At 39.4% G+C, this 144,179-nt stretch overlaps 3 protein-coding genes across 6 annotated transcripts; 1 reads left to right on the forward strand and 2 right to left on the reverse strand.

Annotated features, from left to right (window-relative positions):
- Positions 1 to 751: 751 nt before the first annotated feature.
- On the reverse strand, positions 752 to 12,384 carry nr1d4b (nuclear receptor subfamily 1, group D, member 4b). Its single transcript, XM_026242226.1, has 8 exons — positions 11,259 to 12,384; positions 6,034 to 6,354; positions 5,856 to 5,944; positions 5,588 to 5,732; positions 2,534 to 3,099; positions 2,251 to 2,436; positions 1,730 to 1,940; positions 752 to 1,588 (listed from the first exon to the last, which is right to left on the reverse strand). The coding sequence occupies exons 1-8, from the start codon at positions 11,272 to 11,274 to the stop codon at positions 1,392 to 1,394; spliced, it is 1,731 nt and encodes a 576-aa protein (XP_026098011.1). The 5' UTR covers positions 11,275 to 12,384; the 3' UTR covers positions 752 to 1,391.
- Positions 12,385 to 47,582: 35,198 nt separating this feature from the next.
- On the forward strand, positions 47,583 to 84,921 carry rargb (retinoic acid receptor, gamma b). 2 transcript variants are annotated; one of them, XM_026242227.1, is made up of 9 exons: positions 47,583 to 48,186; positions 59,031 to 59,414; positions 80,267 to 80,415; positions 81,102 to 81,243; positions 81,511 to 81,674; positions 81,891 to 82,067; positions 82,676 to 82,880; positions 83,158 to 83,316; positions 84,584 to 84,921. In XM_026242227.1, the coding sequence occupies exons 2-9, from the start codon at positions 59,258 to 59,260 to the stop codon at positions 84,904 to 84,906; spliced, it is 1,476 nt and encodes a 491-aa protein (XP_026098012.1). In that variant the 5' UTR covers positions 47,583 to 48,186; positions 59,031 to 59,257; the 3' UTR covers positions 84,907 to 84,921. The 2 variants fall into 2 exon arrangements, with proteins under 2 accessions (XP_026098012.1, XP_026098013.1); XM_026242228.1 differs by lacking the exons at positions 47,583 to 48,186; positions 59,031 to 59,414 and adding an exon at positions 70,338 to 70,921.
- A 6,093-nt stretch (positions 84,922 to 91,014) lies between these two features.
- Positions 91,015 to 118,521, reverse strand: calcoco1b (calcium binding and coiled-coil domain 1b). 3 transcript variants are annotated; one of them, XM_026242229.1, is made up of 14 exons: positions 118,426 to 118,521; positions 117,436 to 117,623; positions 115,464 to 115,566; positions 111,064 to 111,272; positions 110,405 to 110,617; positions 110,147 to 110,295; positions 109,938 to 110,007; positions 109,509 to 109,763; positions 109,247 to 109,372; positions 107,876 to 107,938; positions 107,711 to 107,798; positions 107,460 to 107,605; positions 91,511 to 91,596; positions 91,015 to 91,326 (listed from the first exon to the last, which is right to left on the reverse strand). In XM_026242229.1, exons 2-14 carry the CDS (start codon positions 117,565 to 117,567, stop codon positions 91,299 to 91,301), a joined length of 1,668 nt encoding a protein of 555 aa, XP_026098014.1. In that variant the 5' UTR covers positions 117,568 to 117,623; positions 118,426 to 118,521; the 3' UTR covers positions 91,015 to 91,298. The 3 variants fall into 3 exon arrangements, with proteins under 3 accessions (XP_026098014.1, XP_026098015.1, XP_026098016.1); XM_026242230.1 differs by having other exon boundaries at positions 117,436 to 117,595; positions 118,426 to 118,515; XM_026242231.1 differs by lacking the exon at positions 91,511 to 91,596 and having other exon boundaries at positions 91,016 to 91,326.
- Between the last annotated feature and the right edge of the window lie 25,658 nt (positions 118,522 to 144,179).

The following is a 144,179-nucleotide window of genomic DNA, read 5'->3' on the forward strand; positions in this document are numbered from 1 at the left end:
GGCACTGTCAAGACAGTGAGAGGAAGGCGTTGCAAACAGAATGAGACAGAATGAAAGATGTTAGTCTTCACAAACTCCACACGGCAAAGGGAAGAATGCTTTCTCTCTGTTCCACAGCTATGAGAGGTTTTCTGGCATGTTTGCTTCATTTCTAGTGCCTCATGCTCATTCTACCAAGAGCATCTTATCAGCCTAACATTTCACGTGAAGAGGAAGTATCCCTGTCACTGGAATATCACACATTATATACATTATAATTATTCTAGTCTGATTATTCTGTGCTACAATACTATACTGCAATGGAAACATAGTGATATAGTCTTCAGTCTGCTGCTTAAAAAAATGCATGATGGGAAACAAAGGTTTCCATTCCCGCTTGAACCCCTGGAGCCATTATTTAAATGAAGGTGAAAATCTTGGCATATATCATACATCAGCTCTGGATCCATTTGCCAGTTGCTAGGATACCATTGTGCACCATCAGCATCCCATGCACAACCAAACGTGCAGGACAATATGCATGCATATAAAATACTCTTAACTGGAAAGGTCATTTTTAATATCACACAATCTGCCATCTCTATGGAAAAAAAATTTCATAATACATTTACCAAATATACATTTAGATGCACATAAAATAAATGAATTGCATTTGCATAGAAATGGCAAAGTCCGCTTTTGCTGCTAACCCATCCTCTTTCAGAAGAATCTGAACTGCAAAGGGTAGAATAAAGCAGATCCATGCAGAGCTGTTGTAAATTCAGTTGGTTTAACACTTTAATAGACATCGAGGAGTGCTCTCTTCAATAGCACACGAGAACACACTACAGTCTTATACAGTTATAAGAAAATATCATACAGTATATTTCAACTATAATACATGTGTTTTTACAACCCAGGTTTTGACTGCCTGACACATATAAACAATATTTATAAAGGTCCACAAAGTGATGTGTTTAATGAAATTATTGAATTGTGCAATTGAATTGAAGTTTATCTGAAAGGTTGTACAATCTGTTGAATAGGATACGATGATAAATGCATAGCATCTGGAGTGAGAACAATACTGAGAACGTCTCAAAACTTTATACAATGATCTTGCACGTTCTAGTTATAAAACAGCCATCACCTCAAAATCTACACCATCTTCCTCTGTTTTTACATTTCTTGAATACAATCTGAAAAGCCCCAATGTCCAGCATCTGCTCCACACTTTTGTTCCTCTTATGTTGCATTAGAAAAGTTCAATGTCTGAGGTGTCTGTGTAAGTCTTAGTCCAAATCAGATGTTTAGCCTGAAATGTGCATGGCTTCATTGTACAAGAAGAGCACCCTGAATCTATCGTTTGACCCCTCGACTTGGTTCGGTCTGGTAATCGTCTCTTTCTGTTCTCAGGGGTCAATATGGAAGGCTAGGAGTTTCTCCGAGTGCTGGTTGTTGAGGGTACGGAGGTCAGGCAGACGTAGCAGGAGTTTGGGGAAGAGTGAGCTGTCCTCTGGTCTTCGTCGAGTGATGAGAGCGCGAAGAGCGCCGATCAAATCCTCCTGGAGCTGCTCTACGGCCCCCACATCTGAGATCCCTGAACGATCTGATAGAGAGTAACAGAAATAGATCGTTACAGCTCTGGTCCAAGCTCTCTCTACCTCGCCATCCGTCTACACAAGCAACTAGCTCAGTTTTAAAAAAATACTTCCAATAGTGCTTGCATATGATAATTTCTACAAGGTACCTGCAGAAACCAGCACCACAGCCATGAAGAGGGCCATCTCATCAGCCTCCAGACCCATGTTCCCCAGCTTCTCGCTGAACTCAAACATGGCGTCCAGAAGGCCACCCATGCCTAGCACTCGCAGGGACGCCAGGGGGTACGTCTGACCATTCAGGAATGTTACGGTACGTTCCTTGGCATCAAACAGCGAGCAGAACCTCACCATTAGAACCTGCAACAAACCAAAGTTGGATTTAGAAAAATAGCATTTTCAGTTGTGTAAACTACATCATAATAACTCTTATTCATCACAATACAAGCACTGCACATATATCGCTTTCAGGCTTTAGTTATTGAGTATTGATAAGGAAGACTAATTTGTAATGACATCGGTCTAGATTCTTGCACAGTCTGTAAATATTCACCCGTACACCATGTCTGTGTGAAACTCTTAATGAAACTGCTTCTTTTCTTCTTTTACGATTACTTCAAAAGAACTGATGTGGGGAATTGATCTGAGGACAGACATTGGCGTTTCTCACCTGAAAGGTTCCTGACTTCAGCAGCATGACCTGATCATGTTGACTCAGGGCCTGAAACCCTGGAATGCTCTTGGCAAACTCAACCACTTCTTTAACAGCTGGAGTGAAGCACTGGGAGAAACTCGCCCAGACCTGCTGACTGGAGTAACTGGCTGGGGACATGGGACAGGCATTGAGAGGACATGCCTACAATAAAGACAGAAAGAGCAAGAAAACATTTTAAGTCAGAGAAAATAGTCAATGAAGACCAGCAAACAAATCATATGCCATCTTCAAAACCTACCAGGACTTTAGCACCAGGGCTCAGTCTCCAAGGACAAGACGTCTGAGTGGAATAATTGTTGTACTTCGATGGACAGCTTTGAGAAGGTGTAGCTCCCTGACTGGGACTCGAGGACTGTGGGAAGTTATACGGACTGTTGTCCATGACTTGTGTTGTTGGTATGCTGTCATGGTTGGTGACCGGGCATCTGGATCGGGGTAGACAGCTTGTCCTGGGATGGATGGAGTGATCTTGGGGTGAGACGCTTGGCTGAGGGTGAGGCTGGCTGTAGCCGGACTCTTGTGTTGGATTATGATGGAAGGAAGATGGATTGCTGTTATTGATGTTGCTGTCATCGTTAATCTTCACTAACAACTTCTCCCCGTTCACAAAGATATTGCGATAAGCTTGCGAGACAGCACCGATAGCCTCTTCTGCCTGGCCATCTTCAGGGCTGGGAGGAGTCTCGGTGGGTGTAGTACAGGTGATGTCCATGGACGCCGATTCATTAAGGCTGTTCATGTAACTCTGCATTTCGTCCAGTAGGCGTTGTTTCTCGCGCTTCGGAATGCGCCCAAATCGCACAGCTGGAAAAAATGGGCGTATAAATGTTACTATACAGAATGGTGATACACAAAGCTGTCCAGCTTTACGATAATGCATTGTGCAACCTGTCCTCCAACCAATACGCTTGTGTAGGTCGTTTGTCCAAATCCCTGAAATACGACCCATCAGAGCGTATACTACAATTACGCCCCTATCGGCAAAAGGTCGTTTTCATATTAATGTTTTGTACTCTTATATTTGCCCTCTGGTTTGCGTTTCGTGTAGCTCAGTTAGTAGATTAGTGCGTTATACCTTGATATGTCATCATGCTATCGTGGGTTCGATCCCAGGGAACGGACGTGCATGAAAATGTATATGCTCAATAAATCATAATTTAGTGTGATTTCTGTGAGGGTTAGGTTTAGGGGTGGGGTTAGGTGTGGTCATTCGAACGAATAAGCCACCTACAGTAGTAAAATATGTAGGAAATAGTGTGAGATCGGTGTAAAAAGCCCACACATTGAATTTAAATAAACGTGCGTTTTGATTGGTAATGACGTTATACGTCAATTCATGACGACAGACGCAACGCAATACTGTCATTATTTTTAATTAACTTTAAAACGTAAATATAGGTCGTAATAAATGCTTGCACAAACAACCTATAAGGTTGTTTTTTGTTGGAGGACAGGCTCGCATTGTGATATGAGAGGCTGTGCTGTATTGTGAATATAGTAACGGTTACATGGGATTGTTAGACAGGCAGTGGAGTAGTAAAACCTTGATTAAATCCCCTACTCTAGCTCTCAGAGCTATTTATAGATCCTACTGCTGTAGAAAACACCTCCCCCATCCTTCTCTTCCCATCTCTGTGTCTCTGTCCTATTGGGAAGTGGGTCACCCAAGCAGAGGTGATGTCACTGAGGGAATGAGTGAATGAATAATAGCAGGAGAAACAGATACCGGCATGAGTTAAAAGGTTAGCAGGCTAAGGGTGAAAAGGACTGAAAGGAGAAGGCATTTGAATAGTTAAGCGCTGATACTCTGTAGGGCAGAGGAGCATGATATGATAAACTGGACTGATAAGTGTTGAGCAATGGGAGATGCCTTCAGCACGGAAAGTTAGGTTAAAACTGCTAAGACCAGCACTAATGCAAAACTAGGTCTTTATGTCTATAATATAACAATGATTTGAAGGCTTTTTGGGGTTTAGAGGTGTCATATAGCACCATCACGTGAAGTCGTGCGTTAGGAGAGACGTTAAGGTTTCAGGTGACCAAATATAATGGAGGAAGAACAGTATCAATCATACAGTCAGTGTATTAGCTATGGTTTCTGCATTCGAGGGCACTACAATATAACAGTACACTGAAAAATCTAAAAATTCATAAACTTCCAAATTAATTTGAAATCTAGTGTAATAACAGTGTGACTGACTACTGCGGAGGGAAACAAGGTCAAGTAAATAATGTGATGTTGAAATATGATGGTGCATATCACTTTACTTTCTCGCTTTTTAGGTCACCTAAATATGTACACTAGCCCCAGAAAATATGATTTATTATCAGCCCAGTTTACAAAGCTCCCCAGAGATAATACTGTCCTGTATGGCCATGGTGTGCTAGAGGACAACTCTACGATAGTTTAGAATGTGTATGCATTGCATTCAATTGAAATAAATGTCTCTTAGCTTCTGGGTTACATCGACAAAGCACTTTATTAAATCCCAGCCAGCATTCGGATCTTAATTAATCCTGCGATAAAACAAACGAAGACCTGGAAACACATTAAACTGCAGTGTACTAGGTGCTCGGGCCATTTGTGTCCCCATTTCCCCAAATTAAGCTGAGCTGCTGCAGTTTTTACAGTGAGTGATGACTTGTGGGATCTCGGAGAGCCCACACTAATAAATCATCGGTGAAAGGAACCTGTCAGAACAGGGTGTAAGCTGTAGGTGCAAACAGCACAGAACAGATGCTGGATGTGAGGGCTGAGGAAATAAAGAGGTCTTTTTTAAATATACTGTAGTTGTGAGACTGTATTAGTAAAATTAGTGCAGCTATGCATCAAACAGCACTCACAAAACAAGCAGTTTTCTTTCTGTTGGTTCAAATATGTGTAACTGATGAAAAATCTGCCTGGGGAAATATTTAGCAGTTTTTTTTTTTTTTTTTTTTTTAAAGTTCTGGTTGAAAAGATCACTGGATTTTCAAAAAGTGCAATTTTGCAATATGAAGTTGCTGATTTATAAGGAGTATTTTTCTAATATTGCTGAGCAGTTGCTCGGGTGCTGTATGTGATTGTTAAGAGTTCTCACTGGCTTAAGTCCAACCAGTCAATATTCTGCTTTAACTGCTTAGAAACATGCAGTTACTAGGGTGTACTGGGAGGTTACTAGAACATTGCTAGGTGCTTGTTTCCCAACACAGCAACATCTTTAACACTTAAGAATTGGTAGCAATACTGATATTTACCAAGAATAATAACTTGTTAATATATTGTTCATAACCGTATGTTTAAAGCTCATACCATCTCTGGACATGCCGACGGAGAGGCACTTCTTAAATCGACAGTGCTGACAGCGGTTGCGGTTCATCCTCATGATCACACAGTTTTCATTCTTCACACACATCTTATAATGGATGTTCTGCTGGATACTGCGGCGGAAGAAACCCTGAGGATAACACAAGATCAGAGTGAATGTGTGTGTTTCTGTAGGTGTGTGGCTTTAGTCTCAGACTGACACTAAACACATCAGCATTTTGAGGGTGTTTTATGTGAGTGTGTGTGTTCTCACCTTGCATCCCTCACATGCATGGACACCATAGTGAAATCCTGATGCAATATCCCCACATACTTTGCAGAGCAACACCATACCTCCTGTTTCTAGTAACACAATTGTCAACAGTAAGTAAGCAGTGGATGATGGTCACTGAATTAGAGACAATATCAAAAATGACTCTGATAATACTCACTGGTAAAGGTACCCGTGAACATACTTGGTCGCCTGCCGACTACTGGGTGAGAGTAGGTGTTCTGCCCTGACGACGTTACCGTCGGTGTAACAGGGGTAGCACTGCTTACTTCTGGAAATTGGAAAACCAGTCTGTTGCCCCCTGCAGAACTGGCTTTGCTTCCAGTTGGATGTTTTTTAAGGGCACCAAGCTCAGTGAAAGAGACCTCCTCTGGGGACGAGGGTTGAGAGGCTGGAGACTGGGATTGGTATCCACTGGATGGGCTTCCTGGACTGGGGCTGGCGCTTCCAGTTGAGCCTGCATAGAGGATCACTCCTCCACCTGTGTGTGAAGGAAAAGGAGGGGACACAAAGAATATTAAGGGAAACTGGTCTTATCATTTTTATCTAGTTCTGTTCTGAAACTTCCAATGGTGCAGACTAAAACATCCTTAATGCAATCTGCTAGTAATTAAATTGTTCACTACATGCACAACCAGATTGGTCTCTGGTACATCAGCAGCCAATGAGATTGCTTTCTCAACATTTAAAAAGTCTGAGTTCAGTGTACACTCCTCAATAACCCTCCCCAGCTCCACCTGTCTAGATCTGCTAGTCGGGTTAATTTCAGGTATGCTATTTGCACAGCATAGTTACAAGCTCACAACAGCTAGTCTGCATATGTATTGCCAATAACAAGTTTCTGTAATTGTGTAAACTTTGGTGGACTTACACTTGAAAAATGGTGTGTATTGACGTCTCGGTTGAAATTAAATACATTATAAATGTTAATTTGTGTTTATTTTAAAAGTAAATATGAAAAGACGATCTGTTCACATGCATGATATGCCACGACACATTAAAGAGCCACAAAATGGTATTTATTGTTTGAACTTCTTAAAAAAGAAAAGGCCACATTTTGAAAGCGGAGACCTTGTTTCATAACGGAATAACCTGCTCTGTCTGTCAGCACGTTTTCATTTCCCTCTTTGCTCAGCAATGCATTTTACTGCATGAGAACATGTGTAGTGTGAGAGTGGCTTGTTGGACATTTATGAAGGGTCAATTGTTCTGTAGGGGCAACAGCAGTGTAGCAGATCTAGTATGTCAATACCAAATATACATGGTCATGTACTGTATGTGATGTTATAACAAGTTATAACACATGTTAATATGTTAATGTCATGTTAATGTTAATATAAATATCTCTAATATCTTCCTAATTTATAGGCCTATGCAAAATCAGCAGAATTGGACCGCATTAACTTAGTTTTCTTCATATCCCCTGCACCTTAAACACGTTTATTAAGTATTGTGATTAATTTAAAATTTTAACAAATTTTGCATGTTTAAATTCATTCTACAGAATTCTTCAAATATGTAGCATATTTAAAAAAAAAAAAAAAGCTTCCAGGCCACCAATTTCTATGTAAACTCGGAAATTTCTCAACGGTCTCATATGTTTGAATCCTCTACTGCTCCCAGTCTGTCAGCTCAGCTCATCCTTCTCCGTGAATCACATGTTTTAAACCGCGCCAGTGGACGGTTTAAACGTGAGAAATGAGCTAGGATGAGCCAGAGACTGACTCACGTGCGCAAGCGCAACGTTGTGGAATCGGATTTATTTTAGCGAGTCGGTTCACTTCAGTGATTCGATTCGTTTGAGTCTCCAAAACGTGTTCCAACCACTGATCTATAATATATATATATATATATATATATATATATATATATATATAGAGAGAGAGAGAGAGAGAGAGAGAGAGAGAGAGAGAGAGAGAGAGAGAGAGAGAGAGAGAGAGAGAGAGAGAGAGAGAGAGATCAGTGGTTCCAACGAAATGCATGTTGAATAAGTTCGTTCAGTTACTAATTTTTATTTTGTTCTAAATTACCTTTTACATTTTAGTTTTTTTAAATGAAGTTTTTTGTCAGCTCAGGTGTTGCCACTAACGCGTTTCCTTCGTGTAGGTTCGTTCCTACAGTTCAAATTATTACTCTTATTAACCTTCCCGAGTCACCCCCGCTTTCTTACTTTACCAGAAAGATTCAATGGTCTTCTTCAAATCCTTACAGCTCATGCGTCATTAAAAAAAGCCCTTAAACTATATAGTATTTATTTATTTTATTTTTTCTATTTATTTATTTATTTATTTATTTATTTATTATTTTGTTACTTGGACTTCTTGAATTGTATTAAGACTGATCAAGTATTTTGTATGTTCTCTGTATGTCATTAAAATCAAACAAACCAAACAAAAACAAAAAACTTCCCAGGTCAGTTAAACGAATCTTTATAAAGAACCGACTCCAAAGAACAATTTGTTTGCGAATCGTAAACACGGATCTGAGGACTCCCACGCGCGCTGCTCGTGCTCGCTCCTCCAGAGAGATGCCAGCCACCTGACTGCCGGCTCACATGCTCTCCTGACATAGTGAACGCCCCAAAACACAAGCCCCTTTCCGCAGTCCCGTGTCTAGAACAGACGCAGTACAAGAGAGGAAAAAAAAGGCACAAACTGCCAGCCTGCTCCTCACGTTTGAAGAGGACATAAAAACAGTAACCAAGGCCATATTTATGCGGGCGTGTTTACAATACTCGAGTCACCGGAAACTGCAGTGCACGCATGAACGTGCACGGTCACGTTTACTCGACATACGAGCGTGTTTGATTTGTGTTAGCGTTTCTTTTTTTTTTTAAACCCAACATTTCACTTCATCTCACTTGTTTATATAACGTGATGCCTCACAAATGGCTTGACTACATTAACTGTATTTCCCAATTTAACTCCACCCGAATTATCGACTTTTGTGGCATTTTTTAGACAACATTTCCCTAAACACCACGACACACTAACCTTTGCTTTAGTGCGTCTCACATGCACATAGGTGATGAGTGACTCAAAGAGTGAATAAGTGAACAGGTTATTGAATTTCAGTTGTTTTTGCAGCTGCTATGAGGGACAACAAACCTCCCACTCAAAAGCAATCATGATAACCTACAGATCTAGACATGGATACTATAACCATTTGATATGCAACTTAAATTTTGGTATAATCACTTTGTGAATGGATTTAAATCACAATAATATAAATGTAGGCTTACATTAATATCAATAATTAATAGCCTATGTTGTAATGCAAGTGTTCTCACCCTTACAGTTTTTTGGCTCAAGGTTGCAATCTTCCAGTGGCTTTGCTAGAAAATTACTGTTAAGGGATTCTGATCAAGGTTGATGCTAAACTCTGCAGGAAAGTGCACTCTGATGTTATTTTATATTCACCCTCAAGTTCCAAACATCTATAATTTGTTATACTGCGGAATATCAATTACAGTGTTTTGATTGCATATGAAGTAAATGGTTACATATGTACTAATAAAATATTTTCTTTAGAGTCAAATGAAAAATAATTGTATACGGTTTGAAACAACATGGGGGTTATTATGACAGAATTTTAATTTTCGGGTGAACTATCTTTTTAAGTAAATTCCATTTTGACTGGTATTGGCAGGTGAGATTTCTCAGTTGGGAGGCTTTGATTTCTTGTTCCAAGGTTTGTTCAGAGAGCTGGATGCCCTCAGACATGTTCTGCTGCTGAAAACTAGGTCAATGTTGATATATCTTCAAAGAGCCAACACACCTGTGCCATATAACTTATGCAACTCACACAAATGAACAACTATTACTATTAAGCTTTACTTTGTAATATAGTTCATTTACATCCCTTACAAAAAATGGTGTGCATAATGCAATTAAGAATTAAGGAACACTATCATATGTTGTAATGGGATGTGCATGCGTTACAGCTTGAGCTTTCTGTTCGTCAAAAAATTTTCACTCAGAAATGGCTAGTAAGTATTCAGATAACACAAGTAACATAAGTTAAACAGAGATCACGCATGCAGAGGAGAGAGATCTGAGCTGAGATCTGTGCTTCTTTGACTTTGACCCAGTGACCAGCGTCCCTCCCTTCAGAGGCTGGGTGAGACACGGGCTTCCGGAACAAAAACACAAGCGAGGAGGGGGTGTGTGCCTGGGGAATCACGCGTGGCACGTGGAGCTCGGAGTTGATCCTCGTGATGGTGAAAGTGAAAGTCTGTCTGTATGAATACCACTGCGCCTGACATCATCACGCCTGATGACTAGATGCAGGAAAACTGAGCGCTTTCTAAGAAATCCCTGGCACCAGATTCACAAAAATACATCCTGGATATGACATGCCCAAAACAGCTCGCTATATGTTTCCAGAGATATTGATATTTTAGATTTAAATGTTATAAAATACTGATACGTTGAACCGGAAATTCCTATGCATGTATCATTATTATACTTACTGCCAAAACGGATTATTTTAGCTTATTAATTTGGATACTTTAGATTTATTAAAATTACAAGTATCTAAGAACACTTTTATGACTTTTTTATAATTAATAAAGATTAGCCATCTAAACTACATGGTATTGCCTCATAAGGCACGCCATGTGATGATAGTAAACAAAACAGTGGATTATTGCCTGCTGTGCCATAAATGTTGACTGTTTCCTTATCTTCTCACGTGTTCATGAGCAGTTATTGACACACTTTGAGCACGTGTTGGAGTGAATGTACAGATACTGACAGTCAGTCATCGCCCCACAAGCTTGACTCAGTTAATGAATCACAGGGACCTGCCGAAAACAAAAACCTCCCAGTAGCCAAGATTGGGCTTGGATTTCACCCAGCCCCATAACTACTGGAGACGGATGTTAAAGAATTAAAGAAACGGAAAAGAATACGGCTAGATAGCCTTCTTTTTTATGACTTTATCATGGTACAAGTCTACTGGGAAGCGCGCGTGAGCACAGCGAGCTGCACGTGAGTTTGTTTACGTACGCGAGACCGGAAACATTTGACAAATCATGGTTGTCCGTTCGCGACAAATAATAATAATAATAATAATAATAATAATAATAATAATAATAATAATAATGTGTGTGTGTGTGTGTGTGTGTGTGTGTGTAAAAAATGATAAACATGTCAAAGTATAATGTAATTTAATTACAAATCTTGACAGGACATGTATTTATGTTATATCCAAATTCAGTACCAATATATTCGTGCCACCATTTTCTAAATTTAAACAAGATGTTAAAATAAATGACGAAGTTGGCTAAAATACTTAAACGGGTGACTGAAACATTACTATCATCCGTGCACATAATTGACCTGCATCCATTCGTGTTTAGAGACGATATGGTTTTGAGCTCACCTGGACTGCCTTCCATGGCGTCTGTTCCTGCTGTCGATGAAGGAAATGCAGCTATCGGAGTATTGGTTTCTAATTTTCAAAGTCCGTCCACACAGGCGAGAACTTATCGAAGTCTGTCAGGCAATGTCTCGAGAAAGAAGCGACACTCTAATGCCAGACGTCCTTCGAGTAAGCAGGGCAATGTGTCGTCTTCACTCTTTGAAAGATGTCCTCACAGAATGTATCGCGTGCATTACAGTAGTGCTTTTCTTCAAAACAATCAGAGCCAGTGCACTGGGCATCGTTCTCCAAGACAGAGCTGTGTAACTAGTTTGAGATATGCACAAGCCTCACACGTTTTCAGGTGTCTTTAAAATGTGACTGAGCTTTCCCCCACTAGTTCCCCCTCCTTTCTTTGCACTTTAAATTGTTTGTGTTATTGTATCTATGCCAAGAACTGTTGCTCGGTTTCACACGCCCTCCTTCTGTCCTCCCAGTCACGCTGCTGTAGTAGAGCTGCAGGTTCTCCTCCTCCTCTTTGCTCTCAGTGGCAGATGACCGCGCGTGGACTCGTTTGGCATCGGAATGCCCTCGGCATGCGCGCGCTGCATGTGAGTTCTGCCCTACTGACACACATTTTATGCTAATGAGCGCCGCTCTGATGAGGGGGAGGAGATCCGTGGAGGAGCACATGCAGAGGAGGAGGAGCGCACCGTGACTGCTGTTTACTTCCCTCCAGAGCTTCATGTTGCTCCTCTCTTCAGTACACTCGGCTGATAGGCTTGGAGCCACATCAGCTGTTCTCAAAGTCATTCTGGAGTTTCACTCTCACGTTTTTGCCCTGCATCACACTGGTTTGGATGTAGGTCATGTGCCTAAATTAGAGACCCATATTTGAAACAACCTGAAAAAACTGATGGAAAAACCCTAACAAAACATTGATGGGATTCATTTCATTTTCATTTAGAACAAAGCACAATAAGCATCTTCTATAAGCATGGTACACCATTGCTGCCCCTCTGTGAATATAGTTAACATTGATCTACATACATTTTACAGTATGTGGTCTTTTATAAAAGACCAACTTGTGTCTTATACTATAGTCTGTCATTTGGTCCCACTTTATATTATGCCTTATTGTGTGTGTGTGTGTGTGTATATATATATATATATATATATATATATATATATATATATATATATATATATATATATATATATAAAGAATAGTTGTTCATATCATACTGTATTGCAAAACACTTGATGCAAAACACAACTGATGCTATTAAGGTGGGACATGGGTAAGTTTAGGGACAGGTTTGGAGAGATGGTTTAAGAGACGGATCAACAGTGTAATTATCAATGTTATTACAAAACTTAATTACAGATGTAATTACATACAGTTATTTTTCAAAATAGAAGCACAAATTGGATAAATTAATCATTTGAATATCAGCACAGTAGTTAAGTCCACTTAATATAAAGTTGACATTTTTGACAAGCTGTCATTTTTGGTGCTATGAATTACAGATTGGATTAAATATGATATAGTGGAGGCATGAAAAACATGTTTGTAACCCTGAGCGAACATTTATCATGTTATAGATCATATATACTGTACTACTGTGCATGCACATACAGAATGGGCAGTTTGTCCTGGAAGGACATTTTATTGTACAATAAACAACATGAACCGTACAGCAGACTGTCACACCGAACAATGCTGGCATTGTGAATTCATGTGTATGAGAACAGTCATCGTCATTCTCTGTAACTCACAACCAGGGGCGGACTTAGTGATTTGTGGCTCTAAGCAAATTCCAGGTATGGGTCGGCAACACACCAACCATGTGCTCTTTAACTTTTGTAACCCTTATTTCTCTCTCTCTCTCTCTCTCTCTCTCTCTCTCCCTCTCTCTCTCTCTCTCCCTCTCTCTCTCTCTCTCTCTCTCTCTCTCTCTTTCTTATCATTTGTAGTTTATTTACCTCTTCACAATTTGTCTATAGTGTAGCTAAATAAAAAATAAAAAAGCACAAAAGTGTATCATTTTAAGAAAACAACATGACTAAAGGTCTATAAACCTGAAAAGTATGTGTATACTTTGTTAACTGGGGTGAAAATCTCTGTTGTGAGACAGTAGCTGCATTCATGCCTTCTCATAATTGCCATAATTTCAAGATTATAATCTGTGAGTCTCTGTGAGTGTAACTCCTCCAGTTCTACTCCCCTCATTTCCTCCGAGCAGGATTCGAACCGGCTTTCTCAGCACAGCAGCAGAGGCATTAACAACGATGCTAAAGACAGCAGTCTCTTGCGTCAGCCACTAGTGTGTCTCTTGAGATCAAGGGAGCTCTTAGTCCAATGTCTTGTGTTATCATCTAGAAATTACAACATGATGTTGTATGGAATTGATGTTGATAGTGTTAAAATTATGCAGCCAAGTGATGATATCTCAGATCATTATTTAGTTTTGTGCAAACTTCATATAGCCAAAATTGTAAATTCTACTTCTTGTTACAAGTATGGAATAACCATCACTTCTACCACAAAAGACTGCTTTTTAAGTTATCTTCCTGATTTATCCAAATTCCTTAGCAAATCCAAAACCTCAGAATAACTTGATGATGTAACAGAAACTATGGACTCTCTCTTTTATATCACTTTAAATACAGTTGCTCCTTTACGCTTAAGGAAGGTTAAGGAAAACAGTTTGACACCATGGTATAATGAGCATACTCGCACCCTAAAGAGAGCAGCCTGAAAAATGGAGCGCAGCTGGAGGAAAACAAAACTAGAGGTATTTCGTATTGCTTGGTGGGAAAGTAACCTATCCTACAGAAAAACATTAAAAACTGCTAGATCTGATTACTTTTAGTCTCTTTTAGAAGAAAACAAACATAACCCAGGTATTTATTCAATACAGTGGCTAAATTAACAAACAATAAAGCCTCAACAAGTGTTGACATTTCCCAACATCACAGCAGTAATGACTTTATGAACTACTTTACTTGTAAAATCGATACTATTAGAGATAAAATTGTAACCATTCAGTCGTCAGCTACAGTATCAAAGTCAGTGCACTATAGACCCCCTGAGGAACAGTTCCACTCATTCTCTACTATAGGAGAGGAAGAATTGTATAAACTTGTTAAATCATCTAAACTTACAGCATGTATGTTAGACCCTATACCATCTAAGCTCTTAAAAGAGATGCTTCCAGAAGTCATAGATCCTCTTCTGACTATTATTAATTCCTCATTGTCATTAGGATATGTCTCCAAAACCTTAAAACTGGCTGTTATTAAGCCTCTCATCAAAAAACCACAACTTAACCCCAAAGAACTTGTTAATTATAGACCAATCTCGAATCTCCCTTTTCTGTCCAAGATACTAGAAAAGGTGGTATCCTCACAATTATATTCCTTCTTAGAGAAAAATGGTATATGTGAGGATTTAGACCGTATCATAGTACTGAGACCGCTCTCCTTAGAGTTACAAATGATCTGCTCTTATCATCTGATCGTGGTTGTATCTCTCTATTAGTTTTATTTTATTAGTTACTCTTCATGCTTTATATGTTACCCTTGGGAGATATCATCAGGAAACATGGTGTTAGCTTTCACTGTTATGCTGATGATACTCAGCTCTATATTTCTTCGCGGCCCGGAGAAATATACCAATTTGAGAAATTAATGGAATGCAGAGTCAATATAAAAACCTGGATGAGGTGTAATTTCTTACTGCTAAATTCTGAAAAAACAGAGGTGTTAATTATAAGGACCTAAAAACTCTGCTTGTAATAACCTTGAACACTGTCTAAGACTTGATGGTTGCTCTGTCAATTCTTCATCATCAGTTAGGAACCTAGGTGTGCTATTCTTACCTTGCAAGTTTCTAGCATTTGTAAAACTGCATTTTTATATCTCAAAATATATCTAAAATATGGCCTATACTAGCCATGTCAATTGTAGAAAAGTTAATCCATGCATTTATGACCTCAAGGTTAGATTATTGTAATGCTTTATTGGGTGGTTGTTCTGCACGCTTAGTAAACAAACTACAGCTAGTCCAAAATGCAGCAGCTAGAGTTCTTACTAGAACCAGGAAGTATGACCATATTAGCCCGGTCCTGTCCACACTGCACTGGCTCCCTATCAAACATTGTATAGATTTTAAAATATTGTTTTTTACTTATAAAGCTTCTGAATGGTTTAGCACCTCAGTATTTGAATGAGCTCCTTTTACATTATACTCCTCTACGTCCGCTATGTTCTCAAAACTCAGGCAATCTGATAATACCTAGAATATCAAAATCAACTGCGGGCGAAAGAGCCTTTTCCTATTTGGCGCCTAAACTCTGGAATAACCTACCTAACATTGCTCTTGAGGCAGACACACTCTTGCAGTTTAAATCTAGATTAAAGACCCATCTCTTTAACCTGGCTTACACATAACATACTAATATGCTTTTAATATCCAAATCCGTTAAAGGATTTTTAGGCTGCATTAATTAGGTAAACCGGAACCAGAAACACTTCCCATAACACCCTATGTACTTGCTACATCATTAGAAGAATGGCATCTACGCTAATATTTGTCTCTTTCTGTCTTATTCCGAGGTCACCGTAGCCTCCAGATCCAGTCTGAATCCAGATCAGAGGGTCACTGTAGTCGCCCGGATCCAGTACGTATCCAGACCAGATGGTGGATCAGCACGTAGAAAGGACATCTACTGCCCCGAAAGACAGCGGAGACCAGGACAACTAGAGCCCCAGATACAGATCCCCTGTAAAGACCTTGTCTCAGAGGAGCACCAGGACAAGACCACAGGAAACAGATGATTCTTCTGCACAATCTGACTTTGCTGCAGCCTGGAATTGAACTACTGGTTTCGTCTGGTCAGAGGAGAACTGGCCCCCCATCTGAGCCTGGTTTCTCCCAAGGTTTTTTTCTCCATTCTGTCACCGATGGAGTTTCGGTTCCTTGCCGCTGTCGCCTCTGGCTTGCTTAGTTGGGGACACTTCATCTACAGCGATATCGTTGACTTGATTGTAAAAAAAAAAATGCACAGACACTATTTAACTGAACAGAGATGACATCATTGAATTCAATGATGAACTGCCTTTAACTATCATTTTGCATTATTGACACACTGTTTTCCTAATGAATGTTGTTCAGTTGTCTGTCCATATTAACTTCCCTTGTCCACTTCACAATGGAGAACACAGTTTAAAATGGCAGCGGGTATTCCCCCTAACTGCTAAGGTAAATCCACATGTGTGTGTCTTAAATAAAAGTGGTACATACGCTGGAACATTTACCAAATGTGTTTCGCCGATATCAGATGGGACCCCTAATTCCCCTAGAGCCCTAAGCGATTAACTCTTATACACTTTTAAGATTTATGAACAGAAATCATCAGATAGATTTTACGCCTCTAATGAATGACTCTCTTATGTTACACTCTGTAACGCTTCATCAATCCCGGTATACATTTACATCAACAGTACACATCATCCAAATTTGATCAACTCTTTTAACTCGTATATCATATACCACAACCTGCATTGTTCTTTACATTTCTCAATGACCTGATGATTACATACATGTAAACTGCTGATATAATCGGATTGAAATAAACTCTTTACAAAAAACAATGAAAATATCCATAAAACATTAACATATAATCTGCACTTAGACATCATTAGTCTTGTCTGTAAAGTTAACAATAAACAGCTGAATTATACAGAACACTGAACAACTGGTGTGTGTACGAACAGTCCTTTGGCTTTACTGTCGCACCTGCTTTCACACGCCTGTGTACACTAGGACTAGGTGGAAAAATTCCCATAATCAATATTTTTTATTTTGTTTTGAATTTGATTTTGTCCTGAAATTTTTAAATATGAATTGCTTATGAAAATTGGCCATTTTCAGAAATTGCATTTCCCTGCAATATTTATAAGTGAGGTGTTGAGTCTTAGCCCAGTTCTGCTTTTTTTGAAAGCAGTTTATTTTATTTGCAAAGTGATAATTCCCGAGGATGCAGCACATTCTGAGATGTATGTACATTATTTGAGCTGGACGCATTACTGTCATGTGCTCACTTGAACTTACTGCTAGATCACATATAGTGAAACTACAAATGAGAGGTATACTCATGTAGTATACTGTACAAATCAAATAACATGTTTCCTGAGCAGCACATCAACATATTAGAAAGATTTCTGAAGATCATGTGACACTGACGACTGGAGGAATGATGCTCAAAAATCAGCCTTACAGGATCACAGGAATCAAAGTACAATATAATACAATAAAACATTAAAACTATCATTTACAAAATGACTGTTTTTACTTTATTGTTGAGCAGATGATCTTGGATAAGCATAAGCACATGTTCTCAAACATTAAATATTTTACTGACCACAAACGTTTGAACAGTATGAGTTTAACCTGTGACAGTAATTGTTAACAAACATCATGACACATTTTTCTAGAACACACAACCATGTTCTCAAATAGATTTATGCTTGAAAGATTTGACCAGCCTCCTAACTATTGCTAATAAGGCCATGTTTTCCACGAGTGGATGCTATACTGTATGATGGGACTGGAGACTATAGAGTCTAAAAATAGGTCTGCTGCATACTGGCTTACTGTATGAAGAACCTGAAACACAAGGAGACGGACACAGAGAGCTTTTAGCATCAAAGGAGAATTTATTTTAGAGAGAGAGAGAGAGAGAGAGAGAGAAAGGAAAAACAATGTTGGTCTCAATTATCAACATGAGAGCTGGAAGTCATCTTATCATCGAGCCAGATATACCTAGATATTTATAACATTCAACCCTTTCAGTCTGTGTACCATTTATAGTTAATCTGGGCCATGTAAAAATAATGCATTTAGGTTTTTTTTTTTTTTTTTTTTAGCATTTACAACTAATTTCAAGCCATCAAGAGAAGAAACTACTGTATTAACAACTATTTAATTAGTTAAAATAAAAGTGCTTAAGTGTTTATATAACAAAATGCATTTCCAATAAAGAAAAATATTAAGATATATATAACAATATAAAGAAATATTGACATTAAAAGTATGCAGTTGGTTTACAAATGTACTGAAGTGTCATGCTTTTTTCCATTTGGTGCATTCATAAACGGCCTCAGAAGTGACAGTATGTTCATTCTTCAGTAAAACTGTTTGTAGAAGTATTTTTAAAACAGTAAAAGCAACACAACACATGTAACTGTATACATGTGCAAAGAATTGGTGCACTTATGAAATAAGAAAGAATTAACATCAAAGTGTTTATGTAATAATAATAGTTACAAATGAACATTAAAAAGATAATTGTGGGACACATTTAAAGAGAGATGAAGCATAAACAATCAATCATCAATATAATCCTCATCATTTACAAAGGCAATACAAAAGTTGGACAGTTTTGAGATGTGCAAGTTATGTGAGTCTCAATGTTTGCTGTTTCAGTGTTCGGTAACACTTTAGAATAAGGTTCCATTAGTTAATGTTAGTTAATGTATTAAATAACATGAACAAACAATGAATAATACATTTATTACTGTATTTATTCATCTTCGTTAATATTAGTTAATGAAAATACAGTTATTCATTGTTAGTTCATGGTAATTCACAGTGCATTAACTAATGTTAACAAGCACAACTTTTGATTTAAATAATGCATTAGTAAATGTTGAAATTAACATGAACTAAGACTTATTAATGCTGTAGAAGGATTGTTCTTGCTTAGTTCATGTTAACATAAGTAGTTAACTAACATTAACTAATGGAACCTTATTCTAAAGTGTTACCCAGTGTTCAAACATTGTTCAGAGACCTGGACTGTGATCAGATGTGTTTTTGTGCTGCTCTGCCACCTGCAGGCTTCATCCAGCATCTCTGCCATTCTGCTCATTCACATTATCTGCCTTCAGTGCATTAGCCTTAGATTCAACTCTCTATTCGCACTGATCACAGGAAGTGCCCAATAATATTACAAACTACTATATTTCTTTAGATATATACATTTCAGTATGTATTTATATGTGTATTCTCTGTATTTTTGTAAATCACATAGCTAAAATCATTTAGTTGAGAGTGCTTGATTAAAATCATGTATGATTTCTAATGCTCAGTCTCTGAACAAGAGATGTGTGGACACAACTAAACATGCCATGTGTGTTTTCACTGTCTCTTAGTCATTTCAAATTCAGTATTACATTCATATCAATAAGGATTCATCTTCTGAAGATCTTTTTTCCCCTTATTGTTGAATTAGTATTCCCTGAGAATACAAATAAATCAAAATTCAACTTTGTCAATATTTCTTTAGTAGTTTTGAAACATTTCTTCACACTTACCATCAACAGACTATTTCCATATATTTGTATATATTTCAATAACTTTAAAAAAAGATCATAATTAAAACCTAAAAATCTAATCTGGTAACTAATTATCTAACTAATCCTTAATTAGATTAAATCACATGTTGTGTAATAACTATTATTTCACAATCATCTTTGAATAAATAGTGATGTCATAATAACTGCAAGTGTGCTTGGACTACATCTTTCTGTCTCTGGATTTTTATTTCTACTGCTTTTCTAATATCTTATCACTCATACATTTAAAACTCTGTAATGAAAAATATGTTCATTATTGAGGATTTGAAGGTTTTTTTCATGTTAACTGTAGGTAATTAATTATTATATTACTACTATTTAATATTTTCAACAAATTTTAATGGATCTATTTAAATAATTGTCTTCGCGAAGAGCTTGCAGTTGTGCTCAGTATCGAACACTGAAACCACAGTAAAGAACCACACGAGGGCGCTCTTATATCAACAGATAACATTGGCTCTATTTCAATGAATGAGTTAGAATCTGATTTGAAATGCCACACATGAAGGTGATTTGGAATGATTGGAGCAGATTATTCATTTATTTATTTAGCAATTGACAGCTGCAACCCAAACACAATTTATTATCAACACAATCTGCCCAAAACACACCAGGGAATATTAGTTTATGTGATGTGTCTATCTTTTGTTTTAGGAGAGGGCTGAGTTTTGATGTTGTTAGTGATACAATGATCACCTCAAAAAGCCCAGCTCACTTACTGCAATTACCAAAACCCTGTTTCTCAACAAGGGACTTTACACCTCAACCGCTAGAGGGCTGAAGAAATCTTCCATTCTGCAGCTTTAACAGTTAACTTACTGAGTTTTCTTGTTAAGACTGCTTTCTGGAACACCTGTGTTAAGCATAAGAGTTGTATTCTTTGGACAGTGCAGAATGCAACATATGAGATGTTCATTGCCTACCTAGAAATGAGTCTGCATAGAGTAGGAGGTGGGGGCTGCATCCAGAGAAGTAAAAGGGTTTTTGTCGGGACATGTTGTGATGGGCATGTTGGTAATTACAGAGTGAGTGTGGTGTTTGGAAACTCAGCATACAGCTCTGCCAACACACACTTGCAAAATACCTTGAGCCTGAAGCATTCAACGCCCTAATTCATACAGACACTCTTATAAACACAAGCACATGTGCGCTCACACACACCAACCCATGAAATCAGCATTATTGGCAAATCACATCGAGTCGATGTATATGCAAGCACACCACAGGCTTAAGTTGATGAATGCTTTCCAAAAACAGCAGCTATGCAAAATGTAAAAAGAGAAATTGTATTTTGTTGAATCACAATCTGTAACTATTTATTTGCATCTATCCAAGTTATATTCAGTATGCAGTTTCTGAAGTAATCATGGCAAATAGAGTAAATATAACATCTTCATGTTTTCAAACAAGTTTTGTCTCAAAAGCAGGAATGAATTTGCTGATCATGTCTAGAACTGTGGGCATCAGATAAAGCTCTTAGTTCACGGTGCTTAAAAACAGACTCCAGTTTCAAAACACAGAAAATATTAAATATCTTAAAGGGGTCATATGACATTGCTCTTTTTCTGTCGAGTCATTCAGTGTATCAGCATCACTGATTATAATGAGTTCTTTAATTTGTTGTCATCCGGTGTAGACACGGTGTTAGTCTTTGCAACTTTACAGATCTTCTTCATGCACCAAGAGCTTGTAACACTCCAAAGAGAAATGAGCATCATATAACCTCTTTGTATTGCATGTGCATGCTTTTTAATATTCTTACATGTCACTTTCTAATTTGACTCTTCTGTATTTTGGATGGGTTCCTGTCCTCCTGACCTGCTCTTGTTTAAGAAAATGTTTCACTACAGTTCTGCAGGAGTTTTCTCACTTTGGCAAATGGGATCAATTCATTTTATAGACAGCACAAATCTATAATTCTAACAATGATTCAAACGACGTTTTCTCAAAAAAAAAATTTTTCATTGTTGTTAGCATAGCACAGAACATGGTCCAATAACTTATGTTTTAAAGTGTGGCTTGAGTGTCCATATGCATGCAAAAGGTAAAACAACAAAAACAACAGTAAGTGTATTTTCAGTATTTCCCTGTCCCCAAACAACAACAACAGTGTTTCTGAACTAAATGTGTTGCAGATCTGAGCCTGAGGCAGTTGTTAATAGACTAATGGATTAGAGGACAGCGTCTCTCTCGTGGTAATTTTAAACTCATGCTGCTGGCAGAAACAGCAGAAATTGTACAATTGTTTCCATATGTGCATCGAACTGCTTTTCCATTATTCAAACTCCTCCTTCTTGTTTTTTTTTGTTCTCTCTCTCTTTCTCTCTCTCACTTTTCTAATAATTTGGAGTTTTAAAAACTTTTATGATGTCTGTCTTAATCAGAACAACCTGGCACATTTTGGCATGGCTACAAACTTATGGTAATTCAATCATTGTGAGGGAGAGAGAGAAAAAGTCACAAAGTTACAAAGAGAGAGAGAGAGAACAGAGTAAAGACTGTGGTAACCGTCTTTCTCTCGACTGTGAGGCGATTTAAGCAAAAATAGATGTTCCATTACAGATGGAGGAATGGAAAGTAGTGAAGGTTTAAGTGAGGGAAAATGGCAAAAAAGAAGAAAAAGAAAGAATGACTGCAAAGCAGGCTAGAATCTGACAGTAATGGCAGTTGATGGACCTGAGTTCACAGCAGGTTTATGATGACATCACTGTTTTATTTCAGAAAGTTTTATTTCATGCCAAATGAGTGTAGTTAAACATGTCACACACACACGCACACACACACACACACACAACTTTTCCCTAAATACCCATGCTGAATACTAGATTTAGATTTTCAGAAGAAAATGTGGGTGTTGTTTGCCAAAGCAAAACTCAGCCGCTATGATGCCACTGTGTTGTGGGTGGTTGCTAGGGTGTTGTTTTATCATTACTAAAGTAATGTTAGGTTGTTGCTAAAGGCTGGAATACACAACGTTCAAAATCTGAAGAGATTTTAAAGCTCTAACAATGCACTCTTTTCCGTCTTCGTAAGTAGTCACGGGGATACATCATACACTAAGCGACTGAGGATCACACACTTCTGGACTTTAAAGTCATTCCAATCACAATAAACTCATGCAGAAACACGTGCCTTGTTACTAGGAGATGCGTGACAAATGAAACCAATATGTGGTTAGTATGTGGTTATCCTGTGACTGGATGGATTCATACACACTAAAAAATGTTGGGTTAAAAATAACCCAACCTGTAACCCATCTATGGGTTATTTCAACCCAACCCATTGGGTTAAAATCCTGTTGGGTTAAAAGTTACCCAACAGTTGAGTTAATTATTTATATTAATTAAGATCAGTATTTTTATTGAAAATTACTAAATACAACCAAATTTTGAAACTATTTTGTAGTAAATTACAGATTTTATTTTAATATGCAAAAAACACATTTACAAATATATTTTAAAATATTTTATTTAAATGTTCAAGAATGTGTAAAAATACAACTGACATTTTCAAGATGTACAAATGTGTCAATTCATATCCATATGAACACACAAACGTGCAAATACAGTTCACAGCTGTGTCCTAATGGTTTGAGAGTTGGACCTGTAACCCGAAGGTCGCAGGTTTGAGTCTCTGTGCTGGCAGGAGTTGTAAGGGAGTGTAGTTGGAGGGAGTGAATGTGAAGTGTTCTCTTCCACCCTCAATACCCATGACTGAAGTGCCCTTGAGCAAGGCACCGAACACCCAGTTGCTCCCCGGGCACTGGATAATGCTGCCCACTTCTCCGGGTGTGTGTTCACTGCTCCAGGTGTGTGTTTACTTCTCACTGCTGTGTGTGTGCACTTGGATGGGTTAAATGCAAAGAACCAATTCTGAATATGGGTTACCAAACTTGGCAAATATTACGACTTTCAAATGAAATGAACATAACATATAACAATAAAACAGAAAATAATCATAAAATCAAGTATTAATAATAAAAACTATACCAGCAGTTGGACGTACTGACGATCAATAAAATAAAAAAGTTTTTTACTAAATACAAAGTTTTTGAGGAGACAGTGTGCAGAAGATACTATTAAATACTGTGTGTTCCAAAAACTCTCAAATAGGAGCAGAGGGCTTTAGCTAGTTGATGTCATATACAAAGAAAAGTTTGAAGCACAGATCGACTGCTTGTAGCATCGTCTCCTGTTCCATCGGCTCCCCATTTAAAATAATAAAAAGATGAAACTTATGAAACTAAATTATCTAAGCTAACAGAGTTAAAATTTTTAAAGATTGGATGACCAATAATTTTCTCCAATTAAATTCAGATAAGACAGAGATATTAATAATTGGACCAAAAAACATTACACAGAATCTTGTAGATTACAATCTGCAACTAGACGGATGTACTGTTACTTCCTCTACAGTCAAAAATCTGGGTGTTATATTAGACAGCAACTTGTCTTTTGATAATCATATTTCCCATGTTACAAAAACTGCATTCTTCCATCTTAGAAGCATTGCCAAGCTACGAAACATGTTACCTGTTTCTGATGCGGAAAAGCTAGTTCATGCATTCATGACCTCTAGACTGGACTATTGTAATGCACTTCTAGGTGGTTGTCCTGCTTCTTCAATAAACAAGCTACAGGTATTCCAAAATGCAGCAGCTAGAGTCCTTACCAGGTCAAGAAAATATGATCATATTACCCCAATTTTACAGTCTCTGCACTGGCTACCTATTAAGTTCAGTATCAGTTACAAATTATCATTACTTACATATAAGGCCCTAAATGGTTAATTGTATGGCTGATACGTTAATTGTATCAGCAACAGCTGCCACTCATTACTCATCCACTATATAATGGCTTGTCTCACGTCTAGTGTTTGTGAGATTGTTGTTTAATTTTGATGTGTTTACCCTGTTCGTCTGGCTCTCCGTGTTGTTTGCGTTTGGATGTCTGTGTTTCCCTAGAACCTCATCCACTCTTTGCACGTTTACTCAGCCACGGACACTTACCTTCGGCTCTATTCCCCGCAGTTCCTGTGCCACCCTCTCCTGCTGCCTCATGCCGTCGTCATTTGATTACTCATCTTCTCTCCACCATCAGCTGGACTTCTCACCGCTTCACCATCCCCTCGGAGTATCGCTGTCTCATCGTCATTGTTTATGTACCAACGCTATATCTTCTCATTAAATCAGTAAACTTGCATCTGCTTCCAGATTGTCCTTTCACCACCCGTCACATAACAATCTCACCACCATGGAAGCAGCAAGCACCAAGACCCTCACCGACTTCATGCACCACAGTGTCAAGAGAATGGATCAGCAGCAGGAGAGCATCTCGAACACGGGACGTGCTGTCCAAGTGCTGGTGGCACAGGTGTCTGAGCTCACCCAGCAGATCCATCAGTTCAAGTCTCCCACTGCGCCCATCGCACCGCCTGTGACGTCCGTTCCCCCGGGGAAATCCCAGGACCACTTCCGGGCCAGAGCCGCGACTTTCGGCGTCGGAGAACTATGCGCGTGAGCCAGTATTTTGTAGAACCTTTCTTAACAAGAGTTCGATGCATTTCGCTCTACAGCCCCGCACTTTCGCTACGGAGGAATCCAAAAGAGTGTTCACAATAACACTTCTCTCTGGCAAGGCTGCCTTATGGGGGACGACGGTGTGGGAGAATCAACACCCGTGTTGTGCCTCGTTCCACCTCCTATCTGAAGAGATGAAGAGAGTCTTCGACCGGGCCGTGACCGGCAGGAAGGCCGCCCATCACCTTTCGGAACTCCGGCAAGGATCTTCATCCTTCACTGAATACTCCATCGAGTTCTGCACCCTGGCGGCCGCGTGCTAGTGGAACAAGGTGGCGCAGTGTGATAGATTCCTGCATGGGTTATCCGACTGTGTTCAGCAGGAGATCTACCTCCTCGAGCTGCCCCCTACTCTCAACGAACTCATTGATCTGGCATTGCGAGTAGAGGCCAGGTTTAATCGTCTGGGCCCCCAACACAGTCCTTCCAGGTTTCACATCTCTCCTGGTAGGGGGCGCTTGAGTCGAGAGAACACGGTCGGTTCTGTCGACGATCACGAGCCCATGCAGGTGGGTAGAGCTCGGCTGTCCCGGAGGGAGAGGGAATGGCGGAGGTCCCAAGGACTGTGTCTATACTGCGGAGGCTCTGATTATAACACCTACTCATGCCCGGTAAAAGAGCCAGCCCGATAGTAGATCTGAGGCTACTATCGGGTGGGATCTCCGCTGAGAAGTCCTCACCAACATCATCGACCCTCCTTCCGGTGAGACTGCGGTGGAGGAATCAACATCATGAATGTCAAGCCCTTCTGGACTCTGGAGCCAAAGGTAATTTCATTGATTCCTCACTTGCACATCACCTGAACATTCCTGTCCTTCCTGTGTCTCTCCCCATCCATGTCACAGCACTCAATGGCCAGGAACTGCCTCACGTCACACACCATACAGAACCCATTACACTCTTCACATCAGGAAACCACCAAGAAACCATATCCTTTTTTCTCATGGACTCCCCTGTTGCTCCCATTGTTTTAGGTCCCCCCTGGCTGTTCAAACATAATCCACGAGTGGAATGGGGTTCTAACACTGTCACATTGTGGAGTGAAAGTTGTCATGAGTCTTGTCTAGTTTCTGCTTGTCCCGTTGTTCCTGTTTCTGTCTTTCAGAAGAAGACCATGGTTTTGCCAAACATGCCCGTTGAGTATCTGGACCTGAAGGAAGTGTTCAGTAAGTCCCGAGCTGCTTTTCTTCCTCCGCATCGTCCCTACGACTGTGCCATAGACTTAGTGTCAGGTAAATCTCCGCCTAAAGGCAAGTTATAGTCTCTTTCTATTCCTGAGAGGGAGGCCATGGAGAAATATATGGTAGATCAGTTTATATATGTTTACCTGGATGACATACTGATTTTTTTTCTTCATCTCTCCAGGAACACGTTCAACACGTCAGACGAGTGCTCCAGAGGTTACTTGAGAATTGGCTTTTTGTCAAGGCGGAGAAATGCCTATTCCATGCACAGTCGGTCCCCTTCCTAGGGTATATCGTTTCGTCTGAGGGAATACGTATGGACCCTGACAAAGGTAAGGCTGTGATAGATTGGCCAGCTCCAGACTCCCGTAAGGCCCTACAGAGGTTTCTGGGGTTCGCCAATTTCTGTCGTCGTTTCATCCGTAATTTCAGCCAACTAGACTCACCTCTGACAGCCTTGACCTCTCCCAGTACTCTGTTCAGGTGGTCGGGCGCAGCTGAGGCTGCGTTCACTAACCTCAAGAACCACTTCATTTCGGCTCCCATCCTTGTGGCCCCTGATCCCACACGGCAGTTCGTGGTGAGGTCGACGCATCAGAGGTGGGGGTAGGAGCAGTGTTGTCCCAACGTGCTGCTTCAGACGATAAGGTACACCCTTGCACGTTTTTTTTCACATCGATTATCTCCTGCCGAACGTAATTATGACATTGGCAATAGAGAGTTGTTGGCGGTCAAATTAGCGTTGGAGGAGTGGCGCCACTAGTTAGAGGGTGCAGGGGTTCCCTTTATTGTTTGGACCGATCACAAGAATTTAGAATATATCAGAACATCAGAACTGCCAAAAGACTCAATTCCAGGCAGGCTCGTTGGGCACTTTTTTTTGGTCATTTTGAATTCACCCTATCGTACCGCCCGGGTTCCAAAAATGTCAAACCCGATTCTTTGTCACGTCTTTTTGATCCCTCTGTGTGTTTTGCCTGAGAAATTAGTAGTCTAAGCACTCGTATGGGAGGTCGAGTCGAAGGTCAAGACGGCCTTAGAAGGGGTAATGCCTCCGTCCGGTTGCCCACCGAACCGCTTATTTGTGCCGGAGGAGTTAAGGTCCGAAGTTGTCCAGTGGGGTCATTGTTCTAACATGGCTTGTCACCCAGGGATAAGTAGAACTAATGGTTTGGTTAGACAACGATTCTGGTGGCCACGTATGGCTCGCGATGTCCGCGATTTTGTTTTGGCTTGCTCAGTTTGCGCCAGTGGTAAGTCATCTAACCAACCTCCTGATGGGCTTCTTCAACTGCTGTCTGTCCCTTCGAGACCCTGGTTCCATATCGCTCTAGATTTTGTTACCACCCTCCCGCCCTCTAATGGCATGAAGGTCGTTTTGACCGTAGTGGACCGGTTCTCGAAGGCGGCACATTCCCTTCATTCCCTTGCCCAAATTACCGACAGCCAAGGAGACAGCGGTTACTGTTTTAGATCATGTCTTTCGGCTTCATGGCCTCCCGGTAGACGTGGTTTCAGACAGGAGATCTCAGTTTATATCCAAATTTTGGAAAGAGTTTTGCAAATTATTAGGAGCGTCAGTTAGCTTGTCGTCGGGTTATCATCCCCAAAGCAATGGACAATCTGAGCGAGCCAACCAAGATTTAGAGAGGACGTTGAAATGTTTGGTCTCCAAGAATCCTTCTTCCTGGAGTCAACAACTCTCTATAGTGGAGTACGCCCACAATTCGTTGCCAGTGTCAGCTACGGGCCTCTCTCCGTTTCAGTGTAGTGTAGGGTACCAGCCACCAGCGTTTCCCAGTCTGGAATCTGAAGTCACGGTCCCCTCCGCTCACGCGTTTGTCCAGAGGTGTCACCGCACCTGCTCCGGGTGAGGGAGCACACTAAGGCCAAGGCCGATCGCCACCGGTCAAAGCCGTCTACGTCGTGGGTCAAAAATTGTGGCTTTCTACCAGTAACATTCCCTTGCGATCCGTTTCTAATAAATTAGCTGCTAAATTTATCGGCCCGTTCACTATCACCAAGATCATTAGTCCGGTGACAGTCTGCCTCAAACTACCTTCTGCGTACAAGAGGATACACCCCGCCTTTCATGTGTCCAAAATTAAACCCGTGTTTTATGCACGTGTTAATCCGCCTACTCTGGTTCCCCCGCCGCAGTGTCTCATAGATGGGGAACTGACATATTCGGTTAATCGTATTCTGGACTCGAGACGGAGGGGACGAGGATTCCAGTATCCGGTGGACTGGGAAGGTTACGGAGTTGGGTACCTGCTAGGGACACATAGGATCACTCCCTTATTGATGAATACAATCTGCAGGTAGGCCCTTCTGGGAAATCCAGGAGGAGTTCTTAGAGGGGGGGGGGGGGGGGGGTTACTGTCACGGTTGGTAAACCGTGATCTCGGGATGTTTACACTTTGTGGTGAATTCTGTATGTTCCGCGTCTGCACTGATTAGTTGTGGGCATCTCCATTAATTGTATCAGCAACAGCTGCCACTCATTACTCATCCACTATATAATGGCTTGTCTCACGTCTTGTGAGATCGTTGTTTAATGTTGCTGTGTTTACCCTGTTCGTCTGGCTCTCCGTGTTGTTTGCGTTTGGATGTCTGTGTTTCCCTAGAACCTCATCCACTCTTCGCACGTTTACTCTGCCACGAACACTTACCTTTGGCTCTATTCCCCGCAGTTCCTGTGCCATCCTCTCCTGCTGCCTCAAGCCGTCGTCATTCGGATTACTCACTTTCTCTCCACCATCAGCTGGACTTCTCACCGCTTCACCATCCCCTCGGAGTATCGCTGTCTCATCGTCATTGTTTTTTATGTACCAATGCTATATCTTCTCATTAAATCCGTAAACTTGCATCTGCTTCCAGACTGTCCTTTCACTACCCGTCACACAACCTTCAAAGAATAAAAAAAAAAAGTTCAGTTAACATGCATTGTGATGTTATTTCATTGATACACTAACTTTACAAATGAGTGAATTTAAATGAGTTTAAAAGCTATAGCGAATTTAAATTGTTTAAAGTGATAATTCACCCAAAAATAAAAAAAAAATTTTTTCCAAAATATATTTTTGGAACTATTTGTATTGTACAACGTGTGTCTTATACAAAATAAATAAAGGTGACTTGACAGCAGCCTCATTCACTGATCCGATTCGATAAATGGTCCATGTGGCTTTTCTAGCATAATACTAAAGATTTAATCAAATTTTCCCATTTCACCAGACATTTTTATTAACTTTAAGTAATACTTGTCTAAAAAGTTTTGCAGCTAATCTTTTAATGTATTAATGCTGGTGAAAAAACAGGAATAGCATTCATTTACAATCAATCTGATTCTCTGGGGGAAACAAACAGACATATATATTTTTAACATATAAAAAAATTATAATTAACGTATCAGACATTACTTAATGTTATAACAGTTATATACATCATACGATTATATTAACAGTAACTTAATTTTCATAATCATGCAGGCTGCCGCTGATGTTCGCGCTGAGTAGCATCTGACTGGACCGTTACAATTTCAACGGAGTGAAGCGGGAAATATATTTAACCCAACAGTTGAGTTATAACTAAAAATAACGACGAAAAAAAAAAAGACCCAACAAATTTTAAGATAACCCAACACATTGACCCAATACGTGTAACCCAACGGTTAGGTTAAAAAACAACCCAACGTTTTTTACTGTGTGGTCTGTGACCATCATACATTAGATGAGTTTTTCTCAGCTCAAATCTGCAGACTGGCACTGACTGTTGACAGATAGTGTCAACTTCTCCAGACTGGCAGAAATCTTGGGAAAATTCATGTAATGCATTTCAGCCTTAAGCAGTGTTGGTGAAAGTTACTTTTAAAACTAATTCAGTACAATATTTGGTTACTCCCTAAAAAGGTAACTAATTATGTTACTAGTTACTTTTTTATGGAAAGTAATGTGTGACGGTACTTTTGAGTTACTTTTAAATCTGGATTGGGCTTGCTTGTTTTGTTTTTAATATAAAAAGTTCTTCTTTTACTAACGTAAAAACACCCTTTCACACCAAAAGTGAAATTAATCAGCCTCAGGCTGATGGTTGAAAAGACCAGGGCTGCCTTTCTCAAAAGCATCTATGGTTGCAAGTTCCATCATTTCCAATAGAGTTCAGTGGAACTAATGACCATAGTTAGCTAACTATGCTTTTTGGAAACACACCACAGCTTGGCAGCATACATTTCTAGTCTAGATTGGAACTGGTCTAATGGTGAAGCTGGTTGACTCAGAAACTGTTTCAAGCAAAGCTAGTTAAGAACACAGGTTGGGACAAAATATTTATTTGGGTCCCCATTTACTACAATAGCAAATAATTCAACAGTGCTTAGGTAGGTGGTACGTGTCAAAGTACAATCCACATGGATGGCATTTCTCATATAATGAGAAATTAAAACAAGCCAAATTTCAATGAGATTGGACTTTGTTTGGGGTGTGGTCTTAATGACTATAACAGCATGTAATGAATAATTATACACAACCATTAGTAAACTTTGAATTAAAAAGGAGAACACAGAACAGTGTTGTTATTAACAATGTAAAATTGGGTGCTGACATGTAGCGATGTTGTGCTTCACGTCTCCGAAGTCCGAGCCCTGCCTCATGAAACTTTCCCAATCCTGTCCCTCTATCTCTCCCACTTCATTTCATGTCCACTCACTGACCTATTTAAATAAAACTGCAAAAATAAAATCTTAAAAAAGGTCACACTACAACGCTGCTGATGAGAACCGATCTGATGGCATTTTCTTCAGCTGCAGAAATTGGAAATAGATCCTGGTGCTCTCTGACAATCTGCATTATGAACTGGGTTTGTTCTTCAGCTTTTGAGAGGAGCATGCTGTACTCTTGGATACACCTCTTTGCAACACCTCTTTCTTGCATTTGCATTTTTTGTCCAAGTACCAGGATCATTATACAGAAAGAATAATGAAGAAGTTTCAACTCTTCTGCCATTGTTGTGACATGTTGCCAATTAGGGTAACCCATACTCAGAATTTCTACTAGATTTTAAGAATTTTTGTTCAGAGTTGAGGGTTCAGTGTCTTGATATTGAGGGTTGAAAAGAGCACTGTACACTCCCCCCACCCACAATGCTGGTACTGAAACTCAAACCCATGACCTTCAGGTTACAAGTCTGATTCTCTACCCATTATGCCACATCTGTGATGATCCATGCCCAATACACAACAGATGCAGGTGAACAATATTTATTGAATTTGCAAATTATAAGATTCCTTACAAAATCTTTTCTTGATTTTTATTTTATTTATTTTTTGGTTACTTGAGTTCATATGCAATTCTGGAGACCCCTTATTTTAAGGGTCCATTTGTCACTATTAACTATCTATTAACTGCTACTTTTGTCTCAGTAAATTCTGAATTTGCTGCTTACTAATAGTTAGTAAGTTAGTTGTTAAGTTTAGATATGGGGTAGATTAAAAGATCTAAAAATATTGTTATTTAGAATATGTGCTTTATAAGTACTAATAAACAGCTAATTAATATGCTACTATTATGCATGCTATAAGCAACTAGTTAATAGTGAGAATTGGTCCTTAAAAATAAAGTGCTACCAACAATCTTTAATGCAGAAAATCACCTTTTATAGCACTATTACACAGTTTGTATCTAATTTTTGTATGTGTAGTCTAAACCTTTATTTTCTGCTTATATTTGTGTATGGGACTGTGTGTGAGCCGCACATGGCCTTGTGTCAACATGCATGAAGTAATTAAAGGGTTTGTGTGCGTTTCCATGGCAGTGGAAATGTATAAATGACTTCACATTTGGGCGTCTACACAATGAATGCACTCTTTCATTGGTTAGGATGTGAGCTTAACTCTATAACCCAAAACTAAAAACTCTCTCTCTTCCTCACTCTCTGTCCATTTCAATCTCATCTTCTCCTCTTTTTCTTGCCAGGTCTCTGTCAGTGTGTGTGTGTGTGTGTGTGTGTGTGTGTGTGTATGTGTATGTGTGTCTCTCTCTCTCTCTCTCTCTGTGTGTGTGTGTGTGTGTGTGTGTGTGTGCGTGTGTGTGTGTGTGTGTGTATGTGTGCATGTTGTATAAAATTATGTTGATGCATATGCCGAGACACACGCAGACGTGCACACACACAACTTCACATGACATCAATCTATGTGGACTGTGTAGTGATCTTATTACAGACAACTTGCTGTTGATTAAAGCCTACTGTGTCTCACACACACACTGACACACACACACTTCTCTTTTCTTCCTTCAGCCCGAGGCTCACTCCATTCTGCGGTTTCTCCTCCGCTCGCTTCCAAACGTGGCCCCATTTTATGTTCTCTAAAAACTCACTCAACCGTACTTTCCCTTTTCTGTTCTTTTCTTTACTCTGTTGCTCTCATGCCCTCATATATTTGTTTTACTGATCTGTGTGCATTGGATAAATTCTTATATTCCCTATTTATGACACAGGAATATAGTTAAATATGCTGATGTGTACAGGAAAGCTTCTGCCATGCTTAATTAATTTACTCCTGCAGACTAGAAGGTATATACAGTGGGGTCCAAAGGTTTGAGACTGCTTTGAAAATCTGGGATTTTTTTTTCATTTAAACTTGGAAATGCACAAAATAGTTAAGGTTATAATTCAGTTATGATTTTCAAAAACTGTATAATTGACAAAAAGTTTATTTAGCTCATTCTAAGGCTTTTCACACTTGAAATAGTTTACCCCGGGTCAGTCTAAACCCCCAGTAAAAGGGAAACCTGGGTTAAATTGTATAAAGTTTCACACTGCTGATAGTTGACCTAGGGTTAACAATTAATTCTGGGTATACATATGCTGTACATTACTAAAACTGTTTACATCATGTTTTTCCTGAATGGATGTTTTGAACCATGATGGTAAGAATTAAACTCTTACCAACTCCAGCTGACGCATTTTCAGGCACCATTTGACATTTTTCCCCTCAAACGATGAAACAACTGTTTATACAACACGGTGTTTCTGTAATTGTAAACACAAGGCATGCGATTGGTTGTGGGGTTGCTAAGTACCTAGTCTTAAAGGGGTAATTGTCATGAGAAATTAAATTGCTTTGAATTTTGACATAGAAATGGTCTTTGTACCATTTTGCTAATTTCATAACTTAAAACCTCCTCTTCATTATAAACAAATAATTTATTTAATCTAGCTTCAAAAATTGCTTGTTTTGATATCTGAAGGCACAGGGTTAAATTAGCACATAACTGCCTCCAGAGTAATAGCCTGATAATAAAAGTGAGTATTATAAATCAAACACCGTACTTGTGATAAAATCACATTTGTTGAGCTGCTGTTAAGTTAACTGTTAATTTGCTGAAGATGTAAGATATTAGACCTTGTAACGTTACAGCATATTTGTGATTTTTCTGTAAAAACACATTTTATTATGTTACTATAGTGAACAGGGGAGCTCCAGTAAGCACACATTCATCTCCAAAGTGAATTTACATATACCATATACATCCTAATGACAATTATTACAAACCGAATCCAAAAATGTTGGGACAATGTACAAATTGTTTGTAAAAAAGGAATGGAATAATTTACAAATCTCATAAACATATTTTATTCACAATAGAATATAAATAATATATCAAATGTTGAAAGTTAGACATTTTGAAATGTCATGCCAAATATTGGCTTATTTTGGAGTTCATGAGAGCTACACATTCCAAAAAAGTCATTTAAAAGTGAAAATGTACATATACCATTTTTATACACCATTAACTTATAAGGTCAATTGGCAACATGATTGGGTATAAAAAGAGCCTCTCAGAGTGGCAGTGTCTCTCAGAAGTCAAGATGGGCAGAGGATCACCAATCCCCCAATGCTGAGGCGAAAAATAGTGTAGCAATATCAGAAAGGAGATTCTCAGAGAAAAATTGCAAAGAGTTTGAAGTTATCATCATCTACAGTGCATAATATCATCCATTGATTCAGAGAATCTGGAACAATCTCTTTGCGAATGGGTCAAGACTGGAAAAACCATACTGGATGCCCGTGATCTTCGGGCCCTTAGACGACACTGCATCACATACAGGAATGCTACTGTAATGGAAATCACAACATGGGCTCAGTAATACTTCCATAAAACATTGTCGGTGAACACAACGCACCGTGCCATAGGTCAAAAATGCATGATCAAGAACATGATCCAGAAGTGCAAGTGTTTTCTCTGGGCCAAGGCTCATTTAAAATGGGCTGTGGCAAAGTATAAAACTGTTCTGTGGTCAAACTAATCAAAATTTGAAGTTCTTTTTGGAAAACTGGGACACCATGTCATCCAGACTAAAGAGGACAAGGACAACCCAAGTTGTTATCAGCGCTCAGTTCAGAAGCCTGCATCTCTAATGGTATTGAGTTGCATGAGTGCATGTGGCATGGGCAGCTTACACATCTGAAAAGGCACAATCAATGCTGAAAGGTAAATACAAATTCTAGAATAACATATGCTCCCATCCAGACGTCGTCTCTTTCAGGGAATACCTTGCATTTTACAACATGACAATGCCAGACCACATAGTGCATCAATTACAACATCATGGCTGAGTAGAAGAAGGTTCCGGATATTGAAATGGCCAGCCTGCAGTATAGATCTTTCACCCATAGAAAACATTTGGTGCATCATAAAGAGGAAGATGCGACAAAGAAGACCTAAGACAGTTGAGCAACTAGAAGCCTGTATTAGACAAGAATGGGACAACATTCCTAATCCTGAACTTGAGCAACTTGTCTCCTCAGTCCCCAGAGGTTTGCAGACTGTTATAAAAAGAAGGGGTGCCACACAGTGATAAACATGGCCTTGTCCCAACTTTTTTGAGATGTGTTGATGCCATGAAATTTAAAATCAACTTATTTTTCCCTTAAAATTATAAATGTTCCCAGTTTAAATATTTGATATGTCATCGATGTTGTATTCTAAATAAAATATTGAAATTTGAAACTTTCACATCATTGCGCTCTGTTTTTATTCACAATTTGTATAGTGTCCCAACTTTTTTGGAGTCGGGTTTTCAAATGTCTGTTTGATTTGTGACAGGAAAATGTTCCAAGAAATGCAGATGTCAACACTGCTTACATTATGAATGTAATATACATAAACAAATCTACATAGAGTAACTAAAAATAAGTTATCGGTTTTATTTGTTCATTAGTACTGCTGATAAATTGAAGAACGTTCATGTTGAGTAAAAAGCAGTTAACACTAGCAACTACTTCGACATGTAGTATTGAGCACATAAATAACAGAGGTGTTTTGATTCTAGCCTGGATGTTACAGGCACAGGTGAGACACTGCCTTTGGTGGCAGTGAGTACACTACTGAATTAAATAAAACATCTTTTAAATCTTAAGGGGGGGGGGGGGGAATGCTATTTCATGCATACTGAGTTTTTTACACTGTTAACGAGTTGGATTCCCATGCTAAACATGGACAAAGTTTCAAAAATTAAGTTGTACGTTTGAAGGAGTATTTTTGTTCCAAAAATACTCTGTGTGATGTTAGATGGTGCGGAATTTCCTTATATGGGTCCTAAGGGCACTTCTCCAGGAAGAGCGCGCGCTCCCGTAGAGCAGAGCAGAGACATTTGCTGACTAGAGCGAGAGAGCGAATTGTCACCAAAGCACATCAGACCAAAAAAAAAAACAGCATTAAGGGACCAGTGGATGGATTTATTTTTACAGAGCATCAACGGAGTTGTGCAAGTGTTTTTGTTTGTACCGTGCATTTCGAAGATGCTTGTTTTACAAACAAGGCCCAGTTAGACGCCGGATTTGTGTATCATTTATTTCTTAAGGATGATGCAGTCCCAACGAAAAAGGGTCACGATCGTGTGTTGGAACTGCAGGCGGTGAGTAAAACTGCTCCAAATATCTCTGTGTTGTTAACTTAGCTATCGGCGTGTAAACACATCAAGTAGACAACATGTGATGTTGGCATTAAACTGCACTTCCCACATGTACACCTTTAAAGAAAAAAAAAAGACGACATAAAGTGGAACTTAGTCATTTTCCAAAACCGCTAAGCAAATATATACAGTTTCAATACATACCACATAGAGACGTCCTGCTGTAGTCGTTGCTGCTGCTGCTGCTCTTTTTCAATTTCAGCCTCAGGATCTGATTCTGGATCATAAATATATGGCTGAATCTGACTGTTAGCTATGGTTTGTTTTGTATGATGGTTTTTTCCTCACAGTAATGTCACAGCTTCCAGATGCGCTCAACGCAAAAGCTTTGCTCCACCCACACGTCACGCCTCCAGCCACTCATGTTTTTCCGGGAAAAAATGTTACATACTATCTTTCTCTTATAAATATAATTAAACTAAAGACTTTTTGGAGAAATGGAGGATGCAGTACTACTCTATAGGTACTCAAGATTAACTGGATATTGAGTGAAAATTTGCATTTCACCCCCCCCCCCCCCCTTTAAGTTATAGTTTATTTAATGTTTTTTTTATTTCAAACAGTTATTGTAACACTTGACTTGTATTTATTTATTGTCATGGTTCTTATATAAATTATTTTACTAATTTGTTAATGATTCCTGTTTTTGTCAGTAAATAAAATATACTTGTTTCATTAACTAATGCATTAATTCAATACTTGACTGAAAACTGAGATATATTCTATTCACCATGGCTGCATTTGTCCAGTGTGAAGTCATCCATAGCCATGGCATATGACAAAATTACATATTTTGTTCCCTTGGAATGACAAAGTTCTATCTGACATTTTTGTCAAAATTGAGTTATTTAATTACTCTTATTCCTTGACAACTTATTTACATTATGTGATAGATTTTTTTAATGTTGGGTACATTATGCAACTTTTTCAGTCAAATGCATGAAATAACAACTATTCGTAATGCAGATAGAACCTAATAATTCCATGAAGACGATTTTGCTTTATTGTTAGGGATTGGGCAGACCCGGTCCCAGCCAATCATCAGCGCTCACACTCCCCTGAATACTAATCACCAGCACCTGTTCTCCATTAACCGGCACTATAAGACATCCACAAAAACACCAGTTCACCGTTAAGCCTCCAACGGGAATCGACCTCACGATCTTGTCTCCAACTCGCCGCATCTTCTCAGCAAAGCACCAGCCGTAACGTATACTCACATTTGGAAGCTAACCTGTGTATCTTTGTTCTCTTGTTTCCAGAACTCCAGAACATGATCTGAATTCTCCTACGTCCCTCGATATCTCCTGAGTGCCCATGTGTTTCTCGAACATTGTTCTCCCATTGCAAAGAGAAGAGACAAGTATTGATATTCACGTATTGTGTGGCTTTGACGTCTCAACACATAACGGACTCACCTGGCTTTCACAGAAGCGGAATTCCCCGGCTTTCACAGACACAAACTCCACAGACCCCGCACCAAGATTTCCCTTACTCACCTCTCACAAACTTGTCTTAATAAACACTGTGTTGGATTCACTCACCTCAGCCTCCGTGTGATAACCTGACAGAAGGCTTGACCAACAACGATGTATTCAACACAACCCGAGGACAGCATTTCTGTAAACCCCGCTTCCACACTGGTGTATATCGCGAACACGATCACTCGACCAGCGCCCTTCTCAGGCAGGGAGGAGGACTGCAATGGATTTCTGTTACAATGCTCTCTCGCACTGGAACAACATTCTCATCAGTACCCCACGGATCGATCCAAAATATCTTTTATCATATTATAATATCTTTTATGCCTTACTGAAGATGTACCGGGAAGGGCTAAGTCCCGTGCTACAGTTATAGCTCCCCACTTACGATGATAATATGGCGTTCGAAAAATTAATGCAGCAAGCCCAGCGAGTTCACCTTAGATCCAAGTCATGTTATCAAGACGCACCTGCCCCAGCTTCAGTTAACCATCAGCCCACATCGAAAAAAAACCCTGTATCACAGCCAGAATGGATGCAAGAGGAAACCAAGAGACTGACTCCTGCCGAACTAATTCGCAGAGGAGAGAGCAGACTATGCCTTTATTGTGGGAATGAAAATCATTACATACGCACATGCCCATCTCATCCCCCGCGTCTAATGGTGAGTTCAGTCTTTCCAAAACCCTCTGTGTCCTCCCCATTAAATATCAGTGTGACTCGGAAAATTAGAGATATCATCGTTTCAGCCATGGCCAACGTGGACTCCGGATCAGCCGGCAACTTCATCTCGGGAAAACTTGCCAAAACCCATGATCTCCGAATGACTAGAACCCAGAAACAATACTTCATCTACGCAGTGACGGGCAAGATAATCAATCAAGTGTATGTGATATCACAAATTGCACCTGTCACCCTCAGTATACAGAATACCCTTCATGAGTCTTTCACCCCATTCATCCTTGAAAAGAGTCAGACAGATATTATTTAGGGCGTCCGTGGCTGATCCAGCATCAACCCTCACTAGATTGGGCCACCGGAGAGATTACAAGTTGGGGCTGTGATTGCAGTGGGGTAAATTATGTACATCATCCTTGTGACAAGCCAGATTCCATGATTATTAACTCTACATCTATTGAAAGCCCAAAGGAAAATTTTATCCACTAGTGTTCCCTCATGCTATGCTTCCTTTTCTGATGTGTTTAACCCAATCGCAGCAGCCAATTACCCCCTGCATCGACCTTGGGATTGCCCTATAGACCTTATACCTGGAGAGCCCATTCCTAAGGGTAGAATATACTCTCTGTCCATTCCAGAACAAATGGCGATGTGTGATTATGTTGAAGAAACCTTGAAACGGGGATATATTAGACCATCTACCTTACCAGGAGCAGCCAGCTTCTTCTTTGTCCCCAAGAAGGATGGTGGGCTGCGACCTTGCATTGATTACAGGGCCTTAAATAAGATCACTGTGAAATTCAGTTACCCACTACCCTAGATTCCATCCTGCCTGGAACAACTCCGTGACACTCGCATCTTCACTAAATTAGATCTCAGGAGCGCCATATAATCTGATCAGAATCTGAGAGGGAGATGAATGGAAAACAGCTTTCATCACACCAGCCGGGAACTACGAATACCTGGTGATGCCATATGGTCTTGTTAATGCCCCTTCAGTTTTCCAGAGTTTTATGGATGAGTCCTTCGAGAGTTTCTAAACCTATTTGCCCTTGTTTACATCGACGACATACTCATCTACTCCCGCAATGAAGAGGAACATCAACAGCACGTTACCCAGGTACTCCAGCGACTCCAAGAATTTACCCTGTTGGTGAAGGCAGAAAAATGTATCTTTCACCAGACTTCCTTGGAATTCCTAGGATTTCAGATTAGTGCCAGAGGGGTAAAAATGGATGACCGCAAGACATAAGCTATCACTTCCTGGCCTACACCCAAGTCTGTAAAGGAGCTCCAGAGATTCTTAGGCTTCGCAAACTTCTATCGACAGTTCAATGATCAAAACAGTATCATAACCACCCCATTAACCTCCTTATCGAAGGGTAAGCCCAAGACACTCAAGTGGACTCCGGAAGCAGACCAGGCCTTGCAAGAGCTAAAGACTACCTTCACAAAAGCTCCTTTATTACAGCACCCAGACCGGGAGAAAAAAAATATTGTGGAAGTGGATGCCTCCACTATGGGGGTGAGAGCCATCCTATCCCAATACTCTGAGCAAGTTAAGAAACCAATGCCCTATGCTTTCTTTTCCAGGAAACTATCCTCCACTGAAAGAAACTATGACATTGGCAACCGGGAATTATTGGCAGTGAAGCTGGCCCTCGAGGAATGGAGGAACTGGTTAGAGGGAGCCCGGTAGCCCTTCCTTATACTCACGTATCACAAGAACCTTCAGTACCTAAAGGAAGCTAAAAGACTTAAACCTCGCCAAGCTAGCTGGGTGCTATTCTTCATCTGGTTCCATTTCCTCATATCCTACCATCTTGGGTCCAAAAACACGAGAGCAGACACCTTACCCCACTTACACACTGTAGAAGAAGCCCAGGAGGAAGCGGAAACCATCCTGTCCACCAAACTGTTTGTGAACCCGATTCAGTGGGACCTTGATGAACTACTCCGTGAACAAGCCCAAAACCAGCCAGTTCAGCCAATGTGTCCAGTAGGGAAGATCTATGTACTGGAGGATTACCCTGTTCCCCTCATCTCTAACGCTCATTCCTCGGTAGGAACCCGTCCCCCAAGAATCAATAAAACATTATCAGCCCTTCAGAGGAAGTACTGGTGGCCAAGGATGCGAAAGGATGTCATGGAGTTTATTCAAGGGTGCGCACTCCCAATGACAAGGGTGCGCACTCCCGATGATCAAGATACCTCGACAACTACCTAATGGAAAGCTCCTTCCCTTACCGATTCCTCAGCGCCCCTGGTCCCACATTGGCGTTGACTTTGTTACTGACTTCCCAGCATCTGACGGTAACACATGTATCCTTGTAGCCATTGATTCACCAAGGCATGTAAACTCATTCCATTGAAATGCCTACCCACAGCCTTTGAGACGGCCGAACTTCTATTCAATCATGTATTCCGCAATTTCGGTATTCCAGAAGATATTGTTTCCGACAGGGGACCCCAATTCATTTCAAGGGTCTGGAAGTCCTTCCTTGCCATGCTCAATGTCACCGTCAGTCTCACTTCTGGTTAACATCCTCAGGAAAATGGGGAAACAGAATGCAAGATCCAGGATATCAGCTGTTTCCTCAGGACATTCTGCCACCGGACCAAAACCTATGGAACAGGTACCTAGTCTGGGCCGAATATGCCCAAAATTCCCCCAGACAAACATCAACTAATCTCACCCCATTTCAATGCATCCTTGGCTACCAACCTCCTCTGTTCCCCTGGTCGGGAGAACCTTCTAATGTTCTGGCAGTAAATGACTGGTTCCATGACAGTGAGCGGGTCTGGAACCAAGCACACCGTCACCTTCAGCAAGCAGTCAATCGCCAGCAACATTTTGCGGATACTCACCATAAGGAAACCCCTGTCTACCAGCCCGGCCAATTCGTATGACTATCCACCCGGGACATCAGGTTACGGCAATCGTGCAAAATCTAAGCACGAGGTACATTTGACCATTCCCAATAGAACAACAAATTAACCTGGTCACCTACCGACTCCAACTTCCTGCCCAGTACCCCATCCACCCTACCTTTCACATCTCCCTGTTGAAACCACATCACTTACCTGCTTCTGTTCCCTCTGCAGACCCAGTCCCTGATGACGAACCCCCATTGCCACCCATCAATGTGGAAACATCTACACGGTTAAGGAGATACTTGACTCGCGGCATTGTGGAGGGTGGTTAGAGTACTTAATAGACTGGGAAGATTACTGACCAGAAGAGAGGTGTTGGGTGCCTCGCCAAGACATCCTTGACCCAAGTCTGCTTACTGAATTTCATGCCCAGCATTCAGAGAGACCCGCTTCACGACCTTGAGGTAGACCCCCCCACGATGCCGGAGAGTTAGGCCTGCTGGCGCGGACCCTGGAGGGGGGGGGGGGGGTGGGTTAGTGTCAGTGTCAGCCAATCATCAGCGCTCACACTTCCCTGAATACTAATCACCAGCACCTGATCTCCATTAACTGCCACTATAAGACACCCACAGAAACACAGAAGTTCTCCGTCAAGTCTCCAACAGGAATGGACCTCACGATCTTGTCTCCAACTCCTCGCATCTTCTCAGCAAAGAACCAGCCATAACGTATACTCACATTTGGAAGTTAACCTGTGTGTCTTTGTTCTCTTGTTTTCAGAACTCTCGTGGCACTATCCATGATCTGAATTCTCCGACGGACCTCGATATCACCTGAGTGCTCATGTGATTCTCGAACATTGTTCTCCCACTGCAAAGAGAAGAGACAAGTATTGATATTCACGTATTGTGTGGCTTTGACATCTCGACACATAACAAACTGACCTGGCTTTCACAGAAGCGGAATTCCCCGGCTTCCACGGACACGAACTGCACAGACCCTGCACCCAGATTTCCCTTACTCAACTCTCATGAACTTGTCTTAATAAACACTGTGTTGAATTCACTCACCTCAGCCTCCGTGTGATAACCTGACATATATAAACACACACATAATATTAATATGATATAATTAATTACTGGCCAGCATTTATTATAATTATTGTTTGTTAGTGTTGAGGTGGGCTAGCAATACAGCATTCTGGGGTAATCTTAATTTTTAAGCAGCTGCCCAAGTCTCTGTAATGGGGCTGATGAGATATGCAGATCCATGTGCAGTCTTTTATTGGTCAGAGATGTGGTCATAACAGGCATGGGTCAAACAATGGCAAACAGGTATGGTATGGGCGAGACTAGGCGTGGTCGATCTCCAGCGAACAGTATCCAGACAGGGTAAACCAAAGGTTAAATCCAAAAACACAAAATCAAGATTCAAAAACCAGGCATATAATCCAAGAACAAAACACGGAGGTAAGACAAGGCAGGAAATGAGACAACATGGGCTAAACAATAATCAGCAGTTTGAAGCTGATCTGAGTGAATGTTATATAGTGAATATATATATAGTGCTGTTGTTTTTGTTATTTATAAGCCTAAACTTAAGCATAAGCCTAAGGCATGAGTTAAATTAAAAAAGCAAAAGCAAAACAAAGGAGATTAAAGCCAGTTTTGCCTGAGGATGAACAATTTTGCACAAACAATAAAGAAATGAACAACATATTCAAGAGATAAAGATTTTGTGGGTCATATTAATAGGGTTAAAAAAAAAAAAACTTAAATCATTCCAAATTGTATTGGTTTCTCCACAATAACAATAAAAAGTAAGCTCTTTCTTCAACTAGACCACAAAATAAGCACGTTTTATCAACATCAAACTATTTACAGCTAGTTTAGTGTCGCTAATTAAGTTGAAGGCGCTTGTTTTTACATTGTAGAACACATGATAACCTCAACATGGTGGATTATGTCCAGATACTTAATGAGATTTGGCTGTACTCGTACTCTTTTAGCGCTTGATAAGTAAGTTCTTATTGAAATAAAGTACCTACTCAGTGAGTATGATATTTCAAATGCGTCTTGGCAGAATAGATCTGACATGCTGCTGAATTACTGATACTGTTGGTTATCCCTGTTGGTGTAGATTATTGCTGATGCTGCAAGCAAGTACAGGGACTTGCTACTCCAAATACATATGCCGCTAAGGTGCTGTGAGTTTTTAAGATGTACTGCCTCTGCATAAATGGCATATATATATATATATATATATATATAATTACGTAATCTATACAGTTGGAGCTGGGGAAGTTGGAGAGTTTCAGAGGAACTCAGAAAACGTGAAAATGCTCTAGTTAATGCTAACCAGCCATTTAAATGCAAAGCAACAAGCTCATTGGCTGTGTATGCAACATGAACCAATCAGCTTGTGCCAAGTAAGTAGTTTTACACTGTGAGTGAATATAATCAGTTTGCAGTAAGGACCCATCAGCCTGCACCATCTATAGTTCAATTATAGATTATGCATTTAACACAATGGAAGAGGGTTTCATGCAGTGCTAATCCCCACTACTGAATTACAAAACACAAGTGTGAAATATTTCTCTACCTGGGGTTAAAAACAGGGTTTAAGCATAGTGTGAAAACCTGAAGTTTTATGCATGCAATTTTAAAGATCCAATATTATTTGAACATGGAATACAATACTTTTGAAATTAATGTAAAAGATCTGATCAGGTAATAGCACTTAAAATATATACATCTCCTTTTATTGGTATTTTAATCAAATATCTTTTTATAAACTGCCTATGTATAGGTGGATCTCAACAAATTAGAATACTTTATAAGACCAATAATAATAAACAATTTTTTTTTTTTTTTTTTTTGTGAATTGTTATCCTTCTGGAATGTATGTTCATTAACTGTACATGTCCTCAATACTTGGTAGGGGCTCCTTTTACTTTAATTACTGCCTCAATTCAGTGTGGCATGGTGGTGATCTGTTTGTGCCCAGGTTTCTTTGACAGTGGCCTTCAGCTCATCTGCATTTTTGGTTTCTTGTTTCTCATCTTCCTCTTGACAATAGCCCATAGATTCTCAATGGGGTTCAGGTCCTGGTGAGTTTGTTGGCCAGTCAAGCATACCAACACCATGGTCATTTTACAAACTTTTGGTGCTTTTGGCAGTGTGGGCTGGTGCCAAATCCTGCTGGAAAATGAAATCAGCATCTTCCATAAGCTGGTCAGCAGAAGAAAGCATGAAGTACTCCCAAATTTCTTTGGACCAACTGGACATCTATCCAGTTCTTCTTCTCCTTAGTCCAGGTAAGACTAAGGAGACGTCTGTGGTTCAGGAGTGGCTTAACAAGAGTTACAAATTCCTTGACACCTTGTCGGTGTGGTGGCTCTTGATGCCTTGACCCAAGCCTCAATCCATTCCTTGTGAAGTTCACTCAAATTCTTGAATCGATTTTGCTTGACAATCTTCATAAGGCTGTGGTTCTCTCAGTTGGTTGTGCAACTTTTTCCTTCCACTCAACTTTCTGTTAACATGCTTGGATACAGCATTCTGTGAACAGCCAGCTTCTTTGGCAATGAATGTTTGTGGCTTACCCTTCTTGTGAAGAGTGTCAATGATTGTCTTCTGGACAACTGTCAGATCAGCATTCTTCCCCATGATTGTGTAGCCTAATGAACCAAACTGAGAGACCATTTTAAAGGCTCAGGAAAACTTTGCAGGTGATTTGAGCTGATTTGCTGATTGGCATGTCACCATATTCTAATTTGCTGAGATAGTAAATTGGTGGGTTTTTGTTAAATGTGAGCCGAAATCATCACAATTAAAAGAACCAAAGACTTAAATTACTTCAGTGTATGTGCATTGAATTGATTTAATACACAAGTTTTACCATTTGAGTTGAATTACTGAAATAAATGAAAAAAAGAAAACTTTTCCATGACATTCTCTAATTTATTGAGATGCACCTGTATTATAATAATAATAATAATAATAATAATAATAATAATGAAGTAGAAAAATGCAAATAGAATAAAAACCATCCACAGGTAGTTTCCAATTTCTGAATGTTATTTTTTTTCTTTCCAAATACCAGTACTTAAAATCATTACATACATTTACAAAACATACACATTTACACAACATTACAACTTTTACACAACTATTTCATTTTCATCGGTCACTCACATATGTTTCCTTTGATCTAGTCCCTTTGTTCTGCTCTAATCGATCATAAAAGTGATTTGCACATGCAAACGATAGCTACCTTTATAGATGTTTTGGACTGACAGAATATGCAAATTTAAGGGAAAAGAACAGATGCTGTTTCTAACATGCAAGCCTGGATGGTTTCTTCATCACTGCTCTTGTACTATTTCATCTTCTTTCTTCCTCTTTATTTTTTTTCACATTACTCTAATAAACTTTTTTGTACTGTTCATATAAAACATTTTTAAATGTATATATATATATATATATATATATATATATATATATATATATATATATATATATAGTCTCTTTTTCAAACTGACCCTGGCCAAGAAAGGCAGCACTTAAAAAAAAAATGGAGAAACCTCATCTACAACAAACAAAGCATACCAAATTATACAATAACATATCACAAAAACCATACCACAACACCTAACATAATGCCTTCACAAGTAACACACTGATATCTACTATAGACAGATAGTTTTAAACCAATAAATAGAATTATCAGACATCCCAATTTTAGACAGACGTTTTAACAAATTAGTGTGATCAACCGTATCAAAGGATTTGGAAAGATCAATAAATAATGCTGCACAGGATCCTTTACAGTCAATAGTACCGACAATATAATCAACTACCTTTGTGGCTGCTGTGATGGTGCCATTAGTACATGGAAAACTTTTAAGGTAAGACTTTATAATAAAATTTTAGTAATGCATTAACTAACAATAAGTGTTACATTTCTTCTAGTATTTATTAAATTGATTCAAATTAGTTAATAAATTTACAGCAATTTGTTGTTAATCTGTGTTATTTTAGGTCCATGAAATAACACCAGATACAACTATACAACTATTACAGTAACTGTAATAAGCTGCATCGTAATTTAGTATTATTTTTTTTAATCTGGTCGTTGAACAGTCTGATTCATGATTACAGTGTTCTCAAAGTGCCAGTGCCAATCAAAGATTTTCAGTCACTTTATAAACCACGTACCATTGTTTATATGCCATTCCCACAGAGAACCATCAGTGTGTGCATGAGTGATAAAGGTAAAATTTATGTGTGTGGATGCATGCTTAATAGCTTGCATTGCTGATTTAGGACAATAGGATGTCTATAAAACAGCAAGAATTAAAGAAATAGTTCTGACCAAAATAAAAATAAAGTGTATTAACTTTCATGTTATTCCAAAAACAAGACATTATATTTTATCCAAGATGCTAGAAAAGGTAGTGTCCTCACAATAATATGGAACAAAATTATAAATGCAACACTTTTGTTTTTGCCCCATTTCAATTCCCTAAGTACAAAAAGGCCTATTTCTTTCAAATATTGTTTAAGAATCTGTCTAAATCTGTGTTAGTAAGCACTTCTCCATTGCCGAGATAATCCATCGACCTAACAAGTGTGGCATATCAAGATGCTGATTATACTGCATGATTATTGCACAGGTGTGCCTAAGGCTGGACACAAGAAAAGGCCACTCTGAAATGTGAAGAAGTCAAGATTTTTTTTATTATTATTATTATTATTATTTGGCATATTCGATTGGAATTTGATAATATTAATTGTGAACCATTCATATATTCATATATAGTTTAAAATCCTATTCAAAGATTTCTCAAAATACATTTCACTGAAAAGTTCTTTGGAGAACTGAAAATGGTTCTTCTATGAAAAAAAAAAAACAACAACAAAAAATTACTATTTGGAACCTTTATTTTAAGAGTGTGATTCGGTGGAAAGAAAGAATAACATGAGATTTTTTGAGAAATACAATAGCCACAATATCTAGTAGACACATGAAAGGTATGGAAAAAAAAAAGACTGACTTAAAGGAAGACAATAGACAAAAGAAACCATGATGGCATGAGAGCAAACGGAGGGAAAATAATTAGGGGGAAGAGAAAAGCAGAGCAAGCAGTTTGACGAGCAAATGTGGAAGGAGATGGAAGGATAATAGGATGTAGAAACTGACACCCAGAAGAAGGCGGGTGGTAACTGAGAGGGGATGGAGAGATGCTATAGGAGGAGACGTATAGCAGGATAATCTGAAGCAGTGGAGGGGGCAGAGAGAGGGAAACTTAAGCTTTCTGGCCCTGATTTTCCATCCCTAAAGGCATTCTGTGGCTTCTAAAAAAAGCCCTGTATATTTGAAGTATTGCGTCACGTGACCAGGGCTGTATTTATGAATCAAAGAGTTCAGTGCTTTCTGAGAGAAAGACAGAAAAAAAAACAAAGAGAGAGAGCAACAACAGGGGGACGCTTCTCTGTTCGCAAAACTACAACGGCTGTAAAGAAGACATGCATGTCAGAGAAAGTTTGATTGAAAGAGGGAGGGCAAGAATGCCAGAGAGCGAATGAGGAGGTAGAGTGAGTGGTGGTGAAGGGGGGAGCGAAAGAGAAAAGGCGGAATGCAACAGGCTTCTTTATTCGCACAGAGAGACACATCTGACTTATACAAGTCAACAAGCTGCTCTCGTATGCTCAGTTCAGGCTTTCCCTCCAGACCTTCACTCACCATAACAGGTAAGTCTGATCTCCACCATGCTTTAACAGACCACAAAGAAATATGTTTAGAAAGTTTCAGAACAGTTTTATTGTCATTTACAGCTTTTCCCTCACAATAAAGCCCTACTCATGAAAACGAAAGAGACAGTGAATGTGAAAGGCATGTTGGAGCAAGAATAAATGTATGTTGTACAGGTTATTCCTGCATACAGATCTGTATGTGTAGTACTGGGATTTTCTGTTGATGACATTGAACTTATGGCAAGGTTACATACTATTGAATGAAAAAAAGATGTTTGTTTTTTTCTTCATGAATTTGCCTGGATTGTGCTTCTGTAATGTGTGCCATTTAGTATGGCTGAATTGGATGTTACGTGTCAGTGAGGTGAACTGGCGGCTGGAGGCAGAAAACGTCTTATCAAGTTCAGACATTGATTAAATCAACAGAAACAGCCTCAACCTGTTGCTAGGAAATGACAGACTGCTGAACTCCTCAAAGCTTCACCGATGCACCAAACAGTGCTTATTTGGGGTTCACTACTATCGAATGAAACAATTCAGATATTCTGATTAAATTGTATTTTATGACAGGAATATTATGCAATTTGATTTATATATAAAATAATGTAAAATAATCTGGTCAAAACAGTCAGCTGGTAATTTGTGTCTTATCAAAGCAAGAGCTGTTTTTCTTTTCTAAATTTGTCTCTAAAAATGCTTGCTTAACCTTTACTCACACTGACTATATCCACAACAGAACAATAGGCTTCTGATGAATGTCGTATTTCGATTTGACTGTAGCCGTAATGACGCAATATTCCCAATCATACTCTCACATGCACAGATTCATGTATGAGTATTCTGGGTAGTTGCTATAAGAAAACATTGTTATTTTTCACTTTCTTTGCTTGATGTCCTTTTTAACAAAAGAGCAGCAAATGAGTAAACTGTAGTGATTAGGGTTGTTATTATTTTTATTTATTAGATGCATTAATATCTTGTCAATAGCTTTGCTGAAGGTTCTGTTATCACCTCAAACACATAATTATCCAAATATAATGGAAATATTTAAATCAGCTGTTTTGAATATCGTGAGTGATAAAATGTTTGTGTTGAGATTGCTCTTGCTTCCTTACTGGAAATGTGTTGTGTGTTTTGTATAGAGCAGTCAGGAAAGAGCCACTCCAAACCCGTTCGTTCAGACGACCTCCCAATGGAAAGATCAGAATTTAAATCACTTTTAACTGTTTCTCTTAAACAATGAGATAAATAAGGCACAAATAGAGAATTCTACCCCCCCCCCCCCCCCAGTAATCTCACGGGGGAGTTTTTGGGGCAGTTTACCCAACTTTTTCAGCCAAAAACTGGATACTTTTTAATGCGTTTTTTACTGTTAATTTACACGACAACGGGATTTTTGGGACTGAACACAGATATTTTTGAAAACGGTTTTCAAACTGCACGTTTTTGAAAACACCATCATTGTCGTTTCTGTGTAAACACCCAAATGGGAATCTTTGAAAACGGTGACGTCATGCGCGTGCGTAGTACATGTTAGGTATGTAGACATGAGCAATGGCGGAGTATATGGCACTGTTTTTGCTGTTTAAGAATTACAACCAACAGCAGAGACGCATCATATATAATTTCCCAGATATATGTAAAGGCAAATAGTTTTGAAATCATTGTCGTGTACACAAGCAACTTTTTAAAAACGCAAGGGAAAAACGTTTCTGTTTTTGACTACACCGTTGTCATTTAAACGTAGCCCTAGAAGAGACCTCCAATATATGTCAAACCTTTTTCAGTACTGTACTGTATGTTCATTACTGTATGTTGAGAATCATCGTTTGCATCTATTTTTTTTTTTTTTGTTTCCAAGGAATCTGTTTGAATGAATAACATATGATTGCGATCTCCACTAAATTTCCCAAGTTTTGAAACTCCAACTCTGATCAGTGAATTTTCCCTCAAGGCTCTTAAAAATTAAGATGGCAATCCAGTTTTGTTTTACAAAATCATCTATTTGCTGCTGCTGTAAAGAACCCAGTAACAACACTGATTTGAAGAGTTCCTAATACATTTTATTTTTTAAAGTGTGGAATTAACAATGTCATATCACGTACCGCCCACATATTTAATGATCTCCATAAGCATGAAGTAGGTTTTAACTCACAGATTTTTCTTGTCACAGCCTGTTGCGCTGTGTGCAGCCATAGCTTTCATGTTTTTTCGTCAGCATTTATTTGGCTAACACACATTTCATTAGTAATATGTAAGGGACTCACAGATACCAGATACAGCATGTATATATTTATACCTGCTCAAAAACAACTGAACAAAATATAATATCAGGCATTTATATGCCATGTGTTAATGGGGCATACAATATGTACAATAAAAAGATTAAAGAGCCAAGCAAACTCATCAAGACCTGATTGTCCACAAAATTCCATAGTTGCATTAAAACTGGTGTTCGCCAAAAACCACGCGTAGAAACTAGGCAAAGTGACAAAACAATTGCAAAAGCATCTTAAGACTTTTTTTTATTCTACAGTATAATAACAACAATTGTATTTACTATGGTGAATATGTGTGTGTGTGTGTGTGTGTTTGTATGTGTGTGTGCTTGTGTGAAAACTCTTTAGGCTTTTATGCATCATAAGCTTAAATGTGTAAATATGTTTCCTAAAAAATAATTACTTACATTGTGATTTAAGTTAAAAGTCATGCCCTAATACCATCATCATATGGCTGAGCTGAGAAATTTGGGGGCTGGGGGGTCTAGACATAGTCTCAGAAAAATATTTGCAGGAGTCTCATTTTTCATGATATCTTATTCAGATTTGAAATACAAACTCATGAGATGTGTGGCTTCCAACCCATTAGTTTTCTAGATTGCTCCAGGACTCATTTCATGTATTTTTATATCAAATAAAAAAATATTTAAGTATGGTAAAAAAAAAAAAAAAAAAAAAAAAAAAAATTCAAGGCACTTCAGTGTCTATAACTTTTCATATTTTTGAGCATTATCAAATCTGGTTGATAAAAAGTAAAGCCCAAAGTGTCTTGTTTCCAAAGACACCAAAATTATGTTTGTAACACACTGAAGTAGGAAACTATTACAATTATAAGTTAGGTAGAGCACTTTCAGCTGTGAGTCCCATAATGGGGGGTGCTGGCTAACAGGTTAAATGCATCCATGTTGATAAATAAACACCATCAATCCTGATCCAAAGAGCAATTGTTAGCAGTATGGAAATGATTTATATTGATAAACACACCTTAAAATAGTTTAATGGTGCTTTTAAATTGTGTTCAGGATGTGCACAAGCACAATAATTAGGGCATGCATGTGTGATTTATAGCTCATCAGTTAATCTGTCAGTGTGATGTCTTGACTGGCGTTGTTCGTCTAGTCTAGCTGCACTTTGAACGCATTGCTCCTGTTTGCACCGGTGCAGTGTTTGTGTGTGATTAACAGAGAGAAAGCGAGAGAGCACTCTTTACTTGAATACTTTAACTGCACCTCCCTTCATTCCTTATTGTTCTCAGCTTTTGTGAATGACAGTTCCTTCAGGCAGAGAATGCTGTCTGTCTCTCGACTTCTCACCGTCTCTGCATGTCTGTCAATTCTGTGCAGCTTCCATCAGCCCCATTCTTTTACTTCTGTCCATGTCACGTAAGACACACATTTACCTATAGTTATCTAAATCAGCAGCACAGGAATCCATTGTTTTATATATTCAGTTTCACACAGCACATCCTGTGCACCTGACAGAGGAAACTGAGCAGGTATTACAATAGTGAAGTTCACTGCAGATGGAAAGGAGCTATAATTCATGCAGAAGTTGTGTAGAAGTGTTCACCATATGTGCTGGCAGTCTCCACCGGGCCCATGTTAATACTTTACTGCTGCCGCATCCGTAGTGCATTTAGATTGATTATTTGTGAGGAAGATGGTGAGAAATAGAGAAAAGGAAACATACAAAAGTTGGTGGAGATGCCGAAAAAAGAACAAAGGGAGTGACTCGAACCATTGGAATTTTAAAAACAGTTTGCATGCGGCTTATTAGAGAAATGTGTTGGGTTGAGACATAACAGATGACATGCTCATGAGGTAAAAATTATCTTTTTTAAAAACGATATAGATATTTTGTACCAGGCCACAATCTCAATTAGACATGACCTCTGACCCACACTCGTTGCTTCAGGCACTAAAAGGTGACTATAGCCCGGGACCTTTCAACTACTGGGGTCAACCACCAGAATCTGGTCAATATAACGGCACTATTGTGTGCTTCACAGTCAAAGAAGTTGTCATCTGTGTCAGAAATTGCTATAATACAAGCAATTTAACTCATTCTGTAAATGCTGTCAGAATTGAAATTAGACCAAGTGAGAAACTTGATTATCAGAATTGTTTGTGCTGCAGAGCCAGAGACTTTTTATGGAAGAACACAAATGTAGATGTGAATGCTTGGCCGGCGCATCAAAAGTACAGAATACCATTCTACATAACACGCTTTCACAAATACTAACACAAATGAGTACTCAGAGGTGGCTTAGTTACTTTCAAATGTCAATGTTATAAGGTAAGGGTTAAGGTTATGTGCATAGTATGTACTTGTGGAACTGTACTGTAAAATAAGGTGCTGCCTAGTTACTGTACACATAAGTGATTTTTTAAGTTGCTCAAGGATGACAGAAGTTATCCTGAAAGAGTAAACTTAATGTAGAAGACAGGTAATGTCGATTCCTATTGTAGCACCCCTTGCAAAGCCAGAAGCATGTGCATTCACATACTTTTGAAGAGTGTGTTTCAGGTCCACTTACTCACCATCATGTTGTTCCAAACCTGTATGGCTTTCTTTTTTCTTTTTTTCAGTTAATACAAAATAAGACACTTTAAAGTATGTTTGCTGTGTCCAAAACATTCTTGTTAACTTGTACCCTGTTAACTGTACGTGTAAAGGTAAAAAACACTTTTTTATTGTAACAACATGAGGGTGAGAATATAATGACAGATTTTGAATATTTGGTTGGACTTTGATTTTGACGAGCCTTGCTGTACCAGGACTTAAAAAAGAGCTCCTGACTGGTGTCAACCAACTGTATACAATATTGAGGCCATTACGGATATTTACGAATATTCTGACCACTTTTTACTACACAGCCAACGACATAATGACGTTCATAAATTGAAGTTATTGTGCACCAACAGTGACCGCACTCATAAAAATATTTTGGAGGGAGGGAAGTCTTGTGCTCCAATTTATTAGAGGATGGAAACTTAAGCCATTACCTGCATCTGTATGTTTTAGTTTGCTTGAAGTGTCAAACTGAAAGCCCTAAAGCATACGCATGCTGTGAATAGAGTCTGAAATGTGCATGCACATGTGTGAACATTCGTGAGCTGTCTCACACCTGTGTGCATGGACATTTAAATGCGCTGGTTTTGTGAAATATGTGACTCTGAGTCTCAATTTTGACACGTGCACGCTTATGTACAATAATGGCCATCTGTATTTGCTGAGCCCGTAGGCATGCATGTGAAAATCCCTGCCTTGCATATGTGTGTTAATATGTCTGTGTTTTAATGCACCACATCCTTTGGTTTGAAGTTCACAACCTCCCTCAAGGCACCTTGATTTATGGCTCATATTTCAGCAATGTAATTATTCCCTCTTAGTTCATGTTTTTCCAGACGTTTTTTGCCTTTGCGGCTGTTCGTCGTTTCTTTGGGGAACTGCAGGGCTCTTGTTGGAGGTGCCAAACCTCATTCATTAGCACGCATCAAAGACAAGCTCTCTCCAACCTGAAGCAAAGTCAGCTTTTGTCACACATGGCAGTGACCAGGTGCTGAGGCAGACCTTTTTAAAATCCACGTTCATAGTGACATTTAGACCTTGTTTAACATGAACAACTCGTTTTGTGTTGAATTGTAGTGCCCGAGCAGCACTGTTCAAATCCAAAGAGAGCACTTCATGAATAGAGAACTGTTCATTTACTGAGGAGTTTACTTTGATGAATTTATGCCATCCTGTGCCAGGGTATTACATATAGTGTAATAATGTCATCATATTGCCTTTCTTTGAAAATATTCCACAGAAGGTAAATTAACACATGCAGTTTACAAGTTTATGAGTCTAGAGTAGAATGTGTGTTTTGTTGGCCAGGAAAATTACACTCTTTCATTACACACTAGATGTGTCTGACCGAGTCCAAAATCTCCTTTTAACTGCTAATTGGATGTTCCTACACAAAGTCATAAATTAAGGTGTTACTATGAGGACTTTAGAGCAATTAACAGTCTGTAAAATGGGTTCTGCATTATGTATTTTTTGGTTTGCATTCAAAGAGCATGTCACTGTTATGAGAACAGTTTAATCTCATTCGGCCCAGTAGACTTAAAGCTGAAGCGTCAATAGTGTCACCACACTGCATGCATAAATAAATGAATAAAATAACGTAATTCTTTTCACACAAGTTTCCTGGACATTCCCCATGTCTTCCATTGGTCAGCCGAACAGAAAGTCCCGTCTCAAATTCATGTCATTGGTTGAGCCTATGTTGCTGTGTTGAACTGGTCAGGATGCTCAAAAAATATTTTTGACAGATTTTGCTAGATCCACAGTTGTCAGGATGGCAACCACACAATAGAGGGGTTTTTAGGTGGTATAAACAAAATAATCACAAAAATCTGTTTACCATAAAAGAGGAAATTTATCATTTAAACCATCTTCATCATACATTTTTCTTTTTTTTTACCTTAAAATCACGTTGTGCTCACTGGACATCACAAATTTACCGTTGGTCATTTAGATACTCCTATCCAAAGTGGCTTACAAATAAACATCACAAGCATTTCTCAATGCCGACAATATGTACATATGGCAATGCCACACATCAGAAGTAATAGTAATACAGAAAGCAGAGAGCAAACTAGTAAACCTGGTATCATAAAGAAGCCTAGTTTCTTTTAGCTTTAGTTTTGGTCAGTAATATTCTGCGATGAGGACATGCCATGCCACTTGCCATGTTGGCATCTACCTGTTTTGGCTAAATACTAATAAGTGGCAGAACAGTTTTGCACCTGAAAAAAAATAAAATAAAATTCTCATTCTTGTTAATTTGCTATTTTAAGTGGTGATATGTAGCTACACATAAAATAGCATATTAACAAGAATGGGAGAAAATGGGAGATAAGACTGATAGGGTGCACACACACAAACACACACACACACACACACAAGTATGTGACAGGGTTTATATATTCTAATACTGAAGTGGACCTCCTATATTCCAAATGTTAAGGAAGATTAATTGATTTATTTTTATTTTTATGAAAGATAAACTGAAAGGAAAATTTGATGAGAACCGTTGATTATTTAAAAGATTTGACCTTCAGCTCTGACTGTTTATGCTGTCTTTGTGTTACCCACATGAGATAAATATTTCCCAATAATGCATCATAGAAAGTTTATGGGCATTACTTCATTGCCTCCTCTCTTTATTACCCCCCCCCACTCTGTTCACACTGGTAAATGAGAGCAGACCCAGACCAGGAAAACCCTGTCATATAAATGCAGCATTGAGGCAGGGCACACACAGGCGCTTTTGTTGACAGTGTAAAGGTGTGCACCCTGCGGAGGGGCCACAGGAGAGAGCAGACATACAGCCCTGCAGCATCTGGAGGCTAGGGACATGGTTCCATGAAAGAAACATTGAAACTAGATGCTTAGCATGGGTAATGGACCATAAAGAGTTAATTCATTTGGTGAAGCGTAGCATTACATCACTGTCTCAGCAATGGATGCTCTGCAGTGAATGGGTGCCATCAGAATGAGAGTCCAAACAGCTGATAAAAACATCACAATAATCCACACCTCTCCAGTCCGTCAGTTAAGGGGCTGATGGGCAAAAAGCAAAAAACAAAACAAAAAAAATGTAAGAAACAAATTCATCATTAAAAAATGTAACTTACCAAAATAGCATAATAACATTTCCTCCAGTGAAGAGCAGATCTCACCTGAATCAGATCAAGCACTGTCCAAAACAGCGTTTAACCAGAGAGACTGAGAGACGACAGGGGATGGACGTTTTCACTGGAGCAAAAGTTATTATGGGACACATGCAGCTTTTCATTGCATCAATTGGATTACTATTGTTGATTTTGGTGTTGTTTTCATCAGACTCTCATTTTGATGGCACCCATTCAGTGCATTGATCCATGGGTGAGAAAGTGATTTAATGCTAAATATTTCACATTTTTTGGAGATTAATAACATTTTGGGTCAACCATTTCTTTAGTAGCTTATAATTGTACAGAATGTGGATGGAAAATGGCTTAATGAAGGAGCTAAAAATATTTTGTAAGAATGTAATTACGTTTAGAGGTTATGATTGAACAAATATAATTAGTTAAACATAAAAATAACAAACGTTCTATCATATTATTCTATAAAAATAAATGTGTGCATAAAATTTTTAATATCTTTTTCAAATGATATTTAAAAGAATGTGTGTGTATATATATATATATATATATATATATATATATATATATATATATATATACATATATTACTTCTGTAAATGGTATGCTCTGGGTGAATGCTGGGTACACTTACATGTCATTAACTCGTATAGGCAATTCTCCTGTATAACTGCTTTTTATTTCACCGTTTTACTGGGTGAAATAAAACCATTGCTTTTTATATGCTGCAAGGCCTCATTCCCCCCTAACACACACACACACACACACACACACACACACACACACACACACACACACACACACCAGACTTCTCCTTATTCACAATGTGTGTCTAATTAATGAGCAACAACTGCACAACAGAGGAATGTTTCATTCCTGGCTTTGCATTTTCCACATTTGTTTACTCTTTTGTTCTCATTTGATCACTTTTTACTTCTAAGTACTTCATAATGATTCTGTTTGATTTTCTGTACTCTTAATACATTTCCACACAAAGGTTTTGCATGCAAAGTCCTATAACTTTTCTTTCTTTCTTTTTTCACCTTGCATGTTTCTGCTTTTTCTTTTCTGAAACACATCATTGTTTTCTTTTATCATTTTCTGCTTTTTTATAGTTCTTCTCATCGCTTTGTTGAAAACATCTTGAAAACTGTCATCTCGAATGAGATGAAGAAACCGCTGAAGACAAAAACATGTCAATAAGGGGGATTTTCAAAGGACAGCGAGTCAAAAAGGGAGGGATGAAGAAAATATAAGGAATTCAGTTCTGGGGGATTTGGAACTTAACAATAATAATAATAAAATAAAATGAAATAAAATGAAATAAAAAGGTTATATAGATCAGACAGCGAGGTGTATTTGAATGTAGTTCAGTGTTTGTGTGTGATTGATTGTTGATGTGTTCTGAAACATGGCCATTCTGCACAGTCCTCACATGTGGAACAGTTTACTGCAGCCCTGCTCCAAATGAACACAACCTTACAGAGCAACAGACTGCAATTAAAAGAAAGAACCATGCAGACTAAGAGACAGACAAAGACAGAGAGAGAATAGTCCACTTATAAGTAGATCAAAAGGAGTCTACTTTAAAATCTAAAGTGCAGAAAGGTACCAGGTAATGTACCTGTGAAATGAAAACAATGCCAGTGGAAACTCCTTACTATGACACATCTCAAATGTGCAAAACAGCTCTTTGAATGTAAACATGATTCTTTAAAAATGCAATCCATTACGATCACGTGTGTCAGTTAAGAAAACTTGTATTTGTAATCTGTATGAAGATATGGAAAGTCAGCTTCACCATTTATGGGTCTGTGCTCTGGAACTTTCCATCAAGTCGTGATGGAGGCAGAAGGAGGGGGTAAGCGAGCGCTGGGTGCCCTCCACCCTGGGCATGTGGCAGTAGAACAGAGGCAGCTTTATTGAGCTGTGTCTCTGATTTAAATCATATGGCATCGCCTGGAATCGCTTCATGGCTTGGAGGCCGTTCAAATGAATGCCCAACAAGAGACTCGCTCTGTTTCTCCCCCACATTTCATCTGTTTGTTGGATCTCAGTTTCTTTCACAGTGATTCTCACTAAAGCAAATGGCGTCATGACTGCTTGATTAAGATGCTGTATCTTTTATATCTCAGATGTCAAATGTCTTCCCTGAAGAAATGTGCACGCAAAATGATTAGAACTCAAAGTTTCACTGGTTTCTTCTCACTTCTTAAAAGCATGCTATTCATGTGAAATGTGACAGCTGACCTGGCTAAGATGTTCACCAATTCAGGCGAGATTATTCGTAAAAAGACTTTTGCTCAGACAGGCAGGAAGTTTTATGTTTTTATTTTATTTTTTGGCTTATCCGACTCAAACCTATTTAGCTGTTTACAGACCTAACAGCAGAAAACCACATGAAATCTGGCTTTTACAAACCCAGTCCAAACCACATTCATATGTGGTCTGAAATCAGATGGCAATTTCAGGTTCTTGGAAATGTGTGTGTTTCAATCTGAATGGTCAGATCTGATTTTTTATTTTTCAGACATCATTTACATTGCTGCATCAAATGTACATTACAATAAGACTGAGCAAAAAAATAAGTAAATTAAGGCACAACCATAGATGGAGACATTTCAGTTTTTTACTCTGGCGTTGAAGATCTCATAGCTGTCAGATGCAGACAGTTCAAATTCTGCATTATTCTTCTATATATGTTGATAACGTTCTTCTGTCTGACGCTGCCTCTCAAGTTGGATCCTGACTAATTTTATGAGAAAGCATTGGTTTGACGTCTTGTGCTAAACTGATGTTTATAGTGCATGGGGGTCACATGAGTTGTTAATGCTATTTTTTCCCTCTTTGTGTTTTTCTGCAGGCATCTGTTGGATTACTGTGCATCAGTTCTGGATCACTTGCTGAGATCACCTTCCATTCAGATCAGTGCTGCGCAAATGTTTAGAATGGATTTTCGATTATTGCACACAGCTTGTTAAGAGAAATCCTTTTATAAAAAGCATTGAAGTTAAAAGAAGTGGTAATTTACCATCTCAACAATAGGACGATAGGACAGTTTTTGGACACTGGAGGACCGCCATCATCACAATGGCAACCAATAGGGAGAGGCCTATGAGTCATATGACAGGGTTCTACCCTTTTGCCTTCAGTTCAATGCGAAACCACTCCCCCTTTGATCTTCTAGCCAATGGCAGCCTGTTTGGACGATTTGGAGCAGACCTACCCAAAGAGATGGCAGCTCTGTGTAAGTAGCAGAATAATTTCATTTTATGAATAAAACTGGAGCTAATAGTGTGTTCTTTTCTTATGTTGCCCTTAAGGTTTTTTTTTTAATTTAATTTTTTTGTTTTGTTTTTTACAGTAACATTGTGAAATATTATTACAATTGAAAAATAACTGTTTTCTATTTTCTATTTGTATAATTTATTTGTATATTCTATTTATATATATATATATATATATATATATATATATATATATATATATATATATATATATATTATATTTAATAAATACCATATAGGTACTTTATTCCTGTGATGGAAAAAAAAAAAACAGCTTAACATTATTCACAGGAATAAAGAACATTTGACATTTTATTCACATAGAAAACAATTATTTTAAATTGTAATAATAATTCACATTTTTGTTGAAATAAAAGTGCATAAAGAGACTTTTATATCAAAAATATAAAAAAATAGTCTAAATATGTATAGAGTATTTACACACATATGCAAATATTATTTTGTTAAAAGGAAGAGCAAAATACATGAAGCTAATATAGAAGATTCTACCAGTAAAGTGTGCTTTGAGTTTGTTCAGTTCAGGGTTTGTTCTTGATGTCGGCTGTGTTCAGACACGCACATCCACTGTATCAGACCACATGCCAGTCACCACCTCCTGGAATAATCCTGCCGAAGCACACACACACACCCACACACACACACACACACACACACACACATGTTTGTTTTTGGGAAAAATGTGTTCATCCCATAGGCGTAATGGTTTTTATAATGTAGAAACTGTATATTCTATGGCTCTACACCAACCCTACCCCTACCCCTAACCCTCACAGGAAACTTTGTGCATTTTTACTTTCTCAAAAAAAAAAAAAAAAAATAATAATAATAATTCTGTATGATTTATAAACGTTTTGAAAAATGGGGACATGGGTTATGTCCTCATCAGTCATCCTCTCCTTGTAATACCTGTGTCGTACCCATGTCATTATACAGAGTTGTGTCCTGATATGATACAAAAGCATGCCCCCCCACACACACACACACACACACACACACACATACAAAAAAGAAAGGCAAATTCAAATCCTTTGCACTGTGAAGAATGCATATGAACACAAATGTCCATTTATAGCCAGAAAAGAGTGAAAGAGGAGGATACAACTTTGTTCAGCAAACTGAACAAAGATTACATTTCAATGCAAAAAAAAAAAAAAAAAAAAAAAAGGAAAGGGAAAAAAAGTCACATAGCGGTCACAAGATGGTTGATGTATGATACCTGGGATACTGCTTCGTATTTTGTCTTCCTGAGAGATAGAAAGTAGTAAAAGTAAAATAGTTGTGTCAACAGTGATGCAACTATCCATGTGATTATCTCATTATGTGGTGCCTTCATACACAGACGCTCCATTAGCTCCATTTAATAAGAGATAACATCTACCCATCCCTCAATCCATCCTTTCTTCTTTCAGAGTGGGAACATACAGAGGGAGAGACAGAGAGGCAGATGGGCTAGACGGGCGGGACAGTCTGTTTCTTTAAAAAGCTGATCACTCAGCTGTTTGCATTGTAAACAACAGAGTATTTTAAAGCCTTCACCCTGTTCTCACTCTTAAAATAAGGACAAAAAAAACCTTATGCAATGCACACAAGAATAATGAGACTGAACCCACTGCAAGCACCGAGGTCCGTTGCGCATAACATGGGTTGTTAAATTTATGTTTTTAAGAAACCCTAGTTCACTCAAATTGGTAACCTAAAAATGGTAGATCTCAATTAAATGGTTTTGCTTGTCAAAAATATGATTTAATATCACTGAATCAATCTAAATATATCAGTTTATACCATCAAGACTCATGTATTAAATCAGATAAAAATAGGATCTTGTGTGATATATAATGCAAGTGACATATAATGCACAAATATGCACAAAGTCCAGCATCTTACATCCATCCAGCTTATAATAAAAATGTTAAGGTCAGTGGTTGAGAATACTTAATTTTTGATATGTTAAATATGTTCTTTCTGCAGTGGTGGCATAAAAACTGCTGAAGTGAGGTGTTTTTGCTTAAGAACACCTTCAATACTCAGCTGTGTGTCTGCCAGCTCATGACTTCAGCACTGAAACATTATTCAGCCTCAGTACTGACAGCAACTCTATTAACTGTACATAAAAGACCACTTTACTGTTTTATTAGCTTCAGATTTAACGTCCTCAGATGTTACACAAATTCGGAGTGAAATCCAGTACACTCTGCACCTAAAACCTGTAACTTCTGTAGAGCTAAAACTTTTAATTTGACATTCACCACACATAAAATAGAAACAGGGAATTCAAAAGAAGCTGAAATGCACATTAATAACACATATGGAAATATAACATTTAATATTTATAATATTGAATTTGCAGTGCAAAATATTGTGTTATGTATAATTTACAATATATTAAATAATAAATATAATATTTTAAACATATAAAACTATTAAATACTTATTTAAAGTAATACTTTACCCAAAGATGTAAATGTCCTCACCCTCAGGCAATCCAAGATGTACTGTAGATGAGATTGTTTCTTCATGGGTACAGATTTAGTAAATCTATAATTCATCACTTGCTGAACAATGGATTATGAGTTTTGAAAATGTAAGCAGTTGAAAAAAAAAAAGTTAAATACCAGTCACTCCTCTGTAGCGCTACTGCCCCCAAAGGACAAATGTGGTGTATTATTAAATATATCATTACCTGTAGTTTACTTAGTTCGTCAAGTGTGACTGCAAAGTCTCTCTCTCTCTCTCTCTTTATTATTGAACGCAATAGGACATATGGAATACTTACAGTGTGCAATCTCACATTTTCCATTCAAATGGTAGTACACATACACATACATACATAAAATGGATTGCATCAGTCATACAAAACAAAACAAACAAAATAATAATAATAATTAACACACACCAACCCACAAACTCACACATCTGCACATGAGGTTGTGGATCTAGTGGAGCTTCTGGTTTCAGAAATGCAGAATGTGTGATGGAAAAAGAGGTAGCATTTGAAACAAATGGCACATTTTTCTTCTTTTAAGAGCGAGGCAGAGGATGGCCAAATGCAGAGGTTACTGCAGGACTGAGGCTGTGAAAGCACAAACTTCACATTGTGCCTCTTTATTTATTTATATAGAATTGGATTGGAATTTCTGGGGTTTGGCCCAATTCTTTAAACCACCAGTGGTGTGTGTGTGTGTGCGTGCGTGTGTGTGTGTGTGTGTGTGTGTGTGTGAGAGAGAGAGAGAGAGAGAGAGAGAGAGAGAGAGAGAGAGAGAGAGAGAGAGAGAGAGATTTTTTTTATTGATGGATTGTTTGCATGATGGAGGATTCTAGTAAAGTAATTTGAAATGAAGATTGTAAAGTTATAGAGATTATTTTTTAAACTGTAAAGAAAGAAAGAAAGAAAGAAAAAACAGACAGACAGAAAGAGTGGGTGGTGATAGAGATCAGCCGGCTACACGCTGCAGGGAAACTGTCCCATCACAAGTTAGCTGGCATGACTCCCTGACATTAAAACAGCAGCGAGTCGTGCACTTTTATGCCAGCAGCATTTGTCAGGCTCTGCTTGAAACTTTCTCTTTGTTCATTTACAAAAATATTCAAAAATGAAAATTCCAACATCAATTCTAGACATTCTTTATGACTGACTGTCTTCTGTGGAACACTAAAGATGTTTAGAAGAACGTTTATGCTGCTCTTTTCCTGATCAACTGACAATGATATGACCTGGAGAGGTGTGTGCGACTAATCCGATTTTGATTTAATTAATCTAATTAATCCAATGGTTAATCATGCAAATTTTTACATTTTTTATTTATTTATGTATCGATTTATGATTATGATGATGTTGATGATTATTATTATTTATTTTTTGCAGACTGTTTATTTGTCTTCTACTTTAGTTTCTTCTGTGGAAGTGAACCCTTACTTAAGCAACAGATAATATGCTTAATTTATTTACTTATATTTAATACTTCTGTGATGAATGAATGAACGAGTTAAAGAATTTAAGCATGGCAATGTATATGACAGTGTGGTCTTGGTGCTGCAAAACAAGTACAAGAGCTTGCTTCTGCCAATACATACACAGATTCAGTGCTGTGACATTGTGCTGCACAAATAGCATACAAAATAACCCCAACAAAGCTGGAATAAGAAACAAAACAGCCCAAATCTATATGTTGCTCTGAGCATGAACACATACTGCTGCTGCACATACAATAATATGCTTGAAATCATCCCCATGAGGCAGAAGAGATGAAATGATAATGCCCCCCAAAACAAGCAGATCTATTGCCAAGAAATATGTACCGCTGCTGCTCTGAGAGTGTCTGCTATCTCTGTGAGCCTGGGCCGGTTTGCCAGATGGGTGCTGTACTGTTTATCAACTAATGACCTAAATAACTATGTCTGTATGAGCCAATATAGCTCAAACTTAGGTAGAAACATGCACTAGTGCGTCAATAACAAACAGGAATCACATTGTAGGATGATAGATGAAGTAACCCCCATCAATCACCCGAATCAGGCTCAGGTGTCCTGAGAACGAAGTTTTCAATTTTGTCATTCAGTAATCGTCTTTTTGTTTTATCATTCATCAATGTCACTGTAATGAAAATATATTTACTTTTTATACTTTTTACTTTTTTATATTTACTTTTACCAGTTAATATACTGACAAAAATATTTTGTGAAAGCAAAGTCAAACAGTATGCCCAACTAATTCTGCCTAAAAATAAAATGCAAATGTTTTTTTTTTAATATAGTTTAGTATATTTTATTGCATATTAAATCAATAATGTTTGCATTGTATGCTGAAATTATTAGCTTCAGTGGATCTCTGAAAGCACTGTGAACTGCTCTAGTTAATGCTAACCAGCCATTTAAATGTAAAGCAGGAGGCTCATTGGCTGCGTGTGCAACATGAACCAATCAGCTTGTGCCAAGTATTTAATGCTGTGAATAACATCGATTTGCGTCAACGAGCCTTCAGCCCGCGCCATCTACAGTTTCATGACAGAACTTGCCATATATATGATAGCTTTCTGAATTTTCATCTTTGGATGAACTTCTTCTTTAAGTGAACATTTGCAGATTTATTACCACTGCAAACTAAGTTAATTGGACTTTTGCAAATGTTTGTATGTGTGTACATAAGTGCCCTGTAATGAAGGAAAGCCTGTATTCCCCCTAGAGGGTCAGATTACAATTCATGACCAACACACACACACACACACTACAGACCCCCAAGGAACCACACATTCCAATACAAGCAAATCCAGCACACATGCAGTCAGAAATCCAAACCCAAATGCTGTGTAGCCTCAACCACAAAGTACGAGGGCCAGGTTTATATTCCTCGCTGGAAGAAGAGTGAGCCGTTTGAACAGAGTAGGTTTTGTTCAGTCTGTCTGGGCATCCCATGACGCCAGTGCTTGGCAGTAAAAAACTTGCATTTGATTCTGCAAAAGCCTGTGGATGAGCCACCAACACCAATGGAGAAAGACAGAGACAATAAAAAGATACAAAAAGAGCAGAGGCACAGATGGACAGGAATGACTGGCAGATAGATGAAAAGCAGAAGGGCCTGGGAAAGAGACAGGGAGAAAAAGAGACAGAATGGGGCGCCTTTTCCTGTCTGCATTCCCCCTTCCTTTCTTCAGTCTTCGGGCCTTGGCTTGCATGTGTGTGTGTGTGTGTGTGTTTGAAGGGGGGTGTAATTGCCTCAAGGTGTGGAGAGAACAGAACTGGCTGAGATTGTGCAGTGCTGCTCCCTGTTGTGTGTCACTGTGGAGTGTGTGTGTGTGTGTGTGTGTGTGTGCAAGAGAGAGAGGGAGAACAAGAGAATGAGAAAGAGCAAGAGAGGGAGGGGACGTGTTGAAAGACAGGTGAAAACGTTGAGGCAGAGAGAGCAAAGGTATGGGGTGAAATAGGGGATAACGTATGTGCAGATTAACAGATGTCTACAAAACGGGACAACGGGCGAAAGAAAAGCAGCTTTGTAAAGCGGATTTGGTAAAATTTGGAATCACATTTTGTGAAAGCATGATCAAATGTGTTTTACTTCTCTTAGTCAGAATGTATTTCCTTCATGCTGCATTTTCCAATATAATAACACTAATTAGCAATCTATGAAACACACTTTTGTGGTCGTTCAGTGAGCTGTAAGGAAAAGCTAAAGTATTTACATTTGTTAACATTAGTTAACTAGTTACAGTTAAAGATATGTATAAAACAATTAGTAATCTTAGTTACTGTTCATTTTAACCTTTACTTATATGTTATTACAATCAAAAGTTATTTCAGTTATTCAACGAACCTGAACTGGCTAATCATGAACTAACAAAGAACAGTTGTATATTTTGTAACTAACATTAAAAAAGGCTGGTAACACTTCATTTTACACATTTCATGTAAATTACAGTATGTATAAATACATGTAACAAACTTTAAACCATTCCCTAATCCTAACCATAATGCTATAGTATTGCATGTTGTGAATAAATGTGTAATTACATTGTAACAATGAAACCTTTAAATAGTGTAACCAAAGATTAGTTAGTAGTCAAAATGTATTTCTCATTGGTAGTTCGAGTTAATTAATGCACAAACTAAATGGGTAAAATGTGACCTTGTTGTAAAGTGACTTTCTTATACAGAAGTGCTGGGGAAACAAAAAAACAAATATAAAAATATAATAGAATATTGTGAAAAAAAAAGCAACACAATGAAAAGCAGACTGAGCAGAGTGAGGCAGAAATAGAGAACCAGGCGCCAGATAGAGAGAGTGGACGAGTGAGAGGGAGAGAGAGGGTGGGCAGAAATTTTGGGGGAAGTTAGCACCCCACTGGGGCTGGCTTTCAGGGTTCAGTCCTCTCGAATGAGGGGAGGAAAAGGGAAAAGCAGAGAGAAAGGGAGGGAAGGTGGATCATATAAGCTGTGGGTTTGTGTAAATGTAATGCCACACTGTTTCTCTCACACTCTTCTGAAGGAAATGTGATTATAATGAGACTCATGAGTCAGCCATGCAGATGCACTGCTGTGATTTGCTGAAGAACAAACTGCCGAAATGCAACAAAAGGCTTTTCATAAAATTGCTTAATTTAAAAGTCATATATTACATGCTTTTTTTTTTTTTTGCTCAGGAAACTGTCAAACTGCAACATCTGGAGCAAAAACTAAAAAACATGTCTGTCATCATTTAATCAAAGTTTCCTTACTGATGCAGTCTCTGTAAATATGTGGAGACAAATATGTCTGTAGACTTCAGGACTGCATTTTAAATAATGCACACAACCATGAGAAACATGTCAAAGTAAGAACATTGGATGCAGACTTTGGCTGGGTCAAGACAAGTTTGGAAGACATTGCAAAAGAATAAAGAAATGCAATACGGAGTCAACGGGGACAGTTGACGTACATTTCGGCATATTTCAGTAGCAACTGTTTGGAAGAGTTACCAAAGATCTGGACAGCATTAAGTTGTGGTGCACTTGATGAAATGACAAACTGAGAGAAAAAATAAAGATGATGTAAGTTGGGAACAGAAAAATAAGAACTGAAAAGTAAAACTGTCAAGGAGAGTTGAGAGCTGGGGCCGATGATAGGACTGCCAGTGAAAACACTGCAGAAAGAGTAACTTATAAAGGGTTTAGCCAGGCTGTGAGTTGCCTAAAGATGGCAGTAGGATTCAAATAGTCACACTGTGCATCTGTAAACAACCAAACCACACTTCTTCTATACTGGATGGAAGCGCTGACATTTTTAATTCATTTTTGACATTTTATTGCCACTTTTATTATACTTTTATTGTGAAAGGACAGGAAGAGAGAAGAAGAAAAAGCCATATCAAAATTGTTTTAAAAAATCTTGATGTTACTGTAGGCTTTGGATCTTGACTAAACAGGTTTTGAATGTTTTAAGATGATCTTCAATTCAATTCAAGTTTATTTATAGACGGTTTCAACGGCATCAACATAAACAAACGTTAATGCGCGTGAGCGCTTTTGTGGACCTAACTTAACTTCCGGTAGACTCCAAATAGAATCAATAACAACAGCCAAGTCCCTCTAGAGTAGATATTTTTTGATAACAAACAAAATGTTTTTTCTGTGTGGATCAGGCGGACTTAATGAAAATGCTAATTCATTATTTGCCAGCAGGAGATGTTTTAAAGCATAGACATAAAGCGCTAGAAATAGAGGTTTCCTCAGTAACAGCTGTAAACGAAGCAGAGCTGGTACGCTCACACGCTGCTTTATCACGCATATAACATGCACGTCTTCTTTCAGAAATACAGCGATATAAAAACACCCGTGCCTCGTTTTGATATTTAAACATAAATGTAAGGAATTATTATTATTAAACGTGCAGTACGTTACGTAACGTTACGTTACTCATGTTTATTAAAAGAAGCCTTTTTGAAAATCGATCAGTTTTAAAATTGTTGCGAGTCTCCAAAAATAAATAAATGTATGGGAAACACATCCCGCAGCACAGCCACCTGAGCCCAACTTCAGTCTACTCATCACCTTGGCTTTAACTGCGTTTGTAGATGGCACCGCAGCCAGACCGATATACACAACACAGACCGGAAGTTAACTTAGGTCCAGGCGCGTGCGCCCGATGAAACCGTCTATATACTGTAGCACTTTACACAATACCAATTTTTATGAATACCATTCATAAAAAATGGAGCCTGTCCTCCAACAAAAAACGACCATATAGGTCGTTTGTGCAAGCACCTTATTACGACCTATATTTATGTTTTAAAGTTAAGCGCCCTCTAGCGGGCCTAAAAATAATGACAGTATCACGTTGCGTCTGTCGTCATGAAATGACGTATAACGTCATTACCAATCAAAACGCACGTTTATTTAAATGCAATGTGTGGGCGTGTTACACCGATCTCCGATCTTCCGATCTTTACACCTAACCCCACCCCTAAACCTAACCCTCACAGAAATCATGCTAAATTATGATTTATTGAGTATATACATTTTCATGCACGTCCATTCCTGGGATCGAACCCACGATAGCATGATGACATATCAAGGTATAACGCAATAATCTACTAACTGAGCTACACAGGTTCAATACGAGAACCCTGTCATGTTTTTAATACGCTGATATAGGTAGAGATTGCTGTTATTTTATTACGGTGCTTCAGGTTCTGTTTTGCAGTGGTATGTCTCCATACTCCGTGAGCTACCGATCAAACCTACCGTCTATGAAAACCCATAGATATGAAGCTGGATATATGCGATGCTAACATTCAAAGACATCAGTTTTCAAATCATAACATAATATTTTTCAAGTAATTGTGCAAAAATGATGCTTTATCAATAGAAACTGTAAATTTGTGCGAAAAGGAATTAAAGGTGTCAGAGTTTTACTGCCTCTTGTGTTAATTTTTTTATTTTATTTTTTGGAAACTGCAGTGATAATGTACTTATTGGTACATATTTCGCATCTTGCAAAAAAAAAAAAATAAATAAATAAATAAATAAATAAATTGCAACAAGACCTTCTTTGGATTGTATATACACCAGTGGACACTTCTCACATCTCACATTGGGAGTCACATTGGGAGTACTGTTTTTAGGGTATAGACCTAAATTCTTTTAACATACTGAGTCTATCTAGTTTTATTGTGTTGTTTTAAGTCTCTTGTGAACATTGTAAATACATATTTGATTTTCACTTTTAACCTTGTTGTCTGACCCATCTTTTTAAACACTCAAAGCCCTCACACAGTTTAATCTTTCCCCTTTTTAAATCTATGTAATGCGGCCTATTGGGCTGATTTTTACATATGTGGTTCCCCGTCTGTGAATCGAACCCCAGTCTTCCGCGTGACAGGCGGAGATACTGTCCACTATACTTACTAAACGTATTTCTGTTTTACAGTATGTCATTCTTTTAAGTATGTCATCCTGTTGTCATCCTGTTAGGCTGATCATTACAAGGATGTTAATTGCAATGATTATATATCGCGATTAAACTTTGTGATTGCTGTTAAACATTGCTGTTAAGCAAAATTTGGTAGTTTTATATGTTGTTCCAGGGTTAGCATCATCTGAGGGTCCTCTGTTGGCATCATCTCTTCTTCTCCGGTGTTTAGTAATGTCAGATCTTCATAAGGGTTGGATCCAGACTGAAGCTTGACTCATTTAAGTCCAAAGGCCCAAGACCACTAGTGAAAAATGCTTTAATATCGCATTTTCTTTGTTTAATACAAAACGTTTCATTACAAACTAAAAAAGCTGAATCAAATGGTCATCATGAATTTCAGAGTGTATTTAATTTCACACATATATTACAACTATAATTTAATTAAATAAATAATTTTCATATATATATGAATTGCATTTGTTTAGGTAAAATTCAGAACTGAAGTAATTTAAAGTTGCTTATCTATCGTTTTCAACTTCTAAAAGGCCAAGTATAAAAAAGGGTTCAAATTAAATTCATTGTAATTATATTTTTTTAATTATAAGTATTTTACTTATTGAATACTCCAATTAGAATTACTTTCAGTGTATCAAAATTTAAACTTAGGAATAGAATTGGAATTTAAAAGACATTCTGAAGGGTGCACAGCCATCTTTATCAACACTTCAGCACAAAAGGGGGCTCCATGATGAAAAGGAAGGCGATATGTTTCATAGGAAAAGCAGATAGAGGGAGTGAGAGGAGGTCATGTTGTTTGTTTTTATTTGCAAAGGTATAAATATGATGCAGGCTGAAAGGATTGCTCTAGCAGAGAATGGAAGGGAAAGTTTTTTTTTCTTTCAGCCAACCACAAAAGCACCCGCCTCGTTCCCTCCCTCTCTCTTCCCCTCCCTCGTGCTGTAATTCTCGCCCCACTCCCTCTGTTGTGGGCCGAGCTAGCTGCGGTGAGTGAAATAGCGCAGGTTGTTGAGTCACAGTATGTTAGAGTCTTGACAGTAAGGCTGAGTTTGACAAAGCTCAAAAACACAACAGACTCCAGAGAAAAACAGGCACGGGGTGATGGTCAGCATAGAGCTGCACAGGAGCCGCTTAACTCAACGAAGAACTGTTCCAGAAAAGTTCAAGTTCCTAACAGAGAAGCTGCTGGCTACAGTGACAGCTACATCTGAAACAGAAGTCTCGAGTCCTTGAGACTTTCTCTTGCCATTGATAGCTCTGGCAGGAGTTCCAGATTGACTGGGAAACTCCAGACTCTACATTGTTGTTGTTGGTCATCGTCTACTGTGTTGCTTAACCGTATCTGCAGCTGACAGACAGCTTGAGACACAGTACAGAACAGAACATCTGGGACAGAGTTCTTGGTGAAGGCTGGACATCATGTTTGACTGCGTGGAGGCTCTCGGGATCTTTGACGTATCCACTCAGAGTTCATGCATGCTCAGGAAAGCAAGCTCCTTCTTCCCTGGCCTAGAACCTTTCTCATGGAGCAACAACACTAGCTTGCAGTGTAAGTGTGATGTCTCTGTACCTCCACTATACTCACTTTAACTGTCTCTCCTTTTAACTATTAGCATGTATTAAAGTATTCTAGAAGTCTGAGTGACTGTAGTATGTGCTCAGCATCTTGTCATGCCTTAAATGGTACTCTTGTTAACATCCCAGTGGCTGGCTGCCAAAAGTTTTGCCTAGATCACAGAAAAAAAAAAAAAAAAAACTGACTTGTGCTGATAAATAATGTATGTTTGCATATTTTATAAGCCTACCACTGCACAATTTTACAGCTGTGCACATGCTGTAAACTGTTCTTCTGTCTTTTTAAAAAAAAACTAAAATAGATATGAATTGTTTCATTGTGATATATGCTTACAATTAATAATGATAATGACAACAATGACATCTTTATAAACAGTTTTTTGTCCTGCAAAAGTGCCATAATTAAGAGTGTAGTTTAAAACATTGAAATCATATACGTAGATTTACTCTAACTACATGTTTCATGCATTCATTTGGTGGAAACAATTAAAAATGAATACATAAATAAAGCACCTATGGGTTCAAGTGAAGTATAGACTTTACTGGACACTGAAATATGTGGTTATACTGTTAAACATAAGCTATTCAATTATCAGGAATTTTTAATAAAATCCATTTATGTAAATGTAGGTAATAAACAAATATGAAAAAATGCACACACTCTATAATATACAGAAAACTATTTAGTCTCTCTCATATGCGTGTGTGTGTGTGTGTGTGTGTGTGTGTGTGTGTGTGTGCGTGGAGTCTCTTGTGTCACTCCATTTGGACATTAATGGATGCCTTTAATTATTCAATTATGAATACAATGAACTCAATTAAAGGATTTGGGAGCCCATAGGGACCGACAGAGAGCAGAAGAGAACTTATGATTGGGGGGTTTCTTCTCATCTTTTGCTTCTTTATGGCCACAGGAAAATCCACTGGCATGTTTGTTCCATATGGAAAAGCTTTGCGTATTTATTATGAAATTTAAATGCCACATAATGAGATTCAAGTTATTTAGCACATTCACTAAACATATGATATTACATGAATTAACTGAAATAGCACAGTGACTCCATTATTTAAGTTGCCATTATTTCAAGTGCCACCAATTCGCCCAAAAAAACAAAAACAAACTGAAGATCTTCCCACTTGTTAACAGAATTCTTCAGTCTGCTGGTTTATGCCGAATTACTCTTTGGTACATGAAAACATATGAACTACCCTCCTCACTGTCTCCACTTTAGAGTCATTTGGAGTCTGTTACATACAGTAATTGAGTAATTTAGATATGCATTGCAAACTCAGAGAACAGGTAAGGGAAATACTGAAAACAAGATCCATATTTAGGAAAGTTAATCATAGAACAAAGCCCATGCAGATGTGTCTGTGCCTTATTCTATGTGTGACTGAGTAGATTTCACATACCCCTGCTGGAATTTGCCCCTGTGCTGTAATGCCATTTTATAGCCAGACAAGGCCAACCCTACAATGAATCCATTGACAATGGCCTGGTCTCTTTTCTCACCCCTTTTGAACCACCCTCAAGATGCAACAGCTGGGGTCTCAGAGTCGTACCTCACCAGCTAAACTTGAACTTGTTAGCTTTAGCTTGTTCAGTAGCCTTGAAATGTGTTGTGGGCAGTGTAGTCTCCAATATTAAGTGCTTAGTAACTCTTAGATCTGGGGTCTGTGCGCTTTAACTGATGCAAGTTTAGTTTTCTCATTTGATTGTTGGTTATGGCTGGAGATTTTGTAGACCTTCAGCAAGACCCCTCAAGGTCAAGTTGTTCTGAGTCTTGTTACTGAATGCAAACTGATTTTCCTCAACAAGTTATGGTTTGGTAACACTGTTGTACTAAAATGGTGACTTTTTCACCACGATGGAGTATATTTTTAACAAATCATGATGTTTTGGCAGGACGGAGTTCATCTTTGCAGCTCTCCACATTGGATTCTTACTAGGATGGAATAATTAATTGGCTAAATTCTTGTCGAGATGTGATGGGTTCTTTGGTTAAGTTCTTGTCCGGAGCGGGACTACTGACACTGAGCTGTTGACCAGGAATACGTTTTTTAGCCTGATGGTTGAGTGGGGTGTTACGATGTTCACTGAGGCTGGGGAGGAGGTGGCCAAATGTTGACTCAGCTTCACCCTGAAAAGGCTAAATAAAAGGGCCGGTTTATGGGGTACTATAAAGAAGAAAGCTTTGTATGTATGCTGTTGAATGAAAGGGGCAATCCAAGTTTAACAACTTGCTTCTAAGAAAGACAGCTCCTGTTTTTGCAGTCTTCCTTCAGCCCATCAGGACATGTGTTGGTCCATGTGTGCAGAGGATCTGGAGGAGATGCTAGTTAAGGTTTAGCTTAGTTGTTCTTTAATGTTTGATTAATGAATACTTTTCAGTTAACTAGAACCACGGTTGAGTTTCACTGATTTAGTCAATCCTTATTCACTCGTTACATCTTGTCAAACAGACCAAAATGTCATATCTGATTTTACTGCATGCATAACCTGGTTTTACCTCTATGTACTGGTATTGCAAAAATCTAATATCCATATAATCCAAAATTTGTTGTCCGCTATGACACAAAGAAATATTGGGCCACTTGAGATGGACTGACTTTATATGGTAATCCAAAATAAAATAACCCCAGCGCTGTTCCAGCAAGTCCAGGTGCCTCGTGAGCCTCATGAAAACGTCCTAAAATTGATCTTACAATCATCTCTCAAATATGTGTATTATTCATAAAATGACCGTACATATAGAAAACGCGCGTATGTTTTCTCTCAGATGTGAAATCTATGAAGCGCAAATTGGTCTTGAACTTGTGCACAAATAAATGGTTTCAGCTCTCTGCCTTGAAAACAACTCATAATTTATGTCATTAACCCATAGCAGATGTGACGCTAAGCACCCTTGCATGTCAATGCCAGTTTTTACAAATATGAGCACTGACGTGGATTTAAGTGTACGCACACTTTAATATCAAATCTGAGCAAACGCTAGCTTTATAAATGAGGACCAGGTGTCCCCCACTTAATTTCCAGCGATATCGTCAACTTGATTGCACAGATACTATTTAAACTGATCTGAGCTGGATGATGACATCAATGGACTCAATGATGAACTGCCTTTTTGCATTATTGACACACTATTTTCCTATTTAATGCTTTGTCACAATCTGTAAAAGCGTTACATAAATAAAGGTCAAAGGTGTTTCAACCAAAAAAAAAAAAAAAAGTCTAAATGAAAATCTGAAAATATCTACGGGTTTGATCCCAGAGAACACACATGCTCATAAAATGCATATGCACTGTAGAGTAAATCACAATCTTGCATGATTACTGTGAAAGTAGGTTTAGGGGAGAGGTGGGGTAAGGTGAGGTCATTAGTACATATTCATATGATTTAGCCACCTAGTAAAATATCTACAAATTGCCGTGAGGTCAGGTTGGACCATGTAAAAAGTCCTCAAACTGCATTTAAATAAACGCACATTTTGATTGGTAATGACAGTCATACGTCATTTCATGAAAACAGACGCAACACAACACTGTCATTTTTTTACGTCAGCTACAGAGCACTAAACTTTCAAATGCAAATATAGATCGTAATAAGGTGCTTGCACAAACAACCTATAGGGTTGTATTTTGTTGGAGCACATTCTAGAGCGATACATGCAGAAGATTCAGCCACAGGCCTTCTTCAGTCTGAACTTAACATTGCATGAATCAAACACTGTGACACATTTATCAGCCAGTGAATAATACTCAATAATGATTATATATTGGTTAAATAATAGCTTTAAATGTATGTGTGTCCGTTTATGTGTAAGTTACTGCACGCATTATTATTCTCATTATTATATATATATATATATATATATATATATATATATATATATATTTTTTTTTTTTTTTTTTTTTTTTTTTTTTTTTTTTGATAACAGGACAGTTTACAATTTACAGAAAGCAAGAGTGTGTGCAAGAGAGGGTGGCATGATTGGGAAATGTTCTCAATATGGGATTAAAACTCAGGTCACCCGTAGCACAACAGTCCTGTATGTTGGTGCACTGCCCACAAAGCTATTAGTGCAGGCCCTCTTTCTCATTTTTACCTCTATTTCTATCAACAGTATTAACATCCAGCTTCATTCATGTTCACGGTCTGGTCATGGCTGACAGCTGAACGGGTCAAGCGTAGTGTATGTTTAGTATGTAGTTTCACACAGGTGCTAGTTTGGATGGTGTACAGCTTGTTATAGGATTAAATGAGCTTTTAGTCAAGCCAAAGACTGTGGCTTTTGTTATGTGTGCGGAAAACAAGAATCGGTTTAGTTCACAGGCACGAGAATTAAGTGTTTTTTAAAGCTGAAATATTTGAGGGCATTATTTTCAAAATGGTGACACGTCAGGGCAGGGAAAAGTCTGTATGTGTATCTGTGTGAATGCTAGGTGCTCCGGTTTCCCCACAATACAAAAACATGCTGGATAGATAAACTGGAGACAATGAATTGTCTGTTGGTGTGATCGTAGTAAATGTGTGTATGTCTGTGTGTGTGTGTGTTAGCCCTGTCTGCACTCAGCATCCTACAGAGGACATGTGATTTAAAAAAATACATGTATGTACTGTATGCATGGCTAACTCCTAAAGACTAACCCTTCATGACTTAACTCTAACCCTATCCCAAAAAATCCTCTAAGTACACACACAGTTTGTGTGAATATTAATTAATTGCACCACTACTACTGATAAAAGACTACTATTATTGCTACTAAAAATACCTAAAAAATATTATTAAAACGAATGAATATTTTAAACATTGAGTGGAGCTTTCTTTAACTGTGCTGTATAGCAGTCATTTAACATTTAACACTTTTATCCGGAATAACTTATGAGGACTACAACCATTCATTACAACACACACGAGCAGTGGTGATCATACAGTTTCAGACGCTGTGTAGCTTGAACAGGGAGGGATATAAGAAATTGTAAAGTGCTCATGGAAGTGATGACTTTTCAGCTGTTTGAACATAAATTTACATCACAAAATAAAATGTTATTGTAAAAATAAATTATATTTTATTTGTTAAACTGAAAATAAATATACAGCAATATTAATTATTCCATGGTCTCATGAACTGCATATCTCAACCTGTGGTGAGAGGAGTTTTTTTTTTTTTTGTTTTGTTTTTGACTTCTGGACTTATATATAGATATGTATACTTTTAAATATACATACATTTCAATCAGTTTCTTTAATTTGAAGACTGTGCATATGCATTAATGTCTGAAGGAACACTGGGGAATATGGACAACACTTTCCATAATTAATAAATAAATAATTAGTACTTTACAAAATAGTAAATAAATAACTACTTTCAGTGCCCTTATAGAGGTCCAGTGGAGGACTGTACACCATGAGAGATCAGAGCACATCACTGGTTAGTTAAACAGAACATGTTTGTTTCATATGAGCGGTTATGTAAAAGTAAAACAAGCTAATCAAATAAGGTCTTAATGCCTCTTTCCACAGGCCAAAATGGTCAGAAACATTGGCATTTACAGCATTTAGCAAAAATCAAACCCCTAACATTAGGTTCTGGAGGCAAACCTGAATTGACCCAACTTGTTAAATTTCTCAGTAGCACTTCAAGTCGAATGTTGGTGAGATGTTACAAACTCTAACAACATGCAGAAAGCCTGTAAAACTGACTGCGTCAGCATTTGACTAAAAAGAGTCAAGACAAATACTGTTGTCTTTTAAAAGCAAGAAAAGAAACTATTCAAACAGCTCCACACAACTGACTATTATAGAGCTCTTAGTGATCTTTAAAATGTTCTGCTTTGCGTCTGTATTAAAAGTTTTGTTTTCACTTAAAATCAGTTTGATGTCTACTAATGACTAATCTGCATTTGTCCAAATTTGAAGTTAAAGAGCATTAAAAGCTTCATGAATGCTTTAGTGTAACTTTTGAGTTGACTCAATCATGCAGTTCAGTCCATCCACACACACACACAACCACGCAGAAGAAATAAAATAACTATTGTGTGTGTGTGTGTGTGTGTGTGTAGATCCTAAATATAGTGGACATATATAACAATTGTATGAGTGATTTTGACAGTGATCTCAGTGTTCGATCCATTAGTTTTCATTCAATAACTGATTCATGAATTTAATTTCGCTGTATGCTTTAACAACATTATTCTTTTTTTCTAGTTCATTCATAATGACATTTATGCATCCTTTTCTGCATGTACATGCTATTGTACTGATTACACACAGAAAATTGAAAATGTAAACCTTTTTGCTTATGTAGAAGGTTAAAGACCAGTGGCTGAAAACTTCTACAAATATACTAAAACCTAGTCATGTCCTATTGTTATTAAATAACAATATACCATCAGACACATGCTAGTCTATAGCAGGCAACACGTTGTTTGGCATGATGCTCCTCTATAAAGTGAGAATTGTGCTGTCAGAGAGACTGTGGTGACCTGTTAGTTTTGCTGAGGTTTCTGTTAAATCAGTGTTTCCATCAGCGAGTCCATGTCTCTCCCAGCACAATCTGAGCCAGTCTTCAGCTCCTTTATAATAAAACCTGCATCAGCTTTCACTGTGTTCGTTGTCTAAACAGTGCAAACATACCCAATCTGCAGAAATATGGGCTGAGAGCATGCAATTAAATCATTTTCGTTCTGTGTAAATCAGTGCTTTAATGGAAGTCTAAATGTGACAAATACAACTAAATCCCATTCATAAAACAACGACTGAGAAGGAGTTAGGGTGGAATTATACATTTTTCGTTTGTTCTGAAATCTGTTAATGCTGTCAGTTGCTAATATAGAAAATCATTTCGTTCATTTAACTGTCTCTTCTGAAAGCGCCACCTGCTTTATTTCCAAATGGACCTTATCCTCCACAAGTCAAAACTAGTGTGTTAAATATAACAAAGAAAGAAAATGAAATGGGAACAGAATAGCATTAATCTTTCTTCCGCTTTATGTCTGTCAGTCATTTCTCCGGTGGCGCCAGGTTTCCATCAGTGCTGGATGTTTTCAGAGCCGCTCTGTGTCACTCAAACACCGCTGCCATATAAACACATAAAGCCAACTCAGCCTAAGTTACTACTTAAACACAGTGATCAGGTTGCGTTCTCACCCACTCACTCGCCCATCACCCTCGGCCTTGTGTTTCACAGAACATTACGAGTAAGAACTACGTCTATCAGCATTCCAGAGAGCTAGACGTGTTGATATGCATGACAGAACTGCACAAAATACACAGAAAAACAATAGCAGTGCTTAACCCTAACCTACATTTGTTTGTGTGTGAATCTGTATACATATGTGGCAGACAGATGTATTTTTCATTATTTATATTATTTTTTAAGATGCTTTGTAAAGTTAAAGTGAGTTCAACAAAAATGCAACTTGTGACTCTGTGTTCTGTTTTATTTATTTATTTATTTATTTATTTATTCACACACACACATTCATTTTTTTATGATTTTTTTGGCCAAGTCTACTTTCATTCATTAATCAAAAATACAGTAAAAACAGTAATATTGTTTACAATATATTAACATTTTGAAATGATTGTTTTCTATTGGAATACATTTTAAAATGCAATTTATTCCTGTGATGAAAAGCTGTATTTTCAGCATCATTATGCCAGTTTTCATTGTCACATTATCAAAATCCTTCCAATATACTGATTTGCTGTTATTATTTATTTATTTATTTATTCAGTTAATTTTTATCAGTGTTTGTATATTTATTAAGATATATTAACTGAATGCATACTTTTGCAAAAATAAATTCATTAACAATTTACACAGAAATGTGTTTTGATTTTGTCACATGAACTGGGTTGAAAATACTATATTGTCATAGTTCCTCACACAGCTTTGCTTTCATTCCAGTCAAATCATACACAACATCTATCCTGACTAAGTTCCACAAATTTTGAAATGTGAATATCTGCTGTTGGCAAAAAAAAAAAAAAAAAAAGGTTTTGACTTTGGAACGTCTTGACCAAAGTTTTCTGCAGTGTTTTATAAACAAAATGTCCTTTCATACACATTGCGTATTTTAACTCAGCTGAGGTTAGGTTAAGATCATTGGCAGTATTTATGTGACTCTCAGTTCACGTTCATGTCTCAAAAAGCCAAAACTGCTGTCAAAGCCAAGGTCAAAGTGAAATTCACCCTCTCTCACACATTCTTCATTTGTTTCTTCCAGCCTCCCCCATCCCCAGCTCCCCCTGTTTCTTTATGAGCTTTCTCATCTATACCTTCTCTCATTTTGCTCTTGTTAAATGGTGCCCATGGAGGGAGAGTGGAGGACAGAGGGAGTAGAAGAAAGAGAGAATGAGAGGCACATTTGGGGGATCTGCTCCATTCAGCAGGAGGAGGGGGAGTTCTGAAGACCCAGTTTTAGCTGTTTTTCTCTCATTTTTTACAAGTGGAGAGTGAGGGGACAGCTGCTGATGGTGTGAATGGCTGGCCAAGGTGACTCACTGCCAATAAACTGCCGGTCAGGCAGGCCTCAGGCCTCGGTCAGACCACAGACGGGCTTTACGGGTGATCTTGAGACTGGACCTCTAGTAAAAAGCCAGTCATCCAGGCCTGAGGAATTTAGGGTCCAGGAAACAAGAGCATGAGGGGGGAGAGGTGAAAGTTGAACAGAGTGACAGTGTGGACTTACGCAAAATATATTACACTGGATTCACATGGTGGTGTTTAAACTGGGCAAACCGTGTTAGATTATATGTCTGCGTCTCTATGGCTGGATGTTTGTGAATCTGACTGTGGAACCATTTGGTGTGCGTGACAGCAAGTCGAACACATGCTGAGGTGTCAGTCAAAACATATTATCAATTCATCCATCTGTCCTGGAGCTCAGATTTTCCCATCTCTCTTCTCTTTCAACACCTCCTCCCCTCAGTGCGCACACTTAATATTTATCTTCGAGCTCAGACCCCTGGGCAGACGCCTCTTAATGCATTTGACAACTTCAGTCATCAACCATCCAGTTTTTGTCTCTTTTATTCTAAATATGCTAATATTTTTTAAACAGAAACACATTCCGATTCAGTCATGATTTTTGATGGTGCAGTGCTGTTAAATAATCTTGTTTAAAGTGAAAATAGATGTTTAACATATTAACGGTGAAAATTGATTTTTTTTTTTTTTTTTTTTTGAAGAGTGGTGATGTTTTCCAGTGCAGAACTTGCCTGTGTGGATAGAACGTTAAGCAAACCCTCTGAAGTTTGACCTTTCTAATCACCACTAATTGTCTGCTCCTTTTATTTCTGATTTCTGCAGCGGTGGAGACCCAGAGCACAAGCTCAGAGGAGATGGTTCCCAGTTCTCCTTCTCCACCCCCTCCTCCTCGTGTCTATAAACCCTGCTTTGTGTGCCAGGACAAATCTTCTGGCTACCATTATGGAGTCAGCTCTTGTGAGGGCTGCAAGGTACGCAAACCTATACAGTTTATATACTTTTGACCAGCTTGTTCATCCACACTAATTAGTATTTCTCAAATTATATTCAGGGTTTGGTCCAAACCTTAAAAACCTTACACTTTGATTTAAAACTGATCAAACAAAAGATGTTCCCCAAAGACAGACAGACAAACAACATACTTTTTATAATAAGACCATACCATTCTTAATCCACAGATTTTATTTGGACAAAGCCTAAATATTACTTAATGGCCAAGATAAAACTGAAAACATTATGTTAGTCACCGTTTAATTTAGTATGTCTATTTGTTTGTCCTCTGAAGAGTGGTATTTGTTTTTAGACAAGTTTCGGATGCACTTTAAAAACATAAAATAAACAAAACAAAACATGAGAATGCCTTTTCCAATGTTAATCAGATTTGAACCTTGAAGTGGGAAAATACATCCTAATGGGAAGACTTAGACAAATAAGACACTTCTATTTCATGTAATAACATTATAACACATCACATGGATAAAATAAGACTATGTGATGATTTGAGTGCTGCCACCTAGCGATTCTGCCAAGATCAAGACTTCTGTTTCCATTCAAACATACTCTTTAGTGCCCTCTGCTGATTCATGTGTTGAAGTTAATACAATCTGTTCTCTATTACACAAATAGAGTTTCTTTCTCTCTCTTATCTTCATAACAGGGTTTTTTCCGTCGCAGTGTCCAGAAGAACATGGTGTACACCTGCCACAGAGACAAAAACTGCCAGATCAATAAAGTGACACGGAACCGCTGTCAGTACTGCCGGCTGCAGAAGTGCTTTGAGGTTGGCATGTCTAAGGAAGGTAAAAATCAGAGCAGTACGTCACCATCTATACTATTCTCAGTTCACACAACCAATAAAGACATGCAAGCTGTAGTTTAAGTGAATTCACGACTTTGTGTAAAGCATATGCATGATTGCCTCAAAAAAGTCTTGTTCTGAACTACCTGGTATGAATGCAACCCTAAAGAATTTCATTTTTTTTTCTTTTCTTAATTTTTTTTTTTTTTTTTTTTTTTCATGTATGCTACATGGTTGACTTCATTTTGTGTTGTTCTCCATCTTTAAGCGGTTCGGAATGACAGGAATAAGAAAAAGAAGGACATCAAAGAGGAGGTGGTTCTTCCAGAAAGCTACGAGCTGAGTGGAGAACTGGAAGAACTGGTTAATAAAGTCAGCAAAGCACACAAGGAAACCTTCCCTTCGCTCTGTCAGCTCGGAAAGTACACGACTGTGAGTCCTGAGCTCCCACACTTCAATTCATATTCACATGCATGCTTCTGTCTGTCAGCTAAATAAAGATGAGCAGGACTGTGTGGGCCAAGATCATACAAACAAGCAGCACCAATGTAGTCACATTACACATCCATCCTTCTATCTATCCATCTATCTATCTATTGTATGGATAAGAATACTCAAAGTTTTTTTCCTGTTTTTCTTTTCCTTAAGAATTCCAGTGCGGATCATAGGGTTCAGCTGGATCTTGGACTGTGGGATAAGTTCAGTGAGCTCTCCACAAAGTGCATTATAAAGATTGTGGAGTTTGCCAAACGTCTGCCAGGTTTTACTTCGCTCACCATCGCAGACCAGATCACCTTACTGAAATCTGCCTGCCTTGACATACTGGTAAATACAATAAAAACGTCAAGTTTACGTTTTAGGGGGAGTGCAAACTAAATTCATCCTTGCATTAAAAGACTAGCTGTGGCACAAGGGAAGTTGGTAGAACGCATGGTCCTAAGTAGTAAATCCAACAATAGATACCACACCTTAAAGGGATAGTTCACAAAAAAAAAAAAAAAAAAAAAAAAACATTATTTACTCAACCTCAAGAAGATATTTTGCATAGAATGAGATTAACCTGCGTTTTGGTGTGTGTTCAGCAGAATAAACAACCTTACAAAGATTCTTTTTTATCACTTTAAAGCCATTTTATTCTGCATTGAAAAACCCAGACAAACTGCAACAGTCATATTCATCTGGTTTTGTTGGATCAGTGTGTAGACGCCCTGTCAGTGTGTGTTTGTCATCTGACGGGTGACATACTGTAATATGGTGACTGTGAGTTTTGTTCTGTGTCTGTTTGTGCAGTGTGAATTGGCCATTGGTACACAATTCAGTGCACATGGTGTGGGATTCTGAGAAAAAATAAAAATAACATAGACATTGTGCCCTTTCATGTACTGTAGTTATTTATTTATTTATTTTCTTAATTGTGAAATTCAACTTTGCAGATGTTACGGATTTGTACTCGCTACACACCAGAACAGGACACTATGACCTTTTCGGATGGACTGACCCTCAACAGAACACAGATGCACAACGCTGGCTTCGGTCCGCTCACAGACCTGGTGTTTGCTTTCGCTGGGCAGCTCCTGCCTCTGGAGATGGACGACACAGAGACAGGGCTCCTTAGTGCCATCTGCCTCATCTGTGGAGGTACTGCTGTCACTCAGGGTGTCATTAACTTCTTCTCCAACTACTTACAGATAGAAACTCTATTGCGTGTGGAAACTATGACTTGTGTTATAGCTGAGTAAGTTCTGTGATGTGCTAGTCTTATCTCTGAATTGAAATTTTTGCACCTTCAGCAGTAGTTGTTCTGATTGTACAGCTTCTTTGCTCAACATTTTGACTCTACAGTTGGTTTTATTCGTTTAGCTATCATTGAACTCTGATTGACGTCATGCCTCTCTGTGTCTGGATAAATGAGTAGACCGCATGGACCTGGAGGAACCTCATCGGGTGGACCAGCTACAGGAGCCCCTGCTGGAGGCGTTAAAGATCTACGCTCGCCGGAGACGCCCTAACAAGCCTCACATGTTCCCACGAATGTTGATGAAGGTCACTGACCTCCGAGGCATCAGCACTAAAGGTACACATTATTTATGTCTGTGTGGTATGAAGAATGTGATAAAGTCTTGGAACTTTCCATTGCAATATGTTTAAAGCGTACTCACCCAGTTGATAGCTGATGACTTCTACTCGATAAAAACTCTCCTGCACACTAAAAGTCTTCATGAATTTGCTTACATGAAAATCCAAGGTCCTACCAGAGACTCAAGCAGGTTCAGGTGCAAAACTTTGATTTAGAGGGATGCATTGGGTCAGAACATTGGGCGGTCAGAACATTTCGTGGGAGACCCGCGGGGAACGGTGGTGTGTAGTAGAAATGGAGTCAACACGAGGAGTTGAGAAGAAAATTAAAGCTGCTGTTTACGTGACAAAAGCAAAGCAAGGCAAGTCAGACATCTGGAAACAATTCTCATTTATCACTGAAAAAAATGGGAAAAAAATAATTTCCTGTGCCCTCAAAATTCACACGTTTTATTTTGAGCATTCCCGCATCTAGTGTGCTGTCAGAGAGGGCATTCAGTGTGTATGGGCGGATCTTGGAGTCTTTTAGTATTATTTATTTACTTTTTGCAATAGCTTGTTAATGTGAAAAAAAAGCATTCTATTTTGTTTTATTTAGTTAGTTAAGCATTTATTTTGTTAAAATTATATCCTAGCGTATTTTCTCGTAAGTTGTCTGTGTTTATTTGTTTAATGGTAAAGTTATTTCCTAGTTAATGGTTTGGTGCATGTACTGTATGCAGTAGGCCTAGCCTGCATTTAAAAACTGAGGTGCCGCTAATAGCGGTTTTAATGGTTAATGTTTTATAACGCTTATAAAGAAATACCCAGTGTTTTTGTCATGTGTGGTGCTTTGGTTTAGCATCGGTTACTTCATATTATTGAAATGCAATCATGGTTAAATCTGTTATTCTGGATGTTAACTAGAACGAGTTTTTAGTCTGAGTACCTATTTGTGTACATTTTTCACAAGCTCTGAGATAAAGCACACGGACACAGACACACATTAGCACTGACATTAGCCTTGGATCTCAGGTTATTTTAAATGCCATGTGCTTTTGCTGAATGTACCTAAAAAGAGCCAAGTTCTTTTAAAATGTGACATCTTTCCATTATTTTGTTTATTAATTTATGCATGTTGGGTCCAAGAAGTTGGGGTTGGGTACAGATCCTAGGACCTGAGAGTACCTCTCCAACACACTGATGATAAATGTGTAAAATATGGACCTAAATGAAGATATTAAAACACAAAACATATAGACGATCATCTTTGTGTGTTTGTTCAGGAGCAGAGCGAGCCATCACTCTAAAGATGGAGATCCCAGGTCCCATGCCTCCTCTGATCAGAGAGATGCTGGAGAACCCTGAGGTCTTTGAGGAGAGCTCTGATTCTAAAGACACTGGTGCTTCTGCCCCACCGCCTCCTGCCATCCAAGCCATCAAACGTGAGAGGGATGAGGAATCTGCTCTGGAGGATGAAGAGGACGAGGATGATGAGTGTGCAGAGGAGGGACGGGACCGAGCAGGGGACAGCGAGGATGAGGAATGGGGACTCCTGCAAGTGGACATGGGTGGAGCTAGAAAGAGTGCGACTGGAAGAGCTCAGTGACCGCCATGTGTGCGGCTCTGATACATACAGACAACAGAGGACAACATTTATATTCCAGACACCTGATCAGTTGATACAAACAAAGTCATTCAGTCAGGCAATTTCCCATAATGAACTAAAAAGGCTTCACACGACAAAAACAAAACAACACATGCACAACTTTGCACATCTAGTTTCCCTCAACTTTTCAAAAGCAGTAAAATTTAACCATAAAAGAGAAAACCTTAAGAACATGCCAACACTGTTACTTCAGACAGTGTTTCTCTAACTAAAAAATTAGAAATTAAAAATAATGCAAGACCAGAGAAAGATACGCCACAGTGCCATATCTAGAAGTTACTTGTATGCATATTTTGTACTTCATTTGGAGATGCCAAATATTTTAGAATGTAGCCCAAAGCCTTGTTTTGTAAGGGAAAAATATATATAATGTATGACTATATGTGGATACCTTATCAGAACTGATCAATGAGAAAAAAAAAGAAAAGAAGAGCAAACAACCACATACAGTAAATGACCAATTCAACACAATGGTCTAAAAACATACATTTACTACATAATGTAACTTTGTACTCTTGATGTTGCATTGTCTCAGTTATATTTTATTGTGAATATTTTCAGCAACTCTGTGCTTCTTTCAGTGTGTTATAATGTGTTATTGATGACATGCCTCTTTAAGAAACACTCCAAATTCCCACACAGCCCTACAGCCATACAACTCTACATCCAAATTTGACATGTACACCAACTTTAGGTTTTGGGCATTAGACGATTAAAACATTTAATTTAAAGATTGGAAGAAAAAAATATAAATACATCACATTATTACATATCAAATCTTTCACTCAGGGCAAATAAAGGACCAAAGGTGATCGACATGTCTCAGAACATGTGTGCACTATACATATATTTTGTCTTCAAACATCTATATAAATAAGCAAAAAGTAACATTAAAAGCTAAAATGTAAAATTTTTCTCTGGGATTTAGAAGAGTTGTGTGATTAGATATTAAAGCAATAACACACCAATATTTTAGATAAAAAAGGAAGCAGAACTCTAGAGTGTCAAACATAAGACGAGCATCTCAGCAAAAATGAGCAGTGGTGTGCACAAACTGTTCCTTTCAGTCTCGTAAAAAACTGACTGCAAATACATTGGTTTCTTATGTTCAAATGATTACAGCTCCAGCAGATCAGAGAGGCTTCAGAAAGTGACTGTATTGCTTTGATGGATGTCCATCAAACTATATAATAATAATAAAAACAAAACTCAAATTTTGATAACATCAGTCAGAATTACTGGCTTCGTCAGAGTGATATAATAAGAGTGGTCACTTTGTACAGTTCATATCATAAATAATGGAAAGGTTTTCAAAGTCAACCAAAGATTTTTTTAGTTTATTTTTTTACCCTAACCAATAAGCCATTTTTAACACTACAACAGTATTCTTTGAAGTGTGTTGGATCACCATGTATTTATTAAAATTCCATATAAATATGGTAATCATTCAGTACAAAAACCTGTATGTTAATACCATGGTATTGAATGATTACCATATTTATATGCCATGGTGTTTACATTTTAAAGAAATATGTTTCAAAACTTCAAAAAGTAATATGGAATTACCATGGTATATGTCAAATAACATGCTATTACTATGTTAACAGTTATTTGTAGGTGAGAATTATTGTAGAGTAGTGTTTTTGATTAAAAAGCACTCTACAAAATTAGGTCTATAGTGAGTTCTGTAGTCTATAGCATTTTTTCAGTACCCATTTTGTCCTTCTGCCCTGCTAAGGTCTGTGCACGCCACTGATGACAACGTTATACCTCCTCACATGACAGAACAGTGTTACCAAAACAACTCATAAGCTTCTGATTATGTTCTGATATATAGAAGCAGCACAGCAAGATATGTTTGGATAGAGCCATATGGTTTAAGGTTGTAAGCTGCATGCATGCATAGTTGTATACTATTTGCTTAAAACATGATAAGATATCTCTTTTATACTTTCATTTTTCTACTTTTGTGTCACTGCAAACCATTTTATTTTAATACGTCAAGAGGACATCTCAGACTTTTTGTCTTGTTTTGAAATGTTGTTCTCTTAAAATGTTTTCAAACACAAACACATCATAGGCTATACATATTATTTTATTTATTGCTTATTTATCCTCATCTTGTTACATTTTTGTTCTGTCTGTAGTCAGTGATGCATGTTATGAACTGGGTTTTTGACCGCTCCCATAATTCCTTGTCTATCTCTTATTGATATCCTCTCACAGTGTGGAGGAGTTTGTCTGTATGTACCGCCATTGTAATAATCAGCCAAAATGTAGATGTGCTTAGACAACAAAATGAGATCATTCCCATTGATCTCAGAACAGAATGAATGCATGATTACCACAGAGAGCGCTGGATAAATCTGCAGTGATCATAAAGTCTAGCAGCTTCATGTAAATGCACTGATCCGGATATGTGACAGGGTAAATAAGGCTGGCAGCGGCAGCAGCAAACGGTGCTATTCAACACAATTAGTTGATCTCCTCTTAGACCAAAGACAAATTAGCAGTTTTCGTTTTGGTGTGTACATGCATTCACACATGGTGTGTTTGTTATTACCAAGAGTACATAGCCATGTCTCTGGAAATATGATAAAGGTCCCTAGAAATGCATTAACCCTTCCAAGTCAGTTTAGCATTGATAAATGTATAAATGTAGCAGTCCACGGCAAAGTGTAATTAAAGAAGGCCACAGGATATTAATGTTTTTGTGAAATGTTTTTTTTATTTTTTTTTGGCATACGTTCCCCTCGTATCGTAAACTAAACATGATATATTGGATTTAATTCAAGACTTTTTCTTTTTCTTTTTTTTTCTTAAATAGTGTTTCTCTTTTGTGCTTGTATTTTGTCATTTAGTGCAGTAGAGGTCAAATGTTTTCTTCATGAAGAATTATTTTTTTTTACATTTTTTGGTGGTTTGGAATAAGTGTATATTACTTGTTTGTTTGTTTGCATTATTTGTTGCTAAATGTGTCATTTTATTTGTGACTTTGTCTCTTCTGGGTTTTAAAACATAGGAAACATGGTGGGTCATTTAAGAGTTAGAACTGCTAAGAAGAATACTTATTGGGGTAAACACAAAGTTTGTGTTTTAATACATATTTTTAAACTTACAAAATTATTTGTATTGATCTTTCTTTGTTTGCATTTTCTTCTTTGTGTTCTAATTACTAAAAAAGTCCTTAAATATGGTTTCACAAACTATGTTCTTGTAAAAAGGATATCTGATTTTATATTATTATTATTTTAGCAACGTTTTAAATATAATAGCATTTGATGTTTGCTTGTATTTTTTCCCGCCATGCCTCATCTCCCAATTCTGATTTTGCATTTTCTTGTTTTAAACATTTATCTCAGATATGTGCCTTGCAAAATATGTTTCAAATACCTTGCACAATTGTTACATCTTACTGTACATGCAAGTTGAAGTCCTTAAGAATGACTGACTTTAAATGATGTCCACATAATGTCTGGCTACATTCTTTTAAAAAATACTTTGTTTTCCAAATGTTTTGATTTTATAAAGAAATTTATCATCAAATTCAGTAGTCATACTTTCTTGCTCAACTAAGAGGTAACTTTTTGTGTTTTCTTATATAGCATTTATCTTCATCTATCTCTACTATAGGAAATTATATTTATATAATATACTATTTCATAATAGAACATAATTATGAGTTGAAGGTTCAACAATTTGTTCATGGGACAATATAATACAGTGAGATTTTAGAGCAAATACATACAGTTAGTATGTCTCTCTCATTGAATTCTTCTGTTGAAAATAACCAGACTTAACACACATGATGTGCATCAATTGTTTTAGACTCCTTGGCACCACACCAGTTTTGGTTAGGTGGGTCATTCTTTATAATAAATAGAGAACAAAAATGCAGGCAAAAAGAATATAACTAAATGAATGACTGCTATTAATAAATTTCTTTGAACAAGATCGATAATGTGCTTCACATTATTATTATTATTTGCAGCAGGCATGTTAGTAGGGTTCTGGTATATTGTATTCCCTTGTTTTATGTGCCTCTGTCTTCATGTATATTTGATATGTTAGAAATAAGGCTACTGTAAAATAACCTCTCACCAGTGGATTTCACTGGAGGAAGCTTTATTATGGATTCTCCATTATTTGTCTGGATTCTCGTTCTGAAGGAACCCACTCCACTGGAGAGCAAGAGATGTAATGCTACATTACATCTAGATCTATTCAGAAGAATAAACATTTTACAAATTAGATGGAAGGAGGTTAATTATATTTTCAGCAAATGTTATTTTATTTATTTTAAAGCTGCAGTAGGTAACTTTGGTAAAAATTTATTTTTTACATATTTGTTAAAGCTGTCATTATCTCCTGACAGTAGAATATGAGACAGATAATCTGTGAAAAAAATCAAGCTCCTCTGGCTCCTCCCAGTGGTCCTATTGCCATTTACAGGAATACATCGCTCCCGGTAAGAAGCAACCAATCAGAACTGCGGTCCGTAACTTTTTTATGTGTTAAAAATTTACAAAATGTATATAATATGCGAGTACACCATGAATCCATTTTCCAAACCGTGTTTTTAGCTTGTCCTGAATCACTAGGGTACACCTATAATAAGTGTTTATATTCAGACTATTTTAGATTGCTACAATGTCCTTCCGCAAGCCGCAAGCAGTTCTGTTTATTAACCGCTAGAGCGTCAAAAGTTACCAACTGCAAAATAATAGTAAAAGAATAAGACTGGCATAAGTATACTCATCTGGGAAAGGAACGATGCTTGAAGTGCAAGACAGGTGTAATCTATTGAGGGTCTACACACACCTTCCCTCATTTTAATTTACAAAGTTAGGGCCATCACTCTGCTTTTTTATTTAATGGTTAAAAGTTTAGAGAAGGCAGTACAACAAGGTACTATTTTAAGACTTTACATTTATGCATTTAGCAAACACTTTTATCCAAAGCGACTTACAGTGCAGTATGTGTGTTCCCTGGGAACTGAACCCACAACCTTTTGTGCTGCTAACACAATGCTCTACCCCTGAGCCACAGGAACTTAATGTCAAACCGTCCAGGCTGAAGGACCACTTACACTTTATATCAAGAATGGATAACATAACAGCACCACAAACTAAGAACAGAACAAATAGTGATAAAATTGTGACGTGAAATAAAATAACAATTAAAACACTACAGTAAAAGGGAAACTTAGCACCTGAATCACTTACGTCATGGTTAAGTGATAACGAACAGGCAACCATACCCAGCACACCTATCTAAACAAAAAATAGCATTCTTTAATGTAATCTCATAATCTCATTGATTAAAATTGCAGCTCATTTGACTTATTCATATTACATCTAAAATATAACAATCCACAGGAACATTTTATTTTAAGGTGTCCTTGTTAAACTTTACATGTACCTACTATTATAATACATGTAAATTATGCATAGTTACATGTAAGTAACCCTAAACCAAACCCTGATACTAACCCTAACCATATAGTAAGTATGTTTAGTTAATTAATATTACTCAGTATTAAAATGTATAATTACACTGTAACAAAACACCTTAAAACAAAGTATAAACCAAACCACTGCCTTTATGTATGTATGTATGTGCTATAAATGGAATATCTAGAAAACATACCTAAAGTTCCTGTATATTACCATACTGGAAATTCATACCAGCACAACAAACTAATTCACACTACTGGAACACCCACACCTACACTTCTAATATATGTGACTCTGGATCACAAAACCAGTCATAAGGGTCCATTAAAAAAAAAAAAATGTTTTATACATCATCTAATACCTTTTTCATGAATGTATGGTTTGTTAGGATAGGACAATATTTGGCTGAGATACAACTATTTGAATATCTGGAGTCTGGGAGTGTTATAAAAAAATCTAAATATTGAGAAAATCGACTTCAACATTGTCCAAATGAAGTTCTTAGCAAATATTACTAATCAAAAATTATGTTTTGATGTATTTACAATATCAAATATCAATATATTTACAATAGTAGAACATTTACAAAATATCTTAATGGAACATGATCTTTACTTGATGTCCTAATGATTTTTTGGCATAAAAAAAAATCGATAATTTTGACCCATACAATATATTTTTGGCTATTGCTACAACTATACCCCAGCGACTTAAGACTCATTTGGTGCTCCAGCGTCACATATATAAGATTACACACTGGCTATAAAATAAGCCATCTTGGAAAACTGTTTTGATATTTCACACTGATCAGGAGCATATGTCCATGCTCTGATGTAAACAGGCTGCACACACATTCATTTCTATTCCACGTCTGGTTCACCACATGGGGGCGTCAGCAAGAACACTGTTGGGGAGACAGAAAGCACTGTTATCACTGAAGCTGTGTGAAACACACTGCAAGCAGTAACATTTCCAAATGCTTTTATTATGGTTGAAATGGGAACAAATCTGTGTTCCTGAAATACACAGACGTTAGCAGGCTTGATTTATTTCAAAGGTAAGCTCCTAAATCTGTGCATCATAATCACCTGAATACACTGTTGTTATGTTCAGAAAGCAGTAAAGTTTTGTCAGCAATGACACTGGAACATGGCTCCACTTCTAGGTCCTCTTGCTTTTTGTAAGGTGTTGGGTACAAACAAAGTTATATACGTTTTTATTTGAATGTGCATACAGTAGTAACTGTGGACTATGTCGTTTTCCCCAAAAAAGTATTTGGACACTTGAGCCACAAATAAAAATTTGAAACTTTGTACATCTCAACAAACTTCTTTTAGAATATTAATTATGTTTATGGTTAGGGTTAGTAGAATGCACATGTACAGGCAAATTTACTCATAGAGCGTCTTTTTGGGGGACCACTAAATAAAATAAAATATTAGCAGATATTAATAGTAGACAGTCTGTTGATACTCTTGTGAGTGGTAGTTGGCAGTTGCAAATGTACCTATAGTTAAAAGAATGAAAAGATACATTGTTCAAAATATACACTTCCTGGTTGTCAATTTTCGTATGGTAATAAAAGATGAACAGTAGATATCCTGCAAGAATACCAATGTGAACTTGATGGAAACTGACTATGCATCCATGAAAAGTGTTTTAAAAAGTGGCTCTGAAGAATGAATCTCGTACTCATACTTTTGGTGCCATTGTATATTTTAAAATTGTAGTTATTAAAAGTTATTGCAAATAAAGCAAATAAATATTGCTAAATATTTGTAATAGATTTGCAGTTGTTGGAAATTGATAGATTTGGTTCGACTGATATTAGTACCACATCCTACTAAGCTTAATTCTGTTGTTCCTGCCACTCTTCTCTGTTCATTGGACAGAGTCTTCAGCTTCATTCATCGCACCCAAAGATAAATTGAAGTACTTTACAACTATAGGACAGGAAGGGCTAAATAAACTTAGCACTGCATCTAAACCAACAACATGTTTATTAGATCCTGTACTCACTAAATTACTGAAAGTGTTTTTACCTGAAGCAGAAGAACTGCCTCTCAATATTATTAACTCATTGTTATCTTTAGGTCAGGTCCCAAAGCCATTCAAGCTGGCGGTTATTAAGCCTCTTATTTAAAAAACGCAAATAGATTCTAGTGAAATGGCAAATTAAAGGCCCATTTCAATTTTTCCATTTATGTCTAATATTTTAGAAAACGTTGTGTCTGCTCAATTTTGCTCCAAAATTATCTTTATGAAGAATTTCAAGAATTTGTTAGATTTCAAGCATCACCATAGCACAGAAACTGCACTTGTTAAAATGACAAATTACTTGCTTCTTCCGTCAGGTCAAGGCTGCATCTCGTTGCTAGTTTTACTTGATTTTAGTGCTGCATTCGACACCATAGATCATGACATACTCATAGATCGATTGCAAAACTTTACAGGTATTCAAGGACAGGTTTTAAGATGGTTTAGATCCTACCAGTCCGATCGCTACAACTTTGTTTATTTGAATGGGGAGTCATCTCATTTATCACCAGTAAAATATGGAGTGCCACAAGGATCTGTCCTAGGTCCTCTGCTATTTTCAATATACATGTGGCCCCTTGGTAATATTATAAGAAAATATGTGATTAGTTTCCACTGTTATGTTGATGATACTCAACTATATACAGTGGGTACGGAAAGTCAGACACCCTTAATATTTCACTCCTTGTTATATTGCAGCCAATTCCTAAAGTCATTTAAGTTATTTTTTTCCTCATTAAATGTACACACAGCACCCCATTTTGACAGAAAAACACAGAATTGTTAACATTTTTGCAAATTTATTAAAAAGTAAAACTGAAATATCACATGGTCCTAAGTATTCAGATCCTTAGCTCAATATTTAGTAGAAGCACCCTTTTTGGGAAAGATGCCTCAAGTTTTTCACACCTGGATTTGGGCATCCTCTGCCATTCTGTCACGGTTGGTACACCGTGATCTCGGGGTGTTTGCACTTTGTGGTGTAGTCTGTGTGTTTCGCGTCTGCACTGATTAGTTTCTGGGCGTCTCATCTCATCAGCAGCAGCTGTCACTCATTACTCATCCCCTATATATTGGCTTGTCTCACATCTTGTGTTTGTGAGATCGTTGTTTAATGCCGTTTACCCTGTTTGTCAGCTTCAGTGTTGTCTGCGTTGGATGTCTGTGTTTTCCCAGAACCTCATCCACTCTACGCACTACCACTCAGCTACAAACACTTTCCTTCGGCTCTATTCCCCGCAGTTCCTGTGCCATCCTCTCCTGCTACCTTCTCACCGCCATCATCCGGATTCCTCACCTCCTCACCACCACCTTGGATTATCGTCGTCCCAGCCTCATTGTTCCCTCGTGTTTGTTTGTTTGTTTATTTTCATTAAAAACTGTTAACTCGCATTTGTTTCCAGCCTTTCCTTCATCCCACCATCACAGAACAATCTCACCCATAATGGAAGCAGCGAGCACCAACACCCTCACAGACTTCATGCACCACAGCGTCAAACGAAAGGATCAGCAGCAGGAGAGCATCTCGAACACCGATGCACTCTCCAAGCGCTGGTGGCACAGGTGTCCGAGCTCACCCAGCAGATCCATCAGCTCACCTCTCCCACTGTGCCCATCGCACCGCCTGCACCGTCCGTCCCCCGGGAAACCCCTCAGGATCACTTCCGGCCAGAGCCGCGACTTCCAGCGCCTGAAAACTATTCTGGTGAGCCAGCATTTTGCAGAACTTTCTTAACCAAGTGTTCAATGCATTTCGCTCTACAGCCCCGCACCTTCGCCACCAAGGAATCAAAGGTGGCATTCACCCTCACGTTACTGTCGGGCAGGGCCGCGCTATGGGGGACGGTGGTGTGGGAGAATCAACATCCGTATTGTTCCTCGTTCGACGCCCTCTCAGAGGAAATGAGAAGGGTATTCGACCGTGCCGCGGCCGGCAGGGAAGCCGCTCATCAACTCTCTGAAATCCGTCAAGGCTCCTCGTCAGTGACTGACTATTCCATCGAGTTCCTCACCCTGGCGGGCGCGTGCCAGTGGATCGAGTCCGCGCAGTGGGATCGATTCCTGCATGGGTCATCCGACCGTGTTCAGAAGGAAATCTACCTCTTCGAGCTGCCCCCCACACTCAACGGACTCATAGACCTGGTTCTACGAGTGGATTCATGGATTAACCGGCTGGATAGCCAGCCCAGTCCTACATGCCCTACCATCTCTCCTGCCAGGGGGTGCTCGAGTCGAGAGAACGAGGTCGGCCCCGTCGACGACCACAAGCCCATGCAGATGGGTAGAGCTCGGCTGTCCCGGAGGGAGAGGGAACGGTGGAGGTCCCAAGGACTGTGTTTATACTGTGGAGGCTCAGCTCATAACATCTACTCATGCCCGGTAAAAGAGCTAGCCCGGTAGTAAACTTGAGGCTACTATCGGGTGGGATTTCCACTGGGAAGTCCTCATCTACATCATCGACCCTCCTTCTGGTGAAACTGTGGTGGAGTATCCTTTTTTCTCATGGACTCCCCTGTTGCTCCCAATGTGTTAGGTCACCCCTGGTTAACCAAACATAATCCACGAGTGGTATGGGGTTCTAACACTGTCACATTGTGGAGTGAAAGTTGTCATGAGTCTTGTCTGGTTTCTGCTTGTGCTGTTGTCCCTGTTTCTGTCTTTCAGAAGGAGAACAGGGTTTTGCCAAACGTGCCCGTAGAGTCATTTTGTCTGCATCAGGAAGGGGGATGAATGCTGAATTGTTGTTGGTGTCGCTGTTGGACAGTGTTTTCTCTACTTCCTGTTGGCCTTCTGTAGCTAATCATAGCTCCGTGTAGCTGTTTTTATTTTATATTTTTTCTCTATAATCTTTCTTACTATCACTGTCTGTTTGTTTGTTTTTTAGGTTGTAAAATATAACTTAATTCACACCATATTTCTGATATTATCAATCAATCTTATCAGATTAACTTTGATCGTTCACTCTTCCGTGACTGCAGTACACCTGCAAAGCGTTAGCACCCGTTAGCTTGTCATTAGCGTTTTCTTTTCTCCTCTCCTCTCTCTCGCTCCAGTTTTTCACAAGTTCATCAAACAACGACAGTAAGAATATTTCATCAAGCACGGTGAGTAATGGCTTCGCCTACTATCGTTATTTGCACCTCTTGCCACATGTACAGTTTGTCTATCTCTGTTGCTGATGAGGGACTCACATGTGATAAATGCAGGGAAATAGTTAGGCTGACAGAGAAGATTTCAGAATTAGAGACACGCATCCAAACTTTAATTGAGGACAGTAAGAATGTTAGGGGCTCTAGATACGGCTTTGGATGCGTCTAGCTCAGGGACTCCTGTACATTGTCCGGTTCCAGCAGAGCCCCTGCAGCAGGGCAACTGGGTGACGGTGAGGCAGCGTAGTCGTGGGTCAAAACACCGCTCTTCTGTTCCGATCAAAACATTAAACAGGTTCTCCCCACTCAGTGATGCACCCACTGAGAAACCTGATGAAAGTGCTCTAGTTATTGGTGATTCTATTGTACGGAACGTGAATATAGAGACACCAGCCACCATAGTCAAATGTTTACCGGGAGCCAGAGCGCCTGACATCTTGGCAAATTTAAAAGTGCTGGCTAATGCTAAACGTAAATACAGTAAGATTGTTATTCATGCCGGCGCTAATGATGTTCGAGTTCGCCAGTCGGAGATCACTAAAAATAACTTTAAAGAGGTGTGTGAACTTGCAAGCATGATGTCAGACACTGTAATATGCTCTGGTCCCCTCCCTGCTTACCGTGGTGACGAGATGCATAGCAGATTGTCATCACTCAATGGCTGGATGTCTAAGTGGTGCCCACAGAATAACATAGGTTTCATAGACAATTGGACGAGCTTTTGGGGCAGACCTGACCTGTTTAAAAGAGATGGTCTTCATCCCTCCTGGGGTAGACTCTTCTGTCTAGAAATATGGCACATAGTCTTAGTGTTTATACTTGACTAACTGGGGCCCAGGTCAGGAAGCAGACAGACTGGCTAAACCGACCGTCTGCTAGCTGCCTCCCGTCACAGAGGTCAGTTAATTCTCAGCACATAGAGACTCTTTCACCTAGATATCACACTATAGAGACTGTGTCTATTCCCCGAACTAGAAAATACAAAAAACGTCCAAACCAAGTTAAGGTTAACAATTTAATTGAGGTTCAACAAATAAAAAACAAATGCAATATGGATAAACAAATGATAAAGATTGGCTTATTGAATATCAGATCCATTTCTACGAAAACACTTTTTGTAAATAATATGATAACTGATCATAATATAGATGTGCTCTGTTTGACAGAAACTTGGCTAAAACCTGATGATTACATTATTTCAAATGAGTCCACCCCCCAAGATTACTGTTATAAACATGAACCGCGTTTAAAAGGCAAAGGGGGAGGAGTTGCTTCAATTTATAACAACGTTTTCAGGATTTCTCAGAGGGCAGGCTTCAAGTATAACTCGTTTGAGGTAATGGTGCTTCATATAACATTATCCAGAGAAACCAATGTTAATGATAAATCCCCTGTTATGTTTGTACTGGCTACTGTATACAGGCCACCAGGGCACCATACAGACTTTATTAAAGAGTTTGGTGATTTTACATCCGAGTTAGTTCTGGCTGCAGATAAAGTTTTAATAGTTGGTGATTTTAATATCCATGTTGATAATGAAAAAGATGCATTGGGATCAGCATTTATAGACATTCTGAACTCTATTGGTGTTAGACAACATGTTTCAGGACCTACTCATTGTCGAAATCATACTCTAGATTTAATACTGTCACATGGAATTGATGTTGATAGTGTTGAAATTATTCAGCCAAGTGATGATATCTCAGATCATTATTTAGTTCTGTGTAAACTTCATATAGCCAAAATTGTAAATTCTACTTCTTGTTACAAGTATCGAAGAACCATCACTTCTACCACAAAAGACTGCTTTTTAAGTTATCTTCCTGATGTATCCAAATTCCTTAGCATATCCAAAACCTCAGAACAACTTGATGATGTAACAGAAACTATGGACTCTCTCTTTTCTAACATTTTAAATACAGTTGCTCCTTTACGCTTAAGGAAGGTTAAGAAAAACAGTTTGACACCATGGTATAATGAGCATACTCGCACCCTAAAGAGAGCAGCCCGAAAAATGGAGCGCAGCTGGAGGAAAACAAAACTAGAGGTATTTCGTATTGCTTGGCGGGAAAGTAGCATATCCTATAGAAAAGCATTAAAAACTGCTAGATCTGATTACTTTTCTTCTCTTTTAGAAGAAAACAAACATAACCCCAGGTATTTATTCAATACAGTGGCTAAATTAACGAAAAATAAAGCCTCAACAAGTGTTGACATTTCCCAACACCACAACAGTAATGACTTTATGAACTACTTTACTTCTAAAATCGATACTATTAGATATAAAATTGCAACCATTCAGCCGTCAGCTACAGTATCACATCAGACAGTGCACTATAGACCCCCTGAGGAACAGTTCCACTCATTCTCTACTATAGGAGAGGAAGAATTGTATAAGCGTGTTGAATCATCTAAACCAACAACATGTATGTTAGACCCTATACCATCTAAGCTCCTAAAAGAGGTGCTTCCAGAAGTCATAGGTCCTCTTCTGACTATTATTAATTCCTCATTGTCATTAGGATATGTCCCCAAAACCTTCAAACTGGCTGTTATTAAGCCTCTCATAAAAAAACCACAACTTGACCCCAGAGAACTTGTTAATTATAGACCAATCTCGAATCTCCCTTTTCTGTGCAAGACACTAGAAAAGGTGGTATCCTCACAATTATATTCCTTCTTAGAGAAAAATGGTATATGTGAGGATTTCCAGTCAGGATTTAGACCGTATCATAGTACTGAGACTGCTCTCCTTAGAGTTACAAATGATCTGCTCTTATCATCTGATCGTGGGTGTATCTCTCTATTAGTTTTATTGGATCTTAGTGCTGCGTTTGACACAATTGACCACAACATTCTTTTGCATAGACTTGAACACTTTGTTGGCATCAGTGGAAGTGCATTAGCATGGTTTAAATCGTACTTATATGACCGGCATCAGTTCGTAGCAGTGAATGAAGATGTATCATATCGATCACAGGTGCAGTATGGAGTACCTCAAGGCTCAGTACTAGGGCCGCTACTCTTCACGCTTTATATGTTACCCTTGGGAGATATCATCAGGAAACATGGTGTTAGCTTTCACTGTTATGCTGATGATACTCAGCTCTATATTTCCTCGCAGCCCGGTGAAACACACCAATTTGAAAAACTAATGGAATGCATAGTCGATATAAAAAATTGGATGACAAGTAATTTCTTACTGCTAAATTCAGAAAAAACAGCGGTGTTAATCATGGGGCCTAAAAACTATGCTTGTAATAACCTAGAACACTGTCTAAGACTTGATGGTTGCTCTGTCAATTCTTCGTCATCAGTTAGGAACCTAGGTGTGCTACTTGATCGCAATCTTTCCTTAGAAAGCCACGTTTCTAGCATTTGTAAAACTGCATTTTTCCATCTCAAAAATATATCTAAATTACGGCCTATGCTCTCAATGTCAAATGCAGAAATGTTAATCCATGCATTTATGACTTCAAGGTTAGACTATTGTAATGCTTTACCTCTCCTTGAACTGTCACCTTATCGTGATGGAGAGGTTTGAGTACCCGAATGATCCTGGGAGCTATGTTGTCTGGGGCTATATGCTCCTGGTAGGGTCTCCCAAGGCAAACAGGTCCTTGGTGACGGGCCAGACTAAGAACAGTTCATAAAACCCCTTATGGCAAAATTAAAATCAAGGACCGTGACGTCGCCCGGCATGGCGCAGCCGGGGCCCCACCCTGGAGCCAGGCCCGGGGTTGGGGCTCGTATGCGAGCGCCTGGTGGCCGGGCCTTCCCCCATGGGGTCCGGCCGGGCTTAGCCCGAAGGAGTGATGTGGGGCCGCCCTCCTGTGGGCTCACCACCTGCAGGAGGGAGCGTAAGGGGCCGGTGCATAGTGGATCGGGCGACAGTCGTAGGCGAGACCCCCGACGACCCGATCTCTGGACACGGAATCTGGCTTTAGGGACGTGGAATGTCACCTCGTTGGCTGGGAAGGAGCCTGAGCTTGTGCGGGAGGTCGAGAGGTACCGACTAGAGATAGTCGGGCTCACCTCAACGCACAGCTTGGGCTCTGGAACCACAATTCTTGAGAGAGGCTGGACCCTCTACCACTCTGGAGTTGCCCAGGGCTGGAGTGGGTTTGCTAATAGCCCCCCAGCTCAGCCGCCATGTGTTGGAGTTTACCCCGGTGAACGAGAGGGTCGCTTCCCTGCGCCTTCGAGTCAGGGATAGGTCTCTCACTTTCGTTTGTGCCTACGGGCCGAACGGCAGTGCGGACTACCCGGCCTTCTTGGAGTCTCTGGGAGGGGTGCTGGAAAGTGCTCCGACTGGAGACTCCGTCGTTCTACTGGGGGACTTCAACGCTCACGTGGGCAGTGACAGTGACACCTGGAGGGGCGTGATTGGGAGGAACGGCCCCCCTGACCTGAACCCCAGCGGTGTTCTGTTATTGGATTTCTGTGCTAACCACGGTTTGTCCATAACGAACACCATGTTCAAGCATAAGGGTTTCCATCAGTGCACGTGGCACCAGGACACCCTTGGCCGGAGGTCGATGATCGACTTTGTGGTCGTGTCATCAGACCTTCGGCCATATGTCTTGGACACTCGGGTGAAGAGAGGGGCGGAGCTGTCAACTGATCACCACCTGGTGGTGAGTTGGATCCGATGGCGGGGGAGGAAGCTGGACAGACTCGGCAGACCCAAACGTACTGTGAGGGTCTGTTGGGAACGTTTGGCCGAGCCCCCTGTCAGAGAGATCTTCAACTCCCACCTCCGGCAGAGCTTCGACCGGATCCCGAGGGAGTCTGGAGATATTGAGTCCGAGTGGACCATGTTCTCCACCTCCATTGTCGCTGTGGCTGCTCGGAGCTGTGGCCGTAAGGTCTACGGTGCCTGTCGAGGCAGCAATCCCCGAACCCGGTGGTGGACACCGGAAGTAAGGGATGCTGTCAAGCTGAAGAAGGAGTCCTATCGGGCCTGGATGGCTTGTGGGACTCCGGTGGCAGCTGACAGGTACCGGCAGGCCAAGCGGACTGCAGCCCAGGTAGTCGTGGAGGCAAAAACTCGGGCCTGGGAGGAGTTCGGTGAGGCCATGGAGAAGGACTATCGGTTGGCCTCGAAGAGATTCTGGCAAACTGTTCGACGCCTCAGGAGGGGGAAGCAGTGCCCTACCAACACTGTTTACAGTAGAGATGGGCACCTGTTGACCTCAACTGGGGATATCATCGGGCGGTGGAAGGAATACTTCGAGGATCTTCTCAATCCCACCAACTTGTGTTCCGTTGAGGAAGCAGTGGCTGGGGACTCGGAGGAGCACTCGTCCATCACCCGGGCTGAAGTCATCAAGGTAGTTAAAAAGCTCCTCGGTGGCAAGGCACCGGGGGTGGACGAGATCCGCCCCGAGTACCTCAAGTCTCTGGATGTTGTGGGGCTGTCTTGGCTGGCTTGGTACTGGAGAGGAGAATTCGGCCGATAGTGGAACCTCGGATCCAGGAGGAACAGTGTGGTTTTCGTCCCGGTCGTGGAACACTGGACCAGCTCTATACCCTTTCCAGGGTGCTGGAGGGTTCATGGGAGTTTGCCCAACCAGTCCACATGTGTTTTGTGGACTTGGAGAAGGCATTCGACCGTGTTCCTCGCGACATCCTGTGGAGGGTGCTCCGGGAGTATGGGGTCGGCGGCTCCCTACTTAGGGCTGTTCGGTCCCTGTACGACCGGAGCAAGAGCTTGGTTCGCATTGCCGGCAGTAAGTCAGACCTGTTCCCGGTGCATGTTGGACTCCGGCAGGGCTGCCCTTTGTCACCGGTTCTGTTCATAATTTTTATGGACAGAATTTCTAGGCGCAGCCAAGGGCCGGAGAGTGTCCAGTTTGGGGACCATACGATTTCGTCGCTGCTTTTTGCGGATGATGTTGTCGTGTTGGCATCCTCAGACCAGGATCTTCAGTGTGCATTTGGACGGTTTGCAGCCGAGTGTGAATCGGCTGGGATGAGAATCAGCACCTCCAAGTCCGAGGCCATGGTTCTCAGTTGGAAATGTGTGGATTGCCCACTTCAGGTTGGTGGAGAGTTCCTGCCTCAAGTGGAGGAGATCAGGTATCTTGGAGTCTTGTTCACAAGTGAGGGAAGGATGGAACGTGAGATTGACAGACGGATCGGTGCAGCTTCTGCAGTAATGCGGTCGCTGTACCGGTCTGTCGTGGTGAAGAAGGAGCTGAGCTGTAAGGCAAAGCTCTCGAATTTACCGGTCAATCTACGTTCCTACTCTCACCTATGGTCATGAGCTGTGGGTCATGACCGAAAGGACAAGATCCCGGATACAGGCGGCCGAAATGAGCTTTCTCCGTCGGGTGGCTGGGCGCTCCCTTAGAGATAGGGTGAGAAGCTCGGTCACTCAGGAGGAGCTCAGAGTAGAGCCGTTGCTCCTCCACATCGAGAGGAGCCAGCTGAGGTGGCTCGGGCATATATTTCGGATGCCTCCTGGACGCCTTCCCAGGGAGGTGTTCCAGGCACGTCTCACCGGGAGGAGGCCCCGGGGAAGACCTAGGACATGCTGGAGGGACTATGTCTCCCGGCTGGCCTGGGAACGCCTCGGGGTCCCCCCGGAGGAGCTGGAAGAAGTGGCTAGGGAGAGGGAAGTCTGGGCGTCTCTGCTTAGACTGTTGCCCCCGCGACCCAGCCCCGGATAAGCGGAAGATGATGGATGGATGGATGGATAATGCTTTATTGGGTGGTTGTTCTGCACGCTTGGTAAACAAACTACAGCTAGTCCAAAATGCAGCAGCAAGAGTTCTTACTAGAACCTGGAAGTATGACCATATTAGCCCGGTCCTGTCCACACTGCACTGGCTCCCTATCAAACATCGTATAGATTTTAATATATTGCTTATTACTTACAAAGCCCTGAATGGTTTAGCACCTCAGTATTTGAATGAGCTCCTTTTACATTATACTCCTCTACGTCCGCTACGTTCTCAAAACTCAGGCAATTTGATAATACCTAGAATATCAAAATCAACTGCGGGCGGCAGATCCTTTTCCTATTTGGCGCCTAAACTCTGGAATAACCTACCTAACATTGTTCGGGAGGCAGACACACTCTTGCAGTTTAAATCTAGATTAAAGACCCATCTCTTTAACCTGGCATACACATAACATACTAATATGCTTTTAATATCCAAATCCGTTAAAGGATTTTTAGGCTGCATTAATTAGGTAAACTGGAACCGGAAACACTTCACATAACACCGTACTTTCTACGCTAATATTTGTCTGTTTCTGTCTTATTCCGAGGTCACCGTAGCCACCAGATCCAGTCTGTATCCAGATCAGAGGGTCACTGCCGTCGCCCGGATCCAGTACGTATCCAGACCAGATGGTGGATCAGCACCTAGAAAGGACCTCTACTGCCCTGAAAGACAGCGGAGACCAGGACAACTAGAGCCCCAGATACAGATCCCCTGTAAAGACCCTGTCTCAGAGGAGCACCAGGACAAGACCACAGGAAACAGATGATTCTTCTGCACAATCTGACTTTGCTGCAGCCTGGAATTGAACTACTGGTTTCGTCTGGTCAGAGGAGAACTGGCCCCCCAACTGAGCCTGGTTTCTCCCAAGGTTTTTTTCTCCATTCTGTCACCGATGGAGTTTCGGTTCCTTGCCGCTGTCGCCTCTGGCTTGCTTAGTTGGGGTCACTTCATCTACAGCGATATCATTGACTTGATTGCAAATAAATGCACAGACACTATTTAAACTGAACAGAGATGACATAGCTGAATTCAATGATGAACTGTCTTTAACTATCATTTTGCATTATTGAGACACTGTTTTCCAAATGAATGTTGTTCAGTGCTTTGACGCAATGTATTTTGTTTAAAGCACTATATAAATAAAGGTGATTGATTGATTGATTGATGAATGGAAAACCACCTTTAATACCCCTAGAGGGCACTTTGTATAATTGGTGATGCCGTTCTGGCTCTCCAACTCGCCGGGGGTTTTCCAAGCACTTGTTAATGACGTGTTGAGAGATTAGGTAGATCAGTTTATATACGTTTACCTGGATGACATACTGATTTTTTCTTCATCTCTACAGGAATACGTTCAACATGTCAGACGAGTGCTCCAGAGGTTACTTGAGAATGGGCTTTTTGTCAAGGCGGAGAAATGCGTATTCCATGCAAAGTCTGTTCCCTTCCTAGGATATATTGTCTCGTCCGAGGGAATACGTATGGACCCTGACAAGGTTAAGGCTGTGATAGATTGGCCATCCCCAGATTCCCGTAAGGCCCTTCAGTGGTTTCTGGGGTTCGCCAATTTCTATCGGCATTTCATTTGCAACTTCAGCCAACTAGCCTCACCTCTGACAGCCTTGACCTCCCCCAGTAGTCCGTTCAGGTGGTCAGACACAGCTGAGGCTGCGTTCGCTAACCTCAAGAGCCGCTTCGTTTCGGCTCCCATCCTTGTAGCCCCTGATCCCACTCGGCAGTTCGTGGTGGAGGTCGATGCGTCAGAAGTGGGGGTAAGAGCAGTGTTGTCCCAACGTGCTGCTTCGGACGATAAGGTACATCCTTGTGCGTTTTACTCTCATCGACTATCTCTTGCCGAACGTAATTATGACATTGGCAATAGAGAGTTGTTGGCCATCAAATTAGCATTAGAGGAGTGGCGTCACTGGCTGGAAGGTTCAGGGGTTCCCTGAACCGATCATAAGAATTTGGAGTACATTAGAACTGCCAAAAGACTCAATTCCAGGCAGGCTCGGTGGGCACTTTTTTTTCGGTCGTTTTGATTTTACTTTATCGTACCGCCCAGGTTCCAAGAATGTCAAACCCGACTCTTTATCACACCTTTTTGAACCCTCCGCCCGCCCAGTGACTCCCGAGTGTATTTTACCTGAGAAGTTAGTGGTCTCAGCACTCGTATGGGAGGTCGAGTCAAAGGTCAAGACAGCCTTACAAGGGGTAATGCCTCCGTCCGGTTGTCCACCGAACCGTTTATTTGTGCCGGAGGAGTTAAGGTCCGAAGTTGTCCAGTGGGGTCATTGTTCTAATGTAGCTTGTCACCCAGGGATAAGTAGAACTAATGGGTTGGTTAGACAACGATTCTGGTGGCCACGTATGGCTCATGACGTCCGCGATTTTGTTTTGGCTTGCTCAGTTTGCCCCAGTGGTAAGTCATCTAACTGACCTCCTGATGGGCTTCTTCAACCGTTGTCTGTCCCTTTGAGACCCTGGTCCCACATCGCTCTAGATTTTGTTAACGCCCTCACACCCTCTAATGTCATGAAGTCGTTTTTACCATAGTGGACCGGTTCTCGAAGGCGGCACATTTCATTCTCTTGCCCAAATTACCTACAGCCAAGGAGACAGTGGTCACTGTCCTAGATCACATCTTTCGGCTTCATGGCCTCCCGGTAGACGTGGTTTCTGACAGGGGATCTCAGTTCATATCCAAATTTTGAAAAGAGTTTTGCAAATTGTTAGGTGAATCAGTTAGCTTGTCTTTGGGTTATCATCCCCAAAATAACGGACAATCTGAGCGAGCCAACCAAGATTTAGAGAGGACGTTGCGATGTTTGGTCTCCAAGAATCCTTCTTCCTGGAGTCAACAACTCTCTATGGTGGAGTACGCCCACAATTCGTTGCCAGTGTGAGCTACGGGCCTTTCTCCATTTCAGTGTAGTGTAGGGTACCAGCCACCAGTCTTTCCCAGTCTGGAATCTGAAGTCGCGGTCCCCTCCGCTCATGTCCCCTCCAGAGATGCGCAATTGGGTTAAAGTTATGGCTCTGGCTGGGCCATTCAAGAACAGCCACAGAGTTGTTGTTTAGCCACTCCTTTATTTTATCTGTTTGCTTAGGGTCATTGTCTTGTTGGAAGGTGAACCTTCGGCCCAGTCTGAGGTCCTGGGCAATCTGGAGAAGGTTTTCATCCAGGATATCCCTTAACTTGGCCACATTCATCTTTCCCTCGATTGCAACCAGTCGTCCTGTCCCTGCAGCTGAAAAACACCCCCACAGCATGATGCTGCCACCACCATGCTTCACTGTTGGGACTGTATTGGACAGGTGATGAGCAGTGCTTGGTTTTCTCCACACATACCGCTTAGAATTAAGGCCAAAAAGTTCCTGGGCCCGTATTCATAAAGAATCTTAATGCAAAATGTAGCTCCTAGTGACAAAATTCTAAGAAACTTTTTAGAAAAGTTTACTCTTAAAATTAAAGAAAAAATCCTAGTAAAGAAAAAAGTAATTCAGAAAGCATCTTAACCCTTAAAATAGGTCTTAAGGTCAAACTTGTCAGGAGCACAGACGAGGACTTTTAAGAGGCTTAAGAGTTTCTTTAGCAGAGGAGAATCAGGGGGAATGAACCGTTAATAGTTTGTGCTATACGCTCCCATGTCTGCTTCTTGTCCCTTGCTGTGACACCCGGCCCGAATTTTCCTTTAAGAATGGCCTTGTGTTCATCCAATAACTGGGCTAATAGTAAAAACTGACATTTATCGCCCTTCTTGGTTTTGATTCCATGTTTGATACATTAAAACCGGTCAAATAGGAAAAATTATGCATGTAAATTCAAAATAAGAATTAGAATAGACACTATACTTAAAATCACTCTTTTATTTTTCTTCTTGGACAACCAACCAATCACAGTCTTCAAAAGATTGTGTCATACATAGCAACGGGATGAAAGTTTTTGTCTTCTCCTTACTCAGAGTTGCTCTCAGATCGGTCCCGAATCGCTCTAAAGCTAAGACTCCTACGTAAAAGTTTTTAAGCTAAATTAAGAGTTTTCTGAGAGGATTCTTAGAATCTTTATGAATACGGGCCCTGGTATTTTTTTAGCAAACTCCATGCAACTTTCATGTGTCTTGCACTAACTAACTGACATGCACTGTGAGCAGTAAGGCCTTATATAGACAGGTGTGTGGCTTTCCTTATCAAGTCCAATCAGTATAATCAAACACAGCTGGACTCAAATGAAGGTGTAGAACCATCCCAAAGATGATCAGAATAAATGGACAGTTAAATATATGAGTGTCACAGCAAAGGGTCTGAATACTTAGGACCATTTGATATTTCAGTTTTTCTTTTATAATAAAACTGCACATATGTCAACAATTATGTGTTTTTCTGTCAATAATGGGGTGCTGTGTGTACATCAATGAGAAAAAATATATTTATATATTTTAGCAAATGGCTGCAATATAACAAAGAGTGAAAAATTTAAGGGGGTCTGAATACTTTCCGTACCCACTGTATCTCAATGAGACCAGATGAAACTTCTAAATTCTAAATCACACAAAATCTTGTAGATTACAGTTTGCATCTAGATGGATGTACTGTTACTTTCTCTACAGTCAAAAATCTGGGTGTTATATTAAACAGCAAATTGTCCTGCATCTTCAATAATCAAGCTACAGGTAGTCCAAAACACATAAACTGACAGTCACCACTGATAAGCTACTAATAAATATTGTAGAAACTTAATTTTCTGTAAAGTTTATTTGCAATGATTTGTATCGTAAAAAGCACTATACAAATAAACTGGAATTGAATTGAATGGAATTATTTGTTTCTCACTAATAAGTTAATTGATAATGACTAATCAATAAACATCAGGTGATCATAATTAATCAATCTACAGTTTAAGATCAAAGATTTATTATTGGGAACAATAGCAGACCGGACAAAAAAAAAAAAAAATAATAATAATAATAAAATAATAATAATAAATAAATTATATTCACAAACATTATACATTGTGCTATTGTTACAATTAATTAGTTTTGTCATATAATATGTTTGTCAATTACTATATAATCATTGCTACAGACCAACCTCTGGGTTTAACCTTTGTTACTTACCCTCATATTGATTTCATTATCCTTTTGGCTTTGCTCTGCTGACACATGAAAGCTGGATTGTTCATGATCTGGCACACATAAAGTCTGTTCAGATAAAGAATCTTGCAGTGGATTTTCTTCAACTGATGGAGGGCTATCAATGCTAGCTGCAAGAGATAAGAAAAATATATCACTACAATATACTGTATATTTACAAAATGAATTTGTAGGCCTATGCCTACATAATGTTTAAGAGAAACCACGCGACTGACATGTTGGAGTAGCTGCAGCCTCAGCCCACTTAGCATCTGTCTCTGTGTCTAGTCTCAGCTCCAGCACATGGATATGATCTAAGAGCTCCTGTTTGTGAATAAAACACCTCCAGTCAGCATAGCATCAGATGAGATAGCACCAGTCAGAAATAAGAATGATTTCACCTCTTTCTCCAGCTGATGCTGCTCTTGTTCCTTCTGCAGGGCTCTCAAACTGGCTCTCAGTTCCTGAACGTTTTACACACATGATTCAATAATATCCGAAGACTACAGTGAAAACTTCATGCATATAATGTTAATAAAGTCACCCTGGATGTCTTTAACTACTGTTACTGTTGAAGTTCCAGCAAGGTAACAGCTTTCCATTCCTTTCTTTTAACAAACTCCCAATTAAAATTGCTATAGAAATCTCCTTTTGTCTTAATACCAAATGAATCCTGTTTAGCAATAACTACAGTACACTTAATTATAAAACCATTCTTAATGTCTATCCAATACCCAAAACCATGAATGTTAGAGTATAGTTGAGTCTTTCTAGTTTTTTTTCCTGACACTTTGGTCTAGTCTTGGTTGAGCACTTGAGCATCTCAACACTGTCACTTCTATTATGAGTATGCTTGGTACACGTCTACATTTAAAATATCAAACTGGAGCGTGCAAAAGACACAACATGAGAACGGCCCCTTAGGGGTCTTTCACACTAATTATTCTGGTGTAATGTTACTCAACATGGGTTAAGATGCTCAAGATGGAACCAAAGATTATATAGTATCTCAAGGACCATGATGGCAACTTTCAGATTAAACTATCATGGACCTTTCTTCCACACTAGCCCACTTCTACATCTAGGGATGTAGAAAACCTCAGCTACTATACAACATAGAAGAACATAGAAGATTCATTGTGAAGAAGTGTTCATGCCTGGGTGAGTTCCCAATTAACCGATTTCTGATCAATGGCAAATATTTACTTCAACTAGCTTCAAAGATGACTACAAGACCTGTGGTATAAGCTAACATCTGACAATGGGCTATCATCAACAAATTATTTCTGAACTATGTCTGAACAAGTCAACAGAATATTAAAAGCCACTTTTTCCATTGTGGGTTTACCTGTAAATATGTTGCAGGCTTGGGTACATATATTTGCTTCCCATGCATCAAATTGCTTTCGATGCTGACTGAAGTATGATAAAACTTGTAGTATTTTTGACCACTTGAGGTCAAAGAATCAAATAAATGTTGATCACTCATGTCATTATCCCTTTAAGAATATCTTATTAATCAGTTTAACCAGTGTGCCTGGTATCCACTAACATGAATGATGAGGAGGAAAACATTTCTGTAAACATATACATATATTGTTTTTAAATCTATTTTGGTCAGCTTATTTACAAGCTTTTTACAGCAACTCTTGCTTAATACTGGTGTTGCTCCAAGACCAGTAACCTGACCCACATATGAGCTGGCTATCCAAAAAGCTCAGACTGATGTCAAAGTTTAATTATAGGCCATGCATGCGTCACTGAGTATTTACCCGGTTACAGTCCTTCTCGTTCCCCAGCTCTACTTCCAGTTTTTCTCGCTCGGTTCTCTCCTCATGGAGCCACTCTTCCTTCTTCTGAAGCTCACGGCTCAGTTTCTGAATACGATCCTTATCCAACTTTAATAAGAGAGAGCACAGAGATTGAGAATCACATAATGTACTCATTAGTTGTGTTGTGGCTGGGCTGATAAAAGTGGCAATAGTAGTGTGTGAGAGAAAGATTTCTTATTATAACGTTATAACTCTCTCTTACCTCTGCACTTTGTCTTAAAGTGTCCCTCTCCTGGGCCCAGGTGGCTTGCCCCTCACGCAGTGACAGGTTGGCCTGGGACAGTTGTAAACTCATCTGTGCAGACTGAAGTCTGACCTGATGCAGCTCTGCATGACTGTGACTCTGCAAGGAGCCCAGTTCACTCAGGTCCCTGCGAAGGGCCTCAGTGCTACGCTCACTAGCCTCCAGGCGCTCCTGCAAGGTCCGCAGCTCAGCATGTGCCTGCTCATTCTCTATCTGGAGAGAAAATGTTAATTCACGTTAACCACGTAATCTACTCCATTTAATACTATTTAGTTAAAATTGTAAAAACAAATGAGTTATTCATAATTATTTCACAGAATGCAGAAAATATTCCAGTATAGATTTATAAAATGGTTATGCTGAATACAACAATTTATTTTAATTCACCTGCAAGTATTTCTTCTCCTTTTCTTCATCTCCCCTTTGTGTGGTCATCTTTTTAACTCTTTCCTTCATTCTGCACAGAAAAATGTATGTTTTCTCTTTTCCTTAAAAACTATTTTATTTAATCAGTTGGTTAAAATTAAGAGAAATTAACAGTCCATGAACAAAGAATAACTGTATCATAGTGAAGATTGGCATGAGTCCTAAATTACCTCTCAAGTTCGGCCTCTATGTCTTGTTTTTGTTGAGACAGAGTGGCAGCATCCTGTTGGAGTTCTTTGATTTGCTGATGATTTTCATCTCTCTCTGCTAGCAGCCCACTACATTCAGCAGCTATGTTTTCATGAGTGATTTGCACATCCTGATAGTAAATATACCAGTGTTTAAAGTTTCATATACAATAGGTTTTTGTGTCGTAATTTTTTCTGATTAGTGGTGATCCAGAAACATGACAAAAAATTGGATTCTACCTTTTGTTTTTGCTGGAGTTCCTCAATTATTTCAGTACTTTGCCTCAGGTTGCTTTTAAGCTCATCAATCTGACTCTTCATTTCATGTTTTACTCTTTCAAGCTCATGTTTTTCAGCTTTCCATCTTTCCCTTTCTGTCTCGGCCTCAGCATCAGTAGACTCAAACCTCTTACGCAGATCATGTAACTCACGTTGACATCCTTCTAAGAGATCCTGTAGAAATACCAGAAATAATTTAAAACATATGCAGGTAATTAGTCAAATAACATTTTGTACAGTATGAAAGATACGACTGGCCTAAAATGTTTTCAGACACTAAAGTCACACTTAAAATATTCAAAGTCATTTCTAAATACAGTAACATTTATACAAAACATATCTGTTATTTAAATTATACCAGAAATAACTCCACCTTTCCCCTTAAGTTTACACAATTGTGCTAAAAGGGTAACAATGACAGGTGTAGTTTCCACTAATAATTAGAAATGATTTCATAATTTAAAGCCTACCAAACTTTGTTTTGTTATTGTTTTGCTATCATTTTGTTATGTGTTGCATACATTTTTAAATTCCGATTGGTGTCCAAATCTTAATTATGGTAATTAAAAAGCTGTTATGGTCGAATCTGTTCTGGTCTCTTATGTTGAAGAATGCCCCACCTGCAGGATCAGAGCCTTTGGCACCACCACCAGCAGGTCATCTCCCCCCACCTCTTCATCGCCATTTTTGTCCTGCTCTAGTGTAACAAGTTCATCCAGAGGTTTTGGAGCACAAAAAGTAAACTGAGAACTGACTGCACATATCTCGTCACGTTCATCCACATAAGCAAACTGATATGCCTCCCTACCAGGTTTTGGCAGATAAGATGCTGAAAGATGGCAGGAAGAGTGGAATAAAGATCAGAAGACCAAAACACGTGACAAACATAAACAGCTTGATACAGCCTTAACGATGTCAGGCACTTGCAGTTGTGTTGCAATAGCTATAAAGTTTCAGATGGCAACTGAATGTTCTTGTTCTACTAAGAAACTGCAGTTGTTATTGCACTTGCTGTTTGTGCTGGTGCTGGACATACGACAACATTAATGCATTTATACATGTATCAAACTATAGGTTACTGCAGTATTTCCCAATCCTGAAGGCACACCAACACTACACACTTTTAAATCTAAAACAATTAATTAAAACACTATTTGAGGGGACTGTTACATGCTTAATTAGACTAATAATAATGGTTATTTAAAGTAATGTGTTTGCTACATTAATTAAATAGAATGGAGGTTACTTTAAGGGTTTGGAACAGGAAGTGATGTTGACACTTGAATGTTTTCAGACAGTTCAGTGATGTAAAAGAGTTTGACAAGAACAATACAAATGAAGGTAACACTTTATTTTAAATAAAAATAAATAAATTTTAACCGTAAAATAAAGTGTTAACAAAATAAAATAAGCTCAAATATGAGCCATCTTCACAGACAGAACAACTAGTAACGAGGATGGTAGATGATTTTCCTGTGTTCCCATTATCTCCCCCAAGCCTCTTTTTTGCCCCATCCAGGTGAGCCTATGGTCCCATGGGAGCAATGGAAAACATCCCTTGAAATGTATCTGTAAGCAATGGGCCCAGATACTATACCAATGAAGCTCAAAATGGCATACTCCTTCACTGTCTTGGTGCCAAAAGACAGCATGTTTTTTGCACACTCTGAGATGATCAAGCCACTGAAATAACACTGTTAAATCAACACTTAGGCAACACTTAGGCACCTCACCGTAGGCACTACAATTCCCACTAGCCTTGTCCCTTCATCACAGTAATTGCACTCCTGTTAATTGCACCAGGTGCCTTCAATTATTAGTCATTAGCCTCCCTATATTTACCAGTCTTTTGGTAGACAGCACCAGCACCACGAGGCAAGATGGAAGCCAGCCCAGCACCACACCACAAGGTGGTCGCCAGCCCAGTGCCACGATGCAAGATGGCCGCCAGCCTAGCGTCCATCATGGGCCAGCTCAGCGCCACTGCCCATGATGGCCGCAAGTCCAGCGCCACTGCCCAAGATGGCCGCCGGACCAGTGCCACTGCCCAAAATGGCCACCGGTCCAGTGCCAAGGCTCAAGATGCCCACCGGTCCAGAATCATGGCACAAGATGGCTGTTTGTTCAGCACCTCTGCACAGAATGACAGCCACAGTTGACCCTCCAGAGTCAAGTCAGGTTCCCGTTGAGCCTCCAGAGTCGAGTCAGGTTCCCGTTGACCCTCCACAGTTGAGTCAGATTCCCTTTGACCCTCCAGAGTCAAGTCAGATGCTCATTGACCCTCCAGAGTTGAGTCAGGTGCTCAGTGACCTTCCAGAGTCAGGGATAGTCACCGTTGACCTTCCAGAGTCAGGGCTAGTCACCGTTGACCTTCCAGAGTCAGGGCTAGTCACCGTTGACCTTCCAGAGTCAGGGCTAGTCACAGTTGACCTTCCAGAGTCAGGGCCAGTCACCATTGACCTTTCAGAGTCAGGGCTAGTCACCGTTGACCTTCCAGAGTCAGGGCTAGTCACCGTTCACACTCCGGAGTCAAGCCAAGTCCCCGGTGAAATTCATGGACAAGTGCAAGTCACTAATGATCTTCATGGGCAAAGTCCAGTCACCAGTATTCTTCATGAGCAAGGTCAAGTCACCGACTACCTTTATGGGCAAAGGCTAGTCACCATTGATCTTCCCCCTGATCTTCCGCCAGTCCACCTCCCTCCTGGGTTCCTTGTCTTTGTCTTTCTCTCTGTTTCCCTCTAAGGACCTGGCCCTCCGTCCCTCCCCCTGATCCTCCGCCGGTCCACCTCCCTCCTGGGATCCTTGTTTTTGTGTTTGCATTTATTGTCTCTGTTTCCCCATTTTGCCTGGTCCTTTTGTCTCCGTTTTCCCATTTTACCTCTTAGCAGCTTGTTCAGGACTGTATCCATGTCTTGTAACAAGGATAACTGGCCCAATTGGGTCTTTGCCTTTGCCAACTAATACTTTGTAGCACATTCAGCTTGATATCTGTGATGAACTCTGTGATGTGCCCTGCCATTTACATTGTCATATGGTAGTTTATAATCTACACTCAAATAGGCAAAAGAGGTTGCACTGTAGGCTTTATCACGTCCAGTTCCATCACTGATTTGCTTTTTGCATCAAGTTGCTCTTTGCCAGCTGGGGCCTGCCAAAGAACTTGACAACTGACAATGGCCCTCAACTAGTATTTGCTGAGTTTGCCAGTTACATCCACAGCAAAATAATTTACTATCACTCTCAGTCAAATAGGGGCGTAGGGAGATTTAATCAGTCACAGAAAATTGGTCTGAGAGCTTACTTGGCTCAAGACAGCTCTTTTTTAACAAGGCTTTGTTTCAGACTCTTCTACACTACAGAGTTACTCAACATGCCACAACTGCAGACTTCCTATTTCGCCCTCCTATTTTTCACAGTGAAAATCCAGTGGTGTAAGCCAGGATAAGTGGACAACAGCTCAAAGCACAGGGCATATATAATGCAAAGAAAAAGTCCCTGATTTCCAGAATTATCCTTCTGAACTGGGTGTGGGTTCAGCTGCCACACAAGAAAACATGTTCACACTTTCCAGCTATCTGATGGTTTCTGTTGACATGCCAGTTATTTGAGGAAAGTACTGTGCCCTCCTGGTGTGCTTCACACCCAAGTTCTTTATGCCCTCTGCCCCTAGCACAGCATCTGGTGACTCCGGAAGAAATGTTTTCGTACATTGCTCACTGGAAGGGGAGGGGAAATGTGGCAGGCTAGTTAGACTAATAATCTGATAGATTATTAAATATAATGAGCAGTGGTTACTTTAAGGGTTTGGAACGTGAAGTGACTCTTTCACACAAATTAGATATGGTAAAGACGAGAACAAAACAAATCAAAATAAGCTCAAGCACCAGTTGCCTTTACAGACATAACAGGGATGGCCATTTGTAGTGGTGTTCAAAACATCACTGAGTGCACTCATTCAATCTGCATAATGCACTGCAATAGTGGGTGTACAACTGATGTACACTCAATGGCTAGATAATACCCATAACGCACTGTGAGGGTTGTGCAAATATACATATATAAAATTGTTAAATTAAGGTTCATACATTCAGTACAGACCAAAAGTTTGGACACACCTTCTCATTGAATGACTATGAAAATTGTAGAATCACACTGAAGGCATCAAGGGCTATTTGACCAAGAAGGAGAGTGATGGGGAGCTGCGCCAGATGACCTGGCCTCCACAGTCATCAGACCTGAACCCAATCGAGATGGTTTAGGGGTGAGCTGGACCGCAGACTGAAGGCAAAAGGGCCAACAAGTGCTAAGCATCTCTCGGGGGAACTCCTTCAAGACTGTTGGAAGACCATTTCAGGTGACTACCTCTTGAAGCTCATCAAGAGAATGCCAAGAGTGTGCAAAGCAGTAATCAAAGCAAAAGGTGGCTACTTTGAAGAACCTAGAATATGACATATTTTCAGTTGTTTCACACTTTTTTGTTATGTATATAATTCCATACATAATTCCACATGTGTTAATTCGTAGTTTTGATGCCTTCAGTGTGAATCTACAATTTTCATAGCCATGAAAATAAAGAAAACTCTTTGAATGAGAATGTGTGTCCAAACTTTTAGTCTGTACTGTACATACTAGTTTTCATGATAGATTTTAAGACAAATGTTTTCATTAACCATGGAGCTGCCAGTTTGCTAAGTTTCAAATTATTATTGAACAGCAAGCTCAAACTATGCTAAAGCAACAGCCCTTCCAACAGACTCTGTGTCCGAATTCACTTAGTGTCTGAATCCATTCACTTCTTTAACTGGACTTTATTAATGGATTATTGTAGGGAATAGTGGAAGAGGGTATGGGGGCGATTTAGAACATATCCCATTACTTGAAAATGGAAGGGTTGGATAAGGGAAATATCCAAAATTGGTACTTATGTGCCTTCAGGAACACGGTTCAGAAACAGTGGGTTACTGTATATAAAGAAACACAAATAAAATAGAATATTATATAACAATTATAAACATACAATGAAAAGCCACACAACAGTTTGCATCTGTTCCTGTTTGGTACCCTTCTGGTGCTAGAGCCCAAGCAAAAGTGTAGTAATCATTCACTGTCAGCCATCCCACCTGTGAAAAAAGATACAACACTTGTTAAAATTACAAATGACCTGCTTCTTGCGTCAGATCAAGGCTGCATCTCATTTCTAGTTTTACTTGATCTTAGTGCTGCGTTCGACACCATTGATCAGGGATAGGCAACTCCGGTCCTGGAGGGCCACTATCCTGCAGAGTTTAGCTCCAACCCTAATAAAACACACCTGAACAAGGCAATCAGTGTTTTCGGGATTACTAGATAGATACAGGCAGGTGAATTTTTATGAGGGCTCAAGCTAAACTCTGCAGGATAGTGGCCCTCCAGGACCGGAGTTTCCTATCCCTGCCATAGATCATGACATACTTTTGTTTAAGATTGTTTACAAAACTGTACAGGTATTCAAGGGCAGGCTCTAAGATGGTTTAGATCCTACCTGTCCGATCGCTACCATTTTGTTTATATAAATGGGGAGTCATTTCATTTATCATCAGTAAAATATGGAGTACCACAAGGATCCGTCCTAGGTCTCTTTCTATTTTCAATATACATGTTGCCCCTTGGTAATATTATTAGAAAATACGGAATTAGCTTCCACTGTTATGCTGATGATACTCAGCTATATATCTCAACGAGACTACATTCAACTTCTAAATTATCTAAGCTAGCAGAGTGTGTTAAAAATTTAAAAGACTGGATGACAAATAATTATCTCCAATTAAATTTGGATAAGACAGAGATATTAATTATTGGACCAAAAAACACTACACAGAATCTTGTAGATTACAATTTGCAACTAGACAAATGTACTGTTATTTCCTCTACAGTCAAAAATCTGGGTGTTATATTAGACAGCAACTTGTCTTTTGAAAATCATATTTCCCATGTTACAAAAACTGCATTCTTCCATCTTAGAAACATTTCCAAGCTACGAAACATGTTATCTGTTTCTGATGCAGAAAAGCTAGTTCATGCATTTATGACCTCTAGACTGGACTACTGTAATGCACTTTTAGGTGGTTGTCCAGCATCTTCCATAAACAAGCTACAGGTGGTCCAAAATGCAGCAGCTAGAGTCCTTACCAGGTCAAGAAAATATGATCATATTACCCCAATTTTACAGTCTCTGCACTGGCTACCTATTAAGTTCTGCATCAGTTACAAATTATCATTACCTACCTATAAGGCCCTAAATGGTTTAGCTCCTGCGTATCTAACTAGCCTTCTACCACGTTACAATCCATCACGCTCCCTAAGGTCACAAAACGCTGGACGTTTGGTAGTTCCTAGGATAGCAAAGTCCACTAAGAGAGGTAGAGCTTTTTCACATTTGGCTCCCTAACTCTGGAATAGGCTTCCTGATAATATTCAGGGTTCAGACACACTCTCTCTGTTTAAATCTAGATTAAAAACACATCTCTTTCGCCAAGCATTTGAATAACGTACCTCTTAAATTGTGAGTGTAGTTGCATCTGATCAAATGCACATTCTTATCCTTTAGCTTGGCTTTAACTAATTAATTTTACTTTGTTGGATCAGCAGCTATGCTAATGATGTCTATATTTGTTTCTATGTTTTGCCACAGGATTTACACAAGCTCCAGTCTGGATCCAGAACACCTGAGAATAGATGATGCTGACCATCAGAGGACCTCAGATGATGCTAACCCTGAATCAACAAACAGAACTAACAAATATTGCTACAAGTGTGACTGCATCATATAATAATTATTAATTATTAATAATATTAATAGTGTTTCTTCGTCTTGTATTATTTTTTCTAAAAATCCTGTCATACATGCACAAACTGACATGTCACCACTTATAAGCTACTACTACATATTGTAAAAACATAATTTTCTGTAAAGTAAATAAATACAGTGTTTAATTCAGTACAGGAGTTACCTTAAAAATACCTATCCAGTCATGACTGCTCCAGCTGTGATGACTGCTTATAGTGTAGCGACAGTCCACCCTTGACTGTGAGAAATAGCTCTTGGAAACATCTCGGAAAGTCACAGTTCTCTTTTCCTCCATAACAATGGTTATAAATCAGGTCATATGACTGCACTGACAAAGAAATCCGTCAAACACTGTGCAAAAAAATTTTTTTTTTCAGTATTGAAGACCACAACACTGCTGTCCAGTGCTTCAAAATAACTAAAGTGACTGGAAATGTGAATCAACACAATCATGTTTGTGTAGTCAACTATATTTAGTGTCTTTCCATTAAACTAAAGCAATGCTTGATACTGCATATGACTGCTATTAGATTTCCATGTGTTGTGAAACTGCATGAGAGTGGGGTAACAGCATTCTTTCTTTGAATGTTTACTCAGAAGTAGCTGTCAAGTCAAATAGCCTGTACTCTTCATTGCTTAATGATCTTCAACATTTCTAATCTTTTAATTCAATCATATGCACTTAAATATAAAATATAACCTTTGGGGCTTTTACACTTTTTTATCCATTGTAGTTTTCAGATAAAAAAACAAACAAACAAACAATAAAACAAATATATATTATATATAAATAGATATATTGACACCTTAATATGTCAGTGAATGTCTTATTGATGATCTTTCCAGTAAGTAAAATGTCACTCATTTCACACATTCATTTACATTAGGTAGACAGTTTCTCACAAATTAATTTACATTGGAATCAAGCCATATATTTTCTAAATATATATGCTCCCTAGGAATTAAACCTATGATTTTGGGTTTGGATGTTCTACCAATTCAGCTACACAAACTTTAATCATGAACAGCAGAAAATTAACATTAACAAATTATGTTAATCATTAACAAATGAACAATATATTTCTTTTTTGTCTACATTTACAATGTCAGTGCAACAACATAGTTAAAATACCAGCAAAAATTTTACACTTACCTTAATACAAAATTAGGTTTATCGAAGAATCAGATCACCTGAGGGCTTCCAGGTCCTTGTATGAGTGCCTATGATCTTGATGAGACTTAAGTTGAGTGTGTGAGTGTAATAAACAATAACAAATGCACATGCCAATGATCCACCCACCTCTGTTGCACTCTGGGAAATGAAGTCCAAAACATTATAAAGCAAAACATAAAAAAAGATGATCTCTCCCAAGAACTTCCAAAATACAAACGGCATTTTCCATGCTCTACCAGAGACAGTAGTATGCTTAACCACTCTTATACCACAGTAAAGGATGCATATCCTGTAAAAGGATAAATAAATTTGTAACATGGATTATATAAAGAGGCAATAATGAAGCAGAGTGGGAGCCTTGTGACATGTTGCCAAGTACGGTAACCCATTTTCTCTGTATTTGTATATGTATTACTCTGTATTTAACCCATCAAAGTGCACATATACAGCAGTGAGTAGTGAACACACCTCACACACACACACACACATTCCATGAACACACACCCAGGGCAGTGGCCAACTGATAGAGCAGTTGGGGTTTGGTGTCTTGCTCAATTGTCTCAACTCAGTCGTGGTATTGAATGCCTGCTGGTACTGAGAATTGAACCCATGACCTTCAGGTTATATATATATATATATATATATATATATATATATATATATATATATATATATATATATATATATATAAAGGGCCATTTGTATATAATACACACACACAGACAGCGGGTAAAATAAGTATTGTAACACATCACCATTTTTCTCAGTAAATATATTTCAAAAGGGGCTGCTGACATGAAATTTTCACCAGAGGTCGGTTACAGCCCAAGTAATCCACACATACAAAGAAAGCAAAACAAAGTTCAGAAATTAAGTTCCAACCAAACACAAAATACCAACAAAAAAATCCAGAAACAAAACACATTATATAACAGTTAGAACATTATATAACAGTTAGAAATTAATTTGCATTTCTGTAAATGAAATAAGTATTTGATCCCCAAGCAAAACATGACTTAGTGCTTGGTGCAGAAACGTCTCGGTTAAGTACGGTGACCAACGAATTGGGATCTTGTTGAGAGAGACCAATCTACTTTGAGTGTAAAATAATTAAGCCAATGCACATTGACAATTATTGCATCCAGCTGCTGCTTCATGTCTGGTCCAGGAACAGGACGCAGAGGTTCCAGGTAACCTACCCCAGGAGGTAATTAACACCATCACTTCAGCGAGAGCAGTGTCTATGAGAAATGCTTACACCTTGAAGTGGTACCTGTTCATCGAATGGTGTTCTTCTCACCGAGAAGTCCCCCAAAAATGTCCAATCAAAGCCGTGCTGTCCTTTTTGCAGCAGGGGTTGAACCAAAGACTGTCTTCCTCGACCCTTAATGTCTATGTTGCTGTGATTGCTGCTAATCACGACCCTGGAAAAAGGTAAGTTGGTTGGGAAGCATTACATGGTCATTGGGTTCCTAAGGGGCAAGAGAAAGCTAAATCCTTAAGATTTTAAAGGGAATTTGAACAGAATCTAAACTGTTTCACGGCTGATCACTGAGACGCCCTGCAATTCACTGAATGAGCCGTTTAACATCAAATCTGCGCTGGATATTAATATCCAAACTATAGTGAAAACACTATCAATTAGCACAGTAACAAGATCGGCAGTTTAAGACATTAACTTGTAAGCACAAAACACAAGATACTTCTCTTTTCAATATGAATAAGGCTTTATTGGATAAATCTAAGACATATAAACTAATCTAACACATAAACGCACGCACTCACACATTCACACAAGATGTAGGAAGATCGAAAGTTAGGGAAAGATGAGTTTAAGAGAATGGAAATATGGAATCCCAAGTTTACAGCAATACGTTAAATTGCATAGACATGAACAGCCATCAATCACTTAATTAACCATCGCATTGAGTTCCTCAATGAGGTTAAAATTATATTAGATACACCAGAACAAATGTCTGAAGGTACATTGCCTGAAGGTGTCCCTTTAGACGGCTGCATATATGAAAATAAAATACCTAACCCTAAAAAAATTCTAACAAAAGGTTTCTCAGCTGTTTTTTGTAGTATTAGGTGTCCTTAATAACATACTAAAAGTTTACCAAAGTTTGACCACTAGAAAGGTGTAATTTTCAAGATGGCGTCCAAGATGGCCAGGGAGCCCTTAAAATATCCTTACTCCTTCATTATTTGACTTAGTCAAGTAATCTTGGTGTCTAACCCCATGTTTTCTGGGTCTGTGAATCCATTGGACTTGTCTAAATTGCACTGACATGATTACATACTTATGGAATACATGATTTTGTGAGAATATTGTAAGGTTTTATCATTGTTTGGGGTGAACCAGAGATGTAAACAATTTAGACTATGTCATGTACTGTTTTGCTAAAACACAGACTTTACATTTGATGTAAAAGTTATTGCACCCAAAAGTAACTTAAATTGGAGTTGTATAACTTTGATCATAACTTTGATCATAAACAACCCTGTATTAGCCCGAACAGAGGCCTGTGTGTGAAACCTCTAAAATGGTCACTCTTTTCAATTTTAATTAGGCAATTAATATGTAATGTATCCTTTATAGATGTTTTAGAGTATAAAGGTGGCATTATACTAAACCCAACAAACCTAAATTCACCATTTTCAGCAATTCAGAAGATGGTAGAATAGAATATTAACATTTGATATTGCGTGACTCATTGTAATGTTGTTGGCAGCACAGTGTATACCATTTTGCAAAAGTTCTTTATTTTTTGCAATTTAATTAAAAAAGTAAACTTTTTTTTTTATTCTGTTTGTTACGACTTACAGCTTAGGAAAATAAAAAATTAAGTATCTCAAAAAAATTTGAATATTCCATTTTGAGCTTTATTAGTTTTATTAATTTTTAGTATAAATACTGGGTACCTCCTGGGCTAGTTCAGAACATGCAACCACAATTATGGGAAAGACTACTGACTTGACTGTTGTCCAGAAGACAATCATCATAACCCTCCACTAGGAGGTTAAGCCACAGAAGGTCATTTCTGAAAGGGCTGGCTGTTCACAGAGTGCTGTATCAAAATATATTTATAGAAAGTTGACTGGAAGGAAAAAGTGTGGTAGGAAAAGGTGCATAAGCAACAGGGATGACTTCAGCCTTGGGAAGATTGTCAGGAAAAGCAGATTCAAGAACTTGGGAGAGCTTCACAAGGAGTGGGCTGAAGCCGGAGTCAGTGCATCAAGAGTCATCAAGCTCAGACATCTTCAAGAAATGGGCTCACAGTCCTCTTTTCAGATGAAAGTTAATTTTGCATTTCATTTGGAATTCAAGTTCTGGAGGAAGACTGGAGAGGGACAGAATCCAAAGTCCAGTGTGAAGTTTCTGAAGTCAGTGATGATTTGAGTGCCGTGACGTCTGCTGGTGTTGGTTCATTAAGTCCAAAGTCAATGCAGCCATCAACCAGGAGATTTTGTAGCACTTTATGCTTCCATCTACTGACAAGCTTAATGGAGATGCTGATTTAATTTTGCAGCAGGAATTTAGCACCTATGTCAGGGATCTAGGAGGGAGGACCCAACTTCATTGGGAGGTAATAAGGTCGTATTAACAAAACAGACTGATACAAGAGGGTAGTGAAGTGAACAATAGATAACACAACAGGATAACAGTTAACAGGAACAACTAGGGGAGGCAACTGGGAAAGCTTCAGGAAACAACTGGCAGAATACTTGGCAACAGAGGGGGCAGCAAAACCAGGCTAATGGAGAAGACCACACAAGGCACCGTAGAGCAGATCTCAGACACTTGTTAACCACTGACTCTGAAACAGAACAAGTGCCAGGTAGGTAGAACCAGGGCAGGACACACGGGGACAGGTCAGGAACTGAACACAAAACTAGACAGGACAAAGCTCCACAAAAACACAAATTAAACTCAAGACAAGGAAATATATAAGCCAATGAACTAATAAAATGTTAAGTAAGAAGATAAGAAATTACCAGTTTAACCAAAAAGAAACAAGACTAGAAAAGCCAAATAAATATTACAAATAAAAGCCAAAAGCAAGAACAAACAAATTACTAAAATAAGGAGCAAGACAAAAACATAGAACTACAAGGACTGACCAACACAAGGGCACAAGACCAACCAGACAAGGAGACATGGGAGCGTATTCAGCCACATACAGAGACAGAGAGGGTGTGAACGACCATGAACCAGGAAACAAAAAAGGGTAAGGGGCACTATAAATAAGGAGGAAAAAAAGGGACAGTTGAGCACAATAAGACTGACCAGGCTGACAAGGGGGGTGTGGTAAACAGGAAACAAGGAGGAGGGGCTAAAAGAGCACATGGCCGAGAAAACAACAAAGCCATGTGCTGATACTAGACACAAGAAACAAAACATAAAACAAAGTGCAAAACCCTCACAACCTACCCACAGTGCCAAAACCACTTCCAAGTGATTTGCTGACCATGATATTATTGTGCTTGATTGGCCAGCCAACTCACCTGACCTGAACCTCACAGAGGATCTATGGGGTATTGTGAAGAGGAAGATAAGTAACATCTGAAAAACAATACATAGGAGCTGAAGGCCCCATCAAAGCAACCTGCAGTACCACAGACAGTAATTGTAAAAGGAGCCCTAACCAAGTATTGATAGCATAATTAAACCTACTTTGGAGATCTTGTACATTTCTGTTTTGTAAATCTTTTTTTGATTGATCTTTGACAAAATATTCTAATTTTTTGAGATACTGAAGCTGAAAGTCGTAACCATCAGAACTCAAACCAAAACTCTTTACATACTTCAGTTTGTGCATGTGCAATAAATGTAGAATATAAAAGGTTTGCTTTTTTAAATTAAATTACAAAAAATAAATAACTTTTCCATGATATTCTATTTTCTTTACATGTACCTGCATGTACTTAAGGGAAATTGTAAATATTTTCCCCATAAATATGCTTGTAACCAATTGCTTTAATATATAATTGGACTTGTAATCACTTATCTATCATGCAAATATGCTAGTTATAATATTACATGGCAAAAACATGTATCAGGCACCAATATTTCTGGTCTAGGAGGAATACAAAGGAGTAATGGTCATTTTAAGGACCTGGTGGCAGCCATTTTGAAAAACGGGGCCTTTCTTGGAGTCAAACTTTGGTAAACTTTTAGTTTGTTTTTAAGTACATTTGATACTACTGTAAACCACTGAGAAACGTTTTGTTAGAATTTTATTGGGGTCAAGACATATTTGCGGCTGACTACTTTGTTGTCGCTGATTGACTGGAAGTTCAGTAGTCGCTGAAGTGACGTCTTGGGGAGCCCGTGATTGGACGTTGGCTGAAGATGGAGTTGTGTGGCTGGTTGAAGTTGAACGGGCACCCGAGGTCAGGCGTCGGAGGCTCGACGTTACAAAATTTAACTCAGAACACTAAACTCTCAAACGGAAAAGAAAAGAAATAAAGTTTGAAGAGACAAGGTGGTGTTTCTTCTCATCGTGGCTAAGTAGCAGCAGGCGTGCAGGCTGAAGCATGCTGCAACCGCGCTCAAAGAACAGTGATGACAAACAGCATGGCTAAAAGCTAAAGCTAAGAAGCAAAGCTAAAAGCTGGCATGACTGATAGCAAAAGCAAGGCTAGAACTGAAAGCAGGCATGACTAGTAGCAGAAGCAAAGCTAACAACTAAAAGATTTTATGGTGTCCTGAGTATTTAAACTGGCCTGTTGGCCACACCTCAAACGTTGTCTTGACCAATCAGATATTGTCTTGGCTCGGGGGTATCATAAATCATATGTTTATATTACCAAGCATGTGGTTCGAATTTTCCTCCTCTTGCAGGGTCTAATTTTGGACATGATTCCTATAACACGAATTTGATACATGTGACAAATAAATGATTGTCTGTACTAATTCAAGCAAGCAAATTCGATTATGTAGATACTAGACATGACTATGTATCCTTAAGCTATCCCATACTTATTAAAAGACATACACAATAAGTGATTATACATGATAGTCAAATGTGTGGGTGACACATTAATGAATATGGAGTGAAGCGATGGACTGATTCATTTATAAGTCTTTTTGAGTTCATTCTGGTCCATATATATGTACAAAAGTTTCTTTGCCATTCTCTTGACAAATGTTTCTGTGGAGACCAGAGGTTCAAAGCCCTTCCCCCTTAGGAATTTCAGTCTGGTTCTGCTGGGTGGGGGAAGTCAATGGAACTTGTGTAGTACTCTCATGGGTTTTCATGTGATGTCCAGCGTTGCATTTCAATTACGAACAACAAATTTGACAATCTCTTCTGCAAATTAAAATTGTCAATAATTGTTTTAGTGGTGTTAATGTTTGAAAGCTGTTTTGTGAAAAAAGTTGGTTGGTCATCTTGCTTGGGTCTTGTGGCACTAGAACTGATATTTGACTTCCTGAGGAATTCGGCTCATGTTTCAAACACAGCCCTGTTTGACTCTTTTATTTGTCTGGTTCGAGTCATTTCTGTTACAAACCTGTGGAATTATTTCTGTGTGTTTAACTTTCATTAAAGCCTATTCGTAGGGTTTTCTACCTCAGTTATAGGAACTAATCACCAGAAGTTGCCTCATTCATGTGTATTCTCTGTATTATGCATGCTTTATGTTACTCAAGTTAATTTTGTGTTGTGTTAAACACTTATCAAGGCTAAATCCTTATTTACTTCTACCTCAACTATGGGAAGTATATGTATTTTGGTACTTACTTGATTGGTAAATGATTTCTAGAATTTTAATATAAAGTAGATGGGTGTTGGATGCACCATATTTAAACTATTAAGTTTGCTTATTAAAGCGTTTAAACTAAACTCTCAGGAATTTGGACACACGCGATCACGTGGACATTACACTAATTACATCCAAGTACCGGAGAACATAGGTCCCGCCCAAGACAATATCTGATTGGCTGCCACACTAAGAAGGACGGGTCAGATGGACGCGTTTATAACACAATGACAAGCATCTATGCGTTGCTTTTTGCCTTTGCTTTTTGTCTTGCTTTTGCACTGCTTGCAGTAACTTGGGCTCTTGCCTATGTTTTGTGCTGACCTTTCCATTGTCCAGCTTCAAACCACCAAGAGCTCACTCAAAACTCATCAACTCTTCAGTAAGATCCTTCGCTGAACTTCTTCAAAGAAAGAGTCACTCCAGACTTAGAGAAAACTCTGTTGCATAGCAACCTGCAATCCAGGAAGTCTCGCGAACGAAGCGCCACCCGGCAAAGCCAGGGGGGTCAAGGTTTTATATGTTTTTGATGCACCCCTGGGCGTCGCCATTGGCTAGCCCCCACCTTCTGTTAGCATTCCATTGACTCTCATTCATTTTGGCGTCACTTTGACAGCGAATAACTTTACATCTGAGTCGTTTAAAGACTCCATTAATTATTAATGGATTAATTATTTCTAAAGAAACACGAAAATGTGTAAAAGGCTCCATTACCTTGAATCTTATGTTACGGTCCCGTGGAAGCAGTTTTTGTAAAAAAATAGGCTAACGATTGCATCATAACCAGCGACTCTCTGTCGCGCAGTAGAGAAATTACCGTATGGACAGGAGGCACGCAGACAATCTTTTACTGTCTATGAGGCTATCGGGGGGACGTGGAGGCATAAAGTCAGGGGAGATAATGAATCAGAATACTTACCAAACTTTGCTCCTGTTCACGCTCGCCTTCTCTGGAAGATTCTGTGGGTGATTCAGATTTCTCTTGGCACAGCGATTAGAAGACTTGCAGGTTGCTCACGTGACATCTACGTCATCCAGCTCAGTTTGAGTCTGCGCAGTACGCCCGACCCCCAGGAAATGCGTACTTCTACTTGACTTCACTTGTCTCCGTTGAATCCAATGGGGTCGCTGTGTCCATTTCTTTTACTGTCTATGGGCAAAGCCAACCAACCAATCACCATCGAGTTCTGTCCCTCAGAACGCGTCAGCAACCGACTGCCAGCCAATCAGTGCCAGAGAATCTCTCTCCAGCAACTTTGTTACAGAAGGGAACGCACGGGCCTACAAGGAGTATTCAAGCGCAAGTACACAATATCTCCTAATACTGGCTGATCTTGTGCGAATCTTATTAAGAAAACGAACAAAAGATTAAAGTGCTAATAGATTGAATCTCTCAGGTTGCAGTCAAGAAATAGTGTCTAACGCTAGACACTTGGGACTCCATTCACCCTCCGTTAATAACGTCACTTTTTTCAGTCACTGTTTGAATGAATGTTTGTGTGTTTTCGTTAGTTTAGTTTGTGTGTATTAGAGTAGTTCAATAAAGCCTTGCTTGATTTTACATACCAGTGTCATACCTTGTGCTGTGAGCTTACAACTGTAGATTCTGATACCTTGCTCATAAACCATAAATTTAATGATATTATTACCGTAGGCCACGGGATAATATTTTGTCCAGAATTTATAAAATACCCTAATCTCAATTTATCAGTGGACGAATAGTTGATAAAAGTGTTAAATATTAATTCTGAATAATTTGCATACTAATTTGGTTCTTATTCAATGTAATTCAATCCCTTTGGAGTTATATTGATCTTTATTCCCTTATTAATCTTACATATTATTACACTTCTTTTTTCCTTTACATGTTTGCAAAATTAGATTTAGTTTGTAGATACATTATATATAATCAGAAAACCTGTTTTGTGGCCATTTTACACACATTTTGCATAAAGAAAAAATTTCATTATATGTTATTCTGTTAGAACATAGTTGAGATTTATCTTTGTACAAAGTTTGGTAAAATAGACCAATAAATCCTGAAATCTAAAAATAGTTTTTGCCTATGCATGTTCATTAATTTCTTTTTATTTATTTAATTTTTTCTTTTTTTTTTTTTTTTATTCCCGATGTCCTGTATCAAGGACATAACATAGCTTTTTCGAAAATTTATTTTTTATTTTTTTAATGCTCTATACAATGTAATAACAAAAATGTGTTTTGCTGGGTTTTAAGAGGTTACATGAAAAATTTACTATTTACAACTTTCCTATTTTTAAAGCTGCTTTACAGCAGAATTGAATTTTGTTTGTATACTGACATTATTTTTTCTTTTAGTTTAATTTTATTTGTATAGCACATTTCAAAACAATAATGGTTGACCAAAGTGCTTAACAATGTCAGAAAAAAAAGAAGAAAAAAAAAAGACATATTTAATGCTGTAAAGCTGCTTTGAAACAATCTGTATTGGATAAACTGCTGTATAAATAAAGGTGACTTGTCTTGACTTTGTAATGGTTCATTGCATGACAGGAGATGCCAGCAGAACTTTGGTAAGACCAGGAAACAAACTTCCAAAGGAATCGATTCACGATTCATATGTTTTTGATTAAAGTAATTCACAGTAAAATTCTATTCGATTCGATTAACGATTCGATTCTGCATTCTTTAAGTGCATTCACAGAATTATTTAAATGCTTCCCCTAAATTTGTTAAATGCTTAGTCTAGGGGCAAATTACATAACAGCCTTTATGGTTAGAGAACCATGGGTTGAGAGAGAGAGAGAGAGAGAGAGAAAGAGAGATAGTTTTGTCCATTGTTAGATACTAGTTTAATAATGCTATGGCATGACATGGCATTTGTAGAAATATATCTAAGACAAGATAAAAAAGAGCTTTAAATGTATTATGAGTTGGCTAGCATTTTGCACCTTGGTTATCTGATGTTCTACGCGAACATCATTATAAGCTTAGAGCTGCTGAAAGGGCAAATCCAAAAAAACTACTGACTTTTATGTGTGTCAGTCCCTCCTCTCTTCCTTCTCTGCTAATATCTCCAATGCTAAAAAGACATACTACCATAACAAAATTAACAATTCACCTAACTCTTGCATGCTTGCATTTTTTAAACATTTTCCTCACTCCTTTGTTCTCCTCCTCCCCCTCCTGCATCAACTCTAATAGCTGACGACTTTGCCATGTTTTTCATTCGTAAAATTAAAAACATCAGTGCAGAATTTTTCACACCACAATCCATCAAGCACATCTCACCAGCAAACATAGACTCATTCACATCCTTTTCTTCACTCTCTGAGGCATAAGTCTCCAAACTCATCCTTTCTAATCAACCTAATACTTGTCCGCTTGATCCTATTCCATCTCATCTCCTTCAAACCATTTTTCCTGCAGTTGTACCTTCAATCCTACTGACAAAGGGAATCTTAGGGACCGCACTCCAGTGGTTTGAGTCTTACCTATCAAGTCAAGTCAAGTCACCTTTATTTATATAGCGCTTTAAACAAAATGCATTGCATCAAAGCAACTGAACAACATTCGTTAGGAAAACTGTGTGTCAATAATGCAAAATGACAGTTAGGCCCAATCCCAATTCTATTTTATATCCCTTTCCCTTCCTCTACCCCTCCGCCTACCCCTTCCCCATGTTCCTTGAAACAGAATGTCAAGGGGTAGGGGAGAAAATATTCCCCTAAGGATTGGGACACCACTACCATGACATCACACGCCATCATTCGTCGTCTAGCTCTTACAATACACACATATACTGGTGTGCATAAGAGCCTTTAATTATCGTTCTGTATTAATGAGCTGCTTACTGACACATACTGTATGACATGACACATATCTTAAATAGTGCAGCTCACACATCCAGGAGAAAATGAACTTGTCAACGCTGCCCCACAACTTTTTTTGAATACAGTTTAAATACTGAATCGCAACATTATATTTTCCAGCGACGAGAGGATACAATCGCTGTTTTTAAGTAAACTCACTCTAAAAAAATAAACGCACAGAAGCGAATACACGCAACTTCCATCTCTCTCTCTCTCTCTCTCTCTCTCTCTCTCTCTCGGATAGGCAATATTTGAGAAAATGGTTTAGCGATTTATAATTATTGGGGGGATTAGCCCCCATCAATGTCTACGGCAGTTATCTCCCTGATCAGACATTTTTGCAAACATTTCTTTGAGTAACATGACATTAATATGAACTCACAATTGAATGTAACATAAAACAAATTATTACTTTTCGTTAAAATCTTTATTTATGCCAAAAAAGCTTTTTGTTTGCTGTAGCAGCCATGTTTCTGAGATAATTCATATCCCTTCGTTTGAAGTGTGGTCCTGAAAAAAACCTTCGTTTGGAGGGCTATCTGGCCCTTCCCCTCCAACCAAAAGAGAATCGAGACAACCCTACCCCTTTCTTGTTAACGTGCGAAATGGAGCGGTAGGGGAAAGGGGAAGGGCAATTGGGATTGGGCTTTAAAGACAGGTCATCATTGAATTCAGTGATGTCATCTCTGTTCAGTTTAAATAGTGTCTGTGCATTCATTTGCAATCAAGTCAACGATATCGCTGTAGATGAAGTGACCCCAACTAAGCAAGCCAGAGACGACAGCGTCAAGGAACCAAAACTCCATCTGTGGAGAAAAAAGCTTGGGAGAAACCATGCTCTGATGGGATGCCAGTTATTCCTTGACCAGACGAAACCAGCAGTTCAATCCAAGGCTGCAGCAAAGTCAGATTGTGCAGAAGAATCATCTGTATCAGATAGGTCCTTCAAAGTATCTTGGAGAGGTGAAGTGTCCAACAAGCAACATCTAACTACTGGGGTGCATCAGTGCTAAGTTCGTGGACCACTTCTCTTCTCTGTCTACATGGTATCATTAGGTTCTGTCATTCAGAAACATGGCTTTTCATACCACTGCTATGCTGATGACAATCAACTTTACCTCTCATTCCATCCTGATGATCCGATGGTAGCTGTTCACATCTCAGCTTGTCTAACAGACATTTCTTGCTGGATGATGGACCATCACCTTAAATTAAACCTTGCCAAGACAGAACTGCTTGTGGTTCCAGCAAAACGATCGCTTCATCACAATTTCACCATCAAGAATGGTACATCAACCATAACTCATTCAAAAACAGCCAGAAACCTTGGAGTTATGATTGATGATCAGCTAACTTTCTCAGACCACATTGCTAAAACTATCCGGTCCTGCAGATTTGCTTTATTCAACATCAAGAAGATCAGGCCCTTTCTTTCGGAACATGCTGCACAACTCCTTGTTCAGGCTCTTGTTCTGTTCAGGCTGGACTATTGCAATGCTCTCTTGGCAGGTCTCCCAGTCAGTTCTATCAAACCTGTGCGAATATCCCTTTTCTGTCCAAGATACTAGAAAAGGTGGTATCCTCACAATTATATTCCTTCTTAGAGAAAAATGGTATATGTGAGGATTTCCGGCCAGGATTTAGACCGTGTCATGGCACTGAGACTGCTCTCCTTAAAGTTAAAAATGATCTGCTCTTATCATCTGATCCTGGGTGTATCTCTCTATTAGTTTCATTGGATCTCAGTGCTGCGTTTGACACAATTGACCACAGCATTCTTTTGCATAGACTAGAACACTTTGTTGGCATTAATGGAAGTGCATTAGCATGGTTTAAATCTTACTTATATGACCGCCATCAGTTCGTAGCAGTGAATGAAGATGTGTCATATCAATCACAAGTGCAGTATGGAGTACCTCAAGGCTCAGTACTAGGGCCGCTACTCTTCACGATTTACATGTTAGCCTTGGGAGATATCATCAGGAAACATGGTGCTAGCTTTCACTGTTATGCTGATGATACTCAGCTCTATATTTCTTCATGGCCCACGGAAATACACCAATTTGAAAAACTAATGGAATGCATAGTCGATATATAAAAAACTGGATGACGAGTAATTTCTTACTGCTAAATTCTGAAAAAAAACAGAGGTGTTAATTATAGGCCCTAAAAACTCTGCTTATAATAACCTAGAACACTGTCTAAGACTTGATGGTTGCTCTTTCAATTCTTCATCATCAGTTAGGAACCTAGGTGTGCTATTTGATCGCAATCTTTCCTTAGAAAGCCACGTTTCTAGCATTTGTAAAACTAAATTTTTCCATCTCAAAAATATATCTAAATTACAGCCTATGCTCTCAATGTCAAATGCAGAAATGTTAATCCATGCATTTATGACCTCAAGGTTAGATTATTGTAATGCTTTATTGGGTGGTTGTTCTGCACGCTTAGTAAACATACTATAGCTAGTCCAAAATGCAGCAGAAAGAGTTCTTACTAGAACCAGGAAGTATGACCATATTAGCCCGGTCCTGTCAATGCTACACTGGCTCCCTATCAAACATCGTATAGATTTTAAAATATTGCTTATTACTTATAAAGCCCTGAATGGTTTAGCACCTCAGTATTTGAACGAGCTCCTTTTACATTATAATCCTCTACGTCCGCTACGTTCTCAAAACTCAGGCAATTTGATAATACCTAGAATATCAAAATCAACTGCAGGCGGCAGATCCTTTTCCTATTTGGGGCCTAAACTCTGAAATAACCTACCTAACATAGTTCGGGAGGCAAACACACTCTTGCAGTTTAAATCTAGATTAAAGACCCATCTCTTTAACCTGGCTTACACATAACATACTAATATTCTTTTAATATCCAAATCCGTTAAAGGATTTTTAGGCTGCATTAATTACCGGAAACACTTCCCATAACACCCTATGTACTTGCTACATCATTAGAAGAATGGCATCTACGCTAATATTTGTCTGTTTCTCTCTTATTCTGAGGTCACCGTAGCCACCAGATCCAGTCTGTATCCAGATCAGAGGGTCAATACAGTCACCCAGATCCAGTACGTATCCAGACCAGATGGTGGATCAGCACCTAGAAAGGACCTCTGCAGCCCTGAAAGACAGCGGAGACCAGGACAACTAAAGTCCCAGATATAGATCCCCTGGAAAGACCTCATCTCAGAGGACCACCGGGACAAGACTACAGGAAACAGATGATTCTTCTGCACAATTCTGACTTTGCTTCAGCCTGGAATTGAACTACTGGTTTCGTCTGGTCAGAGGAGAACTGGCCCCCCAACTGAGCCTGGTTTCTCTGCTGTTGCCTTTGGCTTGCTTAGTTGGGGTCACTTCATCTACAGCGATATCGTTAACTTGAAATAAATGCACAGACACTATTTAACTGAACAGAGATGACATCACTGAATTCAATGATGAACTGCCTTTAACTATCATTTTCCATTATTGACACACTGCTTTGACGCAATGTATTTTGTTTAAAGCGTTATATAAATAAAGGTGACTTTGACTTTGACAATTAATCCAGAACACGGCAGCAAGTAAGCCTCTCCGGATGAAAAGAAAACAGTCATCAACCTTCCGCTAAGACCCACTGAACTGTTTCAATAACCTAGATTCTCACCTGTCATTAGCTCCTAATGATCTGCCTTCAAGTCTGTGAATAAATCACCCTGTCATTTCACTTACTGTCTCTGGCTTGATTTGTGAAAGAAGACTAGACCAATACCGGCACTGATCCCGGTCTCCCTCACCTGCGGAAATCTGATTACATGGAATTCCAGGATGTCTTCAGTTAGCAGGCAGCCAACCATCTACCACCTCATTGGCCATGGGGCTGCACAATTGACTTGCAGCCTGGAGATAAACGCCCAAGGGTAGAGTTTACCCACTGTCCATCCCAGAGCACAAGGCAATGGAGGAGTGCATCAAGGAGGCTCTTAACCAGGGATTCATGATTCGTGATTGTTTACATCAATGATATTCTCATCTACTCCCAGAACCTGGCCGAACATTGCCACTGCTGTCCTGGAACTCCAGTGCCCACGAAGCCTTCAAAAAACTCAAGACAACATTCAGCTCCCACCCTTCATCCTCCTGATCCCCATGTACCATTTGTGTTGGAAATAGACACCTCCACCACTGGTGTTGGAGCCGTGCTGTCCCAGCAATTTGATGAGCCTCCATGCAACCAGCCTTGTGCATACTATTCCAAGAAAATAACCCCAGCTGAGCACATTTATGATATCGAGAATAGGGAGTTGCTGGCCATTAAACTAGCCCTAGAAGAGTGGTGGCATTAGCTGGAGGGTGCTAACCATCCATTCACTGTAATCATTGAAAGCCCCATTCTCTGGAACATCAACGAAGATATCAGAGCCGCCACTCAGGCTGAACCCGCTTTGCTGGGAGGCCCAGAAGGGAGAACACTCATTCCCAAGTTCCCAACGGTAGTCCTTTCTGGGATTAGTTCATAATGTACTGGGCTCTGGACATACAGACAGCCAACGGAACCTCTCGCTCCTCCAAGCTCTGAACTGGTGGCCCAGTATATCCTGTGATGTCAACCGGTACATCCACAGTTCATCAGTCTGTGCCATGTCATTAACTTCTCATCACCTTCCAGTGGGCAAGCTGTATTATTATTGTTTATCAACTCTTTCACCTCTTTTGGTGTCCAGCCTGCTTTTAGGATGTAGAATTTATTTTATGTGAAATGAGGAGGCCCTAATCATATATCATATCATACCATATTTTGTCTAATGTCAAAACAGGACTTGCAAATTTACCATATACTGTATTTTTGTAATGTCTGCCCAAGGAGATTTCAATTTGTCTAATGTCCAAATACAGTGTGCAGCTCCACCATACTGTACCCCTGCACTGTCTGCACATTATTCCATTCTCATGCAGGCCTCTACACACAGGCAAATGCATGATAATAACTGTAGAATAGCTTGGTACATAAATGGCTAGATTCACATTGATTATACTTGATTCATCCATATTTTGCCCAAAAAAAATCTTCCACACCGTCAGGGAAAAGGCAGTGGACAACAAGATCATTGATATTGTAGATTTGAGACTGTGGCACTCTGAAGGAGAGTTTATGGGTTTATGGGGCGACCTGTACACTCTCCTCCCTCCGTCAGATTTGTCCCCAAATCCAGCCCAGAGAAGGCTGCTGATCCCATGTCTAGCCCAGAGGGGTCCTCAGAAACTGAGTCAAGCCCAGAGAGGGCTGCTATTTCCACGTCAAGCCCAGGGAGGGCTCCTGTTCCCGCGTCCAGCCCAGAGAGGGCTTGTGTTCCTGCATCCAGCCCGGAGAGGGCTCGTGTTCCCACGCCCAGCCCAGAGAGGGTTCCTTTTTCCACTTCGAGCCCAGAGAGGGCTCCTGGTTCCATGCATATGGAATTATATTTGCTTCAATAAAAATGAATGAAACTTTATAACTATAGAGCTGAGTATCATCAGCATAACAGTAAAAGCTAACACCATGTTTCCTGATGATATCTCCCAAGGGTAACGTATAAAGCGTGAAGAGTAGCAGCCCTAGTACTGAGCCTTGAGGTACTCCATACTGCACTTGTGATCAATATGATACCTCTTCATTCACTGCTACAAATTGATGGTGGTCATATGAGTATGATTTAAACCATGCTAATGCACTTCCATTAATGCCAACAAAGTGTTCAAGTCTATGCAAAAGAATGTTGTGGTCAATTGTGTCAAATGCAGCAATAAGATCCAATAAAACTAATAGAGAGATACAACCACAATCAGATGATAAGAGCAGGTCATTTGTTACTCAGTCTCAGTCCTATGATACAATCTAAATCCTGACAGGAAATCCTCACAGATACCATTTTTCTCTAAGAAGAATATAATCGTGAGGATACTACCTTTTCTAGTATCTTGGTAGAAAAGGGAGATTTGAGATCGGTCTATAATTAATTAACTAGTTCTTTGGGGTCAAGCTGTGATTTTTTGATGAGAGGCTTAATAACAGCCAGTTTGAAGGTTTTGGGGACATATCGTAATGACAATGAGGAATAAATAATAGTCAGAAGAGGATCGATGACTTCTGGAAGCACCTCGTTTAGGAGCTTAGATGGTATAGGGTCTAACATACATGTTGTTGGTTTAGATGATTTAACAAGTTTATACAATTCTTCCTCTCCTATATTAGAGAATCAGTGGAACTGTTCCTCAGGGGGGCGATGCGATACTGTAGCTGACGGCTGAATGGTTACAATTTTATCTCTAATAGTATCAATTTTAGAAGTAAAGTAGTTCATTTAGTCATTGCTGCTGTGATGTTGGAAAATGTCAATATTGTTGAGGCTTTATTTTTCGTTAATTTAGCCACTGTATTGAATAAATACCTGGGGTTATGTTTGTTTTCTTCTAAAAGAGAAGAAAGGTAATCGGATCTACAGGTTTTAATGCTTTTCTGTAGGATAGGTTACTTTCCCGCCAACCAATACAAAATACCTCTAGTTTTGTTTTCCTCCAGCTGCGCTCCATTTTTCGGGCTGTTCTCTTTAGGGTGCGAGTATGCTCATTATACCATGGTGTCAGACTGGTTTCCTTAACCTTCCTTAAGCGTAAAGGAGCAACTGTATTTAAAATGCTAGAAAAGAGAGAGTCCATAGTTTCTTTACATCATCAAGTTGTTCTGAGGTTTTGGATATGATAAGGAATTCGGAAACATCAGGAAGATAACATAAAAAGTATTTTGTGGTAGAAGTGATGGTTCTGCCATACAAGAAGTAGAATTTACAATTTTGGCATATGAAGTTTGCACAAAACTAAATAATGATATGAGATATCATCAATTGGCTGCATAATGTCAACACTATCAACATCAATTCCATGTGACAGTATAAAATCTAGAGTATGATTTAGACAATGAGTAGGCCCTGAAACATGTTGTCTAACCCCAATAGAGTTCAGAACGTCTATAAATGCTGATCCCAGTGCATCTTTTTCATTATCAACATGGATATTAAAATCAACAACTATTAAAACTTTATCTGCAGCCAGAACTAACTCGGATGTAAAATCACCAAACTCTTTAATAAAGTCTGTATGGTGCATTTATGCAGTTCATTTACCATTTACCATATGAAGCACCATTACTTCAAACAAGTTATACTTGAAGCCTGCCCTCCTGAAATCCTGAAAACGTTGTTATAAATGGAAGCAACACCTTTTAGACTGTCGTTTATAACACTTTTATAAAACTTTTAGATCATGTTTATAACATTAATCTTGGGTGGTGGACTCATTTAAAATAATGTAACCATCAGGTTTTAGCCAGGTTTCTGTCAAACAGAGCACATCTAGATTATGATCAGTGATCATATTATTTACAAAAAGTGTTTTCGTAGAAAGGGATCTGATATTCAATGAGCCAAGCTTTATCATTTGTTTATCCACATTGCATCTGTTTTTTGTTTGTTGAACCTCAATTAAAATTGTTACTCTTAACTTGGTTTTTTTGTATTTTCTAGTTTGGGGAACAGACACAGTCTCTATAGTGAGATATTTAGGTGAAAGAGTCTCTATGTGCTGAGAATTAATTGACCTCTGTGACGTGAGGCAGCTAGCAAACGGTCGGTTTAGCCAGTTTGCATGCTTCCTGACCTGAGCTCCAGTTAGTCAAGTATAAACTCTAAGACTATTTTCCATATTTCTAGAGAGAAGAGCGGCACCACCCCAGGCGGGATGAAGATGATCTCTTTTCAACAGGTCAGGTCTGCCCCTAAACCTCGTCCAATAGTCTATGAAACCTAGCTAATTTAGCTAAGGCCAACCGAGAGGTTTAACTAGGTACCTAGAAAGATATGCAAGAACCATAGAAACATAAAGATACATTCTTATGCTTGAATATAGGCACTTAGAGGTCAACTAACATGACTAGAGAATTATAATTTTGCTAATATGAGCTGGGAAACATACAAACAAATAGGAAAATATATCATATACATTTGGAATGGCTTATATCCTGAGTTAAATGCAAGAAGGTTTGAGTGTGTGTGTGTGTGTGTGTGTGTGAATGTGAGTTGGCTGCTCAGCCAGGCCCATTTGCTTTTTGGCATTGAGGGCTATCGTTATCTCGGAATGTGTTTGAAAGTTGGATGGGGAGACCTTAAAGAAGGTCTGCTCAGTATCTTCCAAATAATGGGGGTAAACATTTCCATTAAGCACTCATATAAATGTATTCTATGGGGCCAGATTCTGTAATCTATATGCAAATGTCAAAAGGCTAAAGGAATCCCTACAACATAAAACCCAAACGATCGTACATGATCCTTGGCAGATGCTACAGAATCCCCCCCCCCCCTTTTTGGCTGACTAAGTGCTACGCAAACATCGTCAAACAAGGGTTTTCATGATGGTCGGACTGCAGGTGGATCATGATGATCGGATGGCAGGTGGATCAGCGTGGCCGGACGGCAGGTGCATCCTGATGGTCAGATTCAAGGTGGTCGCTAATTTTCCTCATCCATTCCGCAGAGAATAAATTTGTGAGAGAGCACCTGAGTAAACTGCGTGACAGTGGTTATTACTGCACATTAATATGGATAATAGCAAACAAGCAAATACATTTATTGAGCACAGAATAATTGTTTTTTCTTTGCTCAAACTATTTTTTTTTTTTTTTTTTTTTTTTTGCAATTGTTAATTTCTGTTCAAAATATAATGTAATGTGCTTGCACAATATAGTTCTCTGTGCTCAAAACTTACAATTACTCGCTCAGGATTAAGGCACACATATAAGGCCATAGATAAGCACATCCTCACATTATGCATAGGTCAGACAGATTTGGCTGCAATATGAAAAAGAGGATACTATGTCTATTTTTGAAGCAATTGGTAGCAACATTTTGGAAGAAATAGTGCAGCACCTAAAATCGTGATCCTGCTATCTTGACACTCTTCCCACTTCTTTTTTTCAAAAGTTTGCTAAAACTCACTGATAACTGCAGTTGTAAAATCCCTTCTTAAAGAGCTATCTTTATAAGAACAATCTTGATACCTTTTAGAGCAATTACAGACCAATATCAAATTTTCCTTTTATAGGCCAATTTATAAAAAGGAAGAAACAGAACAAACTGAAAGGTTTTTAATCAACTGATCAAATGGATTCAAACTCAAATGGATACCGTGACAATTTTTTATATATAGTTTCCAACTGCATCATAGTACAGAGGCAGCACTCATTAAGATAATAAATTATATTCACTTATTCTGGAAAAATATCAGTGCTGGTATTACTAGATCTCAGTGCTGTGTTTGACACTGTCGATCATAACATACTTCTACAGAGACTGTAAAACTGGGTATGGCTTTCTGTGGTGGTACTTCAGATAGTTCAGGTCATACTTGAGGTACAAAGGATAGGTTATTATGTGAGTACAAGAGACCATAAGTCTAAGAGTCCCACAAGTATCAATTCTTGCACCACTCTTGATTAACCTGTAGATGCTCCCACTAAGTCAAATAATGAGAAAGAACCAAATTGACTATCATGGCTATGCTGGTTCTCCCTTATGCGAACCAAATGATAAGCATTACGTAAATCAAATTTTGTGAAAATGGATGCTCCTTGTAACCGCTCAAAGGATCAAGACATCAACGGCAAAGGATAAGTATTCTTCACCGTGATGTTATTCAACCCCCGGTAATAAATGCACGGTCGCAGAGATCCATCCTTCTTCCCCACAAAAAAGAACCCCACCCCCCCTGGAGATGAGGAAGGAAGAATGAACTTGGATGCTAGAGAATCAGAAATATATTTCTCCATAGCCTCCCTCTTTGGAACAGAAAGTTAATATAACTTGCCCTTAGGTGGAGACTAACCTGGTACTAAGTCTATGGCACAATTGTAAGGACGATGCAGAGGAAGTAATGTTATGATCTCAGAGTGGTTGCCAGATGTAATGAGGGTAATGGATCCAGTAACGTGAGAAATGTTGGGGAGTTGCTGTCCATTGAGAGCATTTACAGATATCTTGTGAGTGAGGGGAAACATGGGAATATGAAGTTGTTGTGCCATTCTAAAATCCAAAAAGTTAGCTTCTGCCCCAGAGTCCAGTAAGGCTTTGGTGTCGTGTGTATTAGTTGCTTACCTTAGTCTTATTGAAAGGAGTGTAGATGAGGTCTTCTCGGAGGAGATCCCACCCGATAGTAGCCTTATAGTTACTACTGTCCCTGAACTTTTACCGTGAAGGAATGGATGAAGTGACCCGCTTTACAGCAATAAAGGCAAAGTCCTTGGGATCTCCACCTCTCTCTCTCCTCCCGGATCAGATGCAACTACACTCACAACTAACACCGAGCGCTCCCCCTGGCGAAGATCGGTGATTAGTCTAGCCTCCTCCCTACCCGTCACCGCACGATCGAAAACCATCCTCATCTCCTTGGAAATTTCCTAGAATGAGGTGCAGAATGGATTTTGATTGCCCCACACCACCGTTCCCTAAAGAACTGCCTTTTCCAAAGGAAGAGTGAGGACAAATGCCACCTTGGTCTGTTCTTGAAACGTCTACTGCTGCAATGAGAAGTATGGCAATGAGAAGTTCGTGCTGATGAGGCTGCTAGGGTGGAAGGGGCTTTTCAGGTGTTGGAGTTGTTGGGTGAACTTGGACGCCTGCACCACAAGAGCTTTGATCGCCCGACCTGTGTTGGCGATACTCTCTTCTTGTTGATCCATCCTCGCTATGCTGCGAGAATCAAAATCGACCCAGGTGATTGCGCCTGCTGCATCCATGATGTGGTCAGTTCGTTCTGTAACGAACACAGGAGCAGGATGCAAAAGCCGGTATCCAGCCCTCTGTTTTCAGCAAGTGCTGTGTGTGTGTGTCAGTCGCTATCTATTTGTGATATTTAGTGTCCACTGATAAACTCCATTTGTCAAAGCTTCAATCAAGAGAAGTTTTGGGTGAGAGCAGGCAGCGTTCAGGCAGTGTGTTTACATTTAATGTAAACTCTACATTTAATTCTGAGGAATAGAATTACATATTTGTCTGACTATGTGTTAGATGTACAGGGGCTCTTGGGGTGTAATTTCTTGTGTTAGAACACATGTTCACCTCTCTTCCTCTGAGGAGGTTGATGTGGTCAGTGGCTGCTGGGCGGACCAGAGGCCAGTCTCGTGAGACTGGTTCCCTTAAGAGGTCACATGGCAGTGTGGGAGCCCCTGCCAAGTTTGCTTCATGGGGACCTACCCCGTGCAGGCTCTGGTTTAGTTTTCCTAGCAGACTACGTGGGTCTGAGGTCCATCTTTTTAGGAGACTTCAGCTAAGAGAGTCCTGATACTGCGGCTCAGGACCTCAGAGGGCAGGCCCCTCTGAGGAAGAGTGTTGTACACGGCATTACACAGTGCCTGTCTCTCCTCAGTGCCCTCAGGAGATCAATCTGCCAACCCTGCCGATGTTCCAGGGCACAGCGGTCTCCGGCGAGCGCTTCTCTCAGTTACCGCCCAGAAATGTAGCTGTGCTAAGAGGCTAACGACCTCCTGGGAGGTTTCCAGAGCAGCTAGTTCGGCCGTCTCCTGCCAGTGCGCCGCTTCAGGGCACTGAGCTAACTGCTCTGATGACAGCAGAGATCTGTCTTGAGAGGCTGACTCCCTTAGTAGACTATTTGTCAGGCGACTGATGTTCAGCACGCTTGTACAGGCCAAGTCTGAGGACTGGTGTGTCACGATCTATCAAAAATATGCACTATTCCCCATCCCTCTTCATCAGAAGTTCCTGAGGTTTGCTTTTGGGGGCCAAAGCCTACCAATACGGATCTTCCTCTGGCCTTGCACTCTCACACCACACTTCCACGACTCAACCACATTGATGATTGGTATTAGCTCAATCAGAGCAGATGACGATTTGGCATCGAGGTGTCGTTCTCACTTACATGAAAGAGCTGGGGTTAAGACTTAACACCAAGGAAAGTGTGCTTTTTCCATTACAGAGAACCATTTATCTGGGTGTGGTGTGGGATTCGACCACGATGCAGGCACGTATGTCACATGCTCGGATCGAGTCAATCTTCACTGCAGTCGCGAGGATGAGAGAAGGTTGGTCACTCACTGTCAAGCAGTCTCAGAGACTGCTGTATCTGATGGCAGCTGCGTCCAATGTGAATGCTATTGGCCTGCTGTACATGAGACCCCTTCAGAGACCAAGAGGTTCTCCTCGAGGAGTCATGCGGCAGTGCCTACGTGCCTTAGACATGTGGAGAAAACCTTGATTCGTCTCAGGGCCCGGTGCTGGGAGCTCCTTGTCACTGCATAATGCAAGTGACGGACGTATCCCTCACCAGCTGGGGTGCGTTCATGAGTGGCCTCCCTGCCCATGGTCTGTCGAGTGGCCACCATCCGACATGGCATATCATCTGCCTGAGGATGCTGACTGTGATTCGAGCACTACATTTCCTTCTCCCAGACCTAAGAGGTCACCATGTGCACTCCGACAACACAGCAGTGGTCTCTTACATCAAGCACCAAGGAGTTCTGCGCTCACGCCATTTATACAAACTAGCATACCAGATCCTTGTGTGATCCCAGGGTGAACTCCTCTAACTGAGAGCAGTCCACATTCCTGGGCATCTTAATATGGGAGCAGGCATCCTCTTGAGGCAGGGGACGTGGCCCGGGAAATGGCAGCTTCACGACGAGGTGATTAAGCAGAGTTGGAGAGGTTGGCCAGACTCGGGTGGATCTGTTTGCGACTCGAGAGACATCGCACTGTCCCCTATGGCTTCCTCTGACTCATCCAGCTCCACTGGGGCTGGATGCCGTGGTACAGATGTGGCCGAGGCTTCATCTGTACATTTTTCCCTCGATTGCTCTTCTCCCAGGAGTTCTGGAGAGAGTGTGCTGGGACAGAGTCTGGCTGCTGTTAGAAGCCCATTCTGGCCGGGCCGGGTATGGTTCCTTAGCCTGATTTCTCTTTTTGACGGCACTCCATGGAAGGTTCCCATCAGGAGAGATCTCCTCTCGCAGGTGGAGGGTGCGCCCCCGCATGGAGCTTAGAGGCTGTAGGTGTTGTCTCTAAAGGGGAGGCACAACTCTTAGCTCATGATCTTTCAACCGAGGTTGTTGAGACCATTCTCCAATGCCTTGAAGTGGAAGCTTTTCAATTCTCTTTGCAGAGACCACAGCTCGACCCAGTTAACTGCCCGGTTGTTTTAGTGCCAGGGTTCCTGCAGGCTTTCCGCAGGGTTGACCCATTCCACCCTAAAGGTCTACGTGGCGGCCATGGCGGCCTACCGTGCCCCTCTCAGTGGCCAGTTAGTTGCCAGAGACCCTCTGGTTACTTTTTTCTTCCTTGGGTGCGCTGAGGCCTCCGCCAGAAGAAGCTTATGCTTAGCAGTGATCAGGATGCTATCCTAAGCATTGATTCCTCTGATCTCCCCTCTCTTGTCTCTTGGGGGTCAAGACTCACTCCTTCTGAAGTTGGCGATTACTGTCAGGCTCCTGTCTCCTTCACTTGCTTTAACTGTGCTCTTCCACACTAGGCAGAGATTTGAAAGTCTGGCGGCGTGGGCATTTTTGTTCCCCAAACATTCTCAATGCAGATAGAGTTCCTGAAGAGGAACGTCTGAGGTCACGTATGTAACCCTGGTTCCTCGAAGGAACAAGATGCTGCATTGCAGTGCCACACTTCTGGCATCTCTGGCTGGCGCTTGCTTCATCCTTTGAGGCTATTTATTGGCTTCGCCGCTAATGCTTTTATGCTTCCTGGTCTCTGACGTCACCCGCCTATGACGTCTCGGCCATCCATTGGACTGATTACACATGTTATTCAGAGATGTCATGCTGGAGGTGTTCCCCAAACGTTCTCGACGCAGTGTCTTGTTCCTTCGAGGAACCAGGATTAAATACGTAACCTTAGACATTTATTGACAAGGTAAATAACAGCGGTCAGACGGGAAAAAAAAACAGGAAGTCCACAACACAAATGGTAGCTCGAGACGATCACAAACTCTGATGGTGGGTGATGCAGGGACTTCGGTGGACAACCAGTGATGATCCTCGGTGATCCGTTGCTGTATCCTAAGTGACAGTGCTCATAATCCCAGTGCAGAATGCAGGAAGACACGACGAAGAACAGAGAGGGAATCCATGATCCACGAACGGCACAGGGAACAGAAGGGAACACAGTGGAGAACCACAATGATCTGATAACATGAGACAGCAATTACTGCACTAAAATGGACACAAACAATGGGTAGCAGCTGGTGCTGCTGATTAGCCGTGATTACAGACCACGCCCTCAGACACACACCCAAACACTTGAGACACACACACATAAGATGAGAGAGAACAGAAAGAGAGACAGCGAATTCATGCACCGTGACAGACGTGGGTTCAGGTAAACCAGTCTAATATTGTCAGGAGAAAATGGGCAGGATTCAGATGCGGGTTTACGCAAGGCTTTATTTAAAGCAGAGGAGGCAGATCAGATGAGTCACGTTCACAGGATTACTCGTAGTGACTGGAAGAATAGTCGAAGCAGATGAATCAAACCGATGAGTAACGTTCCACAGTTATTTGTACGACCACTGAGACCGGAGGGATGACACTGAAGCTTCCAAGAGCTCTGCGCTGGGGAACAGGGGGCAGAGAAAACAGCTAAACACACTGGAGCCTGAGGACAAGACACGACAAAGGTGAGTGCCAAGAATAGCTAGAAGATCGGAGCTATTGATACGAGTAACAACAGTCTGACAATAGACAGAGAAACACGGGGACTGATAAGGGGAAAAAATTAGAAGAACATAGAAAACAGGTGGTGAGTAATTAGGGTTCACAACACTGAAACAAGGAGGGCGGGGAAAACTCAAACAGGTAGACGCGGTGAGCTGACAAGAGACCCAAACACACACAAAAGGCAGGTGATTAGCCCCGAGACCCGACAAATATTGTATTATTCTGTCAACTGAAAGTTGTGGATTGCAATTATGTAGCTAATATGGCTTAGTTCCCTAAATTCTAGGTCATTTTCATTGGAATAATATTGTACAATTTATAAAACCGTAGAGTAAGGACGTAAATAGAAATTTATTTTGTGTTTGC

Source organism: Carassius auratus, unplaced genomic scaffold, assembly GCF_003368295.1.
Source record: "Carassius auratus strain Wakin unplaced genomic scaffold, ASM336829v1 scaf_tig00001155, whole genome shotgun sequence".
Lineage (NCBI taxonomy): Eukaryota > Metazoa > Chordata > Actinopteri > Cypriniformes > Cyprinidae > Carassius > Carassius auratus.

What these genes read in the sequence shown, in the direction of transcription:
- nr1d4b (XM_026242226.1), bottom strand. An exon ending in CGTCGGCATGTCCAGAGATG is followed by an intron (nt 3,100 to 5,587) that starts GTATGAGCTTTA and finishes CATTTTTTCCAG; the next exon opens with CTGTGCGATTTGGGCGCATT. An exon ending in TGAAGTCAGGAACCTTTCAG is followed by an intron (nt 1,941 to 2,250) that starts GTGAGAAACGCC and finishes GGTTTGTTGCAG; the next exon opens with GTTCTAATGGTGAGGTTCTG.
- rargb (XM_026242227.1), top strand. Translation starts at nt 59,258, where the DNA reads ATGGCAACCAATAGGGAGAGGCCTATGAGTCATATGACAGGGTTCTAC. An exon ending in GCTCTTGTGAGGGCTGCAAG is followed by an intron (nt 80,416 to 81,101) that starts GTACGCAAACCT and finishes TCTTCATAACAG; the next exon opens with GGTTTTTTCCGTCGCAGTGT. An exon ending in GGTTGGCATGTCTAAGGAAG is followed by an intron (nt 81,244 to 81,510) that starts GTAAAAATCAGA and finishes TCCATCTTTAAG; the next exon opens with CGGTTCGGAATGACAGGAAT.
- calcoco1b (XM_026242229.1), bottom strand. Translation starts at nt 117,567, where the DNA reads ATGGAGGAAAAGAGAACTGTGACTTTCCGAGATGTTTCCAAGAGCTAT. An exon ending in ACGAGAAGGACTGTAACCGG is followed by an intron (nt 107,939 to 109,246) that starts GTAAATACTCAG and finishes TAAAACGTTCAG; the next exon opens with GAACTGAGAGCCAGTTTGAG. An exon ending in GGCTGCAGCTACTCCAACAT is followed by an intron (nt 107,606 to 107,710) that starts GTCAGTCGCGTG and finishes TATCTCTTGCAG; the next exon opens with CTAGCATTGATAGCCCTCCA.